This window comes from Lissotriton helveticus, chromosome 12, assembly GCF_964261635.1.
Source record: "Lissotriton helveticus chromosome 12, aLisHel1.1, whole genome shotgun sequence".
Lineage (NCBI taxonomy): Eukaryota > Metazoa > Chordata > Amphibia > Caudata > Salamandridae > Lissotriton > Lissotriton helveticus.
In genome coordinates, this window is record NC_136073.1 from 158,466,865 (window position 1) to 158,611,043 (window position 144,179).

Consider the following 144,179-nt stretch of genomic DNA (forward strand, 5'->3'; position numbering starts at 1 on the left):
AATTGAAAGCTAAATGCAATTGTGCTGTCATTTACCTTGAAGCATTAGATTGGCACAATACCCAAATCTGTCTTGTTTTCCTCTGCCTTGCCTAAATACATTTTGTATTGGGGCTTTTATCACTTAGAGAAGTGAGTAGAGCTGTTGTACACATGGCATGATTGAGCATATAAGGCCACCTATGAGACTTTGTGAATTCAACTAAATACATCTGTCCCTTGGTGGCGTTGTTTCATGGCGTGTATTAAAGTTTCCCATTGCCATCCCACCAGCAAATTCTGCAGCCATCAGCCTATTCCATTGTTCGTTTTAGAAACTAGGCCAATAGTGAGCATAGGTTAATTAAAGTTTAAAAAGCTGTTCTGTGATACCCGACTGCAAACACCACCAATAACTCCAGGGGTTAATTGTAGAATAAAGCCTCACTAAAGTCTCTAACATGTCCACTTCAGAACCAGAAGACCAGAATTTTAAAAGCCAGCATACCCTAGTGAGCAACTAACTTTAACTCTTAGTACCACACCCCATTACTTGCCAAAATTGGGAGTAACTAAATATGTTTTTGTTTGTATTTGTGCAACCGTGTAAAGCTCTTTTATTCAGTTGCTGCTCTTTACTTTTTCATGATTGTTTGACATCAGATTGATAGACTTCAGTCAAATTTAAAAATGTAAGGCTAAACGTGCATCCCGGTGGGGCAAGGAGAGTTAAGTGGAAAGGTAAAACGAGTATGGTACAGAATGGGAGAATGTGTAACAAAGAAATAAAATAAAATGGTGCAGTGGCATCTGAAGATATAGAACTTGGGTTCTGAAATACTTACAGATCAGAAAGCACCGTAATATCTTGGTCAGTTGTTTGCAGGAGAAAATCTATTAGGGTGCTCATCCTGTAGCCGGTGCTTCCAGCAGCCATGACGGAACACAGAGGAGGTGGCAGAGGAGTGGAGGATGCCGCTGGTCTCCAGTTGCACAGGGGCCATGATGTTGTTGGAGCCCCAGAGGTTGAGTGCCCGAGGAAGGGACTGACAGTAACTCCAGTTACTCCTGTACCCTGCAACTGGTGCACCATTTTATACTACGCCCTCTGTCAGCTCCCTGGACAGGGTACGGGATTTTTGCAAGCCTTTAGAGAGAGAGGTGGAAGCTGCTTGGAACTGGCCAGTAACAGCCTGCGAGAGGCTGCTGTCAACCGGTACCCATGGTGTCCTAGTGAAGGCACCTCCAGTGCTGTTTTCTGCTCTGTTGGACTGGACTGTGTGCCTCTCCGTGCCCTGTAGGTGGTGGAAGGGCAGTGGAAAGGGCTTTGTTTTTATGACCGGTGTGCAAAGAGATGGTGCGGAAGTGTTTTTTTTACGAGCTCAGCTCATTGTCGAGAGATCGACATGCAACTGTGGCATATAGGAATGCTGCCCATGGCTACAGACTATGTACTGTATCTTTTGTTTACCCCCTAACTCGAAGAAATGAGTTTACTTAAAGCAAATTCCAGCTGTGTAGGAGTTTTACACGGAGATTGCACACACACACCGACACCTCCGAAGGATTCGCCGAACAGCGCAATGATATTATTTACTGCAGGCTGGAGTGGTACTGAGAAGCAAAGTCTTTAACAATCTGCGATAGGGCATTTTTTTTCCAAATAGGCCTCCTGCTGTCACAGTCAAGAGTCCAGTCTCACTCTCAGCAAACAGTACTCCATGTTTGCAGCTTCGAACGGAAAGTGAATAGAGGAACCAACGGGAAGAGGACACTGCCTGGCTCATTTGTTACTTTATTGCAAAGTAATATTTTAGTGGCGCAACCAGCATTAAATGTTAATAATTGTAAACACTAGACGGCACCTTTATGTTTTAATTATGAAGTTGAAATTTTAACAGTTTTTGGATGCAATTGAGCTCGTTACTTAAAATGTGAAAAATCTGATACTACGTCAGCTATTCTATATTAATATTGCTGTCTCTTCCCATGAATGAAAGTTGTAATTTTATTCCTTGATTTTGAGTATTTTATGTAGCGCTTAAGTTGAAAGTTAATTAAAACAAGCATCAAAGAGCATAAAAGGAGACTGAAAGTACGGCCGGCCGGCCGTGAATAATAAGGGGAGGAGAAATGCCGGCCCGAGGCAGAGCGCACGCTGAGAAGCTTGAGGGAGGCTGGGCTGCCTTTGATGTGGTAATGCGAGGCAGGCAGGCAGGCGGCTGGTGGCATTGTGCACGCCTTTTTAGGGCTTGCGCTTGCGCAATGACCTAAAAAGCACATGCACTGCAAGAAATCGCCAGTGAAATCGAGCTTGGTTAAACCCTGGATAAGCTACTATAGAGCTTCGCCAGCTATGTGCTATGCGCATCAGCAGGCGAGCCCTAAAAAAAAATTAATGGCCCTATCCTCAGTTGCATGCATGTGTGGCGATGCTTGCTCGCATCTACAAAATGAAGGGACAGGCAACAGCAACTGTGTCCTCTTGCCTCTTTTATTTATTGTATTTTTTGCCGAGGCTCACTAGCATCAGTAAAAAGCATTGGCATAGCCAAAAGGTTTAGGTTGACATCTATAGCCTTTGAGAATGTTAGGCTAATTTTGCTTCACATGTCACATGTATAAAACAGAAGCACATCTATCTATACACGCCAACATTTTGAATAGGGAAGTGGGAGATTTTGGAAGAAAAAAATATTTTCCCCTTTGCCTTCTACGGAAGCAGAGGCAATTTTAGGCAAGAGACAGCTAAAACAAAGACATTTTTTGCTTCCAAAACTTGGAGTATCCCGCCTGAATCGGGTAAGTTAGCATGTATGTGTACACCCTCCACAGAAATCGTTTACATTTTTGGATCCAAGTTGAGCGTTTGGTTACTTTATTTGCTCTAGTACTACTATGCTAAAAGGTCAGCCACGCTTTTTTTTTTTTTTTGGTTGCAGTTTTATATAGGCTGAACTCGACCCAAAGGTATTCGAGCGCCTTACATGAGCACCAGTTACATTACACAAGGACACATTTTTTTTAGGAACGGGATATTGAGTGATTTGCCCTGAATCACAGGATTTTGACCCGAAGCCGAGACTTGAAACATGTTACTTAGTTCCAAATTCTGCAGCTCTGGTTAATACGCCACATACTCTCCCTTTGTTTGCCCCATGTGACTTCCATCAGTAGTTAAGGTAAACCGATCCGTGTTCAAACATAGGGCCTCACAGACTACAAGGCAGATGAGCCAGTTTTTCCAGACAAATGTCTCGCCTCAGTGTACCCATGTGTGATATCCTGTCTGTCTCAGCAAATCCGAAAGTGACCCCTCCCTCTTTTGCATTCAAAGAGCCCAGGCTTGTGCTTTATTAGGAAAGGGGTAGTTGATGCCACGTTGTTACAAAGTAAGCGCTCTTTCAACTTGCTTGATATGCATGGCGTCCTTTTGTAGTGCAAATGTTTGAACATCTGCGTGAGGAAAGGCGGGGCCGATATCGGCCCCGCCTCACGTATGGCAGGGCGCACCGCCCCCACCCGGTACCCGTTGGCGCCTCGTGTGTCGATTGGATCCCGGGTCCCGGAGCAACACTGAAGTGATGCAATCACTTCCGGGTCACAATGGTACAAAGGCCAGGCCGGTTAGATCCGGCCTGGCCAAAGAGGGGTTAAAAGGCCGTGGAGCGCGGGAGTCCGCCTCTTTGATTCCGCGGCCTGCCCCTCCAGCCTCTAGAAGGCTGTAGTTCCTTTTTCCTTTTTTCAATACAGGTCGTTTTTTCTTGAGGAGAAGCGAGTCATTGGCAGTTCGGCTGCAATTTTCCCCTTCGTTGGAATCGTGCTGCTCTCTCTTTGTTACCCCTCTGTAGGTACCCGGTGAACCGTTCGTTCAGCGCGAGGACCCCCTTTGGAGCGCACGGTGATCGCAAAGGCAATGTTTGAAGCGACGCGGCGCCTCCATGAGAAGCAGGACAAATATTATTGGGAACAGCGGAGGATAGGGGCACGGAGGGTCTATCGACGTGTCATGCTTAACGGTGCGGAAATTTCGTCATTAGAGGTGAGCATGGGGATGCGTATGCTGCGCTATCCCATCGTAGGCCCATACAGGCAGTGGGCATTTTTTATCCCCAAACAAGCGTGAGGAGTACAGGCTTGCAGTAATGGGCAACTAAGAAAAGTTTATGTTGTGTCAATTGGTAATCTGTGCGGTATCGTTTAGGGGGTAATATGTTTCCGATGAGGGTTTTTGGGCATAATCCGTCCTGAGCTGTGCTGGTCCTCATTGGTAATATGGGATTTTTCTTTAAACTACTTGCAGGAGTGCGTTATCTCTGCCTGGGTGACGTCATGTTGTCTGTGATTCAGCGTTGCAGGCGGGTCTGGGGCTTCAAGTCCTGCAAGGACATTGAGGTGCACTTAGTAGTGCGGATGCTGTGGAGGTTGTAATGCTGCTCAAGTAACGCTGCTGTTCATTTTGTGAAGCGCACTGTTTGCCTGAGAACTGAGTTTAGACTTATGTACCTTTCCGTAAGCTCTGCTATACAAAATGGTTTCTTGGTTCAGGTAGGGTATGCATTTTTTCCCTAATGTTATTCACTCTGTGGCATAACATTGCTAGGCTGAAGACTATACTGTCGTGCCCATCTCGTGCCCATCTCTGGCCCTAGTTTCCTTTGGAATGCAGCTCTCTGGCCTTTTCAAGCCTCGGTTGGTGGGACCTTTGAGACTTCCGCTCTCACTTCCTCTGTCTCACACCCCAACAGCTCCCCTCAGATGCGCAGTGTGCCCTGTTAATTACACCTCCTCCTCCTGGTTCATCGGGGCATCCTTTCATTTTCGCCGCAGCGCAGCCAGCTCTGTTTCCGGGCGGCCCGAGAGGAGCCTTTTTTGCACCATTCGTGTGTACAAGACAAAGCGGCTCAGTGAGCCTTGCACTGTACTTGGTAAAAATATCAGCATGCACTGATGCTTCCTGGGTGGTGGCGCAATCCTTTCAATGTAATGAGAAATAGCTAATAAATGAAGGTGCACATTATGCATTAATAACCGCTAATTGAGGGAGCAAATGTGATCACAGACTAGTGTTACTAAGCCATGGTAAAAGTAGGAAAGGCACTTAAGGTTTATGAGTGAGGGGTAGCTCGGAAGAAGTGTCGCTCTATTTACACTGTTGCAACCTGTCTGTATCAAGCCAGGCTCTCAATCGCCCATTCATCAATTCATTCCGTCAAGCTTTCACAGAGCTTGTCTAGAGTGCCTGGCCCTTTGCTTTCCTGGTGCCCCGAGTTTGGCTGGTCCCTGAGTCCCCCGCCAACCCAACTACCCAGAGTACATTACTATGCGAGTCCCCGATGCCTGTGAGCATTTTGCACCTGCTGGTTGTGAGGTGCTCCAGTGAGACCCCTGTTGCACGTGGCTATATCTGACAGCTGAGGTAGTGCTTTAGTTGTGCCAATTTTTGGCTAGTCTCTGGGACAGTACTCTAATGCCTGGTCGAAGTTGTTTCCCTTAATACTGGTAACATTGTGTATTTCACCGAGGTGATTGCGGGTAATCTCGCATATTGTGGCCACTAATGAGATCATGTTTGATGTGGTCACTAATAATATTAGTCGCTGCCCATGGGTTTTATGGAGCATAAGCAGCTATTGTAAAACAAAAGGTTGGAGATTCCTGGCCTATTAGATAGCAGTGTAATAACATAGTTTGACTCAGTAGAGGTATGAATATTGGCCTACTTTTTCAACTTTCCTAAAACTGTGTTACATCTGGTTCCAATTTTAAGCGCCTTGATGCCCTCAGACCAAGCAAATGCTACAAAAAAACTGTAGAAGAGAAAGGAAGTGTAAGTGTACGGTAATTGATACCTGCATCAATATTATTAAAAATGCATTGTCTGGGGTGTCTTGGCTTTCTGGCTGCTTCATTTCATCACTTGAGTCATGGTTTCACAAACATTTTGCAACCTTCTTTATTGCCTCTGGAATGTGAGAATCGTATTTGGTCCTAAAAATCTATAATTGATTTGTTGCTGGGTGGAATGTTGGTTTCGCAATTATAAATTTGAGTATAGCCATTGTTTTATAGTTAAAACAATCTTTGAAATTCTCTATGCTAATCTCCCTGTTTTGGGTCCTCCTTGTGATTAAAGTGTATCTAAGACTAGGGCGGAGCGATGGTGTGAAGTGGAATTTGCAGTCCCAGCCTGTTTCCCTGTACCTAGATGTGTCTTTACCAGGGGATTAAATCAATGGGAATAACACACATAACAGTAGGGGATTTTTTTAGTTTTATTATGGGCCTGGAAAACCAGTAGTGTGTAAAAGACTCTTATCTCCTTTATTATTATCGGGAGACCAAAACGCTAAGCTCAGCAAGGCACATGGGGTGAGCAAATTTAGTGTGCCGCTGATGTTGGGAGTGCTCTATACGGGAGCTGCTTTCCATCTAAACTTAAGAACTACCCAGTGTTCTCTGCTTCTTTATTGCATAATTTATGCAGCACTTTATTTCTGAACGGTGTTTTTTGTTTAGACTTGAACTGGGTGCTCCCTTGGGTAAGGACCACATGTCAGGGGTTGCTTTAATCATGGCAGGTTGGCTTGGATGGTATTTTACCAAAAACCATAGCTGTATTCTAGTGCCTGGAGTGGTAAAAGGCTTTGTGCTATTTTTACATCTCTGCATGGATAGCACTGTACTAATCCTATACTTAACAAATTACCCCTGGCTCTAAGACAATGCAAAGAGCACCTAATATTCCGTAAACTTCTAAAAACTATCTTATTCAAAAATGAAATCTAATTCCATCCCTACATTATGTCTGCTGATTTACCGGTCAAAAAGCGCAGAGATACTCCTGGCGGAGTGACTCAAGCGCTATATAAACCCATAAATAAATAAATAAATAAATAAATAAAGTCTTTGCTGCTGAACTAGCAAAAGACTGTGGGCCAGATGTAGATAATCCCAGATTACCGATTCTTAAATACCGAATCATACCGTTTCGGTATTTAAGAACAGGCAAATGGGATGTAGGTATTTTTTCCTAAAAAATTATTGAATCGGTAAGTTTCGGTAATTATCGAATTGGTATTTACCGATTCGGTAATTGCTATTCATTCCTATGGGCCTGGAGGCCCATAGGAATGAATGGCAATTACCGAATCGGTAAATACCGATTCGGTAATTGGGGGAAACATTGAAGGGTGGCAGGGTGTCACTTTGACACCCTGTTGCACCCCTCAGTTGTGTATGGGTGCACACGTTGCAGACATACATGCCCTAAGGGCATGTATGTCTGCAACATGGCACTGTTGGAAAAGCAAAAAAAATGCTTTTTCCAAGGTTTTCATTATTTACCACCAACTTGTAGTTGGTGGTAAATAACGAATCCTAAAATGGGAAAAACCCTCATTTGAGTGCTCCCTACATAGCAAAATCAGTAATTTACAGATTCAGTATTTTAAGGAATCGGTAATTTACCGATTCCTTAAAATACCGATTCGGTAAATTACCGAATCGGTAAAAAGCCCACCTACATCTCATTTTCCAAATACCGGTCGGTACCGGCCTAAATTACCAATTTTCGGCCGTTACCGACCGGTATTTGGCTACCTACATCTGGCCCTGTGTCCCTTTTGATCTTATATCCTATGCCTAAAGACTTTGATAGAACAGCAGACATTGGAAGTGATGTTATGGGCTTTCAACATCATGTCTTATTCAACTGTGCTTGATTCACAACGCTCCAAGTCCCTTAGCTTCAGGTCAACCAGTCCTGAAAAGAGCAGACACATTATTACATTAATTACAAGCGCTCTCATTTGGTAGTGCGACGTCAATGTTGCTCATGTAAGGGAAATGGGACTGGACTTAGCGGGGGGAATCTTGCATAAGGGAATGAAAGAGCTCCACTTTATACGCTATACATTCCTTAAGTAACCATGAAGGCGCTATTGATTCATTGTAGATACGGCAGGTGCCCTCAGTGGAAATTGTAACAGTAACTAGGTTTACGGTTTTCTGGAGCTATAAGGGGGGGGGGGGTGCCATGGCCTGTAAGCCAAATGCTGGTAGTGGGCTTGCACCACCGGTAGGACACCCCACAGTGGGTACCTGTGAAATGTGTTCTCAGACCTATCACTGTAGGGTCAGCTCACGTAGTTAGTGAATTGCAAAATATGGTCCAACTCTTTTCTTTACATGTAGGTTACCTCTGGGGCGGACTCCAGGTTTCAACAAGGGGTTTATACTTACTGAGGGAGGTATGCTTAGTATATTACAGCAACTTCTTTACATGTCAGGGAGGTCAGGTCTACTTGGCAATGGCCTCGGGGAGGTACACTCTTAACATTGACGTCAAAACAATAAACCCCAGGCCGTGCTATCATACCCCAAGGGTATCCCTGCGCGCAGTTGCGGAGGTACATTGAAATGCGGGGCCTGTTTCTAAAGCCTTAGGCACCAAGGGGTGGTACACGTAAGCTTTTGGGGGGTGCCATGTCACACAGATACCCCCACTCATGTATGTGTGGACAAGACTTCGGGAATTGCATCGGCCTGGGAAGAAATGTGCTGGGCTGCAGCATACCTTTTAGTAACCATGAATGCGCTGTTTCACTGCACTTCCCACTGTGTACTGTCCATAAGTAATCATGGAGGGGCTATTGCATTCACTGTAGACTCCAGGTCTATTCTTTCATGGAGGTCATACTACCAGGCGCCCTTACAGAAACACTCATTTAAATGCTCCGCATGTGACACAAACTGATGCTATGCTAAACACTCGCAGTTGCAAGTTTGATGGGAATGCATCTGTTCTTAATATTAGCTAAGGCTTAGCATGTGACAACAATGTAATACGGGCCTGTGTACTGGATCTTTTGTCAGGAAGCCAGAAACACTAATTGTTTGTTTGTTTTTTCATGTATGTATGACTGGATCCATGGCGGATACCTGGGATGTGCTCCACACTGCAACGACTGCAAGATGTGGACAGCCAAGGGGACCTGTACACCCAGAACGGGAGGGTCAAGCAAAGGCATCAAGTGTGATGGGCGTTCAATTCAACGGATCAAGCGGTGCCAAAATGAGAAGGTGCTACACATGCATTGTAGTTGAAGTGTGTAATTGTCACCCATTTGTGTTGCCAGTTGTGGGAGATGGGCAGTGCACTGCATTACAGGTGTATACCGTCACAGCTTGACCAGGAGCACAAGAATTGCGGAAGAGGCGTCACAACAACACCCTTGATGTGAAACGGTTACTGCTATGACGGCGCCTGTGCTCGCGGGCGCCTTCATAATTGACACTGGGTGGTGTTAGGAGGCTCCATAATAGGAAGGTAGGCTTGTACAGGGCTTAGCCTTACAATGGTATAGTTGCACCAACAACGATTAGCATTGACGGTGGAGGCGTGAATATCTGGTACACCATGATGCTGATGACGGAGGCCAGGTAGTGGCTCCAAGAGGGGGTGTCAAGTGCCTATGAGTAGGCCAGCCCCAGCTTTATAACCTGCAACTTGAGCAGGATTGGGTGGTCAGGAACACTGAAGTAGGTTGGTTTTTCACGTCTAGGGCCAAGATACACCCTGTCACAGCGACTCCTGGGATTCCAAAGATGGTGTCTGTCCATCCAGAGTAGGGAATGAAACCTTCAGACAGATCTTTAGGCCCACTTAGTGGTGTATAGTGAGGTGACCTGTTGGTGCACCAGGGTACACCCAGACATTCCTGAGCCTCCAAGGGGAGGAAGCGAGTCTGTGAGGCCATTGGAAACATACCTAGTAACAAACGGCTGAGGTTACCTAGGGCTTGACACTTACAGACTATAGCACAGGGGTGGATATGGGGGGAACCGTGCTTATTAAGAAGACGGTGTCCATTTGTTCACAACGGGGGATGAAGCAGTCACAGGGGATCGTCTTGCCTAGTTAGGCGCATATAGGGACACGGCATGACCTTGCAGTGAGCTGGTAGGGCCTGATAGTTGGGCTAAAAAATATAATGGTTTGGCTAGGGGAATTTTTGAGGCAGGGCATGACCTTTCAGTGTAGGAGGGTAGGGGGTGCCAGATAGTTGGTCAACAACGCTGGCCTGTGGCGGTAAGGTCATGATTGGTGAGAAGTTAATTTAGGTCCTTAGGGGCCAGTGCCATTCTTGAATGGGGTCGGCCAAATGGAGGGCCACCTGGTCTCTCCTAGAACTCCAGGGGCAGTTACAGCCTTTTGGCTACATGGGTACAGGGGATGGGAGAGTTACACTTTCTCTAGGCTGGTTGTCCACCCCGCACATGCACAATGATGCCTGTAAACGGCGCAGAGATGCAAGGGCCCCCTTTCCATGGAATTAGTAGTGCATACGGGGGTAACCGGGGGGCAGATGTACCCTCACGGTAAGCGGGCACTCTGCGCATGCGCACTTCGAAAGAAGGGAGTTGTTAATTGGGCGTACGGGGGTAACCGGGGGGATAAGTACCGTCATGGTAAACGGGCCCTCTGCGCATGCACACTCCTTCAGAAGGGCGTGGTTTAGTGATAAGGATCTGACACCAGTTATTGACCTTGCCGTAGGCCCAAATGGGTATGCAGAAAATAAATATGTATAATGTGATTGATATGTTAGTTTTGGATAGGAAATACCTTGTACTAGAAGTATGTTAAGGTTAGCCATCTGATACCTGTATATATCAATTGTAACGATTTTCTGCGTAATTGTGTAAAAATAGTTTATTTAAATTTTTGACTTTTTTTGTGTGTTCTAATAAATACGGCCGGGGGGTCGAAAGACCCCCTGCCTTCCAAAGAAATCCCTCTCATGTCCTGGTTAATAATGTTTGTGAACAAAAGGGGGGGGGGTCCTCTGGCAGTCCCTGACCATAAGGAAAGGCGGCGCCGACATCGGCCCCGCTGCACGTATGGCAGGGTGCACCGCCCCCACCCGGTACGCGTTGGCGCCTCGTGCGTCGATTGAATCCCGGGTTCCTGAGCGACCCGGAAGTGATGCAATCACTTCCGGGTCACAATGGTACAAAGGCCAGGCCGGTTAGATCCGGCCTGGCAAAAGAGGGGTTAAAAGGCCGTGGAGCGCGGGAGTCTGCCTCTTTGACTCCGCGCACCGCGGCCTGCCCCTCCAGCCTTTTAGGAGGCTGTAATTCCTTTTTCCCCGCCCACCATCCCATGATGCAAATGATTGGTATTGTATGTTATGAAGTTTTTCGCAGTCTTTTTCTGCTAATGTTTAGGAAAAGTGTCTGAATAACACATTTCTGTTTCTTAGAACTTTCTCCCGTTTACAGGTCAACAATCGTGGTATTTATTGCTATTCCTTGGTCAGACGGTAAGGTCATGATTGGTGAGCAGTTACTTTAAGGTCCTTAGGGGCCGGCGCCATTCTTGAATGGGGTCGCCCAAATGGAGGGACAAGTTGTCTCTCCTAGAACTCCAGGGGCAGTTGCAGCTTGTTGGCTACATGGGTACGGGGGAGGGGAGAGTCACACTTTCTCTAGGCTGGTTGGCCACCCCGCACGTGCACATTGACACCAGTAAACGGCGCAGAGATGCAAGGGCCCCCTTTAAAATGGAGTTAGTAGGGCGTACAGGGGTAACTGGACGCAGAAGTACCCTCACGGTAAGCGGGCCCTCTGCGCATGCGCACTTCGACAGAAGGGCGTTTGGAAATCAGGCGTACGGGGTAACCAGGGGGAGAAGAACCCTCATGATAAACGGGCCCTCTGCGCATGCACACTTCGACAGAAGGGCGTGGTTAGTCGGGCGTACAGGGGTAACCGGGGGGATAAGTACCCTCACGGTAAACGGGCCCTCTGCGCATGTGCACTCCTTCAGAAGGGCGTGGTTTAGTGATAAGGATCTGACACCAGTTATTGACCTTGCCGTAGGTCCAAATAGGTACGCAGGAAATAAATATGTATAATGTGATTGATATGTTAGTTTTGGATAGGAAATACCTTGTACTAGAAGTATGTTAAGGTTAGCCATCTGATACCTGTATATATCAATTGTAACGATTTTCTGCGTAATAGTGTAAAAATTGTTTATTTAAATTTTTGATTTATTTTGTATGTTCTAATAAATACGGCCAGGGGGTCGAAAGACCCCCTGCCTTCCAAAGAAATCCCTCTCATGTCCTGGTTAATAATGTTTGTGAACAAAAGGGGGGGGGGTCCTCTGGCAGTCCCTGACCATAAGGAAAGGCGGCGCCGACATCGGCCCCGCTGCACGTATGGCAGGGTGCACCGCCCCCACCCGGTACGCGTTGGCGCCTCGTGCGTCGATTGAATCCCGGGTTCCTGAGCGACCCGGAAGTGATGCAATCACTTCCGGGTCACAATGGTACAAAGGCCAGGCCGGTTAGATCCGGCCTGGCAAAAGAGGGGTTAAAAGGCCGTGGAGCGCGGGAGTCTGCCTCTTTGACTCCGCGCACCGCGGCCTGCCCCTCCAGCCTTTTAGGAGGCTGTAATTCCTTTTTCCCCGCCCACCATCCCATGATGCAAATGATTGGTATTGTATGTTATGAAGTTTTTCGCAGTCTTTTTCTGCTAATGTTTAGGAAAAGTGTCTGAATAACACATTTCTGTTTCTTAGAACTTTCTCCCGTTTACAGGTCAACAATCATCGTATTTATTGCTATTCCTTGGTCAGGCGGTAAGGTCATGATTGGTGAGCAGTTAATTTAAGGTCCTTAGGGGGCAGCACCATTCTTGAATGGGGTCACCCAAACGGAGGGACAAGTGGTCTCTCCTAGAACTCCAGGGGCAGTTACAGCCTGTTGGCTACATGGGTACGGGGGAGGGGAGAGTCACACTTTCTCTAGGCTGGTTGGCCACCCCGCACGTGCACAATGACGCCAGTAAATGGCGCAGAGATGCAACGGCCCCCTTTAAAATGGAGTTAGTAGGGCGTACAGGGGTAACCGGGGGGCGGAAGTACCCTCACGGTAAACAGGCCCTCTGGCATGTGCACTTCGACAGTAAGGCGTGGTTAGTCGGGCGTACGGGGGTAACCGGGGGGATAAGTACCCTCACGGTAAATGGGCCCTCTGCGCATGCCCACTCCTTCAGGATGGCGTGGTTTGGTGATAAGGATCTGACACCAGTTATTGACCTTGCCGTAGGCCCAAATAGGTACGCAGAAAATAAATATGTATAATGTGATTGATATGTTACTTTTGGATAGGAAATACCTTGTACTAGAAGTATGTTAAGGTTAGCCATCTGATACCTGTATATATCAATTGTAACGATTTTCTGCGTAGTTGTGTAAATATTGTTTATTTCAATTTTTGATTTATTTTGTAGGTTTTAATAAATACGGCCGGGGTGTCGAAAGACCCCCTGCCTTCCAAAGAAAACCCTCTTTATGTCCTGGTTAATAAAGTTTTTTAACAAAAGGGGGGATCCTCAGGCAGTCCCTGACCATATGTATGTTATGTTATGTTATGTTAATTTATTTCTTCTATAGCGCACGGCTACTCCGTGGAGCATCCTGGCGCTTTGGCGAAGAATATCAGCAGATAAAAACAACCACAACAGCAAAGAACAAAAGCAGAAGGAGAAGAAATCTATTTCGTAAAGAGCCATGTTTTCAGGTCTTTCCTAAAAGCAAAAAGACAGGGAGCCTGTCTCAGGGACAAGGGTAAATCGTTCCAAGCCTTTGGTGCAGGTAGCGGAAAGACCGACCTTCCATTCTTGCACGCCGAATTGCAGGTACTGTCATCATGGACAGACCAGATGACCTCAGGGTCCTGCTAGGTAGGTACCGGAAGAGACGCTTCCCAATATACTTGGGGCCGGTACCGTGTAGAGCTTTAAAGGCCACGGTCAGGCTTTTGAAGAGAATTCTCTTAGAGATAGGTAGCCAGTGTAAGGTGTTCAATAAAACAGTGGCACCAGCTCTCCTCGGGAGTCCATAGATGGCTCGGGCTGCCGAGTTCTGGACTACTTGCAAACGGGTCAAAAGATATTTTGGTAAACCCAAAAAAAGAACATTTGCGTAGTCCAGTCGAGAACCGACCAAGGCCTGGACAACTGCTTTCCTATGATTGAGTGATAGTAAGGGAAGAAATTTCCTCAACATCCGCAAAATGCCAAAGCATTTTCCTGAGAGGCACGAGATGTGAGGCCCAAAAGATAATTCACAATCCACTATCACTCCCAAATTTTTGGCCTTAGAGGACACATTATCAGGGGGAAACATATCTTGTGGCCACCAAGATTTCCAATTGGGTTCGGGAGCGCAGCCAAAAAAGAGGAGCTCCGACTTATCGGAGTTGCATTTTAAGCCATGACATCTAAACCACTCAAATACCGCACCAAGACAATCCCTGATCTGTATGCCATTAAATGACCCGCCCCTATCATATGTGAACAGGAGCTGGGTGTCATCAGTGTATGACACGATCTGGGAGCCAAACGATTCCGCGACTACCGCCAGAGGGGCCATAAAGATGTTAAAAAGCATAGGGCTGAGGATGGAGCCCTGAGGGACTCCCACCTCTAGCGGAGCCATATCAGCGGAAAAAGGAGGCGCCCAGATCGTTTGCCGGCGGTCGGCCAGAAAAGATTTAAGCCAGTTCCACACCGTTCCGCGAAGGCCACATTCCCAGAGTCTTACAAGGAGGCCTTCGTGAGGAACGGTGTCGAATGCCGCCGACAAGTCAAGCATGACTAACATGGCCTTTCCCCCAGAATCGAGCACTTCCCTGATGGCATCAGTGACCTCGAGTAAAACCGTCTCCGTGCTAAAATTAGCACGGAAACCGGATTGCGAGGCGTGCAACAGGTCGTTTCCTTCGATGAAACTGGAAATTATCCTGTGCGCGTATCTCTCGGCCACTTTCGCCAGAGCAGGGAGAAGGGAGATTGGCCTGTAGTTGGCATGGATGAGGGGGTCCAAGGTAGGTTTCTTGAGCAGTGGTAAGATCATGGCGCGCTTCCATGCCTGAGGCACCTCGCCTGTAGACAGGGAAGAATTCAAAAGAGGGTTTACCAAAGTGTTTAAGGCAGATGCCATTTTCCCCAGATATTTGGCCGGACATGGGTCTAAAGGAGAGCCAGATTTCAAACCTGACAAAAGATCCAAGGATGTACTAAGACCCATGTGAGGGAATTCAGAGAGGAAAGGGCCTTGACCCTCCACAAAAGATGATGAAATTAAATGGCTCAGATCCGGTCGTGAACAAGAGAGGGAGAGAGAAGCTTGAATAGTTGTAATCTTACTCACAAAGAAGGTGGCTAATTGTTGTATCCAAGAGTCAGTGTGAGTAAGACTAGGAGTACAAACGGCAGGAGAAATAAAGTCCTGAACCACTTTGTAAATTTCTTTGCAGACATTTTCAGCCTCATCAATGCGACGTTCAAAATAGGCCCTTTTTTCATCCCAAATTGACTGATGATAGGCTTTTATGAGTGCTCGAAATTTCAATTTTTCAACCGAATCGTAAACCCGCCTCCAAGCTCTCTCCGCCCTTTTGCACTCCTGTCTTTGTATCCTCAACTGGGGAGTAAACCACGGGGCCGACGGTCTACGCTCACCTAATTTAGCTTTCTTTTCGGGGATTAAGGTCTCAAATCTGGCTATAAGCCATTTTTGGAAGAGAGCAAGATTCTCTTCCAGATTTCCCAAAAGAGGGCAAGGAAAAGTAGTGAGAGCCTCCGATAGCATATCCCCCGAGAGCAGATGGAACGGGCGCGAAATCTGCGTGGCCTCTATTACTTCTCTTTCCCGAATGAAGGCAGTGACAGGCAAAGAAAAAGAAATTAAAAAATGATCAGACCAGAGTACTGGCTGTATAGAGGATACAAAAATAGGTCTAGTTGAGAATACCTGATCTAAGGTATGGCCTTTATTATGTGTTGATCCTTGCAAAAACGGAGATAGCCCTAACGAGGCCGTGATGTCAATAAGTTTTGTAGCGTCAGGGTCACATTTATTGTCCATATGGACATTAAAATCTCCAAGAAAAATACAGTGATCAGACCTAAGACAAGGAACTGAAAGAGCTACTTGCAATTCATCAAAAAAAGGTCCCGTCGATCCCGGTGTTCTGTATAAAAGAATCCCGGTACAGGCCTGGAGAGGGGAAAGATGTAAGGTGAAGCCGAGGGCTTCGCATCCCTGGATATTCTCCACCGGAAAGGTTGAACAGGAAGTACTCTTTTTCACAATAAGAGCTACTCCTCCACCTTTGTCCGACACTCTATCCCTCCTAAAGATGTTATAATTCGGAGGAATGGCGTTGGCCAGGTCCGGTGCGGAGCACTCACCTAACTATGTCTCTGTCAGGAATAAACACATAATATTGGAATTATGCAACAAATTCCAAATATTAAGGGAATGACAGTTTAAAGACCTGGTATTAAGGAGAAGGCACTGGAAGAGAGCAGATGTATTGTCTTGCCCGGTACCGTTTAAAACCGGGAGACGCCAACCGCATGACGGACAGCCTTTCCTTAAGGTCCGACCGCCAGGAAAAATATGGGAACAGTGGCCTCGCGGAGGGCGTAGGGCAAGTAGATCAGCCGACGTGTAAATAAACATATTTAAAAACGGCATAGACAAACACCAGAAAATAAAACAGAATATAACAAACCTGAGCCGTCCAGCCCCGGCCGCCTACGAGCGCAGACGGGCAGGACTCTGGCACGACTCAGGCTAAGCGAAAGGCGACCCCGCTGCGCGATCCCGCTGTCTGCATCATAGCGATTGCGTCTGTGAAAAGCATTTGCTAGAATGCTCTTCAATCTCTCCCACTTTATGGGGTATGAACTGTATTTTAAGTGCTTCTGCATTACTACTTTTTTTTGGGTGCCTGGAAAACACGAATCCTCCTTTGAATGTGTGTTACAGATGCTTGTCTGTGTTGTCCTGTTTCTTGTGTGTGAAGAGACAAAGCAGTGCCTCACATGATTGATGGCCACACGAGCTGCGGAAGGAAATGATTCACCACAAGCCTGTAACTGAATAATTACAAATGGCTGTTTAGAAGCCGCTTGCGAAGGAGATTCCGTTTCACCTGCATATATTTCGAAAACTACTCTCTGCGGGGAGGGAATGTGTTATATGGAGCACGTAAAAAGTACACTTGTGTAGAACTTTAAAAGTTTTAATTTAAGACGACCCGGAAATTTGTATGCCCCAGATCTGATAATGCGCTTGTATCTTACTGTAAAAAACATATAGCATCGACAAAAGACAAGCGAAAACAGCAAGAAGCAAGTTACCAGTTAACTGGAAGGTAAGGGAAACAAGCATTTGCAATGCAATAGGCCCCGCATTTACGCAAGTTTGAGCTATTGATATTGCAAATAACAATGCCTTTTATTTTTGTTTTCATTTTTAAAACATAAATAAAAGGCATTGTCATTTACAATGCCAGTAGCCTAAACTTGTTTAGCACAACGCCAGCCCGCATCATGACGTGCCTGGGCAAAGCCTGGGCCAAAGATGGCCTGTCCACGCCTGACCGAGCCTAGAGGGGGCCGGGCTGGGCTCCCCCCCCCCGATAGGTGGCTTGGAAAATATAAGACACTGCTCCAAAGGACAACTGGACGTAATATAATGGGTAGGAGAAAGACCGGAGTTGTGCAGATCGTTCATAGTTAATACTCTGGATGCCTTCTTATTGAGGGCGGCAAATGTCTTGACAACGGAGATAGAGCTCACTGAGCGCAGACTTTCTTTGGAAGAGGGAAGATGCACTACAGATCCCATTTCATCTTCTAATGGGCCATCTACTATATCACCTGCAGGGACTGAGAGAGCAAATCTTCCTCCTATTCTCTCAAGTAGTGCACCGTTGAACTTAATAGAATCTGCCCCTCCTCTTTGGCATTTCAGTTACTCAACCCGCACCCTAAAGGAAGAGAGGCAGGAGAAACTTGAAGCGTAACTCCACGAGAATCACTAGGGTGATAAGAGCATCTACTCACAGAATCTTTAAATCCTATGGTGGAACCCTTGCCTGACACCCGTTCGTATTCATTGCAAGATGATGCTGTTTGGCAAAAACTAGAGAAGATGGTCTCCAGTTTACTCTAGCCCAGTGTTTCCCAAACTGTGGTCCGCGGACCCCCAGGGGTCCGTGACACATTCCCAGGGGGTCCGTAGGCAACAGTTTTAAAAGCACAGAAACATTTCTTGTATAATTAGCAGCTTTCAAGCAACAATAAAAGTGTCAAGATAAAGCCAGTGATTAATGTACCTGCTGGAGCGTGAGGAGAGGTTTGTTCAGTGGCAGCTTTGATTTAACTAATGTAGCACAGAGGGTTAATGTGCCTACTGCAAAGAACGTGTAACATGCATCTTAAAAAGCAGCATTTTATGCGCCTAGGTTTGTGGTTACTGCTTTTGTCACAGAGATTCCTTTATTACAGTGCACTTCATAAGTGACAATCGTAATGTAGCAGAGGGACCTTTAAACTGTCATCAAAGACCTGCTTGCAAACTGCATGGTACCATTTAGGAACTTATATTTTGTCCCAGTTATTCATTATCCGGATGCTGCTAAAAAGATAAATTTGGGTGGAAATACATTTTTAATGTTAAAGCCAATGCTAGCCAATGTGTTATGTTCTGAATCCTGAGTTTGTGCTTTTCCAGACCAAACACTCTTTAAACATTTTATATACACACTGATTTACATGTACGATTCAATGTCTCTATATGTGTGTGATGTAAAGTGCTCTGACATCCTACAATGGTATAAGAGATGCTATACAACAAATGAAATACATGTGACAGAGGGACTGTTCCTTCAATATAAAATACTAAGGGCCAGATGTACGATCTGTTTTTATATGCGCGAACGGGTTCGCGAACCCATTTGCGCATGCAAAAACCTATTGGGCCATGTACATAGCCTATTTCGCGAGTCACAATTTTTTTGCGACTCTCTAAATAGGTTTTGCAACTTGCTATTTGGGAGGGGCATTCCCTTCCAAATATGTAAATGTAAATGTAAATGTAAATGTAGTATATTTGTAAAGCGCACAGCTGCCCCAGCAACGGGGCGTCCCGGCGCTGTATAACTCTGGGGAACCCGTCCTGGCTTTCCCTGTGGGATGGTCCCTGCTGGGAGTCCCCAAGGTGGAGCCAGGCATCCCCGGAATTGGTGGGGCCGTTGTGGAGATTAGGCAAGCTAATGCCCAGAGTTGCCGAGTGTGATCCCTGATTAGAGTAAGCACCGAAGCGAGAATTATCGAGTCCACTGACCAAGGTCCACGACCCTGCCGCGTCGGGAATCGAACCCTGGTCCCGGGCCGACTTCTGCTCTCGGGTCTGCTGCCTCTAACCAGTGAGCCACACTACTCCACACTACTAGTGAGTCTCAAAACTATGTACAAATGTTTTGCGGTCGCAAAACAGTCACAATTACCACTTACTTCAAGTAGATGGTAATGCATTCGCAAATGGGAAGGGGTTCCCAGGGGACCCCTTCCCCTTTGCAAATGCATGCAAATTATTTTTTAAGGGCAGGCAGTGGTCCCAGGGACCTCTGCCTGCCCTTAGAAAATGAAAGGAAAACGTTTCATTTTTTTTTTTTTTTTTAAATGTATGGTAAACAGGCTGCATTTTTTTAAACTGCTTTATTTAAAAGCAGTCCGAGACATGGTGGCCTGCAGGCCACCATCGCTGAGAGGGCTGCCATTCCCAAAGGGCTCGCAAATTGCGAGAGGCTGATTAATATTAATGAACCTCGCAATTTGCGACCCCATTGGGAATCCCAAACAGTGTTAAACACACTGTTGTACATTTCATTTAGCAACTCGCAATTTGCCACTGGCAATATGTCGCCAATTGCGTGACGCTTAATGAAATGGTCGTACATCTGGCCCCAAAATTCTTAGTACTTTGAGTACTTGTTTTGTGTGCACACATGTGTATTTTTTTCGAATTACTGTTTTAATGTTTGAAATGTAACTCAAACAAATTGCTTGGGGGTCCCCGGCTTCCAGTGGTGACTCAATGGGGGTCCTCAGGAGTCAAAAGTTTGGGAACCACTGCTCTAGCCCATCCTGCTTAGATTAACTAAAATTGAAGAATGCCTATCCATCTGGGAAAAAAATGTACATACCGGGACAGGCCTTGAATGCCCCTTACGACAGGGGAGCACCTTGAAAACACAAAGGAGTAAAGCAGAAGGGGAACTAGAACACCCACCCACCAGATTTTAAGGTACAGCGTCCAGACATGCTACATGAGATGAATAGGGTGCAGACTAAATCAGATTTAAGATTAACACTGACCATGCACCCCTCCAGTTATTTTGAGGAGGATGTACAGCAGGCAGTCATGGCCGGTGGTAGGTGTGACTGCAGGGCGGTGACGTAAGGAGCGAGAGGGGAAGGGTTGGGGGTAGTAATGTATGGATTACGGACTTTAACAGGTAAGTAAACTTATAAATAATAAAACAAATGTCGTTGTGTTCACTGCATCACCAAATGCAATGCAGTGCATGCAACAAAATTCGTTTTATTTATTTATATGTTTACTTACCTGTTAAAGTCCGTAATCCATACATTACAACCCCCCACCCTGCCCCTCCCCCTCCCTACGTCACTGCCCTGCAGTTACACCTACCACCGGCCGTGGCTGACAGCAGAGTGTGGGGGCTGGGGGTGCAGGGGGTCGCCCTCCAAAAGGCATAATAGTTCCACATGCACGTGAAGTAGGGCTAAATATTCAAACATATCAGTCCGTAGATCCTCCTCCTGCAGCAGCACAACTCGTCCTGGTCTTGGTAAATGTCCCGCTGTTAAAAGAGGGTCAAAGGAAATCTACATCTCATCTTATGGATATATCTCTACACTGGTTAAGCACACACCTTGGGGGCCACGATAACAGGACCAGAGGCTTGCATCTTCATATTATCATGGCAAGAGAGTGGGGTGTGTGGGGTGGGTGAGCCCTTAAAGCAAAGTTTAACCCAGAGGTGAGCCTTTAAGCAAAGCTTAGCCCGGCGATTGTGTTGTGGTAAATTTAAATGATAAATCAGTAGCTCGGTCTCTTTTGGCTCAGCTTTATAAAGCCACCCTATTCAGGATTTTTGTTCCTCCGTTGGAGCAATTTTGTAGCTGGCCCTTGTCTTCCATGAGATCCCCGGTAGCACTGTTACTGCTAGGTTCTCTGTAAATCCACAGTCATATAATAGGGCCAATATGGCCAATTTAGGCATTGCTCCTGCAAGGTTCCCTACATATCCACAGCCAACTAATATGGCCAATACAGGCGACTTAGGGGGGAGTGATGAAAATAGATTTGCCCCACTCACAGATTTGGATGCTTGTGATTAACCATTCATTTCAGATTCAGACCCAAAGCAAGAAATACAGGTGGTGATATTAGCGGGATACCTGGCATCCAATCAAGATAGTTTCAATGGCTCTAAACATTGGACTGGGGCTCAAAAAACTAAGTGTGAAGTTAGCTTCTTAGAATTTGGCAGGCATAGCCAGTAAACTGGATAATACCCTCTAGGTAGCACTTGGGCAGAACCAGGACATTCTATGTTTCCAGGAGTCTTGGTCTCTGAAACTTATCTATATAGATGGTTATCACTCGTATCAAATAATCGCAGTTCCAGCTTCTGCAGGTAGAGTAAGAGGAGGTCTGCTAGCCCTAATCTCAAATACTCTTCCAATTAAAATCAAAACATTTTTTGACCCTGAGTCCGCAATTCCATTTTTTACTGGTAGAGTGAGACACTGACCAGGATTGGCTTTTAATACATTTTTAAAATAACCATTTTGGGGATTTACAGTCAGTGGTAGGCTCTCTAGACTCAGTGCTAAATAAAATCATCAGAGCCCATGTGAAGAAAGCCATCAACTTAGTGAGGGTGGGTGACTTTAATACACAGCCATGTATATATAAAATGAATAAAATGTGTGGCCTAGAAGACACGGAGGGAGAGCCAATTTACAATTTCACATACCATGACTACGGGAATAGCTTAAATAGGGTGCTTTGCGCTAGAAATCTGGACATTTTTAATGGGGTGGATCCAGGAACAGGAGAACACTATAAGATTTTTACTCATACCAAGTATGAAGCTACTATTGATTATGTAATATTATCCGGTTCTATGCGGGAAAGGTTTGAGAATATAGATACTCAATGTTCATAGTGATCACACAATTATTTTTATTTCAATGTTAATAGGGGCAAAAAACAAGAAGATTGCTCGGAAATTTGAGAAACCAATCTTGACAGGAAAAATGGGTATCAACTAAAATGGTCCTAAATAGATAAGACAAAAATGGTCACTCAAATTGTAACAGTAACAGGGAACATGCAGCTGGTTTCAAATTGTCTGGAACCGAGAGCAACCCCAAAGCATCATGTGTGCTCTTCGAGAACTTACTGGAGAAAGTTAAAATGAGGTTAAGGTACAAAAAGAGGGAAGGAAGAAAAGGGTTTTTTAGAACTTGTTTCCCAAGAGAAGAGACAATCAAATTACCCTAGGGAAGTTGTAAAGGAGAAGAAAGGAAAAAAAGGAAGCAAGAAGAATATTGTAGTAGAATTAAGGAAGGCACACTCAAAATCCAGTAGGGAGAGCCTGAAGCCAATAACTCCTGAGAGACGGGTACAGCTAAGGCAAGCATGAGGAAGAACAACTGGCAAGGAAGGATGAACTCCCATAAGGTACAAATGGAGGTAGTAGGAAATAAGTGGCAACACTTTGAACCAGTCCCAGCAGAGAAGCAGGGGAAAAAATAAGGAAAATTATACACCTAAATAGCTCCTATACTCATTCGCAAAATGCCCCAGCTTGAGAGGAATTGGAACTAAAGATCTGCACCAAGTGGTGTTTAGATATAACTGTAAAGGGAAGGCAATCACTAAGGTTTTAGTATACTCAGACCTGGTAAAGGCAGAAATTGGAAAAGCAGAGCAAGAGTGACTGAAGGAAGGGATAAGGATAATCCCAGATAGAGAACTAGAGGAGAGTAGCCAACAAGGAGGAGGGTTTCTAAATTGTCAAGGAGGTTTAGGCAAAAGACAGGTGAGGATGTTAGAAGAAGAGGGGGGTGATAAAGGAAATGTTAACATAGTGGTTAATAATACAGACATCAGCAAATTATGGGGGAATTGGAGCAAAAGAACCAGTCCCCCAGGCTCCTTCCTGGGGTTTAATGGGGAAGACAACTGTTTAAATGAAATTGAGTAGGATAAAGGGTCGTCTCATAACCTGAAGGTCATATTTTAGAACATAAATGGTTTTGGAAATCCTGCTAAACAAGAACTTGTATATCAGTTAGCTCTAAGTGCAGAGATCATTTGTTTACAAGAAACGTGGCTATGCAACAAAATCCCAGCAATTAATGGCTTTGCTCAACATCCTAGATCAGCAAAGAAAAAAAGGTGTTGGCACCCGGCTGAAGGGATTATTACCCTAATATAAACTAAAATTGTGAATTTTAAAATTGTGACCTTGCTGGTAGGTCGCTCCCCCACCACACAGCTCCGCCTGTGTGTCCTGCCCCTGCCCCAGCTGCCGCTGCTGTAGAAGTTGAGGCCCTCCTCCACTCGCAGGATACCACCTGCGCCTCATCCCTGGTGGCCAGTGGTAGGCCTTAGGTTTGTATCTCTGTCGCTGTCTGTCTGTCTTCCCTATACTGCCCATACTGCCTTCTGGTGTCTGTGACCGCTGTCGCCTGTCTCCCCCTTGTGCCTGCATTCTTATCTGTGCCTGTTCTCTCGCCTTCTGCTCCCCCTCGCTGCCCCTGATTGTGCTCGTTTTTTTGCCTCTGTTCCCTGATTGTGCTCGTTTTTCTTGCCTCTGCTCCCCTGATTGTGCTCGTTTTTCTTGCCTCTGTTCCCTGATTGTGTTCGTTTTTCTTGCCTCTGCCCCCTGGATGTGCTCATTTTCTTGCCTCTGCCCCCCTGATTGTGCTTGTTTTTCTTGCCTCTGCCCGCTGATTGTGCTCATTTTTCATACCTCTGTTCCCTGATTGTGCTCGTTTTTCTTGCCTCTGTTCCCTGATTGTGCTCGTTTTTCTTGCCTCTGTTTCCTGATTGTGCTTGTTTTCTTGCCTTCTGTTCCCCCTCGCTGCCCCTGATGGTGCCCAGCTGCCTTGGTGCCCTTGCCACTCCCGTTCCTGCTGCTGCATCACCTGCGGCCCCACCACCCTCACTTCCCTTCAGTGCCCCTGCCTCCCGCCTCCCAGCTGCTCCTCCCTCCCACATCCCCATATATGGCGACCGCTGCACGGCCTAAGGCAAGCCCGTTTCCGCCCGTCCGCGCCCGGGCCGTGCCCAGCTCCAGAACCCCTGGTCCCCGCACCCACCACGATGACCACCACCGCTACGATGCCAGCACACTCTATGCTCTCAACCCTGGACGGACCCACACCTGCTTCTAGGCCGCCCCGAAAGGCACGCACTGCCCCTTCACCTGCCGGAACTGTAGATACACCAGCCTCAAAGCAGCCAAACAACCCGCCAAGAAAGACCTCAACCACCTCCGATGCATGCTATTGAACACCCGCTCCGCACGCAAACACGCCATCGAGCTCTGGGACCTGCTTGACACATCATCCCCAGACGTCGCCTTCCAGACGACTCCTCCGCACCCGACAACGCCATAGCCATCCCAGACGGCTACAAGGTCACCCGCAGAGACCGCACCAACGGATTCGGAGGAGGAATTGCTATCGTCCACAAGAACAGCATCAGGGTCTCGACCAGCACCGAGGACGCTCTCAGCACCGCCGAACACATGCATTTCCAGATCCACACAGACCCCAACTCCACCCTCAGAGGCACCCTCATCTACAGACACCCGGACCCCGACCCCAGTTCAGCGACTCCATCGTCGACTTCGTCAGCACGCACGCCCTGATCGCCACTGACTACATCCTCCTCGGAGACCTGAACTTTCACCTTGAGAACAACAATGACAGCAACTCAACAACCCTGATCGATACCCTCGCCAACCTCAGACTGAGGCAACTCGTCACAACACCCACCCACTATGCTGGCCACACGCTTGACCCCATCTCCTCTGCGAGCCCCCACGTCTCCTTCAGCCACACCACCAAACTCCTCTGGACCGACCACGGCTGCATCCACTTCTCCTTCCAGAAACCCACCACACAAAACCGAACCCAACAGATCCCTCGCCGCAACTGGAGAAAAATCACAGAAGACCAACTACACGCAAACCTCGCTCTTAGCCCACCCACCGAACCACCGAAAATGCAGTCCACAGCCTAACACGCTGGATCGACTGCGCCAACACCCTGGCCCCGCTGAAGAAACCCCCCCACAGAGACACCAGCAAGAGGGCCAGCTGGTTCACCCCAGAACTCCTAGCCTCCAAGCGAGCCGGCTGAAAACTAGAGAAGAAATGGTGCAGCGAACAGACTCCGGACATCCACGCAGCCCACAAGGACGCCACCCGCAACCACCATCACCTCATCAGGACTACCAAGAGGACATCCTTCAAAGACCACCTCGACAACAACGTTCACAACGGCAAGTAGCTCTTCAACATCGTGAAAGAACTCTCCAACCCCAGCTCCAAAACCAACGACATCCCGCCGTCGCAAGCCCTGTGTGACTCCCTTGCCATTATTTCCCATCGCAAGATAGCAGACATCCACAACAGCTTCATCACCCAGACACCCCCAACAGACAGCAACACAACAGACCCTCCGTACACCGAACCACCGAAAATGCAGTCCACAGCCTAACACGCTGGATCGACTGCGCCAACACCCTGGCCCCGCTGAAGAAACCCCCCCACAGAGACACCAGCAAGAGGGCCAGCTGGTTCACCCCAGAACTCCTAGCCTCCAAGCGAGCCGGCTGAAAACTAGAGAAGAAATGGTGCAGCGAACAGACTCCGGACATCCACGCAGCCCACAAGGACGCCACCCGCAACCACCATCACCTCATCAGGACTACCAAGAGGACATCCTTCAAAGACCACCTCGACAACAACGTTCACAACGGCAAGTAGCTCTTCAACATCGTGAAAGAACTCTCCAACCCCAGCTCCAAAACCAACGACATCCCGCCGTCGCAAGCCCTGTGTGACTCCCTTGCCATTATTTCCCATCGCAAGATAGCAGACATCCACAACAGCTTCATCACCCAGACACCCCCAACAGACAGCAACACAACAGACCCTCCGTACACCATCGACAACGACCCCTCGCTAGCGTGGACCAGCGTGAGCATCGATGGCACCATTAAGACCATGAGCACAGTCCACTCCGGGTCCCCGTCAGACCTATTCCCGCACCACATCTTCAACAAAGCTAGCAGCTCCATCGCACCCCACCTGCGCAACGTCATCAACCTCTCCCTCGAGACCGCGACCTTCCCAGACAGATGGAAACATGCCGAGATCAACGCCCTGCTCAAACCCAAGGCAGACCCTAGAGACCTCAAGACCTTCCGGCCCATCTCTCTGCTCCCGTTCCCAGCCAAGGTCATCAAGAAGATCGTCAACAGACAGCTAACCCGATACCTCAAAGAAAACAGAGTCCTGGACCCTTCCCAGTCAGGGTTACGCAGTAACCACAGCACCGAAACCGCCCTCATCGCCGCCACTGACGACATCAGGACCATGCTGGACAACGGTGAGACCGCAGCCCTCATCCTCCTGGACCTCTCTGCTGCCTTCGACACTGTCTGCAACCGCACACTACGCACACACCTCCATGCCGAAGGGATCCAAGACAAAGCCCTGGAATGGACCACCTCCTTCCTCTCCGGCAGAACCCAGAGCGTCCGCCTCCCCCCTTTCCATTCCAAAGCCTCCAAGATCATGTGAGGCATACCCCAGGGATTCTCCCTCCGCCCGACACTGTTCACATTACATGGCCCCACTCGCACACGTCGCCCAACAGCACAACTTCAACATAATCTCCAATGCCGACGACACTCAACTGATCCTCTCCCTCACCAAGGACCCCATCACCGCCAAAGCCAACCTCCATGAAGGAATGAAGGCCGTCGCCGACTGGATGAAGATCAGCCGACTGAAGCTGAACTCAGACAAAATGGAGATCCTCATCCTTGGCTCCAACCCATCAGCCTGGGACGACTCCTGGTGACCGACGGCACTGGGGGCAGCCCGACACCCACCGACCACACACGCAACCTGGGAATCATCCTCGACTCAACGCTATCCATGACCAAGCAAGTCAACGCTGTCTCCTCCTCCTGCTTCAACACCCTCCGCATGCTCCGCAAGATCTCCAGGTGGATCCCGACAGATACAAGAAGAACAGTCACCCAGACCCTCGTCAGCAGTAGACTCGACTACGGAAATGCCCTCTACGCAGGAGCCCCGACAAAGCTCATCCAACGACTGCAACGCATCCAAAATGCCTCTGCACGACTGATCCTCGATGTTCCACGCCACAGCCACATCACCCCCCACCTGAGATACCTGCACTGGCTGCCCTTCAACAAGAGGATATCCTTCAAGCTCCTCATGCATGCACACAAGGCACTCCACGAGACCGGCCCAGCCTACCTCAACAAACAACTTTCCTTCTACATCCCTAACCGCCAGCTCCGCTCCGCCGACCTTGCACTCGCCACCGTCCTGCGCATCCGAAGAACAACCACCGGTGGAAGATCCTTCTCCCACCTTGACGCCAAGACCTGGAACACCCTCCCACTGAGCCTTACGACAGACCCAAGCCTGCTGACCTTCAGGAGACTTCAGGAGACTTCTCAAGACCTGGCTGTTTGATCAGTAGAGGCCTCCCCAGCGCCTTGAGACCCTCACGGGTATGTAGCGCGCTCTACAAATGGTTGATGATTTGTGGAGAAGTGTGGCTCAATGGTTAGAGTGGCAGACCTTGATGCAGAGATCTGGCCCGGAACCAGGGTTCAATTCCCGCCTCGGCGGGTCTTGGGCTCAATTTCCTCGGACCTGATAATTCTCGCCTCGGTCCCTATTCTAATCATGGGTACCACTCTGCAACTCTGGGCAATAGCTTGCTTAATCTCCACAACGGCCCCAACAGCGGTGGGATGCCTGGCTTCACCTTGGGGGTGCCCAGGAGTGGGCATTTCACAAGGAAAAGTCAGGAAGGGTTCCACAACGATATGCATACAGCGCCAAGACACCTAAGTGCGCAATACAAGCACAAATTCATTTGTTGATTGATTGATTGATTGATTGAAGGATATGATGACTCTAAGAGTAAAATGTAAATGGTTGCTTGCTTGTAGGTTATCTTTGTTTGTCTCAGGCAAAAAGTGTGAACATTTCGTTCTCATAAATGTCTATATGCAATGGGATGGCCAAGAGGAATCTGGGGTTGAGTTTTTTTTTTTAAAGAAGACATTGATACCTTATGTGAAAATTATAACACCGACAGGGTCCTAATACTGGAAGATTTTAACCATAAATTGAACCCAAATAAGATAGATCCCTGGTTCAAGGATGTATTGAAAGCCTATAATATAATGGTGGCTGTTTTCCCAGAAAGCACCCCATCAAGATAAGATATAAACTTAGGAAAGTATTTGGGATCAAAAGGTTTATTCTGCCTGAATGGTAGGATGGATTCAGATTGCCCGGCTAAGAAAACCTTTAAAATAGGCTCACAATCCTGCCCAATAGACTATCAGCCAGATTCATCATAGTAAAATCGGCTCGCAAAGGGCCAGAGTCTGAGAATCTGGCCCTTTGCGAGCGCTATTTTTGCATTTGGGATTCATCATCCCAAATGCTAAAATCGCAAATCTAGAACTTGCTAAATTGTGATGAATTGCATTTAAGGAATCTCAAATTGCGATTCCTTAAATGCAATTCATGAACCATTTGAAAATTGCGAATTCGCAATCTGGGGCCGCTATTTACCGCGAAGTATAACTACTTGGTAAATAGCGAAAACTTAGAAAAATGCTCTTTAGTGCATTTTTCTAAGTTGTATGTTACACACACACATGTCCTTTGGACATGTGTGTGCACAACACCAGTGTACATGACCAGTTCAGACACCCTGGCACCCTTGAAATCGCTTCCTTATTTGTGATTCGCTAATTGCTAATCGCAAATAAGGAATGAATGGGAAAGCCATTCCTTATTTGCGATTAGCAATTAGCGAATCGCAAATAAGGAAGCAGTAGAAATCGCAAAAAATATTGCGATTTCTACATGCATCCCGTTTTGAGAGTCTTTAATAGCGATTCCTTAAAAATCGCTATTAAGGACTCGCAAAACAGGACATTGATGAATCTGGTGGTATGTTTTTACCCACGCTTGGAACTTTGCATTAATTAAGGCGTTTCGGGTATGTCAAAGGGAAGGTAGTGACCATAATCGCCTACAGTTTGAGATCTCAAGAGAGACTCCAAGAGCACGAGATACAGTACTCCAACAACAATAGAGTATCCGAGGCGAGTGAAAACGAGACTAAATGATGAATATATTGCAAAACTGGCAAAATTACAACAGGAGTTAGATTTGGGAAGTGCTAGTGGGCAAAATCTGGAATGGTTTGAGAAAAAAATCAAAGAGGTAGTGAAGTGCCTTCAAGTCAAACTTAAAAATAAGATCACAAGGGCAGAGAACCAACAAATAAATCCGGTATGGCATGTTAAGTGGTTCTCTGAAGAGTATCTAAAGAAGAAAGGGAAGATAAGGCAAGAAGCACAAATTCTCAGAGCAAAATATGATCTGGTCAGGTTTATAAAACTGAGAAGTGAATATAAAATGTTAGTGAGAAGCCAGAAAAGAATTCATAAGAGAAATGCTGGGCAAATCTGTTGGAAACCATTGAAACAAAAAACATACAAAAGTTTTGGAAGCTGGTGCAGGCAGCATCAGAACAACCAGTTGGGGCTATGAATTGTGTGGTAGAAGAAGCGGCATGGGAGGACTATTTGGAGGAACTGCATGGGACACGTGGTGCACCGGAAGTAGAAGAACCACTACACTGGGGCGGGATAGTGGAAGACTTAAAAATAGACTTCACAGTAGAGAATGTGAACAACACTATAAAGAAGCTACAGCTAACCAGGGCAGCAGGCCCTGTTAACCTCCCTGCGATTTTAATAAAGTCCCAGGAACATTGGTGGCCTGAATTTCTGTCACATATGTTCTTAGAAATTTTAGATTGAGGAAGAATCCCAAAGAACTGGAAGGGTGCGGTGATTAGACCTGTCCATAAGAAGGGTGACATGAAAGCCCCGAGAAATTACAGATTAATTAATCTGCTAGGCATAGGGGAGTAAGTCTTAGCAAAAACAATACTAGGCAGACTGAAGGACTTGGTGAAGCAGCAGTAAATTGTGCTGGTAGAACAGGGTGGCTTCAAGAAAGGCAAGTCCACCATCTACCACTGGTTTGCCCTATGGACAGTGGCACTGAAGTCTATTGAACAAAGGGGGAACTTATATTGCTGCTTTGTGGACTTCCAGGCAGCGTTTGACCTAGTGGACCATAGATGCCTATGGGAGACTCTGGAAAAATATGACATCCAGAAAAGTCTGCTGGCCATAATTTAAGAGCTACATAGAGAAAACCGGGCACAGATCATCAAGGATACTGTGGGGTCCCCGACTTTGAAAATAGAAATTGAGAATGGCCTTAGACAGGGCTGTGTGCTGGCTCCCTTACTATTTGCCATTTTTTTTAGCAGATCTGCCTTCAATTTTAGAGGGTGATAGAAGTGCTAGCCCGAAAATGAATGACAATCAACTCTCATGCCTATTGTATGCAGATGATCTAGGACTCCAAAGAAAGCTAAATGTATTTAGCGAGTACTGTGTGCCAAAGCATTTAACAGTAAGTTTGGACAAAACCAAAATGTTATGTTTCGTTAAAAGAGACCCCAGGTGTAGCTGGTTTTTGGGCACACAAAAAATAGAAATTGTGACTGAATACAAATATCTAGGAGTCTGGTTTGAAAGTACCCTAAAGGGGCATACGCACTTAGAAGCCCAGAAAGTTAAGGCCATCACTTCGGTATTGTGGGCTTCAAACATTTAACTGGGATTATGGGGAAATGTCCCATAGACCGCTGTTAAAGGCCTACAGCACAATGATACCCCCTCAAGTATTGTATTGTAAGGAAGGTCTTTACCTAAGTGGTAAATACGGCTGGGACCTAGAGGAAGTGAAGTGTTTAAAAATCTCTACTGTCGTTACCAGGCTCAGCAATGAATCAATCAATCAATCAAAGCTATTATATAGCGCACTACTCACCCAAAAGGGTCTCAAGGCGCTAGGGAGGGGGGGTCCGCTACTGCTCGAACAGCCAGGTCTTGAGTTGCTTCCTGAAGGCGAGGTGGTCCTGGGTCAGGCGGAGGTGGGTCGGGAGGGAGTTCCATGTCTTGGCGGCGAGGTAGGAGAAGGACCGACCTCCTGTGGTGGCTCTTCGGATACGGGGGACGGCGGCGAGGGCGTGGCCGGTCGATCGAAGCTGGCGATTGGGAGCGTAGAAGTTGAGGCGGCTGTTGAGGTATCCCGGGCCTTGGTTGTGTAGGGCTTTGTGTGCGTGGGTGAGGAGTCGGAAGGTGATTCTCTTGTTGACCGGGAGCCAGTGCAGGTCTCTCAGGTGTCCGGAGATGTGGCTGCGACGGGGATGTCCAGGATGAGACGTGCTGAGGCGTGCTGGATCCGCTGAAGTCTCTTCTGGAGCTTGGCGGTGGTTCCGGCGTAGAGGGAGTTGCCGTAGTCCAGACGGCTGGTGACGAGGGCCTGGGTGACCGTCTTCCTGGTCTTGGTGGGGATCCACCGGAAGATCTTACGTAGCATGCGCAGGATGTTGAAGCACGACGAGGAGACGGTGTTGACTTGTCTGGTCATGGAGAGGGAGGAGTCCAGGATGAAGCCCAGGTTGTGTGCGTGGTCTGTCGGTTTGGGTGCGCTGCCCAGGGCGGGGGGCCACCAGGAGTCGTCCCAGGCGGAGGGTAAGGATCCCAGGATGAGGACTTCCGTTTTGTCCGAGTTCAGTTTCAGGCGGCTGTTCTTCATCCATTCGGCTACCTCTTTCATCCCTTCGTGTAGGTTGTCTTTGGCGGTGGCGGGGTCGTTGGTGAGGGAGAGGATCAGCTGGGTGTCGTCGGCGTAGGAGGTTGTGCTGGCGTGCGATGTCTGCGAGGGGGCCCATGTAGACGTTGAAGAGGGTTGGACTGAGCGAGGAGCCTTGAGGGACGCCGCAGACGACTTCGGTGGCTTCCGATCTGAACGGAGGGAGGCGGACTCTCTGTGTTCTTCCGGCGAGGAAGGAGATGATCCACTCCAGTGCCTTCTCCTGGACTCCGACGTTGCTGAGGCGCTGTACTAGGGTACGGTGGCAGACAGTGTCGAAGGCCGCGGAGAGGTCTAGGAGGATGAGGGCCGCTGTTTCTCCGTTGTCGAGCAGGGCACGGATGTCATCGGTGGCTGCGATCAGGGCGGTCTCGGTGCTGTGGTTAGCCCGGAAGCCAGACTGCGAGGGGTCGAGGGATCCGTTCGTCTCGAGGAAGGCGGCCAGCTGCTTGTTGATGGTCTTCTCGATGACTTTTGCAGGAAACGGGAGCAGCGAGATGGGGCGGTAGTTCTTGAGGTCGGAGGGGTCGGCTGATGGCTTCTTGAGTAGGGCGCTGAGTTCGGCGTGCTTCCAGCTCTCCGGGAAGGTAGCGGTGTCGAAGGAGGCGTTGATGATGTCCCGCAGGTGGGGTGCGATGACAGTGTCAGCCTTGTTGAAGACGTGGTGAGGGCAGGGGTCGGTCGGAGATCCGGAGTGGATGGAGTTCATCGTGCGGATGGTGTCTTCGGTGTTGATCGGAGTCCAGGCAAGGAGGGTGGTGGTGGGGGGCGGTGGTTTGGTCGTGGCGTGCGTCGGTTGAGTGCTGAAGCTGTTGTGTATGTCCGCGATCTTGTTGTGGAAGTAGGAGGCGAGGGAGTTGCAGAGGTCTTGCGAAGGGGTGATGTCGTTGTTTCCGGCGTTGGGGTTGGAGAGCTCTTTGACGATGTTGAAGAGTTCCTTGCTGTTGTGTGCGTTGTTGTCCAGTCGTTCCTTGAATGCGGTTTTCTTGGTGGCGCGGATGAGTTGGTGGTGTTTTCGGGTGGCGAGCTTGAGGGCAGCCATGTTGTACGGAGTTGGGTCTCTGCGCCAGGTTCTCTCGAGGGCTCGGCAGTTCTTCTTGGAGCTCTTGAGTTCGTTGGTGAACCATGGGGCTTTCTTGCTGCCGGGTCTGCTAGGCGGGGTCCTCAGGGGGGCGAGGTCATCAGCGCAGTCGCTGATCCACTTCGTGAGGTTGGTGGCCGCTTGGCTGGGGTTAGTTGCTCTGGTGGGTGGGTTCTTGCTCAGGGACGTCGCGAGCTGGTCGGCTGTGATCTTGTTCCAGCTTCTGCGTGCAACCTGTTGTTGGTGGTGGTGGATCGTGGTCCTTCTGAAGCTGAAGTGGACGCAGCTGTGGTCCGTCCAGTGGAGTCCGGTGCCGTGGCTGAAGGCGATGTCCTTTCTGGATGAGAAGACGGGGTCGAGTGTGTGTCCGGCGTAGTGGGTGGGGGTGTTGACCAGCTGCTTGAGTCCGAGGTTGGCGAGGTTGTCCAGCAGGGTGGTGGTGTTGCGGTCGTTGTTGTTCTCCAGGTGGAAGTTGAGGTCCCCCGAGGAGGATGTAGTCAGCGGAGGGGAGGGCGTGCGGGCTGATGAAGTCGGCGATGTCTTCGCTGAATTGTGTGCGTTGTCCCGGGGGTCTGTAGATGAGGGTGCCTCTGAGGGTGGTCTTGGGGTTGATGTGGACCTGGAAGTGCAAGTGTTCGGCGGTAGTCAGGGTGTCTTCGGTGTTGGTCGTGATGTGGATGGTGTTCCTGTGGATGATGGCGATGCCTCCTCCGGTCTGGTTGATGCGGTCCCTTCGGATGATCTTGTAGCCGTCTGGGATGGCGATGGCGATGTTGGGCGCTGAAGAGGCGTTCATCCAGGTTTCCGTGAGGAAGGCGACGTCTGGTGAGGTGGTGTCGAGCAGGTTCCAGAGCTCGACGGGGTGTCTGTGGACGGAGCGGGTGTTGAGCAGGATGCACTTCAGGTGGCTGCTGTTGTTGCTCGTCTTGGTCTTGGTGGGTGCGGGTGTAGTGCAGGTCCGGATGCAGGTGAACTTGCAGGAGCGGCAGCTGAAGGGTCCTTGGGTGCGTCTCGGGGTGGCTCGGTGGCATCCCGGGAGTCGGTCGGTGTTGAGTGCGATGAGGGTGGTGGTGTCGTACTTCCGGCGGGTGGGCTGGTGACTGCGGGGGCCAGGGGTCCTGGCACTGGGCGTGGTCCAGGCGCGGACGGGCGCAGACGGGCTTACCTTTGGCGCACCTTCGGCGCTCAATCAGTGCTCCCGCTGCGCGCGTCCGCTGCGCGGTCGCTCTGGGGGCGTCATAAGTGAGGAGCCGGGAGGGAGGGTCAGCTGGGTGGCGGGAGCGGGGCACCAATGGGCAGGAGGGGGGCGGAGACGCCAGGGGGCAGTGGCGGGAAGGAGGGTGGCTCGAGGGAGTGAACAGGAGGGGGAGGGCAGCACAAGGGGTACAGAAGGCAAAAAAGGGGGAGGCAAGTGAGCAAAGGCGAGGGGGACAGGTTAAGAACCGGGGGGAAACAGGAGAAAGAACAAGTGGAGGCAAGTTACACAACGGGGGGAACAGGTGAAGATACGAGTGGAGGCAAGCTTACAAAACGGGCGGAAAACCGGAGAAAATACCAGGGGGGCTAGTGGACAGTACAAAGCAGCAGGCGCACAGATAACACAGGGGGGAAACAGGCACGCCGCAGCAGACAAACAGCGTCGATAACGGGGGTGTGCGAGGGCAGTGCGCGACACTCAGCAGGGCAGGGTCCTGGCCACGGCGGGCAGGAGCAGCGGAGGTGGGGCGACCTCACCTGGAGCAGGCTCGAGCGGTCAGGCTATCAGGGTTGAGCTAGGAACAATATCATTGGAGCATACAGTTTCAAATGGCACTGACAAGGTTCTGGAAATGCCAGGATCCCAGAGCAGTACAAAGGGTCTCTCAATTTTGCAAAAATGAGATTCAGCTCAGTAGTTTAAAATGGGCAAGGGAGACAAGAAAGAAATTGTACGCAGGGTGCGTGAACTTGAATGTGAGGATTTGCCCACACTCACTCCATGTAGAAACTACTAAGAATGTACTCAGATCCCAAGGACAGTAATTGTCTAGGAGTCGAGATATGGAGTACCTGAGCAATACAAAATCTGTACAATATATGAGGATGACCTGGCAGAATGAAGCCTAGTACCCATATATTGACACGCTACCTAATCATTGGCTCAAGTGCAAAATGTTAAGATTAAGAATTGGCATTAACTCGTGGATAAAAAATGGAAACATAAGTACAGACATGATGCAGCCTGATGGAAATTGTAAATGTATGCTAGGAACAAAATGTGACATCCCGCGCATTCTAGTGTATTGTATGACAGTTTTAGACTTGAGGAAATTATTTGTCTGTCCCGTTTTTTTAAACTATGGTACTGAAACACGGGCCCACGCTACAATTGGAAGATATATGAAGGCTGTATAAAACGTGTCTAGGGAAAAATGAATTTGAGAACATAGCTGCTTATTGAATTAGGCTCATAGTGATTTTAAAGGATTTTAAAGGATGGAATTTACTTCTTTGTATTTATTTATTAATATACATTTTTAAATTACTTTTAACTTCTTATTTTTAGCAGGGGAGTGCTGATAATGTTTACACTATGAATGCTATTATGACACACACTGTATGGATCTTGTGATGCCCTGTTTTCTTTTATTGTTTATATGGTACCTACTACTTAATGAAATTATTGATGGGATTGTGATGATTTTAGACTATTTATAAAAGATGTTTTTATTTCATTTGAAGACCTATGGTTTAAATAAACGTTTCTTTTTAACTTGACTTGAAAGTTAAAATGGCTCTGACCCGCTGTAAATCTCATCCAAAACCACCAGCGATGCGTTGGTTTAATCACTCAAGCTCAAAATCATCTAAAAATTTACACATAGCCCTTAAAGAACAACGAGGAACAGGGATCGGATCAAGTTGCTTCGAAGAGCATATGTGGCGGCTAGGAAGACAAGGGAAAGGTCATAAGAAAAGAAGCTTGGCCAAACCTTGAGGTAGCAGCAATCTCCAACAACAGTGAAGATTTCTGGAAGGTGATTAATGCCCTTTTTCCTAAAAATAGTGCTGATTCCACGTTAGATTTGAATGTTAGTGAAGATCTATGCATGGCCCGTTTGGAGCTTAGAGACTCCTCTGCTATAGATCCTTTGACCCCAGCGTTTGCACAGAGGGAGCACCTAGTATTCTCAGTACAGGAGGTCAAAACCAGATTGGACAAGCGTACTGGGGAAAGGCTCCGGAGCCGGATGGGGTCCCCATAGATCTTTTCCATGAACATCAAGATCTGTGGGCCCCATTGCTAACAAATATCTTTATTGCAATAGCAAAATCTACCCCATTAGATTCTTGAACAAACTAGCATTATCATACCTATCCACAAAAAGGGTGGCAAAGATTATACATAGAATTATAGACCCATCTCATTACTGGATACTACGGCAAAGCTTATATAGTGCTTACTGTTAAACAGGTTGGAAGAGTGGGCAAATGAGAAGAATATCTTGATGCAATCGCAGTAGGGTTTTCAAAGTGGTAGAGGCACTATAGATCAGTTTCTCAACCTAACCCTGATCATTGACAAATACACTAGAGCGAAACCTGGCCAGATCTATATGTCGTTTATTGATTTAAATGCAGTATTCGACTACGTGAGTCACTCTAAACTTTGAGATGTAATGGAGTTGATGGGGGTAGACCTGGCAATATTCAGATTCATCCGCCAAATGTATTCTAACGCTTCTGCCCGTGTCAGGTTTGGCAAAGATGGGGAGTGTACAAGCTTACTTAAGACCCAAAGGGGAGTTAGGCAGGGGAACACCCCACACCTTTTTTATTTTCCTTATATACTAACGGTGTTGTGGCAGCTGTTGCAGGAGTAACTCCTGATATCCCTGTTTTAGTGTCTCCAACTATACCAATACTTGCATAAGCTGATGATGCAGTATTAATCGGCAGAACGTCGGTGGACCTTCTATGATTGATTTCAATTGATGCCTCTTTTATGTCTTCTTCAGGACTGAGAGTTAACGAAACAAAGTCCTTTGTTCTTATTGCTGGGACTCCTCTGTCAAAGAGAACACTGAACTTTGTGATAGGCTCACATCGATTAGAAGTTGCAGACTCCTTTCCGTACCTAGGGGTCCATTTTGATAAAGCACACTCCTGGGCACACATGGTGAATAACAGGGTCATAGTGATGAAAAGGAGTATGGAGGCCATTTCTGCCTTTGCAAAACGGTTGGGTTCAAAACCCCTTCCAACAATAAAAAAGGTATATCAAGTAAATCATTTAACAGCTGTAACTTATGGGGCAGGTGTATGGGGTAAGGCGTCTGTAACTCAACTCCTAATTTTTTGAGGATAGATTTTATAAGACACTATTCTCTGTCCCCAGTTTGTACTTAAATATTATCTATCATCTTGAACGGGGATTACCGTATGTAACTGATAATATTAAGCTAGCTCCATTAATCCTGTGGCATTCTAAATGGTGCAGGGATACAGTGGATCTAACTCAGACTCTAATTAAATACTATCTAGATTTGCACAATACTCACAACATTTCTTGGCTCCGGTACGTGTGATCATCCTTGACTGCACTGGGGCTGGATAAATTATGCACCACTCTTGGTGCTTGTAAATGGATCTTGAAGCAAAAATTGAAGTCGACCTTTCTATCTAAGTCTGATCGTCATATACTTTTTTGTGTGTTTTTTATTAAAAGGAACAATCCAAATTTTTACTCCTGATTCTAAAATGACTTCATATCAGCCATTTCGGTCCTGCATTGTATCTTCTAAAAAAACTCCCCAACCCCTTTACATGCTTTTCGATAGCTAGTTTTTGATCACCATGTTTAAGGAGGAGGAAATCTGTTGACTTTAGTGTCCTATAAGGGTAATTAGTCACATTCATGTCCCCTAATAATTTGTTGTATATAATGGGGGTCTGATGTTGTTTTTGTGTGATAGCCACTAATTTTTACATCGTCTTTGTGACTAGAGATACAATTCGCTTTTATTCGACCCACTGACTATTTAGGATGTATGAATTATTTGAATCTATAAATGTACATATGAAATTAATTTTAGTATTCTATAATTGGCTGCAGTCACAACTGAATGTAATTTATGTTAATTTGACTCTGCTTTCAAGATGTTTTTGTACTTTTATGAACTGTATTTTTAAATGGATTGAATAAAGTGAAGATGATGTTGATGATGATGATGAACTCACAATGAAAACTTAGCACTGTTGGATTGAGTATAAATACGAAGAACAAATCAGGAGCCCTGCTCCATTAGCTCATTATTAAAGCTACCTTATTCTTTGATAATATTGTAGTACTGGGCAATTTCAATATATGGACAGAAAAGCCCAATTTTCCAACACTTAACTAAACCTTTTTGTCTCCAATGCTCAATCCAACAGGTCAGTTGCCTCTCACCCTCTTCTGTGGACTGAACATTTCTTTGTAAATTTCTCTATTCATTGCTCGGCCCCATCTCAATAGTCTAGATCTTCCCAGTCACTGAAATAAACTGCAAAACATCCTCAATGTTTGAAACAATTCTTTCACTCTTTCACTCAAGCTCATTAACAAACGAGCCTAATACCCTGGTAACCTGCACCATCCTTTGGCAATAATGCAGCTTGCTATCAGAGATGCCATTGTTCTTCTTTGACTAGCCCATCCGAAAATGAACAAACCTAAGTTCTGTACCTGTCACCCATTCTCTGACCAGATTGAGAAGTACATTCTCTGCAATTTAGGGAAAGCCTGGAGAAAGCCTTACAATTCTCAAGTACAGTTTGAATATCTCAAAAAGATATGTAAATATAACCATCTGATCCACTAAGAAAACAACTCCTCTACTCTGATCAGTTTCCATCATCTCCAATAAACTGCAAGTAATTTTTCAAAACTATAGGATCCTTGTATTAGCTTCAAACAGGGAATGAAGACCTTTCCCCATCATATTAATTCACTGAGAATATTGGGTATTTTTTCAAAGATAAAATCCTTAGACACATTACCCCTCCATTACCCTCTTCTTGGGGATACCTACACACTTACCTACAGATAAGTGTCCTATCACCACCAATTCTTTGCTGTGATTCATGCCTATCTCTATTTAATTTTGCATTAAACAATGCAGGACAAGTTAAAGAACCAAGGTCCATCAGAGATATGCACTAACCTGCTGTTTTTCAATCAAATGGATTTGTAACTAATGCTATAGGTTAGTGCTAGCTATTGTGTAAACCCAATGTTAAATTTGAAATTTAGAATGAATATTGAAGTCCATGAGTCAACATATTCTTGTATAGGGAATTATTAATCCTATTCCTGATGATTTCAAAACTCTAATGATATTGATTGACAAAATATTATAAACAGTGATCAGCCAACAATTGATACGCCCCATATGGCACATAAATCTCTTGCTTTTTCATGGCTGTTTGTACATTTAAAAAAAAACTCACAAGACAAAGATTAGATTAGGAAATAATAGAATGCTTCAACATTGATTCCACTTAAATGAATATTCATTAGATCCAACAGGTAATGCATTCCAAGAAAAAATATTTATTGAAAATAATTGTAAATCATAAGACTAAGCCTGGGCGGTGAACTCAACTCGGCTTTGCAGAGTTTTCAGAGTTTTCCCAATCCACGGGGCTCACGGAGTTCTAGAAAACACTGCTCAGTGTAGTGGAGTTTTTCCTCTCTAGTGCTCACCATCTGTACGTTGGCAAGCACGAGTGAGGAAAATTCAATGCTAGACCACTTTCCTGCGAGATTTCTCAACGCGCGCAGTGACAGATGGTTGCTTCTGCTCACTACCGCTCACTTCGAGAAACCTTCTGTTCAAGTTGCAGAAGCTGCCACTCAGGTAGAACTTCTACTCGAACGGCAGAAAGAAGCAGCTCCCTCTTGCACTGTGTGAGGTGCTGTTCACACTGATTTTATAGAGTGGGACAAACACCTGACACTAAAACTCAGTGCAAATGGCATGAGGTAACCCACTCCGTATAGCTTATCGGAATTCGTCACTTCGTGAGAAATAACAAAAAATAAAAAATAAAGTCATAGAGCAAATATGCATTTCACACAAGATTATCCATATTGGTAATACAAAATGGTGTAACACAATATCCTGATAAAATAAAAATAAAAGGTTTTCAGGCCAATATAGTGAGGTAATGATGCATATGTGCTGATGTGTATGCAAAATGCCATCAAAGTATGCATGTGTGAAAAACATTGTTTAATAAGTGTTTATTTAACTGCTGAAAAACAACATTTATATATAGATAGTGGGGACCCCAGTGCCACTCAGGTAAGGAAGATTAAGGCAGAGGACACAGTTTCCATATAACGTGATGCTCATCATGCTATCAATGTTGCATGTCTATGCCTACCGTAAAGAGAATTATAAGTGGAGGTCAGCAAACCCCGTCTAAGAACGAAATGAATGCAGTCAATGTTATTATTAGCCTCTTATGCAAGGAGGGTTAAAGTCTGGAAAAAGGTCACAAGTTTACCTGTATCAGTAACAAAAAAAGAGGCACACGATCCAGTTATAAGTAATCTGGGAAGAAATGTGGGTATAAAAAATAATCATGGGCATCTGGTATGGAAAACAAGGTTATTTTAGTCACTAAGATAAACTAGGAAGAGATCAGAAACGGAGCAGAAAACCAAGCTTCCCTTCAGAGTCAGAGAAGTCAGTGGTTAAATAACATGTGAATCAGAGCTCGGTTATCCTGTATCAAAACTGAGCTTTCCTTCAGAATCAGAAAAAGTCTGTGGCTGAATGCCATATAAATCAGATCTTGGGTATCCTGTATCAGTCCTTGTAGTCATCTGTGTCTTAGCCAAATGGTCCTTTTTTAATTATCCACAAAAAAGGCAGAAATTAGGCTAAAAGGTCATAAAAACTTTGCTGCGAGGGTAGTGGCCATATTGAAAATGTGAAAGTGAGGAGGTCATCTTGGAACAAGTGCCACGATTATCAAAAAGGTTCACTTCACTTAGTCAGTATACAGAGTATGTAGAAAAGAGTGGATGAATAGAAAATCTTTCAAAGAACCCCCAAAATGCCAGGTCTGCAGCAGCCTTCAAAGTGGGTTATGCTATGTGGGAAGGTCCCATATAAGTACAATTTCAACAGGGCAGCTGTCTTGAACCAGCTTTAAATATGGTCTATATAATTTTAGCATTACTAGTAAATGAAGTTGGAAAGCAAGGGTGCTATAGATAAATGGACACCAAACATGATACATAAATATTGTAAATGGTGTCTATAAGTAATCAAAACCAAACAGAGATAAGTTTGCCGTAATTAACTCAGTATGAGGAAAGTGAATGTATTGCAGTTAGATACTGGTGTAAATAGTATGTATGTGCTCAAATCAGTACTAAATAAGGTTGTTGCGCTAAAGTTCAGTGTTCACCTAAATGGATAGAATTGCCAGATATAGAAATATTACAGTTGGAAATGTGTTGGTTATGGATATGTTACTTCTTCAAAGTGAGTTACCCAAGATCCTCTAATGTGGAGACCATGCAAAAAGGAAGGTTCAAAAATGTTATCAGTCTCACAATTGGTATCTGTTAATTATGCCCCTTAAGAAATTCGAATAAACAAGCCAGTAAAAACAAACACCTGATACAGTCACTGGTTTAAATAATATAATAAATGATTAACAGACACTGATTCTCTTGGAAAGTATTAATAGGCATAGAAGATGAGGTATATAGTTTTTTTCAACCTGTAGTGCATTTCTGAGTCTTTTTATTCAGTCCATATTTAGTGTTACTGAATCACAATATAAGTTCACTTTTTTTCTCATCGTGAATGTGTTTTGATTTGTTCAAGTCTGAAGAAGGTGTAGGTGTTATGATTGGGATGGTACTGATGATAATGTTCCTTGAGTGGAGGACCAATCTCTGCTTTGTTGATGTTTCAGTAGTGTTCCAATATTCTAGTTCGTAATGGTCTGATTGTGCTTCCGACATAAAATTTGTTACATCAACATATTTTAATGTAAATGATGTAGCTGCAGTTGCAGTTGATCCAGTCGTTAATCTGTAGTGCAATTTCTAATGGTGGGTGGTAAACTCCGCTTTGCTGGCAGAGCTTGCAAAGTTATTCTACTCCACGCTCTGCTTGGAATGTGGGGTTTGGGAAAAAAACTCCACCTTCCGGGTAGCGGAATTTACCGGCGCCAGCGGGGGCCCGCTCCTAGTAAACACACTCCATTTCCAAATGTACATGCAGAAAATTTGGTGACCAAATGTTTAGCCTCTTAAAGATGGCTCCAATTTGAAAAAGCAAAGTAATGGATGGGCACATGCTATTTGTGTCCCTCTTTTGTTTCTACTTTAACTTGCGCTTCACATTCTAAACTACAGGAGCGGACGCAACCTTCAGATGCCCAGCAGATTCCATGGCAACTCTATCGCCAAAGACATGATTGGTGGAATCTGGCAGAAGTGGACTGGTTCTCTGGGGCATGGTCAGCCCAAGATCTCTTACCGTTATATTGAGGTGCTGGAGGCACCAGAATGAACCCCACTCCAAGGCCTGGACCAGATAAGCAGTGTCTGTTTTGGAAGGGGTGATATCGTACCATATTTCAGGTCATCTGAGTGTTTCACAGAGGGAATGCAGCAGGAATTAAAAATTTGCAAACATTCGTGACAAGAATTTTCAATTCTATTAAGGACTAGGAGGCGAGGATTATGCTTATACTCAATTTCTTTACTGAAATACAGCAGCCAATCACAGAACAGTAAAGAAACAAAAAACTACATTACCCATAACCCAGGGTAACCATAGAGTACACCAATAGTATATAAACAGTCCTAGAGGTAACCACTTCCTCTTTCTTTGTCCAAAATCCATTAGGAAGAACAACTTGAACATCATAAATCCAGAAAGGATATCATCCAGAAGAACCAAAATCCGAACGAGGAGGCGAAGGAACTTCCCAAAGCCACAGGAACAATAGCAGGCCAACGAGGAGAAGAAACTCGCAGCACACCTCCCACAAGGATGGAGCCGGAGGAGCATCACTTGGGATCAGAGCCTGAAAAAAGACACAAAGCCGTAATACACATTCCGTGTAAGCATGAGCAAATAAAGGGTGGGTAGAGAAAAACAAAGTAATCATCACAGTACAGTAGGAATAAGATCCATGAATTATTGCACAGTAACACTATACGATGTAGCAAATGTATATACAATGGGTGGGATAATCCTCGCCTCCTAGTCCTTAATAGAATTGAAAATTCTTGTCACGAATGTTTGCAAATTTTTAATTCTATGTCAGGACAGGAGGCTCCGATTATGCTTGTTTAAAGCTCGTCCACCACAACAGAAGCAACAGTAGCAACAGGTTTGAAGTAAAAGGTCTTAAATACTGAATCTGATGACCAGTCAGCAGCTTTCATAATGTCGTATAAAGTGACACCCAAAGAAAAAGCCTTAGAGGCCATGGCCCCCCGAGCCGAATGAGCACCAAACACAGAAACATCAATGCCCGCTTCACCCATGAGCCACCTTACCCACCGGGCCAACGTGGCCGGAGTAACTGGGCGAAAGGGCTTCTGCAAAGCAATCAACAATTGACCTTGCAAATCAGAGCGATGAAGAGAAGTACTCACCTCATAATCTTTAAGGCATTGGACCACACAAAGGTTAGGTCGAGCAGGAAAAGAAGGGTAAGAAATGACCTCTGTATTAGTCTTAGTGCGCCTGGAAAGGCGAAAGGAAACACCTTCGGGCGTAAAGGTACGTCCCGCAAGATCTAAAGCGCGGACATCAGAAATCCGTTTGCAGGAAAGCAAACACAACAACATAGTAAGCTTGGCCGAGAGTTGTTTACGAGATAATAAAGAATTAACCGGCCAAGCTTCCAGAAAACGTGAGACAACCGAAACATCCCATAAAGAAACATATTTAGGACGAGGGGGAGTAGCCATACGAATCCCCTTAAGAATTTTAGCCACAAGAGGATGTTCACCAACAGGCTTCCCATCCACAGGAAGATGGCCCGCCGAAATAGCGGAACGGAAATTGTTGACAGTGCGGTAGGCCAAACCCGAAGAAGAAGACAGAGAAGCCAAAAAATTGACTATCAAAGAGACATCAGCCGATGTGGGATCAACTTGCCGTTGAGAACACCAATCACTCCAACGTTTCCAGGAGCTTCTGTAACGTTTGTGAGTATTAGGGGCCCAGGCGTTGCTGAGAAATCTGGAAGCGTCTGCAGAAAGGCCTGACACCGCCCAACGTTCCCCGAAATTCGCCATGCCAGGAGAAGGAGGGAGCCGGACTGAACCAGGGGATGCGGATTCTGCAGTGGATCCAGCAGGAGATTCCTCATCCGAGGAAGAAGAAATGGAAAGTCGCACGCCATTTCCAGGAGAACTGGGAACCATGGCTGGGCCCTCCATAGAGGGGCAATCAGAATCAATTCTGCCCGAAATCGCGACACATACGCCAGAACTCTGGGGATCATCATGAATGGGGGAAACGCATAACAAAGGGACGACGTCCACGGCTGGAGGAAAGCATCGGTGGCCAGAGCCTCCGGATCCGGTCTCCAACTGTAAAACCGGGGAAGTTGGGTGTTGAGACGTGACGCGAAGAGGTCGAGTAGACACGGGCCCCAACTGCGAAGAAGTTGGCGAAACACACGAGGATGGAGTCTCCAGTCGCTGAAGTCCTTCAGGTACCTGGAGTTCCAGTCCGCCACAAGATTCCGAGAACCGGGAAGGTACTCCGCAATAACTGTGATCCTGTGCTGAAGGCAATAGTGTTCCAAACAAAGAAGAGAGTAAGGGAGTTCGTTCACCCAAAAGTGAACTAGAGACTTCTCCTATTCCCCTGGGAGGAGATATGGCAAAAACAAAGAGAGGAGTATCCACTATGATTTTGAAGAACAGACGTATCTGGAGGACCGGTTCTTGGCAAAAAGAAGGAAATTCATCCTTTTGATAGAAACCCCTCACTCACCACCTAGTGGTGACATGCTTCATCATCGGGGTCCACCTTGGCGTCCTAGCGACACCAAGGTGTGCTGCAACACCTGGACTACAGTGGAGCGGGTTGTGGCTGTAGGTGCAAAAAAATGTTAAAAATTGTCCTGGTTCAACACATATAGAGATCCCTTGGTCGTAACCCTCCCTACCAGGATCTCGCCAGTATTAATTTTAAAACATTGTTCAGTTGCTCTAAAAATAAAACTACTTTTTCTGAGTACAACCAGGACAATTTTTAACATTTTTTTGCACCTACAGCCACAACCCGCTCCACTGTAGTCCAGGTGTTGCAGCACACCTTGGTGTCGCTAGGACGCCAAGGTGGACCCCGATGATGAAGCATGTCACCACTAGGTGGTGAGTGAGGGGTTTCTATCAAAAGGATGAATTTCCTTCTTTTTGCCAAGAACCGGTCCTCCAGATACGTCTGTTCTTCAAAATCATAGTGGATACTCCTCTCTTTGTTTTTGCCTGAAGGCAATAGTGCCAAAACTCCTTGGCAATCTCTGCCAACAACCTCGATCGAGTCCCTCCCAGCTTGTTGATGTAACGTACTGCCGAGACATTGTCCATCCGGAGAAGGATACAGCAGTGGGATCGAAGAGGCGATAGGCATTTGATCGCAAACGACCCTGCCAGCAGCTCCAGACAATTTATGTGGAGTGAAAGTTCCTGCGGAGACCACCGTCCCCCCGTCGAGATCGGACCGCAACGAGCTCCCCAGCCCCAACGACTGGCATCCGATTCGATCACCAGCTCCGGAGAGGAGCCGAAAAGAGCCCGGCCGTTCCAGGCCTCCATATGGTCCAACCACCATTGCATTTCCGACTTGGCCTCCTCCGAGAGAGGAATCAGGTCGGAATAACGCAGGCCCCGTTGAAGATGTTGAATCTTCAAACGTTGAAGGGCACGATAATGCAGCGGAGCTGGAAATATCGCTTGTAGGGAAGACGCTAAGAGACCGACAACTCGTGCTAACAACCTCAATGATACAGTCGGACTTGAGATAACGGAATTCAATTCCCGTTTGATGTATCGAATCTTCTGTTGGGGAAGCAGAAGCTGACAAGTGAGGGAGTTGACTTTGAACCCCAGGAAATCGATCACTTGAGTAGGTCGTAGCACGGACTTGGGAACATTTACCAGAAAACCGAGGGACTGAAGCAGGTCTATGGTCCAGTCCAGATGAGTCATCAGTTTGACAGGACAATCCGCCAGAAGGAGGATGTCGTCCAAATATATGATCAAGCGAACACCGCGGCTGCGGAGAGATTCCACCACAGGACGTAACAGTTTCGTGAAGCACCAAGGCGCTGACGAAAGGCCGAAGGGTAGAACCTGAAACTGATACCAAGTCCCCAGCCACTGAAACTGCAGAAAGCGGCGATGGGGACGGAAGATCGGAACGGAGAGGTAAGCATCTTTGAGGTCCAGACGAACCATCCAATCCCGTTCCCGCAGGAGATCCCGCAAAAGATGGATGCCCTCCATCTTGAAGTGTCGATAAACTACTCCCGCATTGAAATCCTTCAGATTGAGGACCAACCTCGATCCCCCTCCCTTCTTCTCCACCAGGAAGATCGAACTGGCAAACCCCTGAGGATGGCGCACTGTCGGCACAATGGCCCCCTTCAACACCAGAGACTTGAGTTCCTCTGTGATGAACTCTTGACTTTGCTTTGAGAAGTGAAGGGGAAAAGGAGGACGAGACTGATGGAAGGGATGATAGAATTCTATTTTGAATCCCTGAACCGTCTCCAGCACCCAAGCATCTCCGGAGATTGCGCGCCAATTGGCTAGAAAATGGCGGATCCTGCCCCCCAGAACAACACTGCATGCAGGAAGAAGTCTCACCTGAAGTGGCGGAATCCTGATATCCTCCGGAGTTACCGCCTGATCGTCCCTTCTTGTACTGACCACGTCCTTTCCTTGAAGGGTAGAAGTTAGATCGCTGGGCATAGCCTGAATCTTGCTGGCCTCCCCTGTGGGACTGATAACCACGTTGAGTGGATTGGTATTGACCACGGCCGGACGAACGTCCCCTGTTTCGTCCGGCCCTGTTGAAAACCGGACGCATGGCCCGTTTCAAGGATGCCTGTGCCTTGTCAATACTGCTGAAAGTACTTACGAAATGCGTGAGTTCTTTTAAGAAAGGCTGGCCGAAAAGAAGACCCTGAGCTGCAGCCCCTGCCTCAGAAGAAGAAAGTTCAGACAACTTCGGGTCTAACTTAAGTAGAATAGAACGCCGCCGTTCACTAGAAAGTGCACAGTTGGCATTGCCCAACAGGCATATGGCACGCTGCGCCCATTCAATGAGGTCATCAGGATCCACAGTTGAGGAAGCCTCCTTGGCGCAGAAACCTAGATCCAGCATCTTCGTGAGAGGGCCTAAGAGGTCCAAGACCTTGTCCTGGCACGCCCGCCAGGAACGATCCAGACCCTTCCTGGGGTCTTTGGAAAATTTTTTCATATACGACAACATGGTAGGGTCGACCTCAGGCGTATCCGCCAGGTTATCTGCTAAATCAGGCCGTGGACACTCGGAACGAAGACGCGCGCGCACGTCTTTATCAAAAGGATGGCGGATATGTTCCTGAACATACTCCGCCACAGCAGGAGAGGGGAGCCAAGCAGAGGAATTAGGGTGCATAATGTCTTCAGGTTCGAAAGTCAAGACAGAAGGTTTGGAAGGTGCGTCAACAAAATGTTCCTTACATTTACGCTTTTTAGGCGGAGGAGGAAGAACCTCCGAGGAGGACGAGGAAGCGTCATGGTCATCACTCTCAACATTTTCCGGAATATGTTTCAATTTGGAGGAGGACAATGACCGTGCCAGTTTGCGAAAGTCAGAAGAATGAGGATTCCCAGGAGAAGCGGTCTTCTTGGAAGGCACCCAACCTTGTTTTTGCGCATACTGCGTCAAATGGCGCTTCAGGGGCGTAATGGCGCGAACTAGCGCCTTGTTCATGGAATGTTGGACCCCTTTGTCCAGTGCCTCAACAAGGTCCTGTTCAAAAAATTCGGACCCCTCATCCTCAAAGTCACCCTCCTCCTCATAATAATAGGACCCACTCATGGTACACAGGAAACGTGTAAATATAGCCCACCAGGTGACTTGAAATCCGGTATGTCAGTGACACAGTCAGAGGGAGTGCAAAAACCTCACAGCCAGCAAGTTCAAGCAGAAAAAACTGCGTGGAAAACAATTTTAGAACGTGGAGGGAGGCTTGCTGACAAGAAAAAAGAGACCGACACTCTTGGCAAAGCCTATGCAATTATACAACCGGAATTTTCTATTCAAACTCCGGTGTCAAGAGGGGCCAGCTGAAAGGCGGTGGGCGGTTCGTCACAGAGACGCTTCAGGAGCCGGCGCTGCAATGTAAACAAAGCAGCGTGTGGAAAGGCAGCGCGACAAAGGTCGCGCATGCGCAATGACACCGGCTGGCCAGACAGCACCGGAACTGCTCGCGCTAGAGGCGCGCGAGGCAGTGCCACCCCAAACTCCCTCCACCAAAAACGGGAACCCGGGCAACAAGTGCCCGACCCAGGGAGGTAGCACACGCTCCCCACCGCGAGCGCCGGCCGAATTGAGCGAGCGGCAACAAAAGCGCGAGAGAAGCGCTTCAAAAGCGGCACAAGCGGCATACGCAGAAAGCGAACAGTAGAAATACAAACAATGTAAGTAAGTAAGCAGATAAGAAAAATCAATAAAGCACTTAACTGGCTGCGGAGCAGCAAAGAAAGAGGAAGTGGTTACCTCTAGGACTGTTTATATACTATTGGTGTACTCTATGGTTACCCTGGGTTATGGGTAATGTAGTTTTTTGTTTCTTTACTGTTCTGTGATTGGCTGCTGTATTTCAGTAAAGAAATTGAGTATAAGCATAATCGGAGCCTCCTGTCCTGACATAGAATTCCAGTGAGCGCTGGACCTAATTAATTTACACGGGTGCTCTGTCTTTGGGCAAAAGTGGAGGTTTGTGAGCGAAAAATACGATATATTGTAGCCATATAGTGGTGTAGTAAAGCCAATTGCATACACCTTCCTTGTTATTTTGCAGCTCCCTTACTTTTTTTGGTAATTGTGTTATCTTTAAAATGCGCTAGTAGCAGAACATTTCTCACATGCTGTGTGTGCTGCTGTGAAGTGTTGATCCTAACAAGTGATGGAATAATGTGACAACTATTTTTATGCTGCTTTACATAGCATGCATACCTACCTGAAACGGTTAGAGTGTTTGCTGTAGACAAAACATATTACATAAAAATTAGAAATTCCTTAAGCAGTATAACCTCATTGCAAAACCTGCCTCACATTTCTACAACAGAAGTAAGATGGAGCGGAACTCTGCGGAATTCCACTGAGTTTTTATGCAACCAATTTCTGGTTTTGTTGGGAAGCCTTTCTTTTTGTTAAGTCTTTGTTTACAGTCTACACATGTTAGAAGATGATTCCTCCAATAACCTTTTGGCTCTAGCCGATCCAACTGCTTTTTTGATTTCATATGATAGAGATCATCTTTACTACAATTTCCTCTAATACAATGAAGTTCACCTTTAGGGATATTATTCAAAGCGTTCTCAAATCTATCAAAGATGAATTTGGCAATAATCTACAAATGGGCTTTCTCAGAGCTAAAAACGTCAAATAAATATGCTGTTAATCAGAATAACTTGCCTCTATTTCTGTTACTGTTACAGGGAACTTTGTATCTTTGTTCCTAAATTTAGCCCTCCTACACTTCGCATAACAACTAACAATATTTTCTGCTGCTTTCATTTCATTCTTAAAAAGAACATGCAGACCTCCACCAAATTATCTTTATGGTAGTCATAGACTTGCATCTTTGATATTATGATGATCACATTAAACAAGTACTTCATCCTCTGCCCTAATCTTCTTTACCTGAGTGGAACGTATGTCCCCACTATTGATATATAAATATTACATTTTCAGCAGTTAAATGATAATGTATTAAACAATGTTTTTCAGATATGTGTACTTTGATGGCATTTTGCATGTACACCAGTATGCATGCACACTAGCACATATGCACCATTGTCTCACTATATTGGCCTGAAACCCTTTTTTGTCATTTACCATGATACATATATGGATAATCTTGTTTGAAATGTATATTCTCTCTATGATTCAAGAACAGATCATTGATATATTCTTATTTATTTTTTGCTTCTCTGTTTTCAAGTTTGTCCTTACTGTTTGTATATATATTTGACTCATACGATACATTTATTTTCATGTAATATATATTTTTTTAATGTATTATCCATTGGGTATAATGGATGTTTATTTACTTGTAATCAATGTTCATGGATTCTATTAACCTCTTCGCTGCTAGGCCTACCCTCCTGTGCTAAGCCTTCTTTTGGCTATTTGGGATAGTTTGCGCTTAGGCTTCTATAACAATTTATCCACTTAAGGTATCCACGCCAAAGTTATGTCCTTTTCTTCCAACATCTTCAGTATTCTAAAGGTACCCAGGACTTATAGATTCCCCTGGAGGGGACCCAGAAATTGGCCAAAATACAGGTACATTTATTTATTTAATGGGAAAAACGTGCTGCAGAAGAAAGTGTCTGTTTTTTTACCCTGCACCCGGCTCATGGTGCTGAAATCACCATCTTCTCAGCTTTCTGGGACAGGCAGACTTTTGCAAGAACAAGGGTATGCAGTTCTTAGTGGTGGCAGGATGAAGGGATGCAGTACGGGGGGAGATATTTCAGGTGTCAGAAGAAGAAGGGTAGAAGGGGAGTAACTCCTTTGGGAGCAAGGGCCCTCACATACCCCAAGAGGTGTCATGTTTCATCATCACGAGGCTCCACCGCAGGTGAGCCACAGCGCATTTAACCCTGACATCCTGCCACAGGGGTTGCCAGGCAAATGCATGCAAGGTACATAGTGACTTGCCTAATGAGGTGGGCTACCTGCCACTGTCATTACATCTGGAGCACTCACTCATTCGCGAAGTCTGAGAGCCTGGTAGGAAAGGTCCAATTAGGAGCCAGAAAGCAAAGGACACAAATTACCAGTGCTAGGGTTAGGTGGAATCAGGAGGTGTTGTTGTTTAATTTTTTCTCTCTTATGTATACAGTGGATTAGCAACATAACGGGTAACAAGAAATTAAAGGTTTGGTCCCAGATTAAGCAGACAGGGCACCCTGGGTGAGGGCCTTGGTCAATACAAGCCCTGTGGAAGTGGCCCATGGGAGCTCAGGCAGCAACGAGAGCGCCAGGTCTCAAAAAGTACCTTAGAGAGGTTTGATCACCGGAGGGGGATTTTAAGCGGTGGAACCCGGTAAGGTTCTCAAACCGAGAGGGTGCAGGCAGCTCAAATTCTGTCCTACGACATACTGCCCTAGCTCCGGTGGGTCACTTCCACAGGGCTTGTCTCAGTCATTGGGAATGATACCACGATACAGGTTGGACTATAGTCATTATGAACACTGATGACTACACCTTGGAATGCAAACGCCAACTGACCAACCTTGAGTACTACACCCCCATCAGCGAGGAACTCAATGGACAATTTAACACACACATAAGCTCAATGGTGTTTTCAACAAACCACCCCAGGATAACTTATTTTTACACCCTTCGAAAGATTCACAAAGATACCAGACCCCCACCAGGCCGACTCATAGTGTCAGGTATCGGGTCTGTACTTGTGCCACTTTCACAATTTTGCGACCATTTTTGAAGCCTCTGCTGAAGAAAACTCCATCTTTCCTCAAGAACACCACATATGTCATGAACCTGTTGGAGGATGTGGACAACAATGCCTCTGTCGATCTACTTGTCACAATAGACGTAGAGGCCTTGTATACCAACATACCTCAGGATGCTACCCTAATAGAGTCCATCCTGAGGACAGAGGATTGGACCTCTCCAACCCCAGTGAGCTTTATTATGGAGTGTGCAATGCTTAGCAATTCGAGGACCAGCTGTATCATCAGATACAAGGTGCCTTAACGGGTAGTACCTTTGCCACTAGTCCGGCCTGCCTCTATATGGCGGTCTTTAGGAAGAAGCACATCCTCCTGGTCCGCCACCCCCTCCAGACCAATATCTTGGTTTTGCAGAGGTATATCGATGACATACTCCTCCTGTGGCAAGGCTTAATGGCCACTTGCCAAGATTTCTGTGAGTGGATTAACACTCTGAACCCATATTTGAGGTTTAGTAAGAATATCTCTGCTACAGACCTACCATTTTTAGATCTACTGATTTCACGTACAGGAGGATACCTCAAGACCACTATATACAAAAAACCAACAGACAGCAACAGTTTACTCAGGTTTGACAGTCATCTCCCTCAGCACCTTTGAGACAACCTTCCATCTGGTCAATTCCTTCGACTGCAACACAACTGCAGCACCATCAGTGATTACAAAAAGCAAGCCCAGTCCTTGAGCTTGGATCTAGTATCAAGGCAGTATCCCCACCATGTGGTACAAAGAGCCTATAGGAGAGCCAGGAAACAACAATAGAGAGGAACTACAAGAAACTCGAGGTGAGAACCAATCATTGTCATTACCTGTGTCACACAACATACGGAAAATCCTCTAGAAATACTGGGCCATACTACATACAGGGGCAATGTCTCCCGCTATACCCCATTTTGCCTACAAATGGACTAACAATATTAAGGACATTATTGTGCACACAAGACCACTCACTCCAAAAGACTAATTTCCCAACATTTCCTGTGGGGTCTACCCCCTGTGTCAGGCCACCACCCCTGTGGCTCATTCAGTGTATGCCTCCTAACACAGTCCTCAAGACAGATCAATCTGAACCCTACAGAGGTGTGGTTTCAAGAATCCCACACACACTGCAGCACAAAGAACTGCATCTCTGTCATCAGTTATCCTTGCAAAAAGTGCTTTGTAGGGATGACGACAAGGGCAGTGAAGACCAGAATCACTGAACACCACAGTAATGCAAGGTGTGGTAGAACAACAACTAAACTTCTTACTCACTAAATAGATATGGGTCACTCGCCAGAGGACATACACTGAACAATAATTGAGGCCCACTGACACATACCCAAGGAAGCCCTTTTTTTTAATAAAGTACAATGATGAGTCTAACGCCTTTCAACATAATGCACAGGGCTCAACGATCACATACCATGGGTAGAGGTGTCACAGTAACACTACCTACTACTACTTGATTCGAGCCCCAATGGCCTACTAATATCAGCATAAGTGTCCCTGCCAAATGCCTCAATTTTCTCTGTAAAGCCCCTATTTCAACTCCCCATAATTTGAGATGCCCTGCTCCGATTTGGTTCCTTCAAAACAACTTGGCCTACCCTATCTTTCTATGGAACTTTATCCCTTGTATTCCACTTCGAAATTGGCTTCCCATGGATACTTAATCCCTTCTGTTCCACTTCAGAACTTCAGAATAGATATCCCTCTCCTGATTGGCAGCCCCGCACCATGCCCTAATTTTTGTATACCTTTTTGATGCTTTCCCTAAGAGAAGTGTCTTTTAAGGGCACTGGACTCCTGCATCATCTGGCTCACCTTTTTGCCAGATCCTCTATTGTTCCACATGTGCAGCCGGATGGATCCAGTTCCCCGATACCTGCCATGCCGGACATCTCCTTAGGGCCCACACTCCACCTGATCATCCAAGAATGTGAAGCACGTGAGATTGTATTATGTATTGTATATGTATTATAAATTTGCTTGGTTTCAGCGGACTCCATTGGACACCTCACCAAGATTTCATCTGTGTCTACGATTACAACATGGCGCCCATGTGTTGACCTATGTTTCACCACATCCACGCTGTAGTTGTTACTATCACGCCCTTCCGGCCATTTTAACTATTCTGTCCACTTGCGACTCCAGCACATTCCATGACAGCTGAACGCAGGGTAGGTTTCCTACATCCCGGAGAACCAATTGATGTGAGTATCTTTGAGAACTCCCATGTAGGTACGTCGAGGGTCTGCAATAGTTTGCAGCCATGGGAATGCATGAATATGTGGTACGACAGAATTTGAGCTGCCTCGCAACTTCTGACTTTGAGTACCTTACTGGGTTCCATGGCTTACAAGCCCCCTCTGGTGAGCGAGCTTCTCTAAGGTACTTTTTGAGACCAGGCACTCTCAGACTTTGCTAATGTACGAGCGCTCCAGTTGTTATGACAGTGGCAAGTAGCCCACCTCATTAGGTAAGTCACCCTGTAGCCTACATGTCTTTGCCTGGCAACCCCTGTGACGGGATCTCAGGGTTACATGCACTGTGGCTCACCCGCGATGGTACACCACCACTGCCTCCATGTTGGAGCCTTGTATTGAGTGTCACAATAATATACTGGTACCACCATTCCCTTATCAATACCAACAAGACCAATTGCATGAATAACTAACAAATGTACTTTTATGGATCTATACTTGTCTTTTTCAATGAATTATCTTGATTTTATAACAACAAGTACTTGTTTCACTACCCAGATGATTATTTACTGTTTTTAGTGTGCTCCACCATGTTCTCCAACCAAATATTATACACCTCAGCCATGATATCATTGATGTCTTAGTTGTTTAACCGTGTTGATGTTTGTTCCCCCTCCAGGTATATCCAGAAAGTACATTGTATATTTGTATATATTATATGATACCACAAATCTAAATTATAGGTTACGGTACTTCACGGACACACACCTACACCATCCCTACTTGAGCAGACAAGTATCCCATGGTCCTGATAAAATTCAGAGATCCATTGAACTACAAAAGACATGAAACATGCTGACCCCTTTCACCCCACATACATGAACTTGAGCTCTAGAGGCTAAACATGTCCTTCTCCAGCTACAATTTTACAGTCTCTTGTTTTTGCTATAGCATAGGTACCCAGCCAATAAAAGTACCTTGAGGGATTACTGTAGGTATTTTTATTCAGCGCTCTCTCTTTTCCACCTCTACTTATACTACTCCCAACACATATTCCCCTCCACCCCTTCCATCTCACATCGGCAAAAAGAAAAGACCTCCTGAAAAGAGCTCCCTCAAGGGGCCCTTTGGGCATTGCAGCACCGGACCAACAATGAGCTGCCCGATGATGAAGCATGACACCTCTTGTGGTGTGTGAAGCTTCTCCCCTTCTCCCCTTTTTCTTTTGCCACCTGGAATATCACCCCCCTACCGCATCACTCTGTCCTGCACCACTAGGAACTGCATACCCTTGTTCCTGCTATTGACACTTAGAGGCACGTATACTGGACCTGTTAATCTTCAGTCCCTCTCCTTGTGATTCACAGGCAGACGTTTGTCAGAAAGCCAACATTTTCTACACAAGTTTGGCATTTTACTGGGAATAGCCTATTTTTGCTATGTTTTGCGCTTTCAGCCTCTGTCCAGTTACTGGTAGAAATGGGTGTGAAAGCAATAATGGACCTCAAAAAGCTATACATTCCTGAAAAGTAGACAGAATTCTGAATTCAGCAAGAAGTCATTTGTGTAGATCCTTCAACATTTTTTTTTTAAGAACACATTTTATTGATATTTTGTTTGTCCACGTATGAAAATCACCAACAATGATGTAAATAGACATTGTATGAAATAATATTGACCATCATGAGCAACAGCATACAATTGATATAAAAGGTTAAACCAACTATCATAAGAAAACCAAAGCAAAATTAAACATGATGAAAAAACGGCGGCGTTGTGAAGCATTAAAGAATTGTCTCCGTAAAATGACCAGGGTACTAATGACAAATTATCTAATCTAGACACTGCTGACACATAATGGCAATTTGCAGACACCCATTTTAATTTTGGGGCAGTACCTTCAACACTAGGGATGTGGGTGGCAAAGGCAGTGTCAATACGATTCCTCTGTAATCTGCCCAACGTTGCCATATACGTAGGTGCTTTTGTGGGCACCTACGGGCTCTAAAGAATGGGTCTTTCAGCCCCATGCAGAAATCCAATCTGCGCTTCCATGCAGTCAGTGGGGGTGGGGTGGTAGCTTTCCATAATCGGACAATATCCCATTTGGCGGTTGTTGGGCCAAGAAACAACAAGTGGCGTTTATATCTATTACTCCCTATGTCTTCCGCTATATGTAAAAGAGCTAAGCGCAGTGTATTTGGTATGGTCCTTCCCAACACCTCGGCCAGACAGCAGCATATACCCTTCCAAAATATGTCCAGAACCGGGCGGGATCATACTGTATGGAAGAAGGTAGACTCTTCCATGCCACAGCAAAGACACTGCAGCGAAGGAGTAGGGCCTACTTTATAAAGTTGCAATCATGTAAAATATATCCTGTGTAAAATTTCAGCTGTATAAGTCATAGTCTTGAAGAACTAGCCCACAGGGGGACTCCCACGCTTACCTCCAATTATCTATTTGTCAGGCTTCCCTAAGGGACATCAGTGTTAATGCACTCTGGGTGACCAATGTTTTATATATTTGAGAAATGTTATGGTCTATCAGGTCACCCATGAGGAGCTTTCCCTCTAATGGGTTCAATTCAAGGATACTGGTGATCCCCTTAAGATGGGAGGTGATAGTTTGACGAAGCTGAAGATTTCTGTAGAACTTTGAATGTGGGATAGAATATTCTTTTTGAAGATCTGGAAAGGATTTAAGAGTTATGCCCTGGGGAAAATCAGCCAGTGTAGAGATACCAATTCAATACCAATCTTAGAATCCTTGTACTCGCTGCAGCTGAGGAAGAAGACGATTGCACCACAACGGAGCTGCACCGGTCAGGCGATTCAGCCAGCCAATGCAGCCGAGCGACTGATGCCACAATGCAATGACCACTTTGGTGGCCGGAGGAAGGTCTTGAATACTAGCTCGGCCATATAAGTATTTATAATGTGATGGATCACCCAAAAGCCTCGCTCCAATAGGCTGGCTCATCTTGATGGGAGTACCACCAATCATTAAGTACCTGTAGATGGGAGGCAGCGTAATACGACTGAATGTCGGCTGTCGCAATGCCCCCACAATAGGTAGTAAGGAAGCAAGTGAGGTGCACTATTCTAATTGTACCTCCACCCCAGAGGAACTCATTAAGCATAACTTCAACTGCCGGAACCAGAGCTGTGGCATAGTGTAGGTGTGATTATGTAATTGATAGAGGAGCTGAGGAAGAGAGATCATTTTCAAGATAGCAGAGCGACCGTACAAAGATAGAGGTAAGCACGCCCACAACTTAAGCTCCTTTCTAACCCTTACAAGAACTGTGTCTATATTTCTTGATTTTGATATTTCTTTTCGGTCGTTCACAAAGACCCCCAGGTATTTTATTCCCTCATGGGTCTGGGAGGGATCAGAAGCCCAGCTATAGTCAGACTCGGTACCGCCTAGGGGCCACAAGATTGATTTATTGACATTAATTTATAATCCAGAGGATTTGTCAAAGATCCACATGATCTGCAGAATGTGAGAGGCTGATCTTCGTGGGTCTGAGAGAAAAAAGAGAACATCATCCGCATGAAGTGCAATTCTATCAGAGCCCTCCGCTGACCACTCAAAGCCTCTAATTAGGGCATCCATGTGTACCCAGGCCGCCATCGGCTCGATGGCTTAGGCAAACAAGATCCTTCAAGGTTCTCTAAAAGAAACAGTAAAAAATAAAAATATTGAAGTTGAGTTGAAAAAAAACAGCCATTTGTGCCAACGTTTTCACCTGTAACTTCTTTTAAGTATTACAGATTTTTTAAAGCAATATACTGTTATATCTGCAGGGCTCTTCTTGTTGAGGGGATATATAGGACTTGCAGTTTCACCCGAGGAACCCAGAGCCAATAACTGAGCTGAGTCTTCCAATGGTTTTTCATTGTGTGCCAGGTATATAGCAAATCATTTGGTAAAATATAAAGAGTGAAAAATAGGTACCAAGGCAACCTATACATTTCTAAGTGGGGACGAAACATAGAGTTTAGAAGCAGTGGTTATTTGCACATCTCCAACATTGTGGGTACCCATTAAAGCATGTGAATTAGAGGTCATTTTTCAAAATGACAGCTTTTTTACAAATTGTCTTACATTTGGAAGGCAGAAATGCAAAGAAAGCCAATTGGCAATAACACGTGTTCTATTATTCTGTATTCCCCATAGTCTCCGGATAAAAATACCATCTCACTTGTGTGGGTAGGCCTAGTGGCAGAGACAGGAAACTGCCCAACCCGCAACGAGGACAGATCACATTTTTCCAGCAAAAACAACCCTTTTTTGCAATGTGCCAAGCTGTGGATGTTGGACCCTAGCTCAGCTTGCAACCTAGCAAACTTATACATTTTTGAAAACTGAACACCCAGGGAAATCCAGTATGTGGTGACTTGTGTGCCTCTCACAAGGTTCTGTTACCCACAATCCTTTGAAAACCTCAACCTTTGTAAAATAAAAACTACATTTTACTCACATTTCTGCGATGGACAGTTGTGAAATCTGCAAGGAGCCGCACAACTTCCACCCACCAGCATTCACCATACTCTCCTGACAAAAATAGTACCTCACTTGTGTGGGTAGGCCCAGTACCCGTGATAGAAAATGGACCAAAACGCAATGTGGGCAGATCCCATGTTTCCAGCAAAAACTGACCGTTTTTTTTTGCAATGTGCCTAGCTGTGGATGTTGGACCCTAGCTCAGCTTGCAACCTAGCAAACCTATACATTTTTTAAAACTAAAAACCCAGAGAAATCCAGTATGGGGTGACTTGTGTGGCTCTCACCAGGTTCTGTTACCCACAATCCTTTGCAAACCTCAAACTTTGTCAAAAGAAGTACATTTTTCTCACATTTATGTGATGGAAAGTTCTGGAATCTGGAAGGAGGCACAAACTTCCACCCACCCAACATTCACCAATGTCTCCCGATACAAATGGTACCTCACTTGTGTAGGTAGGCCCAGTACCCGTGACAGGAAACGGCCAAAAAAGCAACAAGGACACATCAAATATTTCCAGGGAAAGCGAACCCTATTATTGCAATGTGTCTAGTTGGGGATTTTGGTCTTTAGACCTTACCTGCACATAAGGAAACCTAGCAAATCTATACATTTTTGAAAACTAAACATCCAGAGGAATCCAGGATAGGGTGACTTGTGTGGCTCACACCAGGTTATGTTACTCAGAATCCCTTGCAAACCTCATACTTTGTGAAAAAAACACATTTTCCTCATATTTCTGTGATGGAAAGTTCTGGAATCTGTATGTATCCACAAACTCCTACACACCCAGCATTTCCCAAAATCTCCAGATAAATATGGTACCTCACTTGTGTGGGTAGGCCTAGTGCCTATGACAGAAAACGTCTAAAAACACAACGTGGCACATCACATTTTTCCAGTGAAAACTGACCTTTTTTTGCAATGTGCCTAGCTGTGAATTTTTGACACTAGCTCAGCCAGCACCTAGGGAAACATAGGACACCAATACATTTTTTTAAACTAGACACCCACGAGAATTCAGGATGGGTTGACTTTGGTGGCTCACACTAGGTTCTGTTACCCAGAATCCCTTGCGAAACTCAAACTTTTGGCATTCCCCAAGGCCTTCCGATAAAAATGGTACCTCACTTGTATGTGTAGGCCTAGAACCCGCAATAGGAAATGCCAAAACCGCAACATGGACACATCACATTTTTCCAGTGAAAACTGACCCTCTTTTCGCAATGTACCAAGCTGTGGCCTTTGGACCCTAGCTATGCCAGCACCTAAGAAAACCTAGAAAACATATACATTTTTGAAAACTAGTCATCTAGGAGAATCCTGGTGGGCTGACTTGTGTGGTTCTTACCAGGTTCTGTTACCCAGAATCCTTAGCAAACCTCAAACTTTGTAAAAAGAAACATAGTTTCCTCACATTTCTGTGATGGAAAATTATAGAATCTGCGGATAGCCACAAACCTCCAACCACAGAGCATTCCCCAAAGTACACCGATAAAAATGACACCTAACTTGTGTGTGTAGGCCTAGCACCCACGACAGGAAATGGCCTAAAACACAATATAGGCACATCACATTTTTCCAGTGAAAACTGACCCTTTTTTCAAAATGGAGCTGTGGATTTTGGACCCTAGCTCTGCCGACACCTAGGGAAACCCTTGCAAACCTGGTGGTATACATTTTTGCCGATACAGTGATCCCACAACACCAGTTAAAGAACGAGGTCTAAAAGCAGAAGCTAGGCTTAAATCCCTCATCCCAGCTCACAGACACACATGATGATTGGAATTCAGAACAGGTGTGAACTGGGTGCAGCACAGTGAAGGTGAGAGAAGTCAAAGTCCCTCCTTCATGCGCTGTGCTTTACACTGGCTTTCTGCATCTTGCATGGGACTGCCCTGGGATGCACCACTTCTGGGGCACAGTCTTTGACACCCTTGCGGAGATTACTGGGCGTTCGCCATGTGTAGCACTTTTAGGCTATGTAAAACGTGTCCCCTCGAACGTATGTAAACTGGGGGCTCTACTCCTTCTTTTGGCATAGCACAGGGTGGTAATACACTGGGGCTGACTTCGAATGCCACAGATAGCAGGGTGGCTTAATGATGCGACCTACTGCCAGAACCAGCTGACCACATATTGGGATTTGAAACCAGTGAGGTCTCACCTCAAGGATGTGTGGTGATCTTTAGGATGCGCTCAAGAACCCTGCAGACAGCACTGGCAGGAATTTAGCTAGTAGACCCCCCAGCCGGAGGTTTAACTGCAAAGGGGAGCACCGGCTGCCATGCTTAGCAGGAAGCCATTTGCGGTTCCCCATGCTAAGTGACTCCCCCCTCCCTCCTGTTTTGCTTTTTCCCTGCCCCTATAACACGATGTGACTTACTGTACAGTAACTGCTGCTATTTGTCTGCGAACACAATGTATGAAACATCCTATAACAGCGTTGGGAAGTGCATTGTATACTGTTGCTCTATTGAAAACCTCAATAAAACAATAAAAAAAAATTCCCTCCTTCAGCTCTCTACCTGAAGGAGTGCGCAGAGGTTTCAGGAAGCAACCAGTGGGCAAAACAAAAATCCAGAGTGTAACATGGATTGTATCTAGTCTCATAATATGACCTAAAATTGTGCAAGGAAGCACAGACCACTGATGGCCTGAGCAGGTAAGAGTGGTGGGTTGACAGACAACGACGAGGGAAAATAAAATTAAAATGAAGAAAACCACTTACCTTGTGTTCAGCACAAAGTAAGTGTTTTTCTTTTACTTCTTTTATTTTTCCTCATCGTCGTCTGCCAACTCCCCCCACTTTCCCCTGCCCCACCACTCTTACCTACAGGATTGCAGGATCGTGAGACACCCATGGTCAGGAGCCTGGACATCTTGTTGGATGCCAAACTGAACTTTATTGCCTAAATCTCCCAATAACCAAAACATGCTTTCTTCAAATACAGCTCCTAAGAAGAGTCTTCCCCTTTCTATAATTTTTTCATAGAATCAAGGCAAGTAATTTATTTGTGTAAGTCAGACTATATTATGAGAAGGCAGTTTAATTGGACAGCCCAACATCCACACTCAACCATCACCAAATTATCCAGACCTGCCTGGTCAGTTTATGAGCTTTGGCTACCTACTAGGAAGACAATTCTCTTCAAAACGTCTTGCATAATGTTTAAAATCTTCATGATCAGTGCCCCCCTTTACACTGGAAACACATTTCGGAACTATCAACAAGGTCAGTAGTCACATTACAAAAGCCATGCCTTTAGGGTACGTGGTCCTAAACTCTGGAACTCTGTATCAGTCAAAATCATCGATAAATCAGAAATGCTCAAGTTCAGAAAAGCCCTTAAAACATAGCTGTTAAATCAGTAAACTAATCTTTCTTGTTTAGCCTTGCTGAGCACACTAACACCAAGAAAGTCTACTAGAGTGTTTGTTGAGCTATAAATCCCCACTTAATAAAATTAATAAATCATTTGGAATTAAATACATTTGAGAAAATGAGCAAAGAAAGCAGTAGGCATAAACCTCAACCAATACAATGTTTTAACATGCTTGTAGCATTTTGCACTGCATTTTGTAATGAAATGTAAAGTAATGAATTGTTCATTCATTGTTCATTGTGAACGGATGCTTTTTGATATGTAAGGAAAAAAGAGATACAAGCAAAATGAAATGGAATGTGAAGAGGACCAGCTCATTGAGTGAGAAATTGCAACAGAATTGGCTGAGCACTGCTTTCTCTAATTTGGTATTTATTTCTGTGCCTCTCATTGAATTTGTGTTTTGAGCCCGACCTGCATCAATCCTTCTAGGTGGACAACATGGTGATAAATTAATAAATCATAAAGCCGGCTGGATCAGAAGGATGGAAGGCAGCCCCATATTGGTGGATCCAGGAGCCCCTTGCTTTCTGTTGTTTTCCGGAACGCACCCGGTCACCACCACACATGCACACAGCAGATGAGTGGCCTAGAATACCGGTGGCAGCGTTGTTTCTTCTGTCAAGTTGCCCGCTTGCCCTCACATGACCCTAACAATGCTCTTAGGTGTGGAGGAGGTGGTGTTGGCAGGGTGTTTTTTTCAACTGGCTTGAGTGTGAGTTGACTCAAGTCCTTCCCTGCTGGTCCCCCAAACATAATTTGAGCCATCTAACCTAGATGGATTGACATTAATGACTACTAGTGCAGTTAGTCAACAATTCCTCACCTGCCCGCCAGTCACTCATATTTCATGGGGTGGAGGGCCAGCCTGGGAGCGCATTTTGTCTGGTCCCAGCATCATCAGAAAGCACACACTAATAAAAGAGCTGACCAGCCAGCCTTTGCCCTGAAAATGGATCTGAGTTTAGGAGAGGCATAGATGGCATAGTTTTCTGCTTGCCTGCCAGAGTGACAATGTAACAAGCAGCTAACAGGAAGACAGAGCTGGTCTTACAGTAGAGCAGCTGATGGAGCAAGGATTCGCACGTAAAGCGACTTGCTTGTATTCAAGAACCTTGAATAAACCTTAATGAACTAAATCAATCTGTTTGTCTCACTAATTTCCCATTTATTCTGACATTTTGGGTGTCCCAGTGATGCTTGCATATGTGTTTACTTATCCTAATACGCTTGCCTCTAAAATGGCCGCTGCTTAGCGGGAATTACTTCTGCGCATGCGTTGGTCACACTCACGTGACGTGACGTACTCGCAGTTCTGGTGGGAAATCTTTGCACTTGCGCACTAGCTTTAAAATGGCCGCTTTGTGTTCTCACATGCCGAAGCTTGCCCTGCAGCTTAAGCAATGCTGTTCGTCTTGCACTAACATTAATGCTATAGTTAGTATAAAGTAAGGGGAGTCATGTAGGGATTCCTGGTATACAGTGTATTCATTTATTTCTATGTTCTAAATTGTTTTCCTTTATTTTTCATGTGGCGAATCTTTTGGGCCTGGGAGGTGTTTGAAATTCCATCTTAGAAGTCCCTACTGCACATGTCGCCCTGGCAGAGGGAAGAAAACCTTGTACTAGTAGAACCCAGCCAGCTGGCAGCCACAGTCAAGATGCTCCTGGGAATCGACCTGAGGCCCAGCTAACGGAGCCGAAATGTACTACATTTGAAACAATTGTAATAAAATCTGTGTATCCCATTGTTAGGTGGAGACCTATGTCATGGGAACCCCAAATTCAATAGGCGGTCCCAAAAGATGTAAATTGAGGCTTGAGAAAGTAAAATCCTGGTTGGTGTGTTGACCTGTCCTACTTGAGGACCAATCGAAATTGGGGATTCTTACACTTGCAACATTTGGGGGGTGGTACACTGACCCGAAAACAGTATAACTATCCTAGGTTTAGCTAGAGAAATTGTCTGACTTGTCCGAATAGCTGACCTGTCACTGACCCAAGGCACTCAATATGTGATTGATACAGAGAGCTGCGGAGCACTCTGTCCGTAATTTCCATAGACCCAGGCGGGGTTTTGAGAATCTTAAGTGCTGGCGGAGCATTTTGCTGGGAATTCGATAACCCAATCGGGGTTTTGACTGATAACTGCAGAGAGGGTGGAGCGCAGGCGTTGCTACCGAACTGCGGGTGCTGGTCTTACCTTTTGTGATCCTGTCCTGATCCTAATCTGGTCTTCCCGTCCTGTCCTGGGGTTCCATTCTACACCTGGTGGCCTACTGGCGACTGTCTTTCCTTGGGGTTTCTCCTGTCCTTAACTGACCCGTGGCCAGGGTTGGTCTCCACACTGTTCTAGGTAAATATATATCTGAGGGAACTAAATTTGCATTCTCTATTTCTTTGCTTTTAATAAAATCGTACTTGCACATTATCCTTTCCTCTTACTCTCCCTTTTGCACTGATAAATGATAAAGTCATACATTATAGTTATTATACTAGCATGTTCCAATTTTTCCCATCCTTTAAGTACGTTCCTGCAAACAGTTCATGAAATATAGATGTTCCTTTTCTTTACCCTCCTTTAGCTAAATAAAACGATTGCTCTGGAATAATAGCGTGTTCCACTTTTACCTTCCCTATAGTTACATGTTACCTTCGAGTTTCCATAGACTGACTAAAATTCTCGTGCTTTGCCCCTTTTTGAGGGAAATACAAACTGTGACATTCTAGCATGTTTCTTATTTTTCCCCGTCTTTTAGTTATTCCACGTCAAGTCTAAATTCCTGAAAATTCTTACTAGCATGTTCCCTGTTCTTACCTTCTCTTTAGAGTCATAAATGGTTGGTCTTATTTACTTCCTATATGGATATGTGCTCTTTATAATCCTAGTTATTGACAGTTTACTTGCTGTGAAACTCATGCTTTCTGAATCCGATGAACTCTAGATAAAGGTTTTAAAACTTTCTGAGTCTGTGGTTATTATATGAGTGCAACTAGAGTAAAGGGTATTTTGTATTTTGGTGTCTGCCTTTCTTTTACAGCTAGCTCCCTGATCCATTGTGGTCATTAGGTACCCGTAACAGTGGAGTGGTAAGTCGAGTACATTGAAATAAAATAGGATGGTACAGGGTTACTGGTAGTAGAGTGTAAGGTTACCCGATTAATAAATATGGTAAATTAAATTTTATGGGCCCAATGTGCATATGGTAAGATTGTTGGTTGGGTGACCTGCGCGCTCTATCAGTAATTTTCTGGTAGCAGAGGTGATGGTTAGGGACTAGTTAAAGGTAGGTAGGACTAGTTAGGATAGGTAGGTAGGTTATTTTGCTGCTAAAGGTGAAATTGTTTGCTGCTAAATCGATCGATCAAATGTACCATTGATGTTTTATTGCTTAGATAATTATGAAATGTTTTAAATTGGTTTTCTTGCTGAGATATTGATATATGTTTTAACAAAACTCGTTAGTGATTGTTATATGTTTGTCTGGAATCCCCGGGGGCAGAATAGCGGGTGGTGAGGAGAATCCACGTCGCAGTGAGGTCAGTGGCTTGAGGAAAATTGGTGCAGGTTAGGCAGAACTGGAAGCACTAATTAGGGTTTTCTGTATAAATGTATGAATGAATGGTAGCAAAGAGTTCGCTGGCAAAACTTCTATTGTGATATAACCTAGTAAGGGTCACACGGAAGGAGTAGCAGGTTCGTCTAAGCTTGATTGGTAGCAACGGAGTTCACTGGTGAAACTTTTGGCTTAGTATATATCCCAAAGTGGATGAGTCGAAGGAGTAGCAGGTTCACTAATGCTTTTGTGAAGAGTAGGCAGAAGGGATCTACTCGTAGTAATTGAAAAGTAAATAGAAGAAGTTTACTTGCAGTGAAACAAATCTTTTCTTTCTAGACACTCGAGTACAGTGGCGAATGTGTTTGCGTTGTAAATTAAACTGAGCACTTGCACTTTAAAAGGTAGAAATCAAAGTGTTTTCTTACCTTGTGAAGGAGGGAGTCAGTTGCGGAGCTGTGCTGACGTCACTCAGTGCTGCACTGGTATTGGTTGAGACAGCAGGCGTGTAGCTGAGGCGGAATTGTAAAGGAGGGGTGAGTGCCGAAGCGTGGGATCGATCGATCGATATAAGCTTTATTCGATTTTTAGGTATAAAATCATAAAAGCATATTGCAAAATATATACACCATTACATTTCAAATCATATCACAGTAAGTAACATTTTAGCATAAAATCTTCAAGAGAGGTCAGGTACCAAATCGATAATATATCAAGTCAGAGTCTGGATATTAATACCCCTCACCCCGGAGCCGTTTCAACCCAACCAAAAGTTACTCTCTTCATTGATCTTGTATGGGGGTGAAGTGATTTTCTGGGATAAAAGTCAGATAGTCCCCAGGTGTGTATAGGTCCATCTCCTATCTGTGGTTTACAAGTCTGGAGGTATGGGACAACATTGCTATTTATAAACTTTATCAGCACCAGATCGCCAGATCTCTCTTTTCGAAGCGGACCTAACCATCCCACCCTTCTAACACATTGTATTCTACCGTCGACGTCAGGGGGCAGGGGTCTATTCTTTGTTAACCAGAACAGTGCCTTATTTCTTAGCTCCTGTTGACTTTCAGTTTTCCCATTTGTGAGCTCAGGCACACCAGAGAGGACACACACAAACGGGGCAGCCTCCGGTGGTAAATGGATGTGATTTGATTTGCGTGGAATGTTCCCTGTATTGGGAAGTGGCCCTTTGGGTGGTATAGTTACTTTATTCAGCCCCGTTTGAAAGGAACAACTATGTGCTGTTATTAGTTTGGCGGGAACTTTCTCAATGGATGGAGTTAACATACCTGGGACTGCCTGTCGGAGTTGATTAATATTACTTTGGGGAGTTGTTAAAGGCACTACCGTGTCGCATAAGGGCTGTAAATGATTGGGGCCGGCCATACTTTTTAGGAGAAGCGAGTTTGTCTTGGTCATTTCCTCTATTGCCACGATCCTATCCCCAAGATTGTTCATTCTTTCTATCAAAGGGTGTATCACAGAGTTAAACATAATTTGTAGCTGGGCCAACAGGGTTGGTGAATTTGGGGGTGCGGACAGTTTTTCCTGCTTTGCTTGGCTGCCTGTGTGTTTATCCAGTGGTCGTTTTCTTTTACCAGAAAGGTCCGGGAGAGACATTATGGGGTTCGTGTTACCTGTTTCAGGTGGGCAGAGGGAAGTACCCAGGAGATTTCCATAGGGTGGGGACAATGTACTGGACTGGGGGCTTATGATGACTGTAGGGCAAAAGGATGCATTAATGTGCTCTGATGTCGACATAACAGCAGCATAATTGGATTTGCATAAACTATTAAGTTCCTCCAGGAATGATAAATTTTGTGATACGACGGCTGGCTGTGAGGGGGTGAAATCACTGTTGGGACAGTCAATAGACAGCCGGGGCACCTGGGAAATGCAGTCCCAGCCCTGTGTCATTCATGTTATTTGACAAAGGGTATCATACATGTGTATGGTTGGAAAATTGGGTGGAATATACTAAAAATGACGGGATTCTGGCATTTCCATTAGATGGTACATTTAATAGTAGAATTCTGTTCAATTTAAGAACCCGAATGAATGATTTACATCCCAGACCCAGACTAACGCAATATGAGGCCTTAGGAGAATGGGAGATAGAGGCTTTCGAGCGAGATAGACCTAGAATTGACAAGGGAATAAGTAAATGGTACCCGAAACTGCATGGAGCAGCAAAAGAGAAAAAAATGAAGCAGTGGAGACAGAACATGATAATAGAAGGACTGTACCCTGTAATAACAGTAGAAGAGCCCCTGGGAGGGAAAAGGACAGAAAAGACAAAGCATTTGATGACCGGTGGGGATTCAGATGATGATTATTTGGAGGAATTGTTAATGAAGAATCCACCTCCTTATAATGAAGGATCAAGACCAGCAAGTGCAAGAGACACCTGTCTAAGACCTCCTTATCAGGAGGAGCCAAAACCTTTAAGTACAGGGAATCCATTCCTGAAACCTAACTATGGTGAGCGACCAAGTATGACACATCCAACTGCCCCGAATTATATTCCTACCCTAACTCCGCAAATAGTGCATGAATCAAGCATGGAAAGGGTACTGCAAGAGAGAGAACGAGAGGCCATAGCTAAACAAAGAACAGAATTAATTCAGAAAATCTCCCAATTGAATACAAGTCCTGAAGCTTTGACAATCCCAGTGACTATTGGACCAGTTGTTCCTTTGTACGGGGATAAGCAGAATAGCCTGAAGACTCCTATGATTACCCCATCTGTAGTACAACCGAGAATAGAGCCCTTAATTGTAGATGATCAGGCAAGTGAATGTGAATCTGTGATTTCCTTGATGGATTTACCGATAAGGGAACCAGAAGGGGGGTTCACGGAGGAAGAACACTCCTTTCAATTCAGGAGAGGTGCAGATTGAGTCAGCTTCTGGTACTAGAAGTGCCACAGTAGTGACTCCTGAAGAAATTGAAAGATGGAGTCGAGAATTAGAGAAACAAAATCCTCAGTCGAAACCATTAGATATTTACAAACTAAGAATAGAATTGGAAGAATTGATGGCTGGAAATGTGGGGTTAGACAGATTGAATACCTTTACTGAGGAAGAATTGCTGTTTATTTGCAAAAGTATCACCCGTAATACAAGAGTGTTCCATGAGAAATAATGCGGCTAGTATGGGAATAGATATTGGTAAATCTAAAGTATTGCAAAAACCCTACAGAGCAGAGTTCTCAGACAGAGACTTAGAAAACATGAATGTGTCAGGGAAAAAGGTACAGATCCGAGAATTATTAAACCTGTTGCAAAAATGGGGAGAATTAGAAAAATGGAAAGCCAGGTGGGCAAATAAAAAGGAGGAGATTAGATCAAAACAGATGGCTTCCTAGTATGTCTTAAAAGAAGCTGAAAAGGCAGTTAAATTATATTCTATGCGAGAAGTGCCTGGGGGAAAATATGTGCATGTTCCATGGTCCCGACAGGATATTGTGTCCTTTACCAATGACTTCCCAAAATTACGAGAAAAACCTGTAGATTGGTACAGACAGGTAGAAAGATTTGTGAAGGTTCAGAAATGCCTCTGGAAAGATGTGGATGGTTTTTTTGACATCGTAGTTCCCGTAGATTTGTGGACCGAATGTAAAACTGCTATTGATTGGCCTAGTGAGGAATACCCGAGAGACCCAAATACAGGGGCACCTTCAGCAGATGTAATGAAGAAATACAACCAGGTAATGTTGCATCTCAAAGGAAAGGTGCCTGCAAAGGAAACTGATTGGACCCGAATAGATAGAACTACCCAGAATAGAGATGAAACTGTGCATTCCTATTATGAACGACTGTTACAGGCGTTCAAAACGTACAGCGGATTGGACAACATTGAAATGAAGGACATGACCCACCTCATTTATAGATTTGTGCTAGGGTTAAGGCCTAAGATTTCACAATGGATCAAAGACAATAAAATCTGTTGGCAGTCTAAACCAATTGATGAGGTCCTGAAGTATGCTAAATATTGCGAGGATGAGATGGCAGACAAACGAAAATCATTAAAAGAAAAGGTCATGGGGGCACAGGTAAAGTTAGCGGAACAACAGGAACAGCAGTTAAATAAATTGACCAGTAATCAGAATCAGGGCCCCGGGGGTGGGGGAAAGCCCAAAGTAAAGATGAGCCGAGAGGAGGCCAAAAAGAAGTTCCCCTGTCACGGGTGCGGACAAATAGTCACTGGAGAGACGAGTGTCCAGCTGTACAGAATGGTAATGTGCAAATAAATGATTTAAATCCACAGACGCAGAATGAGAAATCACGGAAGACCCAGCAACAGGTAAAGCAGAATCAGTTGCCTCGTGCACCTAGACAAAATTATAGGAGCAAAGCACAACAGGGTGAAGACACCGAAGTGTGGGAAGTAAGGGAGAATAAGAATGCAGCAACTTCACAATTTCTGTTAAATGACACGTTTCTCTGTGATGACACCTACTGACGGTGCCTGAGGGGGAGGACGAGGAGTGCGTGCTTGGCGCCTCCTTGCCGGTGGACCAGTCAGGGCCATACATTGAAGGAAAGGTTGAAGGAAATGACGTCACTTTCTGTTGGACACTGGTGCTACCTGCTCTACTGTGAGAACAGCAGACGTTCCAAACCTACCCCTCTCGGGAGAAGCGATCCAAGTAGTGGGCATTTCTAATCAGCTAAGTAGTACCCCAGTTACAAAACCTATGGAGATTAAAATTGGGAATTTTAAGGAAATGCATAGGTTTGTTGTCTGTGATTCCAGTCCTGTAAACCTGCTAGGACCAGATTTGTTGTGTAAAATGAATTGTACTATCTTTTGCACACCAAATGGCGTCGAAATCCAGACCCCAGACGAAGACAGAATATACAAATTAATGTTAGCAAGACCCGACTCAGAAATTAAAAGCCTGACTGATTCCTCACTCACCTTTCAAACCCACAAAAAAAAGTGGCAGCTACCTGTGTCGGCCTGTTGAGGAGTCTCTGCCCTATACTTGGCTTCTTTGACGTTAAGGTTCGTCAACTCATTGTCCAAGCCACAAAGGAGAAATAGCGCGACTGCAACGCGTGCAGAACTCTGCGGCAAGAGCCTTGGTTGGTCTTCCCCACAGATGCTCGGCTAGAACCACTATCCGCAAGCTGCACTGGCTACTTATCGACTCCAGAATCCAGTTTAAAACCCTCATCATGACATTTAAAATCTTTAAACTCGGACACCCAGAACTGTTGCAACCTCTCCTTACACCGTATGTACCACGGCGCAACCTGCGTTCCTCAGGACAGTATCTACTAAACGTACCCCGCACAAAACTCTGCCGTACGGCGGTCGCTCCTTTAGGGTTCTGGGAGCCAAGCTTTGGAATGCTCTGCCACTGAACATCCGTTCCTTGGAAAACCTGTCTACCTTCCGGAAGGCCATCAAGACCCACCTGTTCCCCTCTCCATAAAGGCCTCCTCTACTTCCACTCTTCCCATCATCAGTAGCTTGTCTGTGGTTCCTTAGCGCCGGGACGCCTCTTTGCTGGGGCAGCTGTTTGCGCTTTACCAAATTATATAACATATAACATAACATAACAATAAAGGACTTACCTGAAGAGCTCCAAGAAACAGTGAAACCAGAAGTATGGGATTTTACTGGAAAAGATGTAGGATTAATGGAAAATATTGACCCAATTAAAATAGCCATAAAAGAAAATGCAGTATACCCAAATATTAAACAGTACAAAATGTGTGCAGAAGTAAAAGCAGGAGTTGCCATTGAAATAAAAAGATTGTTAGAAGCAAAAATCATACAAGAAGTGATGAGCAGCCCATGTAATTCACCCATAAATGGAATCAAGAAACCTAGTGGTAAGTACAGGGTAGTACAGGACCTGCGCAAGGTTAACAAAATTGTGGTTCCTTGTTGTCCTGTTGTGCCAAACCCTGCAGTGATTCTATACCAAAATCCATGGAATGCTGGATGGTTTACCGTCATTGACTTATGTCATGCATTCTTTTCACTTCCTTTGCATCCAGACAGCAAATTTCTTTTCTCATTTGAATTCGACAGTCACGTCTACGTCTGGAATCGCGTCCCTCAGGGGTATACAGAAAGCCCCTCAATTTTTAATCAGATTCTGAAAAAGTGCCATGAAACCCTAATATTGCCCGGAAAATCAGTTTTGGTGCAATACATAGACGACCTCTTGGTGGCGTCTAAAAGTCGAATAGACTGTGTAACTGACACAATTGCCTTGCTGAACCATTTAGGTGAAGGGGGCATAAAGTATCACCAGAGAAGCTGCAATTCTGTACCACCTCAGTAAAATATCTGGGGCACCAAATAGAGAAAGGTATCAGGAAAGTCACCACAGAAAGAATCAGGATAATTCGAAACATGGAATTGCCAAATACCCAGAAGGAAATCAGAATGTTCCTTGGAGTTGTAGGGTACTGTAGACAGTGGATTGTGGGTAGGCATGGGCGGATTTAGCGAATCTGGCGTACGCGAACTTGCGTATTTACGGATTCGCAATCCGCAAAATCCGCGAACTCTCGCGAATTTGCGGATTTTTGTGTTTTTTGTGTTCGCAAGTGTTCGTGAGGATTTGTGTGCCAGTTCGCAATTGCGAACTTACTTGTCGGCTCGCAACGGCCGCGACTATGTTGTTTCTACGTCTGGTTCATCATCACAGATTCACAGCACCCTCTGTTTCACCACTGCCACCCTCTGGTACACCCATGCCACCCTCTGGTACATCCTCACTACCACCCTCTGGTTGGTTTGTAAATTATGGGGGTGAAAAAAGCAAGCACACCTGCCCTGCTTCAACTGCCATGAATTAATTTGGGGTTGATTAATGTGTCAGTGATTTTGAAACTTCCAGTCTGGCTGGCACCTGCTTCCTTCCTTATCTGTAATTTGCTTTCTGTTGCAGTGCAATTTTTTTTTCACAGGACCTTTATGGCCTACTTGTAGCTATTCTATGAGCCTGCTGTTTGGGTCAGAGCAGGGTCATAGAATAGTTGCAAATAGGCAACTGAACTCTGGAGGGGCCCCTCAGGAAGCACTAGAGTGAATGGTTACTAATGTTAAGATTGAACTTTTGCACCTGCTGATTGCTTTCAGTTCTGCAAAAATCGCTTTTCTGCAATTTCGCGCGATTTGTGGGGCGCGAATCCGTGCGAGATCGATTTCGGAAGCCGCGAATTTGAGCGAATACACGATTTGGTTAGTTTGCGGCGTGTATGTTCGCGTGATTTTGTGCGTGTTCGCAAGGCGCTTGTAGCGCTACGTTTGCGAAGTTACCCTAGCGGTCGTACATGGGCGCGGCCATCTTGTTTGCGTGACGTAATTCCATTTCCGGCCGCTATGTGTAATCTCGCAAAGTATGCGGCTCGCTAGTACAATTTCGCGCGTGATCGCGAGGAAAATCTCGCGCAAACTTACCCACGTGGTCGTGAACGGGCGCGGCCATCTTGTTTCTCATTCATTTCTATGGTTCTGGGCATGCTCTCTGTATCCTTTCTTAATCTCTGCCAACCTTTGCTTTTTTGAAGTTTTTTTTAATCTATTTTACTTATTATCTATCCCTCTATTTTTCGAGCTCTATATTTTTGTGTTTTCTGCTACTTTTTGTTAATTTTGAACTACTATTTTTAAACACTTTTCTTTTCTTCTTCCCTGTTCTATTTCTTCTTTCTTATTTTGCTTCCTTTCTGCCCAGACCATGGCAAAGGGAGCCGGGAAGAAGCCCGCAAAGGGGAAGGGTCCTGCACCCCGTGCCCGGCTCCCGTGCGGGCGTTTGAGGGGGGAGACAGTGATAGCTCGGGAGATTTTTAGTGCGGAGGAGGTGGCCACACTAATATTTCACGTCCAGCGCCGCCTCCCCAAGACCATCATGGGAGGCGGCAAGATCGCAACCGGCTACTGCATCTGGGAGCGCTGGAAGCGGTGGGAGAAGGTGTGCCGGGCCATGTTTAAACTCTCTGGGGTCCGGCGCACTTATAACCAGGCCACCCACCGCTGGACGGATGTCATGGACCGGGAACGCGACTTGCTGGACATGCTTGGCGTAGAGATCCCCGGGCTTGGTGAGTAGTAGTAGCTATTTCTAGCTATTTCATCACTACTCTGTTTTATCCGGCTCTGTTATTTGCAAATGTTTGTTTTTTACCAAGAGCAATAATGCTGCCGATTACATTGTAGGTAAATTATATTTGAAAATCTTCTATGCATTTCAGGTGCACTGCTCTCCTTCTCAGTAGCCTTGCTACTATGCTTATTTGTTTTGTATTTTGTGTTCATTTCATTGGCCTGAGAAATTATGTATGAGTGTAGTGTAAAGAACTGCGTAATGCTAGACACTAAGGGTCATATTTTCAATTACCGACGCATCCCTGCAAAGTAGCAGGGATGCGCCAGTAATTGTGCGCCATGCCACCACCACCCATGGGCCCAAAACGTCACAGAAGCCTTACGCATCTGTGCCGTAAAGCCGGCGCATTGCTGGAGTTGCGTGCCAACGATGGCGCAGCTCCAGCAATGCTCTGGGGTGCCCGATCTCCCCAATGCTGCATCAAGCCGTACGTCGGCTTCAAGCAGGCGCAGGGTTTGAGTCACGCATCATTGTCCTAAAAGTGACTGATTGACATCTTGTAGATTTCCCTCAGCCACTTTTAGGATTCGTTCCTGCACAGGAACGCCCTCCCTTGCGCCGGAACGCCCCCTGATGGCGCAGGGCTTTACAACGTGATGCATCTCCCATATGCGTCACTTTGTTAATATACGCCGCACCATGGCGCCTTTTTTGTTCTGCCGCTGCATCACAAAAGTCACGCAACAATGGAGCAAAAGAGCCGCAAGGGGCTTCAAAATCAGCCCCTACAGACTCAAGTCGAGTCCTTCCTTTAGACACATGGCTATAAGAAGAAATAGTGGTGGTGGTCGGTGGATTTATAGTTTGAGTATTCACTGATCTGCAAGCACGATGGACTTTGTCTGTCACTTCGCGTGCTGCGGACTGCTGCCTGCCAGGCCAAGGTAAACCTTTTTAGTAGTCTGTTTAGTGAGTTACATAGGAACTTTCAAAGTCAACGGTCCGCAAATCAAGCAATACTAATAACGTAGTATACCACATGAGATCGGTCAATATATCCTGTGGAATAGTTGTCTATCTATTTGCTATTTCGCCAAAATATTTTGTATTGTTATTTTGAAATGTTTGATTTGGTTGACAAATATCATCCATGTTTTCTGGTCTTTCTTTCTTTCATGTTGTACATCAGCTCCCCCCAGGGGCAAGAGGACACAGGAGGAGGAGGAGGGTGCTGTTCAGGATGCAGGCCAGGATCGGGCAGGAGAGGGCTCCTTTGCTGGCCCCAGTAAGTTTTAATTTTAATATAGAGTACCTATTTTTTCCTAGCGTTCCTCATTCGATTTTTTCTAAATCGTCTTTGATCTTCTTGTAGACTGGATCTAAATTCTTATCCTTCCTCGACTATGACTCCCTGTGGTATTACTAGATTATTCTTATTAGTCTGTCTGTGTAGCTAACTAAGATTGCACATTTGGCAATTCCATTGGACTCCCATTCTAGTCAGCAATAGCTCTATGCACTGAGTGCAGTCCTCTGGGATTGTCCATAATGTCTTTTCAAGTCTTCGAAATGTTTATGCTTTGACAATTGCCAACAATAAAAAGGTGAATGACCACCAAGAAAGAATAAGATACTACTTTACTTTTGGTTTGGATACTAGGACAATCCATTCTACTACTGTTGCAGGGACAAATCTGCACAAACAGAACTATGGACACGAAATAATGCAATAAATTATTACATTGTATTTAGTTTTTTTCACATTTTTTTATTCCTCCTAGACCAAATATTATATAGTAGTGAGTGGTGTATTCTAACATTCTTAAATGTACTTTGTAGGTGGAACATCTGGTGGCGGGGCCAGCGCGGAGGTGGTGGTGTTGGATGAGGACTCTGGGGAGGAGGCGGTGCAAGTGCCGGACTTTCCTGTGAGGGTTCACACGGTGGTGGCGGGAAGAGGTAAGCTATATATTCCTTACTTATTGAGATTGAAGACTGCATAGTGTGCTTTCTGCACGGGTGTATTATAAATCAACCAGGTAGTAGCCTCCTCTAAATGTACTTCGACTTAGCTGTGAAGTTTTTGGCGAGAAGAATCCCAATAAGATCTGAGATGAACTTGATGGATGGGATGAACGAAAAGCGAAAGAAGGGTGTAAGTAAGTGTGGAAGGACAAGAAATGTAATGGTGGCTGGCAAAGAAGAATGATATGTGTTTGCTTGGTCCCCGAGGTGGCTGGGAAGGAAAGAAAATGGTATGGTGCATGGCTGGGTGAATGATGAAGCAAGGATGGGTGGAAGGAGAACAGCCTGGGTGGGTGAAACAGAAACTGTATGTGTGCGCATATACTTTGAATGGATGGATGCCTGGATCATGGTATTATCTGACTCTTAGATAGCATATGTGTATCTAGAGAGAGTAGACGGTCACTGGATGAACTAAGTGTTACCTTGAAGAGCATGTAACACCGCACCCGTACGTCCGTTCCAGTGTAGGAAAGGCAAGGAAAAGAAGTTGTAATTTTGTCCAAATACTACCATGAATAGTAGCAGTAGTTTGTATTGCAACTGCAAGCACAGCATACATCCGGTTCTTACGGTGGACACTCCCTACCTCTCTTAATAACTTTAGTTTAGTAGTAGTACGTCATTCATGTGTGGGTGTATCACTGTTCACTCAATAATAAGGTCATAAAGTAAAGGAGGACCCCGCTCAGACTTGTAGGGGACTGGGGGGGAAACAACGTTTAAAAGGACATAAAGGTGTCCCCACAAAGAATGGACCGATGATCAACGTCCAGTGACAAGAGTCATTACCCAAGTGGAATCTAGTAATTTTTGTTTTTAACACAGCATGCCATCAATTGGGCGGAAAAGGTAAAGTTACAATGTTGTATCTTCAATTTCTTGTGGGAGATTCAACGTTTTTACAGAACCCTAGGAACACACTCACATTGCTTGTAATAGTCTAATACAAATTTAAAAATGAACTTCAAACTAATAGAGTTCAATTTCTAAAAGACTAGAGGAAAAACTTTGTATATCAAAAAAACATGCATAAATTCAAAGAAGAGAGAGATGTATTTTCCACACTATGTCTTGTAAAAATATATATTTGCACTTTATTACATCACATTTATTTTACAATTTTACAATGTTAAAATCACATGATCACACATTTAAAAAAATTTATCTTTTTATAAAAACAAAGAATCAAAACAGTCGACGCGGCGTTTCGGTAATTTTTGATGGTAGACCTTCCTCAGGACTGATTCTTATTCATTGAAGATGTTATTCCTTCAATCAATGGTCATATTGCCTTCCCATCTATCAATTGTGGGTTTCGGGATCATAGACCGTGTTGCACCAGGTAAGATTATACTGTTCCTGTGCAGGGTAAACAATATCTCTATAGTAGGGGAGATTTACTCAAACTTCCATGAAGTAGTTAGTTTTCCCCTCGATTCTTCCACTCAGCACGTATATTTCTGGTTTCGTTATTCCGTTTGCCGTATCTTTGACTACCAGGAGGAGCCACCGTTTTCAGATTACTGGTTGCTGTCTCTTTCCCTTTATGATTTGGGTGTTTGAGTACGGGTTCAGGTTCAGTGCAAGGGTCCGTTTTAAATTCGGTCCGTTTTCATGCTCCAGAGCCTTAGAATCGGCCTCCCTGCTCCTTTCTCTCCTGGCAGTCCGTCCGTCTGATATACAGTCAGCTTCTCCTGAGTTTGGAAGACCAAACTCAGGAGAAGCTGACTGTATATCAGACGGACGGACGGACTGCCAGGAGAGAAAGGAGCAGGGAGGCCGATTCTAAGGCTCTGGAGCATGAAAACGGACCGAATTTAAAACGGACCCTTGCACTGAACCTGAACCCGTACTCAAACACCCAAATCATAAAGGGAAAGAGACAGCAACCAGTAATCTGAAAACGGTGGCTCCTCCTGGTAGTCAAAGATACGGCAAACGGAATAACGAAACCAGAAATATACGTGCTGAGTGGAAGAATCGAGGGGAAAACTAACTACTTCATGGAAGTTTGAGTAAATCTCCCCTACTATAGAGATATTGTTTACCCTGCACAGGAACAGTATAATCTTACCTGGTGCAACACGGTCTATGATCCCGAAACCCACAATTGATAGATGGGAAGGCAATATGACCATTGATTGAAGGAATAACATCTTCAATGAATAAGAATCAGTCCTGAGGAAGGTCTACCATCAAAAATTACCGAAACGCCGCGTCGACTGTTTTGATTCTTTGTTTTTATAAAAAGATAAATTTTTTTAAATGTGTGATCATGTGATTTTAACATTGTAAAATTGTAAAATAAATGTGATGTAATAAAGTGCAAATATATATTTTTACAAGACATAGTGTGGAAAATACATCTCTCTCTTCTTTGAATTTATGCATGTTTTTTTGATATACAAAGTTTTTCCTCTAGTCTTTTAGAAATTGAACTCTATTAGTTTGAAGTTCATTTTTAAATTTGTATTAGACTATTACAAGCAATGTGAGTGTGTTCCTAGGGTTCTGTAAAAACGTTGAATCTCCCACAAGAAATTGAAGATACAACATTGTAACTTTACCTTTTCCGCCCAATTGATGGCATGCTGTGTTAAAAACAAAAATTACTAGATTCCACTTGGGTAATGACTCTTGTCACTGGACGTTGATCATCGGTCCATTCTTTGTGGGGACACCTTTATGTCCTTTTAAACACTCAATAATAAGCAAAGCACCTAAAGTCATCCCATATGTCATCAAATACATCCCATGTGAAGTGATAGATAATCAAATTATTTAGCTTCTTCATTTTCCTTTTCTAGTACTCATTTGCACTGTAGGATGAAAGCTAAATTAATTAAGCAGTAGCCCTTGTAACAGAGTATTCTCAGTGCCACCCGTAATAGAAAAGGAAGAGCTTCACTACCTGCATGTACTGGACCGGTACAGTAACGCAAGTCTGTCTCACTCATCATGGTGTGCTTCTGTTTTTCCCGGGTGCAAGTTCACTGCGCTGGCATTATGCCGGCTTGCATAAGATAACGTATCAATTTTCCTAAACAAGAGAGAAGAAGAAGAATAAGACTGGTGGACTGTCATAGTCGACTGTAATGGAAGTCCATAGTGCTCGTAGAATTAGTTCCTTAAACTCCCACTAATGTTAGAGCAAGGATGAAGAAGCAAGAGGTTAGATAGATACTGTCCTCAATAGTTATGTACTGTGCTTTCAATTTGCTACTTGTGCTGTGACACAACTTTGTGCTCAATCACTTTGTGTTATTAATCTTAAGGAGCATTGGTTACAGACTATGTCTTTCTTTCTTCATATAGTTGCTCCTTCCAAATCAACTAGACCATCACGGAGGGAGCAGGCTCGAGTGGCCCGGCAACGGAGGCTGGATGCCACTGTCGCCGAATATCGGCGGCTGGTGGCCCTGGAGGAGGAGGACACGCAGTCAACCGGTACGACAACAACAACATCTACTGGGACAGCTGCATCCTCCTCCGTGCCCCCACGGGCTGCCAGCCAGCGCAGTGCTCCAGCGGTACGGAGCCGGGCTACCAAAGCCAACCGCCACCGCCGAGCAGCAAAGACACCAGCTGCCCCCCACAGGAGTTGCAAGGCACGCCAGCGCCGCTTATCCCTAAGAGTGTCCTACCTGGAGCAGGAGGTCCATACCTACAAGAACTTGGTGGAGGGCCTCCGCTTCGAACAATCCACCCTGCGCAAGGAGTATGATGCCCTGGCCTCTAAAGTCAACAGCACCCTCCCGTAGTGTAGTGTCCCTTGCCCCTTTTTTAGAGACTTTTGGGGGGTGGGAATTGGGAGTTGGGTTGTGGGACTTTTGAAGGACAATCGTTGGGGTTAGGGAGGGTCTTGCGGGAGATTATTTTGTTAGGGCTACTAAAATATACTTTTTGAAACTTTATCTGACCATACCTGTTTTTTACTGCTTTTGAGTCTGGTGTGTGGGGGTTTAACAGTAAGTTTGTTTTCCTGAGGAGTCCTAGGACTTTAGTAGTACTACCGTCAATCTCTCATTTATTCCTAATACTCCATTATACTACCTCCCACCAAACGCTTATCTTACCTGTAATTTGTGTTTGAAAGTAGGGCTAGTCCCAGGGCTGGCTCCACAGGAAATGGCGATTAAGGTTGGCAATCCTGGGCGGATTAAATGTCCTCATTGCGGTGGTACTAGTGGTGTGACACAGTGGCAGTTGCATGCATATGGAAAAAAAGAAAATGAAACCTGGTTTGTCCTTACTATAGCATTACAACGGTACGATAGAGAATATAGGAGGTGACAGTTCACTAGAACAGTGCCACACAGAGCCTAACAAATGGTAAAGTAGAAAGTATAACTAGTACTTGTGTTGAATTTCTTTGACATTGGCTACTACTACAAGAAATAGTACTGAAGCTAGCTGAGTAAGTCTAGAATATATCCTCGGATTCCTTCACCAGCCTGTTGCTATGACCTTATCCCCCCCAGCAAGTGTGTGGAATTATTGATGTCATTTAGTCACACATCAAGCAAAACCACACAGCCCGGGGGGAGACGGTTAGGGTTTTGAAAATGGATGGGAATGGGGGTTTCTTTTTGGGTAGGTTTTGTTGAGAGAAAAAAAAAAAGCACAGCATTGACAAACAAGAATTGAAGATAAAGAAATCTTTGGGTACATGGCTAAATCTTTTGAACACTAAGGGCCTCTCACAGAGTAAGTGAGCCCCCCTTTCCCACCATGGATTTTCTTCAAGTCGCTTGCAACAAAAATTACACATTCCCACGAGTGCTCTAAAACCCCAGAACTCAGTTGCAAAAACCAAGAACACCCCGAAACACATGCAATCCTGCTGCTAGGGCTAACCCTAACGAACCCTAAGTTACAAAAAGTACCAAAACCTTTTTCATCATGGATGTTGTTAAACGCAGTTTTATCCGGTATTAGACCTTCCTAGCAATGGCCCCAGAGCCGTCAACCCAGGCGAAAACAAGTAGAAGACCCCCAAACTGCCAAAAAGCAAAAGTACAAAAATGTGGACTTTGTCACTTTTGTGAAAATTTGCCAAATCACTCCGCGCGCGCTCTGCAGCTAGGCCCTAACTCCCCTCTGCCTCCATGGATTTCCTTCAAACCTCTTGCTATCTAAACTATCCATACCCAGTAGTGCTCCCAGACCCCGAAACCCACCCACAAACACCAGGAAGGCCCCCAAACAGGCCCCCAAAAACGCTACATTGAGCAAAATCTCAGAAAATGCAAAACCTTTTTCATCATGAATGTTGTTTAAACCAGTTTTATCCGGTATTAGACCTTCCCAGCAATGGCCCCAGAGCCGTCAACCCAGGCGAAAACAAGTATAAGACCCCCAAACTGCCAAAAAGCAAAAGTACAAAAATGTGTACTTAGTCACTTTTCTAAAAATTTGCCAAATCACTCAGCGCACGCTCTGCAGCTAGGCCCTAACTCCCCTCTGCCTCCATGGATTTCCTTCAAACCTCTTGCTATCTAAACTATCCATACCCAGTAGTGCTCCCAGACCCCGAAACCCACCCACAAACACCAGGAAGGCCCCCAAACAGGCCCCCGAAAACGCTACATTGAGCAAAATGTCAGAAAATGCAAAACCTTTTTCATCATGGATGTTGTTAAAAGCAGTTTTATTCGGTATTAGACCTTCCCAGCAATGGCCCCAGAGCCGTCAACCCAGGCGAAAACAAGTAGAAGACCCCCAAACTGCCAAAAAGCAAAAGTACAAAAATGTGGACTTTGTCACTTTTGTGAAAATTTGCCAAATCACTCCGCGCGCGCTCTGCAGCTAGGCCCTAACTCCCCTCTGCCTCCATGGATTTCCTTCAAACCTCTTGCTATCTAAACTATCCATACCCAGTAGTGCTCCCAGACCCCGAAACCCACCCACAAACACCAGGAAGGCCCCCAAACAGGCCCCCGAAAACGCTACATTGAGCAAAATGTCAGAAAAGGCAAAACCTTTTTCATCATGGATGTTGTTAAAAGCAGATTTATCCGGTATTAGACCTTCCGAGCAATGGCCCCAGAGCTGTCAACCCAGGCGAAAACAAGTAGAAGACCCCCAAACTGCCAAAAAGCAAAAGTACAGGTGATTAAAGTTTTAATTATATTAACTTGTGCAAAACAAAGAAAGACAGAAACACAGGAATAAAAGTCAATAAGTACGAAAAAGAAAATGTCTGAATTCATTGGCTCATTTTCAGGCCTCGGTGTCAGGGAAGAAGAGTTCGTCCTCATACTCTGCGAAATGATCAGGCAGGAATAGGTCAGTGTCACCTAACGCAGAAGAAATTCCCTCATCTAAGTTGCTGTCCTCCTCGTCTTCTTGCGTCGTGCGATCTGGTACTTTGAAATCTGGTGGTATGAGGTGCTCATTCATCTTGATCATTGTCAATATCTCCACATTTTTGGGCGAGAGGCGGGTCCGTTTGCAAGTTACAATGCCACCAGCAGTACTGAAAACACGTTCAGAAAACACACTTGCGAGTGGGCAAGACAAGTAATGTATAGCCAGGCGGGAGATCTCTGGCCACAATTCTTTTTTCCCATGCCAATAAGCCAATGGGTCAGCATTAACATAGACCTCTGTTGAGTCATTCAGATAGTCCTGCACCATCGACTCAAAGTTCTCCACGTTTCCTCCACTTTGCTGAATTTTCGCTCGGACCTTTTCAGAACCATAACCAATCTCAGCTAGCCAATCGTCTTCATCACCCGATATTTCTGTTGTGTCTGGTGCAGATGATGGGGTTGCCGGTGTCTTTAACGGCTGAGAGGTTACTTGTGCCACAGCCACAGGTGCAGAAGTGGAGTCTTCTGACTGGGGATGGCCTGCTGATGCTGATGTACTGCCTTTTCCTTCAATTTGCTTCCGTTCTTTTTCAAACCTGATGGCTGACCAGGCTACCCAACGTTTGTACTTTGTAGCATCTTCATCACTAAAAGGAAATAATGCAGAGCCTGCCAGCGCCTTTTTGTAGCGTGGATGCAGAATAGTAGCACAAATGTAATGCTGTTCTGAGTGGATCTTTTGAAGACGTTCATCGCCACGTAGACGCTCTAATAATTTCTCCGCCAAAAGAAAAGCGTCTTGCTTTTCTTCATCATTTTGAAACTTTGAAGACACCGCCTTCAGTTTGTGCTCCAGCATGCGCAACAATGGGATAGCTTTTCCCAAATTACAGTCCTCCTTGCTGACTGCACGCGTGAAGAACTCAAAAGGACGAAGCATGTCTGTCAGGCTTTTAACTAGCTCCCATTGCACCGCATTTAACCTCAGGTCCTCCTTCACAGCTGTACCCATTGTTAAGAAATACTGATCGAGTACCGTAAACTGCTCATACAGACGCTCAAGCATGTAGAAGGTTGAGTTCCAACGTGTTGGCACCTCCTGGATGAGTGCTTTCACTGGCATTCGACGTTCATGTAGCAGGCTCCTCAGATGCTTCCGGGCCTTAAAAGAATGGCTGAAATGGTTGCACATTTTTCGGCAGGTGACCACTAACTGGCATGCTGGACTTTCTTTCTCCAAGAATTTTTTAACAACCAGGTTTATACAGTGCGCCAAACACGGCACTCTGAAATAGTCACCCAGTTCCATGGCCTTAACTACATTGGCGCCATTATCCGTGGAAACATAACCAATGCCGCGTTTTTTGGGAGACAGCCAGTGAAAGACCTTTGTGTTGAACTCATTCAAAATGTTTTCTGCTGTATGACGTTTCTCCAAGCCAAACATGGCTAGTGTTGCATGTTTCCGAGCAGCTTTAAAAACTTGGTCCAGGTCAGCATCTGCGTTTAGCTTTGCTTTAACCCCTGAAAAAGAGACCCAGTGTGCAGTGATGCACATGTAATCAGTGCCTGCGCCACTGGTCCACATGTCTGTTGTGAGATGTATAGTGTGAACAGCACTCTTCTGCAAAGCTGCCCCAATCACCTCCAGCACATCTTCATGTAGTGCTGGAACCGCAACTCGGGCAAAATAGTACCGGCTAGGAACCTTCCATTTAGGGCAGAGCGCTGCCACTAATTCGAGAAAAACAACCCCTTCGACAAAAGAAAAAGGGAGAAGATCCAGCGCTAGCATTTTAGCCAGCTTAGTGTTATACAGACGCACCATTGGGTGGTTGCGGTCATATGGCGCGTCTGAAAACAACATTGTTTTAACGTTGCCCTGGACCATTTTACGGGACGATGATAACTTCTTCGACCCAGTTACGCTCGCTGATGAACTTTTTTGCATTGGTGTCTCACTCTGTCCCACACTCTTAGTGTGGCTCCCATGGGTACTGGGTGTAAGTGAAGTGTGTGACACTTCTTCCTCCTCGTCATCATCAGATGGAACATCAACGTTTTCTCGACTTACAATTCGGGCTTCCTTGATCTGCTTTAGGTGCCCCAACCATTGGACAGTGTGCTGTCTCTTAAGATGACCTCTCTGGCCTCCAGTCCCATAGTTGGTACCAAGCTTACCATGACTAACTGCAAGCTTACAAATGGTACAACTGGCAATGTTTTCCCTTTTTGTGGAAACACTAAAGAAGTCCCAAACTGCGGACTTGAAATGTCTGTGGGGGCCGGAGGAGGCGATACTGGTGGTGGCCGTGCTGCTAATGCCAGATGAAGTGGAGGATGTGTATTGCTGAACTTTACTATGTTGTGCACTTTCACCACCACTAATTGAGGTCGATGTGGATGGAGGTCCCTTCTGGCGAGTAAGAAATATGGAAACGGTACGTTGTGGTGTACTAGTTAACATCAATGATTCTGGTGTTCCCATTGCCTCCTCGTCGACTTCATCATCACGCTCGGCAGCCTGTCGGGCTAGGGTCACAATGTCTGTTTGCTGTATGCCCGCTGGGGCTTCAGTGACGTTAGTGATGATGACTGCGTCGTTGTCGTGAGAGTCTTCAGCAGCAGGAGTATACGCCACTTCTTGTTGAGCGTCATCACACTCCATAACTTTGAGAGTTTCGACGACCTTCCTTTTACGCTTAGCTACCGTTGTCAGATAATGGTGTGCCTCCTCAACCTCACTCTCAGACGGCAGTGGTGCTGGTTCCCAAGTAAGATCCAGATCATCAGAAGGAGGTGGGCTTGAAGAAGATGTAGACACCAACACCCTTGATCTTTTCCTTGCTCGGGATGTGGACGACAATGAATGATCATCAGGAGGAGTGGCTTCCTCGAATGATACCTTGGCTTGATTGTCGATTTCCAGATGTGCCCCTACTTCTGGAGGAACAACTATTGTGGCCACTTGTTGTGCTCCTCCATGCACCTCTGCTTGCTCCTCTCCTTGCGCCGCCTCTCCTTCCACATGTACTTGGGTTGTACTTGCACATGTGATTGTTGTTGCGGCTGTGGTTGTTCAACACTAGTCAGATGAGCTACAACAACCTGTGTTGATTGAGGGACATTGCTGCTGCTTTCTTGCGATGAGCCAACATCACTGGTCGATGGTGATTGAAGAACTATACTGGCTGTCTCTGAAGCACTCAAGGGCTTGGACCTAAGTTGGCGTGGTGGTGGTGGCACTGAGCCCAATGGAGCGGAGGTGCTGCTCCTAGCTTGGTCCCCAGCAGACCCCGCTGCTGCAGCAGGCGTACTTTTTTTCCCCCAAAAAATGTGGCGGTCGTCATCACACCAGTCTCCCTGGCAAGTGGCGCCACTTGCTTCTTCTGCTCCTTACTGGCAACTTTCTTGCTAGAGGAGCTACGGGTAACTTTTTTTGGGGTCATCTTCTTCAGATGTCACTCTGAACAGCAGGCCGCAGTTGCACAAGTTGCAGTGTTGTCTGTGGCCACACGTGACGTTGTGCTACACACACCGCAGCAGGACTTCTTCCTGGCACTGGTGGTTCTCTTGTGCACCTACAAGCAATTGAAGACAGAGGAACATCAGTTATACACACCAAAAAGTCGAAAAAACAGACAAAAATCAGCACATTCCCAGCCCATCCATGGCCTGAATGGTGTTTAAATTCAAGAGGACAACTCACAGAAAGACTAGGCCCATGCACCACTCACTACCCCTGGCCAAAAGGCCCCACCAGCAGCCCCAAAAAAACGACAAAAAACTAAAAATTCAGCACAACCCCAGCCCATCGATGGCCTCAATGGTGTTTAAATCCAAGAAGACACCCCACAGAAAGACTAGGCCCATGCACCACTCACTACCCCTGGGCATAATGGATGAAAGCTAGGCAAAATAAGTGCAGGCCTCAGACACTGCCTCTCTTCAAAATGGCCCCTTGCACCCCAAGCACATGTTGCCTGTACCAGCACTCAAGATGGCCACCACCACCACCCACATGGCCAGTCCAAATCAACAGTAGCACCCCCAAAAAAAGGAAAAACACACAAAAATCACCACAATCCAATGCCATCCACGATGTTTACATTAAAGAGAGTGAGACCCCACAATCAGACTGAGTCCATGCACCACTCACTACCCCTGGGCAAAAGGCCCCACCAGCAGCCCCAAAAAAACGACAAAAAACACAAAATTCAGCACAATCCCAGCCCATCCATGGCCTCAATGGTGTTTAAATCCAAGAAGACACCCCACAGAAAGACTAGGCCCATGCACCACTCACTACCCCTGGCCAAAAGGCCCCACCAGCAGCCCCAAAAAAACGACAAAAAACACAAAATTCAGCACAATCCCAGCCCATCCATGGCCTCAATGGTGTTTAAATCCAAGAAGACACCCCACAGAAAGACTAGGCCCATGCACCACTCACTACCCCTGGGCATAATGGATGAAAGCTAGGCAAAATAAGTGCAGGCCTCAGACACTGCCTCTCTTCAAAATGGCCCCTTGCACCCCAAGCACATGTTGCCTGTACCAGCACTCAAGATGGCCACCACCACCACCCACATGGCCAGTCCAAATCAACAGTAGCACCCCCCAAAAAATGGAAAAACACACAAAAATCACCACAATCCAATGCCATCCAGGATGTTTACATTAAAGACAGTGAGACCACCACACAGCCAGACTCAGTCCATGCACCACTCACTACCCCTGGCCAAAAGGCCCCACCAGTAGCCCCAAAAAAACGACAAAAAACACAAAATTCAGCACAATCCCAGCCCATCCATGGCCTCAATGGTGTTTAAATCCAAGAAGACACCCCACAGAAAGACTAGGCCCATGCACCACTCACTACCCCTGGCCAAAAGGCCCCACCAGCAGCCCCAAAAAAACGACAAAAAACACAAAATTCAGCACAATCCCAGCCCATCCATGGCCTCAATGGTGTTTAAATCCAAGAAGACACCCCACATAAAGACTAGGCCCATGCACCACTCACTACCCCTGGGCATAATGGATGAAAGCTAGGCAAAATAAGTGCAGGCCTCAGACACTGCCTCTCTTCAAAATGGCCCCTTGCACCCCAAGCACATGTTGCCTGTACCAGCACTCAAGATGGCCACCACCACCACCCACATGGCCAGTCCAAATCAACAGTAGCACCCCCAAAAAAAGGAAAAATACACAAAAATCACCACAATCCAATGCCATCCAGGATGTTTACATTAAAGACAGTGAGACCACCACACAGCCAGACTCAGTCCATGCACCACTCACTACCCTTGGCCAAAAGGCCCCACCAGCAGCCCCAAAAAAACGACAAAAAACACAAAATTCAGCACAATCCCAGCCCATCCATGGCCTCAATGGTGTTTAAATCCAAGAAGACACCCCACAGAAAGACTAGGCCCATGCACCACTCACTACCCCTGGGCATAATGGATGAAAGCTAGGCAAAATAAGTGCAGGCCTCAGACACTGCCTCTCTTCAAAATGGCCCCTTGCACCCCAAGCATATGTTGCCTGTACCAGCACTCAAGATGGCCACCACCACCACCCACATGGCCAGTCCAAATCAACAGTAGCACCCCCAAAAAAAGGAAAAACACACAAAAATCACCACAATCCAATGCCATCCAGGATGTTTACATTAAAGACAGTGAGACCACCACACAGCCAGACTCAGTCCATGCACCACTCACTACCCCTGGCCAAAAGGCCCCACCAGCAGCCCCAAAAAAACGACAAAAAATACAAAATTCAGCACAATCCCAGCCCATCCATGGCCTCAATGGTGTTTAAATCCAAGAAGACACCCCACAGAAAGACTAGGCCCATGCACCACTCACTACCCCTGGGCATAATGGATGAAAGCTAGGCAAAATAAGTGCAGGCCTCAGACACTGCCTCTCTTCAAAATGGCCCCTTGCACCCCAAGCACATGTTGCTTGCCTGTACCAGCACTCAAGATGGCCACCACCACCACCCACATGGCCAGTCCAAATCAACAGTAGCACCCCCAAAAAAACAAAAAACACACAAAAATCACCACAATCCAATGCCATCCAGGATGTTTACATTAAAGAGAGTGAGACCCCACAGGCAGACTCAGTCAATGCACCACTCACTACCCCTGGGCAAAAGGCCCCAACAGCAGCCCCAAAAAAACGACAAAAAACACAAAATTCAGCACAATCCCAGCCCCCTCCAAGGCCTCAATGGTGTTTAAATCCAAGAAAACACCCCACAGAAAGACTGGGCCCATGCACCACTCGCTACCCCTGGGCATAATGGATGAAAGCTAGGCAAAATAAGTGCAGGCCTCAGACACTGCCTCTCTTCAAAATGGCCCCTTGCACCCCAAGCACATGTTGCCTGTACCAGCACTCAAGATGGCCACCACCCCCACCCACATGGCCAGTCCAAATCAACAGTAGCACCCCCAAAAAAAGGAAAAACACACAAAAATCACCACAATCCAATGCCATCCACGATGTTTACATTAAAGAGAGTGAGACCCCACAATCAGACTGAGTCCATGCACCACTCACTACCCCTGGGCAAAAGGCCCCAACAGCAGCCCCAAAAAATCGACAAAAAACACAAAATTAAGCACAATCCCAGCCCATCCATGGCCTCAATGATGTTTAAATTCAACAAAACAGTTGTATAATGCATGCACCCATAACCAACCCTGGTCCTACTGGATACTGTGGCTACCCACAATATATTTTATTTAATGTTCTGAAAAAGTTCCAAAATTGTAGTTGCAGCAACTGTAATGCCCCAACAAACTTACTTGTGAAAGTTGATTTCTAATCCAAAAGTGATCCAAAGAAAGTCAAAAAGGCCTCAAATCCAAATACCCAGCAGCACCCACAAAAAGTAATCCTTCCAGGTCAAGGTCCAAATGAAAGTGACCAGCACATGAAGAAAGCACTGGGAGGAGCCTGCTGGACAGGAACAGGAAGTTGGAGACTGTGGGGCACTTCTTTCCTCTCCCCCCCCCCAAAAAATGGACTCCTTGCAACAAAAAAGTGCAGGCAAATGTCAACCTGAGGAGTGATTCTGATAAAAATCATCATTTTCTGAAGGTTTATGCTGTTTGCTGGTGGATTTCTTGTGCAGAATTGCAAAATCTCTATTTCGCGAGTGCGAGATTGTTCCTGCCCGCCGCACCTACGTGTTCGCAATTGCGAACTCTCGCGATGCGTGCTGTGCAAGGTAAGGTGGCAAGCCGCGATTACGTATTCGCGGGCGCCAACTCCCGCGGGATCCCGCAGCAAGATCCAAAATGGCGCAGCACTCGCACAATATCGAGAAAAACAACTCGGCAAAGGCTGAATGACGGAAAGTGAACGCCGTGCGCCACGCCGCGCGCCGCAATATTGTATCACCAAGCAAAAAAATCCGCCGCGTGCGAATTGACGGATTTTCGGCAAATTCGCTAGAGTTCGCGGATTGCGAATTTACCGAAAATCCGCAAATTCCGCGAGCGGAACGGATTTTACGCCCATGCTTAATTGTGGGATTTGCAGTCTTAGCAAAACCATTGATAAAAATGACAAAGATAGGAGCAAGTGACCCAGTAGAGTGGGATGACGAAAGCATGACGGCTTTAACAAAATTACGAGAATGTCTGTGTACTGCTCCTGCACTAGGAATACAAAAGGGGATGATGGACGGAGCGTTTGAGATAATCAAACACTCACCCCCAGTCAACTGATCTGGGTTTAATCCATCACCATTCTTTAGCCCACTCAGCCACCCCAGTTCAGACATGGCTATATGCAAATCAGTCTGACCCTGTGCCTCATGGGAACAGTCCAGCCCGAACTGCCAAGCCTTGTCTTCCCTGGACCGGAAACAAGCATCCTGGGACCGGTTTCGGATTCACAATCCTCATCAGCCAGGCTATCTCGAATCCAGTGGCCAAGTGAGCAAGGGACTCACGTCGGAGCATACCCTGCCACACTTAGGGCGAACAAAGCGATACAAAAGGGGATGATGAACGGAGCGTTTGAGCAAATCAAACACTCACCCCCAGTCAACTGATCTGGGTTTAATCCATCACCATTCTTTAGCCCACTCAGCCACCCCAGTTCAGACATGGCTACATGCAAATCAGTCTGACCCTGTGCCTCATGGGAACAGTCCAGCCCGAACTGCCAAGCCATGTCTTCCCTGGACCGGAAACAAGCATCCTGGGACCGGTTTTGGATTCATAATCCTCATCAGCCAGGCTATCTCGAATCCAGTGGCCCAGTGAGCAAGGGACTCACGTCGGAGCATACCCTGCCACACTTAGGGCGAACAAAGCGATACAAAAGGGGATGATGGACGGAGCGTTTGAGCAAATCAAATACTCACCCCCAGTCAACTGATCTGGGTTTAATCCATCACCATTCTTTAGCCCACTCAGCCACCCCAGTTCAGACATGGCTATATGCAAATCAGTCTGACCCTGTGCCTCATGGGAACAGTCCAGCCCGAACTGCCAAGCCATGTCTTCCCTGGACCGGAAACAAGCATCCTGGGACCGGTTTCGGATTCATAATCCTCATTAGCCAGGCTATCTCGAATCCAGTGGCCAAGTGAGCAAGGGACTCACGTCTGAGCATACCCTGCCACACTTAGGGCGAACAAAGCGATACAAAAGGGGATGATGGACGGAGCGTTTGAGCAAATCAAACACTCACCCCCAGTCAACTGATCTGGGTTTAATCCATCACCATTCTTTAGCCCACTCAGCCACCCCAGTTCCGACATGGCTATATGCAAATCAGTCTGACCCTGTGCCTCATGGGAACAGTCAAGCCCGAACTGCCAAGCCATGTCTTCCCTGGACCGGAAACAAGCATCCTGGGACCGGTTTCGGATTCATAATCCTCATCAGCCAAGCTATCTCGAATCTTTGCAATTTTCACCCAGAGTGGGCTGGGTATACTCAGACGTGAGTCCCAGGCTCTCCACACCACTGGAGTCAAGCTATCCAGGCTTAATGAAGGCTGATAGCCAGAAACCGGTCCTTGGATGCTTGATTCCGGTCTGGGAAAGACATGTCTTGGTAGTTCGGACTGGACTGTTCCCATGAGGCACAGGGTCAGAGATGATTTGCATATAGCCAGTGTCTAACCCAGGGTGGTGTGGAGTGCAACAAAATGATGGATTTAGGCCCAGATCCTTGTACTGAGGTGAATGTATGACATTGTTCTACATTCTGTCCATCAACTGTGTTTTTTGCAATTTTCACCCCGAGTGGGCTGGGTATGCTCAGACGTGAGTCCCAGGCTCTCCACACCACTGGAGTCAAGCTATCCAGGCTGAATGAAGGCTGATAGCCAGAAACCGGTCCTTGGATGCATGATTCCGGTCTGGGAAAGACATGGCTTGGTAGTTCGGACTGGACTGTTCCCATGAGGCACAGGGTCAGAGATGATTTGCATATAGCCAGTGTCTAACCCAGGGTGGTGAGGAGTGCAAAAAAACGATGGATTTAGGTCCAGATCCTTGTACTGGGGTGAATGTATGACATTGTTCTACATTCTGTCCATCAACTGTGTTTTTTGCAACCTGCACTAGGAATGCCTGATTATTCAAAAGATTTTGCACTGTTCTGTGACACACGAGACAATTGTGCACTTTCAGTCCTAACCCAAATTCATGGTTTGACTCGACGTCCAGTGGCATACTTTTCTTCCACATTGGGCCCAGTAGCAGCTGGATTACCTGGATGTTTGAAAGCTGTAGCTGCAACATGCATGAGTCTTGAACAAAGTGAGTCCATTGTTATGGGACATCCAGTAACTGTGTATGTTCCACATTCTGTTGTAATTTTACTGACAAGAACAAAAACCCAGTATCTCACACCTAGTCGGCTGACTAAGTATGAGAGAATCCTTGTAGGTGCAAGAAACGTGACCCTTGAACGATGTAACAGTTTCAATCCAGCCACCTTACTACCTAGCTCATTCGCAGCAGAGGTAAGGGAAGAATTTGCACATGATTGCATTGATTTGACTGAGTTCAGTACCAAACCACGCCCAGACATAAAAGAGAACCCTCTGTTTAGTGAAGATTATGAATTGTTCGTAGATGGATCATGCCTGAGACATGAGGAAGGTGGCCTAAGCGCTGCCTACTCTGTGTGCACTCTAGAGCGTCCAGTGGAAGCATCCTATCTATATGGAGTCAAGTCTGCACAAATAGCTGAATTGGTTGCATTGACGAAAGCTTGTAAATTTGGGAGGAATTTGAAAATAACCATATACACTGATAGCCAGTATGGTTATGGGGTTGTGCATGACTTTGGCCAGCTGTGGCTACAAAGGGAGTTCCTGACTTCTTCAGGCACCCCTATCAGAAATGGAAAATACAAGCAGGATTTACTGAAATCAATCCAGTTACCAAAAGAATTGGCTGCGGTCAAGTGTGCTGCTCACAAATCTGGCAATGACAAAGTGACAGCAGTTAATCGATATGCTGACCAGTTAGCCCAACTTTGTGCAAAATACCGAATTTCAATCAATATCAAGGTTGGGGGAAACGGAAACAGCTGCCAACTTTTGATGCTAGAGGGAGTAAATACATGGGAGGAAGTAAGAGACTTACAGGAAGCGGCAGAGCCACAGGAAAAACAAAGATGGAGAAATTTCGGTTGTCGAAGGAGAAATGCTGATGGTGTCATTGTTTACCTTGATGATATGCCTGTGTTGCCAGACTGTATGCTTGCTCCTATGGCTAGGCTAATTCATGGAAACACACATGTAGGCAGAGATGCGATGATTCGCATGTTCCCCCAAACATGGTTCAATTCGAAATTCAGAAGCGTAGCAAAGGCACTCTGCCAGAGGTGTTTGACCTGTCAACAATTTAAGCCTGGAAAGAAAACTATAGTATTACCAGGGAAAATTGGAAAGGCAGAAGGCCCTTTTATTAGATTACAACTTGACTTCATTCAGTTGCCCCCTTGTCGAGGAATGAAATATCTACTTGTCATTGTCTGCCTGTTTTCAAAATGGGTGGAAGCTTTCCCTGCACGTAGAAATGACAGCATCACAGTAGCCAAATTATTACTTAGGGAACTCATACCTCGTTACGGTTTCCCAGTCTTAATTGAATCTGACAGAGGAAGTCATTTCCAGAGTGAAATAATAAGTCAAATCTGTGAAGCATTCAAAATCACGCAAAAACTGCACTGTGCATATCGCCCAGAGGCTTCTGGAGTGGTAGAACAGATAAATGGCACAATCAAATCAAGATTGGGAAAGATGTGTGAATACACTCAGCTGGAATGGCCAGGTGCTCTGCCTCTTGTGTTGATGGGACTCAGAAGTATTCCAGACCGGAACACGGGCTTGAGTCCCCATGAAATCCTGATGGGAAGAGCAATGCGGCAAGCATGGGTGCCAGGATACAAAATAATAAGCATATCTGATGATTTGGTACTGGAATACTGTAAAGAGCTGGCTGACCAAGTGCGTTCTATCTCTCGCCAGGTTGGGGGAGAAGACGTCGCCAGGCCAACGACTCCAGCACATGCTCTGAATCCAGGTGACTGGGTCGTAATAAAGAAGCACACTCGGAAAAGTTGCCTAGAACCCAGGTGGGGAAAGCCACGACAGGTGATCCTGGTAACCACCACAGCTGTAAAGTGTGCAGGAGTACCTCGCTGGATCCATGCCAGCCACACGAAGAAAGTGACTGAACCTGACGAAACTGAGGCTGAAGGTTGCACAGCTGAAGGATCCCAAAACATCGGTCCTGAAGTAGCTGAAGAACAACAACCGAGCTCCAGTCAAGAAGATTGGGTCCCATTAATCGATCTGACAATCGACCCTATACGAACTAGAAGTCAAGCCCATTTAGATAGACAGTGGGATAGAGAGGACGAGACAGGTGAAGAAGAAGCTACTCAGATCATCAAAATACACGTTAAATCTGATTCTGAGGATGACCAGGTAGGGAGAGAGCAGGTAATAGACACTCCTCCAAGAACACCTGCACAAGAAGATCGACAGATAGAAATTAGGGCGGAAGTTCAAGCGGAAGAAAATCAAGAGCTCGAAGAGCTTGAACAGGAACAGGTAGGATTAGACAATTGTGTTCAGGAAGAAGAGACCAAAACAGATCAAAACCAAAATCAGCATATACCTGAACAAGGCCAGTTTAGGGACCAGGCAGAAGAAACAGATGAAAGACCTGGACCTAGTCAGTTAGGGAGCAATACTGAAGATGAACTTGATCCCAATGTGCCACAACTGAACGAAAACAAAAGGGTGTTTGAAGAAGGCCAAGACACAGTGCCAGTTAAAAGATTAAAGAAAGGTGACTCAGTACCTAGATTTGTGAAAAGGCTGAGATTAATTAATTAATTAATTGTGGGTTTCTAAAGCGCTAGAATCGACTCCCGAAGGAGTATCTCTGCGCTGTAGACCGCTGGGGAACCCGTCCTGGCTTTCCCTGTGAGATGGTCCCTACTGGGTATCTCCAAGGTGAAACCAGGCATCCCCGGCATATGTGGGGGGCCGTTGTGGAGATGAGGCAAGCTAATGCCCAGAGTTGCCGAGTGTGATCCCTGGTTAGAGTAGGCACCAAGGCGAGAATTATCGAGTCCGCTGACCCTGGTCCACGACCCTGCCGCGTCGGGGATAGAACCCTGGTCCCGGGCCGTCCTCTGCTTCCGGGTCTGCCGCCTCTAACCAGTGAGCCACAAGACGATAACCGAGGAGCCTGAACAAATAAACGAGGTCTCGAGTCAAACTGACCCAGCGGTGACAAAGCAAAAGAGAAGAAGTGCTCGTATCTAAAAGCTTAACAACAAATACGCCAGTCCTGAATGGACTTACTTTGTATTGGAGGAATTTGAGAATTTGGAAATAAGTGACAAAAGTAATGAAAGTGATGAAGAATTGATTACTGAACAGGCCAGTGAAGAAGCAAACCCAACCTGAAAAGTTACTCAAGTAAGCAAGCTGTGCAGAGTTACTAAGAGGGGTTGAAGCTCCCTTTGAGCCAAAATGTCTGATTCTTCTGAGAATGGGAGACCGAGACGAAGTTGATGTAAAAAATGCTGCCAAGTATGTTTATGTAGTGTAGCAATAGTACTGATACTTTGGATAGGACTAACAATAACTATTCATTCTATGATGAGTAAAAACCTGAGTCTATACCCAAATAATAATCTACCTGACGACACTGTAGAATCACACACTAGAATTACACCACGAAGAGTAGACACATTGGACAAACCACTTAGCCTGAAACGGAGACAATTAGATTTAGAAGCACCAGATGAGGAAGGATTACACTTTAACAAAATAAAGAACAAGACTTATTTAAATGTTTTCGCAAACCTGTTAGTACATTATGTAGAAACAATGGAGATAGACGACTGTTATGTCTGCATGAAGCTACCCACCTCAGTAGCTGAAGGGGTGACTTACCACCACTTGCCCTTAACCTATGGAATTTCCTGTATTATTCTAACTAGTTTATTTTATAAAAGAGGACCTTTACAGTATTATTATTCAAACTCTGACGTGACATTTTCAGAACTTCCTGTTCGAAGAAACCTGAACCCTGTACATACAACTAGAGACGTAGCTAAGTACATGAGTGATTATTTTCTAACAGTAGGTAAAATAGATATAGATAACGCACACAAAAATAACTTGACCTGTTCTTTACATGAACAAGAAAAATAATTTCTGGATATGGTAGAGAAGAGAAAGTTTCCAAAAGAAAGCCAAAGACAAGAACCAGAAAGTTCCTAAATGGGCAGAGAATATAGGGAGCACCTCAAATGGTGGAGCGAATGCTGCGATGCTTCTGGATTTTGAAAAGAAGGGGAAACTTTGTCTTAAAAGAGAGAAAACTAGTTATTATAACAATATTTTCATTGGTTCCAGTGAATGTGAACATAATTACAAGGTAACTGGAGGTTGGAGTTTCAAAGATGGGACAGAGCCTGTGTTTCCTGGAATTTATTTTATTTGTGGGAATAAGGCTTACTTCAAAGTGCCCGACCATTGGTACGGGAGTTGCTATTTTGGTATTGTCTTCCCAAAGATATACCATGTGGGCAAAATCACTGGAAGCACTGAAAAGACTAATGAATTAGTGCGTACTAAAAGAGAAAGTAATGGTGAAATTGTAGGAGATATTTTTAGTGCACTGATACCTACAATGGGAGTGGTTCTGAACACACACAGAATTTGCAAATTGTCAACAGTAGTGGATCGGTTATATACTGACACTGCTGGAGGTTTCCTGATGGTCAATACCGAAATGGTTGCGGTCACATCAATGGTTTTACAGAACAGGCTTGCTCTTGACACCCTATTGGCAAAAGAGGGCGGAGTCTGCAGAATGTTGAAAGCGCAACATTGTTGCACCTACATACCTGATAAAAGTGTAGAAATCAAAGGGTATGTGAGGAAAATTACAAATTTGAGAAAAGAGCTCAAACCACTTGAGGTTGACAGTGCCTGGAAGAGACTTACTGATGGTTTCTCCACCGTAGGTCATTGGTTTGCTAACTTAGGTAAAAGTTTTTTGATTAAAGTACTGATGCCAATTGCAGGAATAGGTTTAGTAATATTCATCATATTCATCTGTTGTAAATGTCGAAAGCACCAAAAGAAGTACACGGTGAACAAGAGAGGGGTAAAGAGAAATGTGGATGAACTTGAATTAGAGGAACTGAATAATCAGATTTATAAAAGGGTGAACAATTCTCACCCTAATAAAGAAATTAAAGAAAAACTGAACAAAATGTTTGAAGAGATTGAACTTGGGAAAATGTGAAAAGTTGGCATCTGGTTCCATGAATTTGTGATGATATAAAATATCATCAAAGAGGGGATTGATGGAGCAAGGATTCGAACGTAAAGCGACTTGCTCGTATTCAAGAACCTCGAGTAAACCTTAATGAACTAAATCAATCTGTTTGTCTCACTAATTTCCCATTTATTCTGACATTTTGGGTGTCCCAGTGATGCTTGCATATGTGTTTACTTATCCTAATACGCTTGCCTCTAAAATGGCCGCTGCTTAGCAGGAATTTCTTCTGCGCATGCGTTGGTCACACTCACGTGACGTGACGTACTCGCAGTTCTGGTGGGAAATCTTTGCACTTGAGCACTAGCTTTAAAATGGCCGCTTTGTGTTCTCACATGCCGAAGCTTGCCCTGCAGCTTATGCAATGCTGTTCGTCTTGCATTAACATTAATGCTATAGTTAGTATAAAGTAAGGGGAGTCATATAGGGATTCCTGGTATACAGGGTATTCATTTATTTCTATGTTCTAAATTGTTTTCCTTTACTTTTCATGTGGCGAATCTTTTGGGCCTGGGAGGTGTTTGAAATTCCATCTTAGAAGTCCCTACTGCGCATGTCACCCTGGCAGAGGGAAGAAAACCTTGTACCAGTGGAACCAAGCCAGCTGGCAGCCACAGTCAAGATGCTCCTGGGAATCGAGCTGAAGCCCAGCTAACGGAGCCGAAATGTACTACATTTCAAACAATTGTAATAAAATCTGTGTATCATATTGTTAGGTGGAGACCTATGTCATGGGAACCCCAAATTCAATAGGCGGTCCCAAAAGATGTAAATTGAGGCTTGAGAAAGTAAAACCCTGGTTGGTGTGTTGACCTGTCCTACTTGAGGACCAATCGAAATTGGGGATTCTTACACTTGCAACATTTGGGGGGTGGTACACTGACCCGAAAACAGTATAACTAGCCTAGGTTTAGCTAGAGAAATTGTCCGACTTGTCCGAATAGCTGACCTGTCACTGACCCAACGCACTCAATAGGTGATTGATACAGAGAGCTGCGGAGCACTCTGTCCGTAATTTCCATAGACCTAGGCGGGGTTTTGAGAACCTTAAGTTCTGGCGGAGCATTTTGCTGGGAATTCGATAACCCAATCGGGGTTTTGACTGATAACTGCAGAGAGGGTGGAGCGCAGGCGTTGCTACTGAACTGCGGGTGCTGGTCTTACCTTGGTGATCCTGTCCTGATCCTAATCTGGTCTTCCCGTCCTGTCCTGGGGTTCCATTCTACACCTAGTGGCCTACTGGCGACTATCTTTCTTTGGGGTTTCTCCTGTCCTTAACTGACCCGTGGCCAGGGTTGGTCTCCACACCATTCTAGGTAAATATAAATCTGACGGAACTAAATTTGCATTCTCTATTTTTTTGCTTTTAATAAAATCGTACTTGCACATTATCCTTTCCTCTTACTCTCCTTTTTGCACTGATAAATGATAAAGTCATACATTATAGTTATTATACTAGCATGTTCCAATTTTTCCCATCCTTTAAGTACGTTCCTGCATACAGTTCATAAAATATAGATGTTCCTTTTCTTTACCCTCCTTTAGCTAAATAAAACGATTGCTCTGGAATATTAGCGTGTTCCACTTTTACCTTCCCTATAGTTACATGTTACCTTCGAGTTTCCATAGACTGACTAAAATTCTCTTGCTTTGCCCCTTTTTGAGGGAAATACAAACTGTTACATTCTAGCATGTTTCTTATTTTTCCCCGTCTTTTAGTTATTCCACGTCAAGTCTAAATTCCTGAAAATTCTTACTAGCATGTTCCCTGTTCTTACCTTCCCTTTAGACTCATAAATGGTTGGTCCTATTTACTTCCTAAATAGATATGTGCTCTTTATAATCCTAGTTATTGACAGTTAACTTGCTGTGAACCTCATGCTTTCTGAATCCGATGAACTCTAGATAAAGGTTTTAAAACTTCCTGAGTCTGTAGTTATTATGTGAGTGCAAATAGAGTAAAGGGTATTTTGTATTTTGGTGTCTGCCTTTCTTTTACAGCTAGCTCCCTGATCCATTGTGGTCATTAGGTACCCGTAACAGTGGAGTGGTAAGTCGGGTACAATGAAATAAAATAGGAAGGTACAGGGTTACTGGTAGTAGAGTGTAAGGTTACCCGATTAATACATATGGTGAATTAAATTTTATGGGCCCAATGTGCATATGGTAAGATTGTTGGTCGGGTGACCTGCGCGCTCTATCACAGCCTTGTGACACAGCCCTGCAACCAGACCAGAAGTTAAGTTTAAGAGCAAACTTCTTCACTGGCAAGCACCAAGCTCAGCCTGCCTGCCATCAGCACAGTACATGGCAGCACAATCTGCAGCTCGGTAAGTGGCTAACAGACTGAGAAACTGCAGAGGAAAATGGGGTGAAGGGGAGAAGAGGAGTGATTGAGACACTCCAAATACCACTACCCCTTCCACAGACCTAGAATTGTTCAATTCACAGTGCAATATTTTCACAATTGACTCATTTACAATTGTAAGTATTAACAAAACCATTGTTGTTATTCATTGATCTGATTCTGTTAATAATTATTGGTGCATCGATAGGCCAGGCTTGTTTCAGATGTATGTTCATTGCTATATGATGTCTGGTTACAGCGAACACTCACAGACAGACGCACAAACACTGGTTATTGCTTTTATTTACTCATAAGAAAGTGTCACACATTTGACAGTAGAATGTCGCTCATAGCCAAATATAAGCGGTCTAAAGACCAGTTGTGAACTGACCATTTCCTGAGAAGTCTTATTAGTATTTGTATGGCAAAGACTTTCTCTCAATTTTAACACCCTGAAGCAGTCAGTTAGGGGTCGGGGAAAAGGAGGACAGCTGTAAACCACTAAGCCCAGTTTTCCCCAGTTCATATAAAGACAGGAAACTGTCACATTTCCAGGTGTGGAGCCCCAGTCTGCTTCACAATGGAAACCCTTGACCCAAAAGTTAAATGTGAGTACAGGGATACGTTTTCTGTGGCAGAAATTCCAATAACAGAATCCATCCATGTGGCCAGAACTTGTGCAGAGACCCCTGTCATAATGGAAACTCTGGTGATGAGAGGTGCAAGGTTCTATATTTCCTTTGGCATGGGTCTTTGAAGATTCTTCTCCTCTGACAATAAATCTGAAGTGATCATTTTGTGGGCGTTTTTTTCTGTGTTGATCTGAGCCACTGCTATAGTTTGTGCATATGTTATTTTTGCCTTAATGTCGGTACTATGCCTATCAAAAGTATAATGCACTGGTCAAAAGGCATCACAAAACAACTTAGATATTTTATAAGCTCTAGATGTAGTTCTGACATTCTCCAAAAACGTTCAAACCTGTGATATGATCAGTAGGGTTTTCAAAAATCTTATTCCTTTTGATTTTATATTCTGTTGTCTGAGAATTAAATGTGTCAGGATTTTGCCTGAGCAAGAACTGCTTCAGGAGACCTCTACTGTACATCACATCCTATTTCTAAAACAGTCTCGCAAAAAGAATCTGAAACTATATGAAATAGATTAAACTCAATACACATTTCAAAATAACATTTGTAACTTTAAAACATAGGTTTAAGAAGTGAGTGATTTATCTTTCATCCAATTATTCAATCAGTGTTTGGATATAATTGATTATTTTAGTCTATTTCTAGTATTTCAGGTCCATGAGTGTTACACAAAAATTTCAAATCCAAGGTCCACAGAAGGCAAGGCTCCTGCACACTGAGTCCCTCACTCAGAGTTTGTTTAGGGGTGGGAATGTAATAAATGTGCATGCAGTGGTTTCCCCACATTCAATTTGTGTTTAGATAAAAGCTGGGGCACAACAAAGGGCCTGCACCTGATAAGGTGCAGCCTCTCCCTCGTTAAATGGGATCTCCCTGAGCCCAGGGGACATGAATGCCTGTGCAATACATGGGTCTCTCAGGGGCACCTAACTGCATTCTACATGGCAGACCTGTAATTTAGCTTTTCTTTACTGGATACAAGTTTTATTATTGCATAGGAGATGCTGTTTTCCACATTTAAAGTTGCAAAATTGTACCAGATTTTACGGTATAAATGTTGGATCTATTTTGCACCTTTAAATTTGGAAAAAGTGGTAGCAATGGGATGTCTGACTGGGGGTGAGTGTTTGTATTGTCAACGCTCCGTCCATCACCACCTTTGGTTTTTCTTTGTTCGCCCTAAGTTGGCAGGGTATGCTCAGACGTGAGTCCCTTGCTCACTTTGCCACTGGAGTCAAGCAAGCCCGGCTGAAGACGGCTGTAAGGCCAGAAACCGGTCCTGGGAAGCTTGATTCCGGTCCAGGGAAGACATGGCTTGGCAGTTCGGGCTGGACTGTTCCCATGAGGCACAGGGTCAGACTGATTTGCATATGGCCATGTCTGTACTGGGATGGCGGAGTGAGCTAAAGAACGGTGATGGATTAAACCCAGATCAGTTGACTGGGGGTGAGTGTTTGTATTGTCAACGCTCCATCCATCACCACCTTTGGTTTTTCTTTCAGCAATGGGATGTCTGCATTGTATTCTCCATTTAATTCTGAGTTTACTGTAATTTCATTATTACTCGTTATGGTAAAGCAATTATCAGAATGGGGCCTACAATCTCTCAATGAGGGTGTGCATTTTTTCCATGGGTTTAATTGGCTGATGTTAGTGACTAAAGCTTCCCCTTCAAATAGTTTCTGCTGTTCAGATCAGGCCGGATGACAATGATGTAGCACTTGGGAAGAAATATGCAAACTACAATCCCCATTGAGGATGAGATGATAGCGAAGACCTCCACAGCAACCATGTACTTCCCTTTGGTGTTCTGATAGGATGGGAGGAACAGTGTCCAGACGGTTAAGAAGGTCACCATGCTGAACGTGATGAGCTGAGCCTCATTGAAGCTGTCAGGCAACTTTCTTGCTTTAAATGCAACAAGAAAACTGGTGAAGGCCAGGAGAGCCATGTACCCCAGGACACACCAGAATGCTGCAGGAGAGCCTTCATTACATTCAATCACAACCTTCCCTGTCTGGGACTTCATATTCTGTACAGCATAGGGGTGGAATGATCCCAACCATATTGTGCAAATCAGTGTTTGAATGAGTGTGCAAACAGAGACTATCATGGCTGGCATTTTTGGACCAAGTCTACTTCTCAATGGCGTATTTGGATGGGTGACTTGGAACGCCATCAGCACCAGGACAGTTTTTGCCAGCAAGCATGAAATGGACATGACAAAGAGGATGCTGAATGTGACCTGTCGAAGCATGCAGGTGATGTCAGTAGGACGTCCTAGGAAGAGCAACGTGCTTAGAAGGCAGAGGGACAAGCTAATTAGAAGAAGGTAGCTCAGGCCCCGATTGTTTGCCTTGACTATAGGGGTTTCTCGGTTCTTGAAATAGATGGCAAATATTGTGATGACTATAATGGTACTGGCTGTGGCAACAGCAAGCAATATGAAACCCAGGAGCTCTTGGAAGGAGAGGAACTCCACATATTTCAGGATGCAGCGATCCCGCTTCTCGCTAGACCACTGGTCATCTGGGCACTTTATGCAGTCAGGTGAATCTAGAACAAGAGACAGAAATTCATGAGACAGGATCAGACACACCAACTTAAGTTTATTGGTTGAGGGTTGATGTGGAAACATTTTACAGTCATCTTTCCATTATGGTACAGTTAAATTGTTGCCAAAGTCTGATTATCTGAGTGAAGAGGCATGTGGAACACTTTCGATCTGTGCCACAGTTCGAGCTGCATGGCAAAACATAAGGGCGAGAGGTCAACATCTTTTACATAAATAGAAAACAGTTAACATCTTTTACATAAATGGCATTTGTCTACAGCAGGCTTCAACGATGAGTAGCTTGTGAGCTACGGGTAGCTCTTCAGTTACCTATAAATCGCTCTTCTGTGTGTAGATCAGCCCACTAAATTAGAAGCTGTGGTGTTTTTAAATTAATATATGCATACCATAATTCAAAAGGGTGTATTAGAGATTATTGTTGAAGAAAAATGGTTGAAATTCCAACATATATTCAAAGCCAATATTTGAGCGACAAGTCATGGCATTGAAGACTTATTACTCGTATTATTACCTTTGTGCCAGGGGCATTGTAGCTATGGCTGCTATGTGTTACCCATGTAGAAGCATTTCAAATTGATAAAGCCCTTTAAATATTACTACTGGCAAGCCTTTCTGATGCACTAAGGTGGTCACTGCTAACAATATTGCATGGGATGGCCACCAGTACTTATATCGAGCAGCTGGATGTACATGGGCCCTCCAGCACTTATCTTTGTGGACCAGCAGTTATTTTGCCTCAAAAGATTTTCATACAAAGCAAGAGAGAAAAAAGCACAACAGGGGGAAATAACGATAATGAAGAATACGGTAAAACAGTGACAGAGAGAAAGCAGAGATGAAAAGGACCAACAAGTGTGAGATAAGTGGGCAGGGAATGTCAGGTGATTGATTAAAAAGAAATTAGTTGGAATCAGGACTACAAAGCCCTAGTATTCAGGCCACTAACCTTTGAAAGTACCAGTCATGGGCTTCTGAGCAAAAGTTTGGGCTCCACACTTATTCTTTTACAAATTAGGAACTGGTGGTGTAGAAGATTTGTATGTGCTCATACTTTTATGCATCATTTACTGTGGGCAGAATGCATTTTCACACTCACTTTCACATAAAAATATATATGGTCTTACAAAGAACTGTTCTCACAATAGAAAACAGGCTCCAGCATGCTTGGGATCGCTGAATAGAGATTTTATTTTTGACCACGCATAACAGTCGCCAGTAGGTAGTTATAGTTAGAACCTTTGTGTCTATTCAAAATGCATTTTATCTTTTGCCAATTTCTTTGGGCTGTTTGACAAACCTTCACAAATTTTTCAAAACATATGGCCCGCTCAGGTTAGCTTACTTCTTGAAAGTTTCAGGGTGATTCGTCAAGAGGGGGCCAAGAAAAAAGGGGGGTTCCAAAATGTGTTTTCTCCATGTTAATTTCCATTGGAAACTTTAGACAGGGATGCAGCCCGAACTGCTGAACAGAATGACACCAAATTTGGCAGAACGTTAGCTTTTGGTGCAGAAAGCACACTTTTTTTAAATGGTGTAAATCCTTTCAGTAGTTTTTGAAAAATGTAAACATTTACAGATATCGATATTTGAGAATTGTGAGACCTGATTGGCTGAACCCTCTCGATCACAAGCTTGACTCTGATTGGCTGCCAACGCTTCAAACCAGGAAGTGTTGGCAGCCATCTTGTGACTCGGTAGAACCGGTGGGCCAGGTCCCGGGGGTAATGTGCAACTGTTATGCAGAAGCCCACGGGAGCTCCCGTAGCCCCGGGGACCGCCACCTCCCCGGGGCTTTTATTTATTTTGGATGGGGGGCTTTGTGGCTCCCCAAACCCCGGGGACCAGCACCTACCAGGGGCTTTTATTTATTTTGGGTGAGGGGCCTCGTGGACCCCACAAGCCCCGGGGACCGCCACCTCACCGGAGCTTCAAATTTTATTAGGAAGTGTGGGAGGGTCCTGTCCCCACACACTGCCCCAGGGGCCAGCACCTCCTTCGGGGCACTAATTTTTCAATACGGGGGTCCGTTGTGGACTCCCAGGGACCACCACCTCCCAGGGGCTACATATATGTTGAGAGGGGGGCCACGCGGCCCCCCTCCTGGAGCCCTCCATGGCCCTGGGGTCTTCCACCCCCAGGGCCAGCTCCAGCAATGGCCCAGGGTACCCATACCCGAGACATTGCACTTTGCTCATGGAAGCGAGAGCAGGAAAACTGCTCTTGCTTACATGAAGCAAAGCAGAATTGTTTTTGGGCAAAGGGAGCTCCATGTTTGCAGCTCCCTTTGTCCACAAGCAATGCTGGCTCCCGATGGAGGCAGGGAGCCGGCGCGGAACACAGGGGCCTTGGGGCTCCCCCTGCAGTCCCCAATGTGAGGCCAAACCCCAGGGGATGTGGTCTCCAGAGCCAAAAGTGGCCCAGGGAAGGGGCCCCAAAAGTTACTAAGAGAAAGAGAACAACACAGCCCCCTTCTAGAAAAAAAAGAAAACTGAAGCCAGCATCTAGCCGGAGGCCCTGCTCCCTCCCTGCACAACTCTGCAAATGTGCCTCCTAGCGTGTTCTGGGTTGGGGTATTACATCCCCTTGAATCCTAAGGGTCCTTAGGGGCCAACTAGCCCACCAGGTACCTCCAGTAAGCCAGCCACTGTGGAATTACTGAGAGTTGGTCCAAGGCCGCTCCCCTTTTTACACCAATCTGCAAACGCGATTCTGGGTGCACTGCTGTTGGGGCGATGAGGTCCCCTTATGCCCGGAGGACATCAGGCCTAAAGTGAACCTCATCCCCCAAGCAGCAGTGCACCAGGAGGTATGTTTGCAAAAAGGGGGAGTGGTCTCTTAATACTGTCGACAATCCGGCTGTGTGGGGCTTACTAGAGGTAACAGGAGGGCTAGTTGGCCCCAAAGGACCCACCGGAGGTAAGGGGACTTGATCCCCCGAACCAACAGCACACTTGTGCAAAGTGGTGGAGAAAGGGGGCATGGCTTGTGTCTACCTCTCAGCAATCCTACTGTGTGGGGCTATCTGGAGTTAACAGGTAGGCTAGTTGGCCCCTAAGGACCCCCAGCAACAAAGTGGTCTTTAATCCCATCCAAGAGTGAACCAGGGAGCCATGCAGGGAGTTATACACCTGCCATCCACCGACACAGACACTCAGGCACTCATACAGGTACTTACACAACCAATCATTAACCCATATAGACACTCATGTAGCTACTCACCAACGTATGCAGCCACTTACACAGCAACTGACAGGCTGATAGAGATATTCACACAGATTAGTCACTCAACCCATGCATCCACTAAGACACATTTAATCACTCACTTATACATTCAGTCACACACCCAAATAATCATCCATACAGACACTCATACACCTACTTATTCTTCAACACACCTTGGCGTTTATATTGATAACATTCTTAAACTTTTCAGAAACACTCAGTGACTGGATGATGTCATCAGTGTTGTCATGAGTGATGTAATTTGAGATGTCATCAGTGATGTCACTTACCATGTCATGAGTGATGTATTATGTGATGTCATCAGCAGTGCATTGCGGGGCGCGATTTATAGTTGCCTCAATTAACTATAACGGCTACATTTCTCTGGTTTTGTATGTGTGAAATGTCCAACTAACTGTAATGTCCCTGAAACCTGTGTTTTTTCATTGAATTTCTAAGGTTTTTTAAATGCTAATTTCTAACTATAACATCCCTGAAACCTATGTTTTTTTCAGTGAATTTCTATGGTTTTTAAATACTAATTTCTAACTATAATGTGCCTGAAACCTATGGTTTTTTCAGTGAATTTCAATGGTTTTTTAAATGCTAATTTCTGTGAAGAAAGAGGAAGAAAAGCGCAGCAAGAAGCAAGACAAATGCAGAAAGAGGCAACAGAAGTTCAGAAAGACGAAGAAAAGTGCAGGAAGAAGCAAGAGATGTGGAGAAAGAACCAACAGAGGAGCAGAAAGTCCTCCTGTGCCCCCAACTTTTTAGTGATGGGTACTGGTGGTAACTGACTCTGACTAACCAGGACCAGAGCAAGTGCTATGCTAAAAGACACTTAGAAAACAGTGAAAACACCTACATACACTAGGGAACACTATGTGTTGTGGTACCCCTGTAATGAGCATGACCTCCTCTGTAGTTAGTGCCTGGGTCATTGCATGAGTACACAGGTAGTGACTGGATGATTAGAGTGCATGGGTTTTGGCGGAGTGATTGAATAAGTACATGATGCTGATGGGTGATTTGAGGAGTGCATGGGTAGTGCCAGAGGGATTTCTGGAGTGGGTACAACCTGGTTAATTGGAGGAGTGAATCAGTACTGTGTAAGTGGTTAGACGTCTGCATGGGTAGTGCACAGGGGATTGTAGTAGTGCATGTGTTAGTGCCTGGGTCGCTCCATGAATACATGGGTACTGACTGGAAGATCAGAGTACTGCAAGTGAATTTTTAAGTGCCTGGGTTTTGGCGGAGTGATTTGATAAGTACATGGTGCTCGGTGGGTGATTGGAGGAGTGCATGGGTAGTGACAGGGCAATGGCTGGACTGCATGGGTATTGCTCAGGGTATTGTAGCAGTGCATGAGTTAGTGCATGGGTCATTCCATGAGTGCATGGGTAGTGACTGGATGAATAGAGTGCTGCAAGGAGAGAGCATAGTAAATTTATAAGTGTTTGGGTTTTGGTGGAGTGCTTGCATAAGTAGACACATGTCCCATCAGGCCCCGCCCCCTCCCTTCACCACTGTCCAAACGCCCACCTGGCGGGTTTTAATTTGGGGGACTAATTCCCCTTGAATCCTGAGGGTCCCTGGGGGCCAACTAGCCCACCAGGTACATCCAGTAAGCGCCACAGAGCTGTGTTGCAGAGAGATGGTCCGAGGACACGCTCCTTTTTACACCTCTGTGCAAAGCAACTCTGTGGCACTTACTGGACGTACCTGGTGGGCTAGTTGGCCCCAAGGGACCCTCTGGATTCAAGGGGACTTAATTCCCCAACTTAAAACATGCCACAGGGCGTGTTTGCACACTTGTCACATCAGGTCACACCCCCTCCCTGCACCACTGTGCAAACGCACCCCCTGGTGCATTGTAATTTTGGGGATTAAGTCCCCTTGAGTCCTGAGGGTCCCTCGGTGCCACCTAGCCCACCAGCTACCTCCAGTAAGCACCACAGAGCTGCGTTGCAGAGTAGTGTAAAAGGGGGCGTGACCTTTTACCACCTCGCTGCAAGGTAGCTCCCTGGTACTTACTAGAGGTACCTGTTGGGCTAGTTGGCCCCCAGGGACTCTCCGGATTCAAGGGGACCTAATCCCCCAACTTAAAATGGGCGACGGGGTGCGTTTACATAGTGGTGCAGGGAGGGGGTGGGGCCTGATGTGACAAGTGTGCAAATGCACCATGTGGTGCATTTTAAGTTAGGGGATTAAGTCCCCTTGAGTCCTGAGGGTCCCTAGGGGCCAACTAGCCCACCAGGTACCTCCAGTAAGCACCAGGCAGCTGTGTTGCAGAGAGGTGTAAAAAGGAGCGTGGCCTCTGAACACCTCTCTGCAAAGCAGCTCCCTGGCACATACTGGAGGTACCTGGTGGGCTAGTTTTCCCCCAGGGACCCTCAGGATTCAAGGGGACTTAATCCTCCAATTTACAATGTGCCAGGGGTGCGTTTGCACACTTGCTATGTCTGGTCCCACCCCCTCCCTGCACCACTGTGGAAACGCTCCCCCTGAGGTGTTGTAAATTGGGGGATTAATTCCCCTTGAATCCTGAAGGTCCCTGAGGGCCAACTAGCCCACCAGGTAGCTCCAGTAAGTGCCACAGAGCTGCGTTGCAGAGAGGTGTAAAAAAGGCCATGGCCTCAGAACACCTCTCTGCCACTCAGCTCCCTGGCGCATACCGGAGGTTCCTGGTGGGCTAGTTGGCCCCCAGGGACCCTCAGTATTCAAAGGGAATTAATTCCCCAACTTACAATTCACCAGGGGGTGCGTTTGCTGAGTGCTGCAGGGAGGGTGCGGGGCCTAGATGCGATGCGGGTTTTAAAAAAACATTTTTTTTAAGAAGGTGCGCTGTGTGGCCCCCTTCTGTTGCCTTTTTTCGGGCCCTGGGGACCCCATCCCCCACGGCCTGGCCCCCTTTTTTTAAAAATTAAAATGTAAACAGGAGGTGGGCGATGTGGGCCCCCCTCCCATGGCCAATTCCGGCACCGGGGACCCTATCACCTGGGGAATGGCCACATCTTTTTTTTTATAGGAAAGGGGGCCGCATGGCCTCCTGTGCCTCTATTGGCCCCGGGGACCCCATCCCCATGGGCCAGCCGTTATTTATAAAAAAAAGTATTTGGGGACGGGGGCCGCTAGGCCCCCCTCCTGGGCCACTGCTGGCCCCGGGGACCCCATCCCCTGGCGGTCCCAGGGGTGGTCCCCAGGGCATGTGGAGGGGCTCGAGCCCCACCACACAGGTCATTTTTTTTTAAAGCCCTTGGGGGTGGCGGTCCCCGGGGCAGTGGGGGAGCCATGTGCCCGCACAAAATAATTAACAAAAACCCAGTGGGTGGCGGTCTACTGGGCTTGGTGGGGCCTTGGAGGCCCCCACACAGATTAAAAAAAAGCCCCGGCGGTTGGCATTCCCCAACTTATTTATCTTGACCCGGGGAGGTAGCAGTCCCTGGGGCAGTGTGGGGGAGATTTTGGGCCACACACACTTTTTTTTCTCTGCCCCCGGGACCTGGCCCACCCGGGGGCTTCAATATAACGAAGCGGGGGAGCCTGCACTTCGTTTTTTAAATTTTCTCGGCTGGATTCCTGCACCCAGCGTGAATTCAGCATGATTTATTTTTTCTAATGCTTTTTTGGGCCCTGGGGGTCCTTGTGGGACCCCCGAGCAGGCCTAGGGGATCAGGGTGTTTCAACCCTGCCCCCTTTTCTTGTTTTTTGCATTTGTTTCCCTGTTTTCTTGTGCCTCGGTTACCGAGGCACAAGATGGCTGCAAACACTTCCTGGTTTAGCAACTACTAAGTGGATTTACACCATTTTTTAAAAGGGCACTTTCTGAACCAAGCACTACCTTTTTGTCAAATTTGGTGTAATTCCGTTCAGCAGTGCAAGATGTAGCTGTGTCTAAATTTTCCTATGGGAAATTCATTTGTCAACCTCTTTTTTTTCCCTCAGGAACTACTGAACGGATTTACACCATTTAACAAAAAGAGTTATTTCTGAAACAAGGGCTACCTTTTTGCCAAATTTGGTGTAATTCCGTTCAGCAGTTCGAGCTGAGTCTAAAGTTTCCTATGGAAAACACGTTTTGGGAGCCCCCTTTTTTCTCATCCCCCACTTGCCAAATCACCCCGAAATTTTCAGTATAGGAGCTGACCGTTGCGCCCCACGAGTTTTGAAAATTTTGCCAAGATTCGTGATCCGGCGCCAAAGTTATTGGGAAAACAAAAAATGCTTTTCTTATGAAAACAAGGTCCTAACTATAACTACCTACTAGCAACCACCTGTAGGTAATATATATATATATATATAGATTCACTGAAAAAAACATAGGTTATAGACCATATATAGTTAGGAATTAGCATTTACAAAACCTTATTTTACTCACACAAAACCATTGAAATTCCATATATAGTTAGTTGCACTAACTATATATCGCGCACCCGCAATCCACTGCTGATGATGTCACATATTACATCATTCATGACATGGTCAGTGACATCACTGATGACATCACTGATGACATCTCAAATGACATCACTGATGACATCACTGATGACATCTCAAATGACATCACAGATGACATCACTGATGACAACATCCAATGACTGTATGTTTCTGTAAAGTTAAAATATGTCTTACATATTGAAGAATGAGTGGATTTATAAGTGTCTGGATGAAGGATTTAGTAGGTGCATGACTGACTGTATGAGTGAGTGATTAAATGTGTCTCACTGAGTGCATGGGTTAGTGACTAAACTGTCTTAATTTCTCCATCATTATATCTTTTGTTCTGTAAACTGATGCATGTGTTGATCAGTAGCTATATGAGTAACTATATGGGTTATTGATTGGTTGCCCATGTATTTGTATGGGAGACTGAGTGTGTGTGTGGGTGTCTGGTAGGTGTATGACTCTGTGCATAGATGTGTGAGCAGTTGATTCACTAGATGTATGGGTTCAAAAGTGCATGTGGAAACAGCTGTATGGGGGGTTGACTGTGTGCATGAGTGTATTGGTGAGTGAATGGATATCTCAGTGCTACATGTCAAAGTAAGTACATATGTAAAACACAGTACATGTGAGAGTTGACATATATAAATAACTGTGCATAACAGCCAGTGAATGTGTGAGTGGCTGTATGGATCATTGTGAACTTGTATCCGGGATTGTATAAGAGAGTAAATATGTGTTAGTATGTGTTTGAATAAGTAAGGTGTGTATAACTGTATAGTTGAGAAAATGGAGGTGTGATTGATTCTTTGCATGACTGACTAGGTGTGTGTGTAACTTCATGGATGAGTGACAGTCTGTGAGTGTCTGTTTACACTGAGTGTATCTAAGGTTATATTAGAGTCTGAAGAAGTTCATCGTATTATCACATGAATGATGTCATCAGTGATGTGATCAGTAATGTCAAACCAGTGATGTCATCAGTGATGTCATTTGAGATGTCATCAGTGATGTCATCAGTGATGTCATTTGAGATGTCATCAGTGATGTCATCAGTGATGTCACTGACCATGTCATGAATGATGTAATATGTGACATCATCAGCAGTGGATTGCGGGTGCGCGATATATAGTTAGTGCAACTAACTATATATGGAATTTCAATGGTTTTGTGTGAGTAAAATAAGGTTTTGTAAATGCTAATTCCTAACTATATATGGTCTATAACCTATGGTTTTTTCAGTGAATTTTCAAGGTTTTGTAAATGCTAATTCCTAACTATATATGGTGTATAACCTCTGGTTTTTTCAGTGAATTTCAATTGTTTTTTAATAGCAAATATCAAAAGCTTTAAAATGTATTCTTCTTTAAATCGAAAAATATATTTTATATGTTTTTAATACACTTTTTTAATGTATTTTTTTTAATATATTTTTTTGTTTCGCTTCCGGTCCGCGAACCGGGTAGCTTCCCGTTAGCTCAATTTCTTGCCGCGACCTGGTCCGGGAACCGGTAAACGTTCCGTTTGCGCAACTGCCACGTTAGAAAACAACATCGTGACGCATCGCGTAATCGCGAAGTATCGCGTTGTCGCGTAATGCATCATATGACGCGCCGCGTCAGCGCACCCGGAAGCGCTCCGGTCCGCGAAGCGCGAAGCGCAGCTTCCCGGAAGCGATCCGGGGCGCGGCGCGGAGCGCGTAACGTAAGCATAACAGGTCATGTGATTTGTCATGTGACTTGTTAATAACACTTTTCATTGGTTCATTTCACTTTTGGTTTCCTAATGTTGTTAGGCTAGGTCATGTGACCTAAAAATAACACTTTTCATTGGTTTAGAACTATTTTTTTTTCCCAAATGATGAAAACCCCTCCTTGTTTTTACCTCATTCTTACTTTCTACTTCCAGAGAGCAAGACCTATTTTTCACAATGGCTTCTGTAATAGCTGCAGCTGGTGCTTCTCAGCAACCACCACCACCACCACCACCACCAAAAGGACCACCTCCAACACTGGACTTTGGTAGAGAGGAAGATAATGAGGACGAAGAGGAGGAGGAGGAGGAAGAGCAAGTAAGGCAGTTCCTGCCAGAAACACCAAGGCAGAGCCATATTAAAGAGCACTACATATGGCAATTTTTTTAAATTCCACCTGGACAAAATAAGGTCAATGCACCCCAGGTGTCTTGTTTGATATGTAAAAATATACTTTCTCGTGGCAACCCCAACAAGAAATACAGCTTTGGCAATCATACAATGATTCGCTACATGGAGCAATGGCACCCTAATAATCTTTCCCAAGCACAAGTAAGGGATCTTGCTGCCAATCCCCCAAATGTCATCCCCAGCACCTCCAGTGGACAAAGCTCATTCGCCGGACCAGACAATATTCAAGCTCCTTTTGAACACTACAAAATAGTTTGTATATATTGTGGAGGAACTATTTGTTATGGAGAGAAGAGTATTACTTTGATTAACCGAGCTGGAGAAAATCATAAATGCAACAAGATGAGAAAACAATGAATCCTTTTTTTTTTTTTTTGCTCCTGTTGAGACATGTTCAAACCCTGCTTTTTTGTTATTTCCTCTAAAAAAACACAAAAAAAACACAAAATAGTTTTCAAAAATAAAAAAAAAATCAAAAAATTGTTCAGAAAATTAATAAAAAAAATATAAAAAATAAAAAGAATAAAAAAACAGTTCTTTTCAGAACTACCTTCCATTTATAACAAAATTGCCCACATTTTTATACACTGTCTTTCTTTTTTCCTCATAGTACGCTCCTCGGACCGCTTCCCGGTGCGCGTACCGGGCGCTCCCCACGCAAAAACAAAGAAAAAAAATATTTTTTTTTTGCCCCGTGGGGCCCTTTTAAAGCCTCCACATCAAACCTAGGGGGTCAGGGAGGATCTACTATGCCCCCTTATGGTCATTTCCCCCTTTGTTTTGGCCTCCTCTTGTCTCTCGATCCTACCGAGAGACAAGATGGCGGCCGCTCCGGACTGTTTAGAATGTTGACAGACACCGGAGAGCCAATCAGCTTCGCTTCGCGAAGTTCCGTTACGCGTCAAGTACGCGAACCGGAGCGCTACCCGGAGCGCGCTTACAGATATATATCTTTTTTTGAACGTTAATTTCTCAAAATCCACTGGAGCACATATATTGAGACCTAGCAAAGGCACATCGGGCTAACAGTCCCTACAATTTTGCCAAGTTTCGTGCAAATCCATTCAGCCGTTCGGGCTAAAAGTGAGGCCAACCGCCCTATGGAAATTAACATGGGAAAAACGCGTTTTGGGACCCCCCTTTTTTCTCGGCCCCCCCTTGACGAAACCCCACCAAATTTTCAGTGGCTGCTCAGAAACAAAATGTTCCATTTTCCTAAAAATTTCAGCCAATTCCGTCCACAAACGCCAAAGTTATTAGACATAGAATTTTCAAAAATCCCATAGAGAAAAAATCCTAACTATATATACCTACTGGCGACCGCCAGTAGGTAATATATATATATATATATATATATATTTATATATATATATATATATATATATATATATATATATATATATATATATATATATATATATATATAAATATATATATATATATACATATATATTTCAACACCCTCTCTGAAGAGAAAATGAGTCGCACACTCAACGCGGTCAGTTCCAGCTGATTTTATTTGCAAATTGCTCCGTTGTGTTTCCTGATGCATTTCGACCGTACCTTCGGTCTTTTTCAAAGGAGGAGCAGGCACACATCGTCAGGCAGCATTTCGACTATCAGGGCCATCGGTGCTTCATTTAATAGTCCAGCCCATCATGGGCGTTTCATTTGACAGCGAGCATCCTGGTACCTGTAGTTGGTTTGAAACCGACAATGCTTTCCCTTAATTGGGTGATTTTTCTGCCTAATTAAGTTGCTCCGCGTTGCCCTCACAATTCTTTTTCGAGATTGTAAGGGCCAAATCCACAGTCCAGTCCGTGGCGGCAGCCACTGCCCTATGCCTTACGGTGGAGTTCATTGACGGTCTGTTTCGGGCAGATGCGGCGCTCGTTGCTTGGAGGTGCGTTGTTCCACGGTAAGACCATGCCGTAATAAATTTCAACACCCTCTCTGAAGAGAAAATGAGTCGCACACTCAACGCGGTCAGTTCCAGCTGATTTTATTTGCAAATTGCTCCGTTGTGTTTCCTGATGCATTTCGACCGTACCTTCAGTCTTTTTCAAAGGAGGAGCAGGCACACATCGTCAGGCAGTATTTCGACTATCAGGGCCATCGGTGCTTCATTTAATAGTCCAGCCCATCATGGGCGTTTCATTTGACAGCGAGCATCCTGGTTCCTGTAGTCGGTTTGAAACCGACAATGCTTTCCCTTAATTGGGTGATTTTTCTGCCTAATTAAGTTGCTCCGCGTTGCCCTCACAATTCTTTTTCGAGATTGTAAGGGCCAAATCCACAGTCCAGTTCGTGGCGGCAGCCACTGCCCTATGCCTTACGGCGGAGTTCATTGACGGTCTGTTTCAGGCAGATGCGGCGCTCGTTCCTTGGAGGTGCGTTGTTCCACGGTAAGACCATGCCGTAATAAATTTCAACACCCTCTCTGAAGACACACTCAACGCGGTCAGTTCCAGCTGATTTTATTTGCAAATTGCTCCGTTGTGTTTCCTGATGATATATATGTATATGTATATGTATATGTATATGTATATGTATATATGTATATGTATATATATATATATGTATATTCACTGAAAAAACCATAGGTTATAGACCATATATAGTTAGGAATTAGCATTTACAAAACCTTGAAAATTCACTGAAAAAACCATAGGTTATAGACCATATATAGTTAGGAATTAGCATTTAAAAAACCTTATTTTACTCACACAAAACCATTGAAATTCCATATATAGTTAGTTGCACTAACTATATATCGCGCACCCGCAATTCACTGCTGATGATGTCACATATTACATCATTCATGACATGGTCAGTTACATCACTGATGACATCACTGATGACATCTCAAATCCCCACCACGTCCACCACCACCAAAGAAGAGAGGTCCAACTGGCCAGGTCATCTTCCAACAAGAGGAGGAAGAAGAGGAAGACGAGGAACAGGAGCAAGGGACAAGGGAGTTTTTGAAAGAAATGCCAAGGACGTCCCATGTTAAAGTCAATTTTATTTGGCAATTTTTTTCTTTGCCTCCACATAAAAAGAAAGTAAATGCCAGATACGTTACCTGCCTGATCTGCCACGAACAACTCTCCAGAGGGACCGAAAAAAAATATCGTTTTGGTAATTATACCATGCATCGACACATGGAGAGGTGGCACCTGCTTAATTATAGTGCTGCACAAATGAGAGATTTGGTGGACAACCCCCGACCTGCCAGTACATCCACCAATGAAGTGGCACTGACAGCATCAGAGGCAAGGGAAACGGTCCCAAATATTCAGAAGAACTTTGGATAGATTAAAATGACATGTTTAGATTGTGGCAAATTAATTTCATGTGGACAGATGAGTGTTACTCTAATAAATACAGCATATGAACATCATCAATGTTCAAAACGTCCCCGAAACTAAATGTTCTTTTTTTTTGGTTGCTCCTGTTGAGCCCTTTGTACTGAATCATTTTTGTTTTCCCCCCCTCCAAAAAACACAAAAAAAATATAAAACAACAAAAAATAAAAAATAAAGTTCTTTTCAGAACTACCTTCCCTTTATGAAAAATTGCTAGCATGTCTAGCACTCTGGCAACCTCTATTTCTTTTGGTTCGCTTCCCCGTTCGCTCCCCGGTACGCAAACCGGGAGCGAACCAAAAAAAAAAAATAAAATAAGAAGAGTAAGTATAAGGGAAGTAAACAGAGAGTAATGTTAAAAGAAAGACAGCTATAGGGAGTAAACCAGAGATACTGTTTAATAGATTTATTTACAGAAGAAAAGATGGAAGAGGGTATAATTGTGAAAAACAAAATAGATAAGGAAGTGAAAGAAAAAAAGAGAGTAGAAGAATAACAAAGAAGAGTTTCTTAGAGAATATGAGTGAATGTTCAAAATAAGATTAAAACATGTGGAATAACAGAGAGAAAAAACAGAAAGCAGAAAAGAAGAAGTAACAGAAAAAGAATAATTGAAACAGCAAAGAAATGTAAATAACATAGGGCCATATTATCAACATAGGCAATAAAAGTTTTGCAGCTTTTATCGGCAGAAATGTGTCGCTAAAGCCGCTTTTGCGGCAGAAAACTGCCGCTAAAACCACTTTTGCAGCAGTTTTCTGCCGATAAAAACAGCAATAATGTATTGGCTGTGTTCATAATATGCCCCTTAGTGTGCTTCCACTACACAGAAAAAGCATAATGAACAAGTAGTGAAAGAGTGATCAGTCAAAGACACTAAGAGTAATAGAGATGGAGTGAGTGAACAAGAGTGAGGAACTATGAGAAGAGAGGGACTGAGAAAAGGAATGGAAGGAGTAGAGTAAGTAGGTAATAGAGAAAGGAATGAGAGAAGTAGCAAAGGCAGGAAACTGAGGGTTAAAGAAATTAAGCTGTGGAACTAATAGTAGGTGAATGTGATAGAAATGTAACGAAAAGAGTACAAAACATTTACCTTATAATTGTCATTAACTAACTCACTTGTTATTTTTATACTTTCAATCTGTGAAAGAGATAACAAACATTTGAAAAATATTAAAACATCTATTTAAAAATTAGAAAAGACAAGGGAAAAGATTGAAGGACAAACAGTTTTTCAACAACTTTGACACTTACAGAAGCTTCTGCTTCTCCACGCCCCCTACACAGTCCTAAAGATATACATTTTAAACTAACAGTATCTTGATGCAGATGAAGTGAGGCCTATCTTGGAACATGGTGCATCTTTTGCACTGCTGTTGTCTCACAAAAGTGACGCAATGGCAGCGCAAAAGAGGTGCACAATCATCATAAAACTGTTCCTAACATTTTAAATGATTGTTTCAGGATGGCAATAAGGTGTGTCCTATCCAGACGTTTGTTTCAGGTGAGGCCTACTCAGGGTTGCAGATCAAATTTAGGCTTGTTGAAGAGTACAGAGGAGATAATACATGTGCAGGCCAACCAGTAAAGTTCAGACTTCCTCTGTTTCCCTGGACAGGCCTAAACTTCATCTGCACAATGTGATTCGTAATGTTTGGAAACACAGGTAATGTATTTGAAAAACGTGCAATTTCTTTGGCTCATTTCACAATCACATCACTTGTGTTTCCTTTGGTTAGGTATCTCATTGTGCAGATGTAGTCCAGCATATGAAAGAGTACGCACTGCATGCAACAACTTTGACACTTACTGAAGCCTCAGCTTCTCCATACACAGTCCTAATTATATACATTTTAAACTGACAGTATCTTGCTGGAAATGAACTGAGGCCTATCTTGCAACATGGTGCATCTTTTACACAAAAGTGACGGAACAGCGGCGTAAAAGAGGCACACAGCCTTCATAAAACTGCCCTTAACATTTTAAATAATTGTTTCTAGATGCTGATAAGGTGTAACCTATCCACAGATTTGTTTCAGGTAAGTCCTACTCAGGGTTGCAGATGAAATTTAGGATTGTTGAAGAGTATAGAGGAGGTAATACATGTGCAGGCCTACTAACGAAGTGAGTCATGTCCACTGCACTCTTGAACAAATGTCAGACCTCCTCTGTCTCCTGGAACAGGCCTAAACCTCATCTACACAATGTCATCTGTAATGTTAGGAAACACAGGTAATATAATTGAAAAAAGTGCAATTTTTTTTGCTCATTCCACAATCACATCACCTGTGTTTCCTTTGCTTAGGTATCTCATTGTGGAAATGTAGTCTATCATATGAAAGACTACGTAGAATGTGAGCACTGTATGCAACAACTTTGACACTTACAGAAGCCTCACCTTCTCCATGCCTCCTACACAGTTCTACATGTACATCATAAATACAAACAGTACAGAATTAATTATACATGTTAAATGGTTTATTTTTGCTGTTCTCAGAATGTATCAAATTTCACTAAAAACAGTGACTTGAAGGTATTCATCATATAACAGCGGCGAAAAAAAACCACAATCAAAATGATTGTGTTTAAAAAACCCATATAACATAACCAATCAGAAATCAGAACTCCTCAAAAGTAACTTACTTTCCATGACGTCGAAGGATGTCCTATGAACAGCTTACACTCGGTTGTGCTGTTTTTATTTTCAGCCCGCCACTTTCTGAAAGAAAACCTCCATCGTTTTGAGAAATATGTTACATACAATAAATGACTTCTCGCTCTCTACCACACGTTTCCACAAGGCCAAATCATGTAAGAGCCATTTATAACTCTTGGAATTCTTGTAAGCAAATCCCGTCATTTTGTATTTCTGCAACTTTCAGAAAGAAAACGTTCAAGATCACTTTCACAATCCTGGACTAGTAATATCTTACCCTTTTTGCTCACTCATGTTCTACATTTCCTATGACACTGATACTGCTTACTATGAAGCAGACTTACACTACCTCTATGACTACTACAATTATTTAATTCTCTACATCACTTTTAATCACAAAGCAATATAAAACAGTAGACAGCATTGCAGACTTACATTCCCTGTACTCCATGTTTTGATTGGCTGCTTGAATTAGCTTATAAAAAGAAACAGTTTTTCTGAACTCATTCAAAGTGCAGTTATTTTTCCATGACGTCAAGTGTTATGGTAAGAACTTATGTATCTGTACTACACTTATCCTCAAGGCCAAATCGTGTAGGAGCCATTAGAACCTCTTGAAATTCCTCAGAGCACATCCCAAGATGTCTTTCCCTAAAATTTTGGTTTTAAAAACACCAGGTAAGAATTTTTAAGGTCAAAAGGTAATTTTTTTTTGAAAATTAAAACAGAATCGTTGCAGAATGACCAGCCATTTCTAGACTTTAAATAAGCTGTGTAATGTCCTGATGTTATTGAAGGACCAAGGGAAATCAAAAAGGGAGTGAAGAGGTGGTGCGACAAGGCACCGCGGTGGGCTAATCCTCCTCTTGTGAAAGCATAAATAATCAACAGAGACCACCTGAACCAAGTATTCAGTATATATTCCGATGGTGTTGGAATACACTCAGTGTGTTAAAATACCCCTCACACACCAAAAGGGCCCTTGGTGTCATGCTTCATCATCGGGGTCTTCCCGCCCCCGCTGCGGGACGGGGCAGTGCTGCGACAAGCGGCTACGCCGGAGCACCTTTTAGTGAGTACTATGTGAGTGATGATGGAGTGAGTGTACGTGGGGTCGGGAGTGATAACAGTGAAGTTAAAAGATACCTGGCCTGGTGTTTAGAAAAAATTATTTAATAGGCACTGGCTGGTATCGTTAAAAGGGGTGAGGCGGAGGGCAAGAGCGGGTTACTAGTCTTGCTCTCCTGTGTGGGTCAACATGTTTCGGGGCGACATGCCCCTTCGTCAGGACCGGGTAAAAAGATCCCCCTGTCACTCACTAATGCGCTCCCACAGGTAGAGAGTAGTAGTGTTGGATCAATGTGTATGAATTAACTTAATAGATACACGTGTAAAAAGCTCGGTCAGTACTACTGATGATATAAGCTTTTTGAATGAGGAAATAATGCCCCATGAGCCAAGCTGGGCGAAGGGTACAAAGGGTCCAATCAACCCCCACACCTCCGTGCTTCCTCCTTCGTCAGCGGCTTCCGTGGTAATGACGACGTGGTAATTAAATAATTTTTTCTAAACACCAGGCCAGGTATCTTTTAACTTCACTGTTATCACTCCCGACCCCACGTACACTCACTCCATCATCACTCACATAGTACTCACTAAAAGGTGCTCCGGCGTAGCCGCTTGTCGCAGCACTGCCCCGTCCCGCAGCGGGGGCGGGAAGACCCCGATGATGAAGCATGACACCAAGGGCCCTTTTGGTGTGTGAGGGGTATTTTAACACACTGAGTGTATTCCAACACCATCGGAATATATACTGAATACTTGGTTCAGGTGGTCTCTGTTATTGAAGGACCATCATGATATATAATTGCTGCAGTTACAAAAGTCCTTCCTGATATTGACAACTGCGAAGCAACAAAATTTTTAATTAAAGTTGTCAATTTTGTTCCATCAGGCCTACATCGTTGAAACATTAAAATGACATACTGGCCATATGTTCGTATAAATAATGTTGACATCATTTCAGATTTACATTGGCTACACTCCATGTTGTGATCAGCTGCTTTTACTAGCTTATTAAAGGAGACTGATTTACTGTCTGGCAAAGTTAAATATATAAATATTTCTGAGTCTACACTAGTAGTACTTGATACCCTACAGTTCTCGCAGTCATGCTGCCATTGATAAGAAAGCCCAAACAGGTGATCTACATCTACACCTTCAGCATGCAATACATCAAGCATATACATTAAAAACTCCTGACAATCTTGCTGAATATTTTGAGAGAATTGTGTTTGACCTGAACATCTGTCTAACAGATTTCGAATTTCAGACACACTTTCTATTTTTGTTCTATCACTGCTACATTTCTCTAACACAGAATTTAACAAACTGCAAAATCTTTGATCCGAATTGACCACAATCTCTTCTTTTACATTTTCTAGAGAAAACAAAACATTAACCACTACATTAGCATAGCAGTTGATACCAGAACTGTTTTCAAATTGAAAACCAACAACATCTTCAACAGAATCCTTTTTGTTTCTGCTTATAATTTCAGGTTCATCGACTTTTCGTCTTTTTGCTACAACCTCCCTAGTATTGGTCACATTTATTCGTTTCTGGCCTACCACACGTTTCTCAAACAAAGGATATTGAGGCAAATGTGGCGCATACTCTCTTCTTAACCTATTGTATTCCTTAACACAATCTAGATCCGCACAAATGTTTGTGACATCACACTCAATCAAGTACAATGCCGATAAAGTTCTAACTCGTGACAATGCCACATATGCCATACCCTCCTTGAACACAGAACTGCCAATATTCACCAATGCACTGTCTACACTTAAACCTTGCGATTTATGGATTGTCACCGCATATGCCAAGCAAACAGGAAACTGCTTACGGCGAACATATAAGTCTTTTACAAGCAAAAATCTAGCAGAACAACGACCAATTAGCTGTACTTCCTCAATGCCATCAAATTTAATTTTTAAAAATTCAATTCCATCTCTATTTCTGTATTTCACAAAATCAACAACATTACCCATTGATCCATTTACCAGACCTCTTTCAACATGTAAATTCCTTCTTAAAATTATACGGCAGTTTAAGCACACATTCAGAGTCTTTTCAAAACCTGCAGTTTTAGATATAGTCTTCTCTAATGAATCCAATTTTGTTTTCAAATTCTCAGACAAAATAATTGTTGATCCCATATGCTCTACTCTGTCAAAAGCTTCCAGTTTCACAATCTCTTGGTTTTCTAAATGCAACATTTTGTTGTTGAAGATGGCACATTCTGCAAGAGTTGGCATCAAACATATTCCAGATTTATTCTCAGTAATTTTCTGAAAAATATTCTCAGGCACAACGTCTTGTTCTGGATATAAATTTGACAGTAATCGTGCATGTAAAGCTTCTTTCCCATGCTCGGTCACTTTTCCAATTCTAACATCTTGTAGAATATTCTTGTAATCTTCATCCTTCGCCTGACGCATATTTTCATGCAGTTCAGAATAATTGAAGTTTAACCATATATTGACGTTGCCAATGCTCCCTAGGCACTTCCTGGTATCTTCATGCGTGAGCATTTTGAACACAGGTTGTCCTTTCACTGGTGTCAGCTGCAGAAGATCTCCAAAAACAATGATGTGTTTGCCACCAAATAACACATCATACTCTGTTTTGAGAACTTCTTGCATTCTCAAATGCACAAAGGCAAGCATGACATTGGAAACCATGCTTACTTCGTCAATGATAAGAAGTTTCATTTTCCTCAAGACTCTTGAAACTTCACAACAAGCATCTCCAGATAACTTGTGGTATTGTAATTTGTTGTCATGCTCCACTGGCAGCATCAGTAGACGATGCAAAGTAATACCTTTAATGTTATGTGCTGCCAGTCCAGTTGGAGCGGTGACAACACAAGACAGCGATCACTCAGTCCTTTTCTGCAAATAACATGAAATTGCTTTAATGAGGAAACTTTTTCCAGTTCCCGCTTCTCCACTCACGTACAGTCGAACAGGCTTCAACGACGTACATGAGCACTCTTTCTTCTCATGACTTAATCCATGATCAATTTGCTTGGTAACTTCGTCATATATTTTCCTCTGCTCAACATTGACTTGTCTTTCCAAGTCTTCTAAGTTAACCGCATCCTACTGAGCATGTGCCATAGCTCTTTCCACTTCATTCATGGCAGTGGCAGCTTCATTTTCGATAACAGGTCCTCCTAGTGGATCCTGACTCAATGAAACAGAACTCTGACTGTCCTGAGAACTGTCTCTGGCAATCTCGGCTGCAATCGTTGCTTCCTGCTCGATTTCCACATTCAACATTTCTAGATATTTGGGAAAAGCAGGACATTCTATGGTCTCCTTGGCGGCAGTGAAAGAGTCTTCGTAACAGAGGAAATCTCCAAGCAGTTCCTCTTCTGCACGCCAAGGCTTCAAAAGTTGCAAAAGTGCTAAATAGAAAAACTCCTTTTTTTCAGGAGATTCGCCACTCAATTTTCGATGGTTTACCAAGTGGCATTTTCTTTGCTTGACCAGACATCCCTCACTTCCAATTATAGCATACACTCCTTTCACAATATCTTCTTTGATGTTCCTCTTGAATATGTAATTTTGTAGAACCTCATACAGACAAACATTCTCGAGGTGACTGCTTCGATTTGGATAATATGTATCCAACATGTTGGTCTTCAAAATATCGGTACTGTTTGGCTCCTTCTCCGCCAAATACTCAATTTCCCACACAGGTTTCAGAACTCGATTACGCGTTGCAGCAAGACCAAGACTCGCCCAAACGATACTCCTGGATTTGGCATAGAGACTTGCTGAAGACAACCGGTCAGAACATTCGTAAGCTCCGATTTCTCGATGTGACAACATCTTCAGACTAAAACTGTACAACTCCTTGCTGAGGCTCTTTTCATGGGAAATGTCCTCCCACATGTCCTTCAATTCTGTCTTTTCTTTTTTGGTGATGTAAGATGTCACATACCGAGCCACAGCCATACAGTTATCAGCCACAAACTGTATATCCATGTTAGCATTCCACATGGACAAAATCACTGGGTTGTAGTCGTTGATGTACTTGGACTCTTCGTTCCTCTTCAAATTGTATGTGTTTTTAGGTGATTTCTTCATCACATTATGTCGCAGCGAAGACATCAAACTGTTTACTCTTCCTTTAGAAATCACCGGTCGTGGAAAGCCGAAACGACATTTGGTGTAGAACTTATCCTTGTTTCTGAATTTACGACGACAGTACTTTCCACAACGATGGCTTTGGAAACGTAGAACTTTTTCTCTTAGGCTTTTCTTCTCCTTTGCGTTTGGAACAGCACACGTAGAATACTGTTGTATGAAACTCATCACTAAGTCTTCTGGATCCGTTCCAAATTTAGGTGCATCCTTGATCCACAGCAGCATATGTATATGAGGAGCACCTCTTGCTTGGTACTCCTTTCTCCAGAAGAAATCCAACACCTCTCCAAGAGGTGGATTTCTCTTGTTCATGATGAAAGACATCATAGCTTCAAATCTATGATTGAAGTACCTGCATACATTGACTGGATCCAAAGAGCACAGTTCTCCGGGTGTCTTGAATTCGATGTTTTCAATGTTTCCATTTGCCTCTCGTAGAAATTCAAGTAAGTCTTCCCAGCCATACTCGGCACAGCTCAGAGTGAGGAACCATGTGGGAGTTCCTAAGTTCCTCAGCATACATTTTAAATCACCATGACGACGGTACCAGTACTCATTAGTATCACGCTGACACGCCATGAGATTAATCAGGTGACAATCCAAAATACTGTCTTGGACATTGACTTTATCCATAAAGTCACTTGCCGAGATGTTTTGCATGTGTATACCACTTTTCAAGATGTGGTTCACTGCATATGACAGTCCAGACAGATCGCTTTCAAACAGGAGATGAAACAAATAGGGAATGCATTGTCGAAACCTAGCATCTCCTGCATACAATCGTAAAGTCCGGTATTCAGAAGCAGGAATTTGATGAGGTCGCTCATCATATCTTCCTCCCTGACCTGTTGGAAATAGCTGTGGGAAACACCGAGCTTCCAAACTTTCCTTCCAAACACTAATGGGACTCCCTTTGGCTTGTTTCATTTGAAACAACTCAATAGCATTCCCCATGACTTCCTTGGAATGCAAAGGATGAACACTATCATGTTCATATATTTCTTCACTTTTAGAGGGTTCTACTTTCTCAATTTGACCAGCACACAAATCGCTATCCTCTTCCTCACTTTCTTCCTCTTCTGCAACATATACATTCTTATAATACTTATTATTTTTTTTTGAAGTACAATGTTGCCTTTTTGACTTTCCTAACATCCACTAAATCTTGCCATATTTTCTTATTCTTTGTCGGAACCCCATTAACTAAGATAACCAGAGGTTCCTCTTCCACTTTTTCTACTCCAATTGTATTAATGTTTTTCTTCAAATCTAGAGGCAAATAAACAACTCTTCCCTTTAATCCTCTCTGTAAATCTGATGGAGGCAATTTCCCTGTCTTTGGCTCCATTCTTACAATAGCCTGAAAGGGATGGATACTTTGAATCAAAATAGATTCATAAGTATTTAAATCCTTCAATTCAGAAGGAATCTCAACCAATTCCAGATTATTATGAACCGCTCTAGCAGGCATCTGGTTTTGATTTAATTTGTTACAACAATAAGTACACACACGTTGATCTGATCCCAAATCAAAACAATTTTCTACCATCAAGTATGTTGCGAAATCCTTCCATTCACTATTATTTTCCCTTTCACTTTTTGCATATACATCCACTAACTTAGTCTGATTCTTATAATAAGTGCGTCGACAACACACACAAGTGAAATTAGGCCTCTCACTTGATTTAACCTGAAACGTGGCAATTTCCTTCTGAAAATTATCTGTACTGGAAACCTGTACACTGTCTTCCACATTACCCTCTTCTTCTGGGTCAATTTCAACATTCTCCTCTTTACTTCCAAAGTAACAAAACTCAATTTCTTCAGAAATATTCTTCACATCTATTTCAGAACCATGCAAAAGAGCAGCGCATAATTGTTTAAGCATAATTGCTGGACTCTTAGCATAATACAACATTCTAACTAATTTCCTCACTTTATTATGATGCACTGCTAGCATCCTGAAATGATGAAAAACACTCTGGCATACTCTCCTGGAAAGACAAGCCAGTGAATGACCATGCAAACCTGTCACTTCTCTCACTCTGCAAGGATCTACTTCTTGCAACAACATCATTTTCTGCTTCAAACTTTTCTTATTAAATGTCCGTAAAAAATCACAAAGCAAATTGATGGAATCCTGTCGTACACTGCAAATACTACTACACTTCCAGGTGTACACAGGACCCTTAGGACGTCTTCCTAAAACCTCATTACCTAACACCTCTTCTGTCTCTGTTGTCACAAGTTTTTCTTTTTCAACTGGACAACCATCTTTCACCTCATAAGCTCGACCACTGGTGTCAACTGCATGCACCAAATCATTATCCTGGAAATAACTCTCCTCATTGAAAAATGCCTCACAACTTGAACTATGCATCCATTCTCCGGAAAAAACTTCACAAAAATTACTACGATTAACTATTCTCTTCCATCTACTATTTCTTTTGAAATCATAAATTGCCTTGTTTAGCTTCCTAATTCTATTGATTATCAAAATAAATAACTTTCGCTTTATTTCAAATGCCTGATCAATAACTTTCTCAACTTTTTTTTTTCTCTTATAAAAAACCACTTTCTGTTGACCTTTCTTAATATTTTTTAACAAATTGCCGATTATCCTGTTGCGGAACATTCGTCTATGAATGTCCCTAAACTGTTGTTTCCTTCTACTATCATGCACAGAGTTATCTCTTGCTCTAGCAGTAACATTTTTGATTGGCCTTTCCTTTCCGTTTAAATTGCTTCTCTTTTTCTGGACTAAAACATTTTCTGTACTACTACTTTTTTTTCTACAAATGTTTCTTGGTCTTACCCGGTGCTTTCTTGGTGACTTGACAAGTTTTTTTGTTAGAGGACTGCGGCATTATTTCACGGACCTGCTGTCTTTGACGTTTTGCAGCCTTTCTAAGTCTATCCTTGGTTGGCATGCTCAAATCTTGAAATGATCTGCAGTTGAATCTGTGGTAAAATATAATAAAAAATGTTATTAACCACTATTACCAAACAGTAAATCAATAACAGTCATCAAAAACTTAACACACTACTTGACATTTTTACATAGAATATTTTTTAGTGCTTTGGCAAATTTAGAATACAGAAATAGCAGAAAAGAAATGGAATTCTTCTTCATTTTACCTGTGCTGTTTTATATGTGAATCTGATCTAATTTTATGAGCATATTTTAATATTTTATTGAAGACACTACACATAACCTGTTTTTGAAGGTGTGTTTAATTTTAAATAAAACGGTTTACATTTTTACTTTTCATTTATTATAAATTTTAAAAATAAATGTTTATAGTTCCATAGGCTCAAGCACGTCAGCTTCCCACCCTATGTCATACAATTCTGACAAATCGGCATCCTCATCATGTTCTTCATCATCCTCAGAATTTAAATCATCCAAGGGATCTACTTCCACTGACGTTTCAATTACAAGTTCAATGATAAGGTCTAAATCAACTGATTGCTGGTTGTCACTCATGGTTGATGTTGTCGTTATCTTTAAAGAAAGAGAACAACAATGAGATGTTGCAGAGTAAGAGACAAATCTCAGAGATTATAATAGTACATTTGTTTAACAAGAGTAACATTTTGCAGCTATTATTTAGCCATGTGCAGCGATGCTGAGGAGGTGAGGCCTATGTCCAAGTTTTCAATGAACAGGACTCATCTCTTCTTAACCTTGGATAAGCCTCACCGACTCTGTGTCCCCTGCTCATACTTAAATGTACAGGGGCAGATTTATGCTAAGTGGCGCATCCCCACGGATGCACCAGTTAATGTGCACCGCTGCTCTGCCACCCATAGTGTGCCACATTTACAATGTGGAGCACCATTGAGCAAAAACAGCACAGATGCGTCACGCATCTGTGCCGCAAAAGCAGCACATTCCAGGAATCACGTCATAAGCGCAGCATGTCTACTGCAATGCACAGGAGGAAGCCTCACATTGCATGGTGCATCACTTCTTATGCCTGTTTCAAACAGGCGTAAGGATTTGATTCAGCAATGCTATAAAGCTGACTCAGTGAAATCTTCTAAATTTCACTGTGTTAGTTTTACAGGGCTTTCATGCAAATTAATGCATACCTTGCAACAAAACACTTATATAAAAACTGACACAGGTTTCATGTGGCACAGGACTTTACAAAAAAAAAAAAATAATAATTTACAACAAGGGGTGGTGATGGACAGGACTTTACAACATGACACATCTGCCTAGATGCATCAAGTTGTAAATATGTCGCCACATAGCAAATCTTTTGCACCGCCGCTGCGTCACAAAAGTGACGCACAGTGACGCAAAAGAGACATACACCTATCATAAATCTGTCCCTAACATTTTAAATGATTGATTCAAGATTACGATAAAGTGTGGCCTATCCAGAGGTTTGTTTCAGGTGAGGCCTATTCAGAGTTGCAGATGAAATTTACGCTTGTTGAAGAGTACAGAAGAGATAATACATGTGAAGGCCTACCAATAAAGTAAGTCATATCCACTTCACTCTTGAACAAAGGCCAAACCTTTTCTGTGTCCATGGACAGACCTAAACTTCATCTGCACAATGTCATTCGTAAACTTAGGAAACACAGGTGATGTAATTGAAAAATGTGGAGTTTCTTTTCCTCATTTCACAATCACATCACCTGTGTTTCCTTTGCTTAGGTATCTCATAGTGCAGATGGATTCTAGCATATCAAAGACTACACATAAGTTGAGCAGTGTATACAACAAATTTGACATTCACAGAAGATTCAGCTTCTTATCTTGTTGGAGATGAAATGAGGCCTGTCTTGCAACATGGTGCATCTTTTCCATCACTGCTGCATCGGTTTCATGTGGCACGGGACTTTACAGCATGACACATCTGCCTAGATGCATCAATTTTTAAATATGTCGCCACATAGCAAATCTTTTGCACCGCCGCTGCGTCACAAAAGTGACGCACAGTGATGCAAAAGAGGCATACATGGCTATGTAAGTTAAATAATCAAAATCTAAATTTGCCAAGCACACATGGGTGTGTATTTACAAGGACCTTCCACCACGAGGAAATGTCTTTAATTAAAAAGGGAGAAATAACATCAAAGGGACTCAAATGCCTTTTAAATGTACCCCAAGCAACCTATGAAACTCTAGCAGTACATATCAAGAAACTTAAATGACTTCAATAAACGTTTTTAAACACATCAAGTAAAGCAGTTATTCAAATACATTCAAGGCGAAATGACTTAAAATGGCCTAAGACACATGAAAGCGTTTTTTTAAGGTCCTTGCACCATTTTTGGGTCACTTTTAACAAGGCTATGATAGTCAAAGAATTAAAATCTAAATTTGCCAAGCACAGATGGGGGCGTATTTACAAGGACCTTGCACCACGGGGAAAGGTCTTTAATTAAAATGAGAAAAATAACATCAGAGAGACTCAAATGCCTTATAAATATGCCCCAAACAACCTATGAAGCTCTAGCAGTACATATCAAGAAACCTACTATTTTTCAAAAAACGATTTTAAACACATCATATAAATCAATTATATACCTACATTCATCGGGAAATGACTTACAATGCCCTAAGACACATGAAAGCGTTTTTTAAGGGTCAATTTTAACATGGCTATGTAACTCAAAGAAACAAAATCTATTTGTAAAACACTTGACACAAAGCAACATTTTAAATACAGAACTTTCTTCATAATTTTCTCCCTAAAGCATACTATTGTCTATCTAAATTAAATGAATCTTTTCTCACCTTAGCAAATACTTTATGAATTTCAAAACAGTCTCAGAAACACACCAATTTGTCTTCAGCAGAGCAAAAGGTATGCACTCCAGAGTCTGCAGCTATCAAAAGCACAGAAATGCTGTAATTCTTCACACAAATCTCTCATGTCACCCAATCAAAACTCTTCCCTCACTTTCTTTCAAATCAACACCCTTCCCCCCTCTGCCCTTTCTGCCTTTTTTGCATAGCAACCACCTCCTGAAAGACCTCTGATGTTTGCAAGTTCACACAACAATGTTTCAATTGAACTCTGAACTCTCAGTGCACCTGCATATCCAGTGCAATCTTTCATAAAATGATTTTTTCTTGACCATTCAAATTACATCTTTCAAAGAACTCATCCATGCACCCTAACTTTCTGTTTTCAGCAATCAAAATCCACCAATCACTGCTACTGCTTCCTTAACACAGAAACTCCACAGTTTTTTTCATTTTAAACTCTTATTTTTCCAACTGCCATTTCATTGCCACACTTCATCTGACTGCAGCAGAACCTTCTCTCACCATGTTTTCTGTCTGGATTGTTGGACATAGTTACATCTATTGGGCTCAGAGGTATGCTGATAACAGAAATTTACCTAACCTCAATTTACAAGATGTGGAAATTAAGTGGTTTGGCCACAGAGGATTAAAATGTCACCAATTGATACCATTGGTGAAAACCTTTATGCATTTGCCTAAACCTGACCTGTTAATTTGCACTGTGGAGGTAATGACTTGGGCACTTTGACTGGTGTAGGTCTGGAAATGCTTTTAAAGGACACCTTTGAGCAATTGATGGCACTATTTCCTCAAACTGCCTTGGTATATTCAAATATATGCCAAAGACAGAAATGGAGGTGGTCGAACCAATTTTGTCCACAAATTGAGAAATCGAGGAAGCATGTAAACAAATCTGTTTCAGCTTACATGAGAGACCATGGAATGGGCTCCATGTACAACAATAACTTGTGTTACTACATGCAAGATATCTACAGAGGAGATGGAGTTCACTTCTCAGATGAAGGGAACAGAGTTTTCATTCTCAATTTAAGACTGTGCATTGGTACCTACTTATAAGTACCTAAATGTACCATAAACCCAAAAGCTCTTCTCAGAGCTACCCTACATCTGATCACTCACAATTATTATTTTACTCTAACTTTTTTCACTAATTTTCAACAAAGTACGCTCCCCGGAGCGCTACCCGGTACGCGAACCGGAAGCTAACCGTGCGAATTTTTAAAAAAAAATGTTTTTTTTTCGCGCGGAATTTTTAAAAAAAATGTTTTTTTTTCGCACATATGGGCCTCCTCAGCCACCCTCAGAAAACCTAGGGGGTCAAGATACGTCTACCGTGCCCCCTTCTACCCATTCTGAACATTATTTGCCCTCCATCTTGTATTTTAATTCGACCGAAACACAAAATGGTGGACTCCCGTAACGCTGCAGGTTCGCGTACCGGGGCGCTCACCGGGAAGCGCTCCATTAAAAAAGGTGGGAAAGTAATTTACAGAAGAAACCCTGGAGACACTTTCACCAAATATAGATTTGCTCATACTACATACCAATCCCTACAATTTTCACAAATTTGGTTGGAATTCCATTTAGCCATTTAGCCTGTAGACCTCTCTAAATACCCTGAGGTAAATTACTTCACAAAACACATCTGAAGTGTTGGAATTGACAACCAATTAAAATGTTACTTTCATTTTCTATTTTTTTTTACCTGACATTTGATTGGTTATGTACCTGAATATATATATGAAGGAAGAGAAGGAAACATAGCCATTTTGACTACTACTTCCTGGTGTACATTTCAATAGGATTTTCACTAATACCTTCAACTTCTTTTTAAAGGTAAGTTGTTATTTTAAAAACTGAAGTATATTGTGCACTTTAAGTTAATATGGTCAACTTTTTCTGATAGTTATATACTATACCTCTGTAGTAGTTATAGATTTAGATAGACTTCTCTGTTATAGTTATGGATGGAGTTAGGCTTGTCTTTTATAATTATGAATTTACTTACGTTAAATCACATACACTTTTTTATATTCCTACTTCCACTCTGATACTATACACTGCCCAAAGATAAATTCACTGTTAAAAACTGCCTATCTAAAATTAATCCCAACAGTGCCCTATCTCTACTAATGTATATTTTTTATGCAAATTTCAGGCAAAATGGAAGGCGAACAGAAAGTATTATTTGAAATTGTCCTTGCAGAGACCAACGAAGAAATCATTGATCCAAATGATATTGAATTTATGGATGAAAGTTGGGACCAAGAACTACTGCAATGTGTGCAATCAGTAGATGTCCTCCTTGAAAATGAGGACATTTTACACACTCAAACATTACAAGCTATGTTCAATGAAAATAACGACATTTCAGACAGTGAAATGGTAGACATTTTATTAAATTTTGAAACACAATCACAATAATAAATAATTGCTTAAAAAACAAAGAAATAAAAAAAAAATCAACAAAACAAACAATCAATTAACATCCAATATTTGAAAAGTCTATCATTCTTTTTTCCTCATAGTACGCTCCCCAGACCGCTTCCCGGTTCACGAACCGGGCGCACCCCACGAAAAAAAAACGTTTTTTTTGTTGTTTTTTTTTACCCTGCGGGGCCCTTTTAAAGCCTCCACATCAAACCTAGTGGGTCAGGGAGGATCTACTATGCCCCCTTATGATCATTTGCCCCTTCGCTTTGGCCTCCTCTTGTCTCTCTATCCTACCGAGAGACAAGATGGCGGCCGCTACGGACTGTTTGGAATGTTTACAGACACCGGAGAGCCAATCAGCTTCGCTTCGCAAAGCTCCGTAACGCGAAAAGTACGCAAAACGGAGCGCTACCCGGGACGCTGTCACAGATATATATATATTTTTTTGAACGTTAATTTCTCAAAATCCACTGGAGCACATATATTGAGACCTAGCAAAGGCACATCGGGCTACCAGTCCCTACAATTTTGCCAAGTTTCGTGCAAATCCATTCAGCCGTTCGGGCTAAAAGTGAGGCCAACCACCCTATAGAAATTAACATGGGAAAAACGCGTTTTGGGACCCCCCTTTTTTCTCGGCCCCCCCTTGACGAACCCCCCCCAAATTTTCAGGGGCTGCTCAGAAACAAAATTTTCCATTTTCCTAAAAATTTCAGCCAATTCCGCCCACAAACGCCAACGTTATTAGACATAGAATTTTCAAAAATCCCATAGATAAAAAATCCTAACTATATATACCTACTGGCGACCGCCAGTAGGTAATATAAATATATATAAATATATATATGTATATGTATATTTATATATATATATATATATATATATATATATATATATATATATATATATATATATATTTATATATATATATATATATATATATTTATATATATATATATATATATATATATATGTACTTAATTAGTGTTGTTGTTTTTTAAACCATTTTTTCATGATGCCTTGTAGTGTGTTTTTCTGCTGCATGTTAACTAAGCCTCAGTATAAATACAGACACCATCTTTTCCAGATTTCAAGTATCCCCAGTCACTCATGGTTCCTCTCTACTGCCCACCGTCTCTCTTCACAGACTTCACAACACCACACAGTCAAGCTGAAATGTAGTGGTTTATTTCCACTATTGTGGTTATTCTGCACTCAATGACCTCTATTCACTTCATCCAGTACTCAAAATATTTCCCAAGGTCTTACCACTGTTGTTTCACTATGCCTAATTATTCATATAATGCATAAATATTCATGTGTCTAGTTATGCTAAAGAATCTCCGGCTGTGATTAGCATGGAGGCTGCTAAATAATTATTCATATAGTGGCTAAGTGCACAGGTGTTAAGGCAATGTGACGTTTATTTGTTGTAGATGTGCTCTGATTTGCTGATGAAATTGTACATTTGCTCCAACCACAATATGTCAGTGGATTCTGTAATTTCTAATGCAAAAATGGTTTATAAAACCCCTAGATTTGAGTAGTGAGCCAGACAACTTTCGTTTTCTACTAAGGATGCTGTCTGTTGCTTTCCCTATTTTTGCTGCCCACTTGGGATTTAAAATTATTTCTGGTTTCTACATTCTCTGTATAACTCTGCATTGAGACCCTTCATGGAATTGACTCTGCACTGCTTTTTGTTTGAATTCTGTAATAAAACCCTTCACTTTTCATTGATCTTGAACTCAGTTATTGATTGGGCCTATTTAACCGATATCATTTATTAAACAATTTGTATTTATCTGATTTTGATGCTTAGGAGGTGCCTTAATGTGGGGAGAAATTACCTTTTGAAATTGAGCTTTAGGTAGAGGAGTCGGAGCTTGGCCACAGATGGGATGGATGACTTCTAAACAGCTCCTGCCATATGTTAAAAATAGTGCTGTGACCTTGCCACTCATGGTGATGGCAAAGTCCAGTTTGAGAAGTATGCACTGCTCTTGCAGGACTGCTGTCAACTGTTTATGTGGGTCACTCAAGGTGGAATACTCAGTTCTTCAGGCCCTGGTCACCCCTTTATTACTGCTGGTTCCTCTTACCAGGGACTTATAAGGGAGTTGAAGTCCTTTCAAATTGGGGTTACAAATTTGCATACATTATATTTAGGAAGAGAGCACTGACACTGGGATTTGGAGAGCAAGCTCCATGTAACCATCAGAATTGGGGAAACAATTGTAGGGCTGACCATACACAAAGAGCACTGCTTTCAGTCGCTAACAGGTTGGGTACGCCCACTTTGCATGTCATTAGCGATAAATATCGCTGACATGCAAAGCGGGCCCCAAACCGCTCGCTATCGCCTAAACTGATGTTAGCAAGAGCTTGCTAATAGAGCGATAGAATTATCGCCGCTTAGCGGCTGAAAACGGCCGCTAAACCGACGATAATTGCCTATCGCCACCCTTGGTAATATGCCCCAAGGATCGATAACATTTGAGGTTGTGAATATGATAGCAAGTGCCCCAACCAAGATTGAAATGACAGCATTGCCAATTGCTAGCATAAATAATTCAATGGTTTATTTAGTCAGATTGATCCTCCTGTTACTAATGCTACCATTGAGGAACCCCCTAATGAGAAAGTTATTAATTTTGGTCATTTAAAAATGTAATTTGTAGAAATTTTACAAGGGACAATTGACTTAAACTGATTATTAACATACAATGTTGGAAGATCTGAAAATGAAGCACATGGACAAACTTGAAGACCTGGCTGATGAATGTGAGGTAGGCATTGGTAAAAGGATGAAGGTTAGGAGAAATTTCAAAATTGATCTACCTAATGATAAAATAAAGGACCTGGGTTTAATAACTTTAAGAGCTCACGATAAGGATTTAGTTGAAAATACACAGGGAAGGAGTTACTCAAAGAAATACAAAGATGGAAGAAAGCAATTACTAGTAAAAAGGAAGCTTCAGAAACTGGGAAGAACGTGCAGGGGTCAACTAGTGATTCAGAAACAGGGGCATTATTTGTATGAACGAGGCTGATCTGTATACTTTTACAACAAACTTTCCAAAATTGTGAGAGGAACCTGAAAAATCACACAAGAAGTTTCATAGGTTGACAACCATTTCCAAAATAGACTGGACCGATTTGAATATGTTGTTTGAGATTGTAGCTTTTAGTGATTTTTAGTCCAAGTGTAAGGTTGCTGTTGCTTGACCAAATGAGGAACCTGCTAGGGTTGGGCATAAGAATACGCCTTCTAATGTGGTCGCTGACACATAAAAGGAGGAGATAGAGCATTTGAAAAAGAAGGTGTCAGAGAGACATTAACTGTGCAAATATATTGATATCCTAACAAGAGCAGAAAGAACCAGTACCTGCCTACTATGAGACACTTATGCAGATCTTTAAGTAGCATAGCAGAGTCGAAGATCCTGAGAAAGATGGAGCTGGTGGATTTGTTTCTGCTTTTGTCATGGGTTTGCGTCCTGAGCTTAGTTCTCATATTTAAAGTCTGTGAGCTGCTTAACATAAAGTATAGAAGAAATCCTGAAATTTGCCAAATACAGCTGTAATTAGTTGGATGTGTAGCAGACAATGCAAATACAGAAGCTGATGTTTGCCCAGACTAAGCAATATGAGAGAAATGTTAGGAACCAGTTGATGAGTTCTGACTTGGGTTATGTTCAATACAATTCTGGAATGGATGTATAGTCCTCAATGCAAAGTGTGAGAATGGGAAGTGGAGTGATGCAAGTGCAAGGTCATGGAAGAGGGATGGTGAATAATTTTGGAATAAATGCTATTGTTGAGATGCTGACAGAAAAGGTTGGGAAAAAGGCCAAACAAATCGTCTCAGACATCGAGAATTTTATGTGACTAGCAGCACGCACCAGTTCTCATCAGGCTATGGTAGAGTGGTCGTGTGAACAACTGGCCTTCTTTAATACAAAGATCTTAAACATGAAAGCCAGTCTGTCATCATCCAAAAGGGTGAATGAAGATGTATCGAATAAATCGCAGGCCAGTCGTCTATGCCTTCTAAGGCAAAGCTATCCACATAGGAGGCTAACACTTGACTGCTCTCTGAGGGCTTGGAAAGCCCTCAAATCTGGCTCTCTAAAAGATCTGTGCCCCCCCAAATCAATTAATGGCAGGAGCTGCTATTATCAACTGTGCTGCTAATTCAATACTTAATGCTTCATTAGAGACTGCCACGGTTCCCAGCTCTTGGAAGCAGGCAAAGATTCTCCCACTTGTGAAAAAGCCATTGGGCGGATCCTACTGTCCCAGCTAACCATTCCTTGCTGCCTGCTCTATCTAAAATACTGGAAAACATGTGAACAAACAGATCTCCAACCATCTAGAAGTCAACAATCTTCTACACTCGAACCAGTCAGGATCCAGACCCCATAATAGTACTGAGAGAGTATTAGTTGAGGTGTCAGAACATATCAAAGGCGTTGTTGATATTGGGGGAAATGCTGTATTAATCATGTTAGATCTATCGCCAGCATTTGACACCATTCCCCATGCTATGCTGTTGGACCTGCTTCAGACTATTGGGGTAACAGGACTGGCCATGGACTGGCTTGCATCTTTTCAGTCAAACAGGAGCCTACAGGTTTGGTTCCCCCATGTTCTGTCACTCCTTACAAATTGTCTGTGGGAGTCCTAAAGCCCTACCCTCATTATCATTCCTCTGGTCCAACTAGTCTAAGACCTGGAAACTAAAGGGATCTCCTGTGCGGACGATACACAACTGCTGTTCTTGCGGGGCAAGGGAGAGAACTGATAGGCACACAGATTAAAACCTGTTTTACAGCTGTCTTCCACTGGCTAGCATCCTCCCAACTCAATTGCAAGGAAAAGAAAACGGAAAGGCTCTTCTTTGGTAATATCCCTTCAGACTTCTAACGGACTTTCTGACCCGATGATGCCACTCCCCAGGACTCAAGAGTGGCCCAGTTAAAAATCGGTGGATAAAATTTACAACAACCTGTCCTTTAAGCTGCAAGTAAAAGAGTTGGTAGAAACCTGTTTCGACATCATGCGGCCCCTTAATAAATATGTTCCTATACTGTCCTTACAGCTAACAACTTGGTCATTCAGACACTGATTACTTCAAGAAGCAACTACAGCAATGCCTTGAACTTTGGGTTCCTAGAATAGCAATTGGACAGACTCCAAGTGGTCCAATGTGTGGCTGCTAGCCTTTTGTTAAATGTACTGGTGGGAACACAGACTGCACCCTACTTATGGACCCTTCACTGGCTGCCCATTAGGAGGAGAGTTACATATAACGCGCTCGCACTAGTGCATGGCACCTTATATCAATCTGGGGCTTCTTACCTCAAAGCCAGATTTGGGTTCTACAATCCTCCCAGAAAGCTGAGATATAACAACAAACTTCTGGTCCCTCAAGTATCCGGGCTCAGTTGCCTGGAAACTGATTCCCCTTAAGTTGCATGCTGTGAGCAATGCTGCAATGTTTAAGAAAAATCTTAAAACCTGGCTTTTTGTGGAGGACTAACTCAGCTGTTCATTTCTGACCTATGCTTCTCGCACCAGGACACTCCTTGAAGTAGCCGTGCATACTATAAATTGCTGTCATCACCATCTGAAGAAAAGCATTGCTTGTTATTTCTGTGATAAAATCTGGGCTGGAAGTGGGCTTGTCGACAAAATCCAGATCAGATTCAAATTGATTTTCTTCCTTTCCTCACATACAGAGAAATGTACAGTCAATGGTCCAAGTCTCAACTACTCCTGTGCAGACCATGCATGATCGGAAACAAGTTTATACAATTATGCCAATAGCCCCAGTGTTGCAGCCAAATAATACAAATAAAATGACATATAATCCAGGCTACCAACAGAATCCATTGATCCTGAGTAATGATTTTCCTCGGTTTTCTCCTGAAAATAATTACCAATGAAGGTGCCTGAGGGGGGAGGCGGGATTGATTACTTGGAGCATTGCTGGAGGTAGACCAAAGTAGCCAATACATTGATAAAGTCAATGGCCATTCTGTTTCTATGATGATGACTATAGGGCTACCTATTCTACAGTTTGTTTTGTGAAAGCTGTTCCAAACCTACCCCTCTTGGGAAGAGAAATCCAAGGTGTAGGAATCAGTAATAAACAGGTTACAAGTCAGGCCAACGTAGATGTCCATGGTAAATATTGTCAATGGAAAAAAACATTAGTTCATTATGTATGAGTCAATTTGTAAACTTGTTGGGCAGAGACTTGCTTTGCAAGATGAATTGTATGAAATATTGAACACCGGATGGTGCTGCAATTGAAACCAAGGATGAAGATTCTGTCTTTAAAATTAAGTCAAAAAATTCAAGAATTTTGTTGTTCCCAGTTCTGAATAAAGATGATACATGTCTGGATTTAAAACCTGCTGTCAGAAGAAGATCGGTGGGAGAAGGAATGAAGCCTTTATTGAAAAAATAAGTCAAGAAGGAATTTTTTAGGATGTTCTTGGTAGCCCTTGCAACTCTCCTGTGATTGGAATTAGGAAATTTAGGGCCAGATGTAGGAAAATTCAAATTTGCGAGTCCTTAATAGTGAATTTTACAGATTTGCTATTAAGGACTCGCAAAATTGAATGTAGGTAGGAATTGCTAAAATATTAGCGATTCCTTAACATCCCTTAATAACTAATCGCTAATTGAGATTCGTTAATATGGAATACTTACCCATTCATTCCAATAGGCTAGGAGGCGCATAGGAATGAATGGGAAGATATTCACTATTTGCCATTCGGTATTAAAGAATCGCAAATAGCGGGAGCTATTTCAAGGGTGCCAGGGTGTGAAAAGGACACCCTGTTGCACCCCTGAAATGTGCATGTGTGCACATGTGGCACACATCCATGCCCTAAGGGCATGGATGTGTGTCACACAGCACTTTTAAAAACACAAAAAAGTGCTTTTTTAAAGAAAATCGCTAATTACCACCAACTTGAAGTTGGTGGTAATTACCGATCCTTTAAGGCTGAAGTGCACTGTTTTTTGTGCTACTTACATTGCATTTAAGGAATCGCAATTTCCGATTCCTTAAATGCAAGAGCAAAATAAGGAATCACAATTTTGTGATTCCTTATTTTGCAAGGAGGTTTAAACTCACCTACATTGCTCTCAGCCAAATACCAGTCGGTAACGCAGAAATTCTGCGAATTTCTGCGTTACCCCTCGGTATTTGGCCACCTACTCCTGGCCCATGTGGTCACTCTTGTAAATAAATATGCTGTCAGTCAATAATTCTTTATTTTGCTACATTTCCATAGCAAGTAAAGCGCATAAAATATATTTGCCATTATACATTATATTTGGCCTAAAAAACATGATTAAGACCATTGTTAAAAGGTATAAAATAAGACAATATTAATAGTACCTTAAAAGCCCTCTGGCATCATATTAGGCTTTTAAGGTGGAATATGCCATCTCAGTAGAATTCATAATCACAATACATCATTGCGAAGTATCTCTATTATCTTATGTCGCTTTCTATTTGGGATCTCCTGCTCTTCAAAGAGGACCAGAGAAATGAAGCTAGAGAATAGCACACAAAAGGATCAGCAAGCTTTTGAATTAAATATAAAGCTTGCTGACATTGCCTAAAGTTTATATCTACGCAACAGTGGAAGGATACATCTTTTTCTGTGTAAATCTTTTTGAGGTGTCATCCCATCGCAGGGGCAAACAGACAGATCTCCTGCTGAATGAGCATTACTGGGATAACACAACATCAGCGGGATATAATTTACTCGGAAGCTCAAAAGAATACAAAGATGTTGCATTTTTGTCATAAAGGTTAAATAGGAATGTACATCCTGTGTAATGGGGGGGGGCATTTGGTATAACTTCATTGTAGGTTTTTTGTGCAGTTTATCTCCATTCTATCTCTCGCAGCCTTTGCTGTCAGAAGAATTCTCTTAATTCTCACCTTCGGAATTAGCGCACAACTTTGTGGGTTCTCGTATAACTCCTGTAATTCCAAAGACCTCAATGAGCACTTTACATATTGCAACCACGTCATCTTATGTGCGAGGTCCAAGCTTGAACAATTTCTCAGAATGCTCTGATTCAAGTTAACCCCTTCCCTTCTGTATATGTAATGCCACAATAAGAGGTATGGAAAGTCAAGTTCAGTGTGACAGTTATAGTTTTAACTGTTTTGAGGGAGTGCTAACATCCTTTTATAAAAAGCATCTTCTATACGCTGCAGGGAGCCTGTTCCCACCATTCTCCAGACCCTTGGCCCATAGGTAGCAATGGAAATAGCTTTAGCCATATACACATTTGTTATTACCTCGATGGCTTGGACCCAAGCATCTTAATGAAACTGAAGATGGCCATGATACCTTTTTCCAGTAAAACAGCTCTGTTAACTTTCAAGTAATTCCATCTATGCTTTCTGTTGATAAGAATCCCTAAATAAGGAAATATATCTACCACCTCCAACCTACGGCTATCTATGTGGAATACTGGGATTTTTTTTAAGGACGAGGCGCTGCCTTGAGTTTGAAAGATTTTGCTACATTTACACAAAGATCCAGACTTTTAATAAATCTGGTATATGCCTCCATGGGTTTCTGCAGCGCCATCCCAGTTCTAGCTATTAGCACAACATCATCTGCATACAGGAGTACTGAGAAGGGAACTGAATTAAAAAAGGGCACTTCTTTAGTGGATCCAGTCAGGGCAGCCTCCACCACATTGGTATCATCAACAGTTCAGGATCAGAAATGGGAGCTAGGCAGATCAGTACCTCTGTCAGCATTTTGGTGACAATCAATGGGACAAACGTCTCCTTGTTAACCTTATCCCACTTTAAAATAAAACCATTGCTCCATTCTAATACTGGCGTCGGGACTTTATCCACTAAAAGCTTATATTTATCATCCCATTTAATGGAGCAAAAAAGGGTGGCATGATTGCTGACGTTTAGATGTTTCTGATTGATTGAAAAAGCTTTATTCGAGTTATACACTCATAAAAGCACACACATATAAATTTATACATTTAAAACTTTAAACATTCAATAACAGTAGATTTGCAATTAAAAATACATAATACACACGCATAAAATGGTTACCAATAAAGGTTAAAATAAGCTTTCTCATAAAGTGCTGGGACTAAATGCATGTTGAGGTATGGAATCCTCCGCGTTACGGACCAATCCCAAGTTCATACAATCAAAAAAACTCTTAACATACATATTAGCAGCATTTTTATAGTTAAAATTCATATCTATCTCCCAGTAGGTCCTAGCAAGGATAAATCAAACAAGCGGAAGAGGTAAAATTCAAAGCACATTAGGGGATAGAGCCCTCCTCCTTATGGACCATGCCCACCCCAGATATTTTGCCGTTCCAACTACAATGGGCAATTCAGTGGAGGAACAAATAATTCTCAACCCCTCAACACCACTTAGCACACCAAGGTTCCTACAAACAGGAGCCAACCAAGATTTTCTTGGATTTGCATAAGCCTCGCATAAAAATAGGAAATGTGCGACACTTTCGTTGGGGGCCCCACATGACGGGCAGCACGAACTACTACTAGTTCTCCAACTGGACGTCAAACACCTCAAGGGGAGAGAGCCTGCCCTTAACTGGAAAAATAATTTCCTGTCTAGTGGAACAGTTATAGTGTCCCAATACTTTTCTAGGGCTGGTCTTGTTTTGATTTCCATAAATATACCCCCCATGGATTCCGAGGTTACGCTCCTCCAAAGCTTCTGATCAATGTAATCCCAATATATTTCTTTAATACTGGTTTTACTAGGGAACACTTCCCCGAGGGGATTTTCCCAGAGTTTGGAGAGACCAAGCTCGGCAAGGACGTCCCTCAGCATTTTTAGCCATGTAATTTTACGGAAAACATCTGATTTGGCTAGTGCTAAGAACCCCTCAGCGTAGTGTCTTATTTCCATGGTTGTCCATAGCCGTCTCCAATAGAGGATAGGCCTCAGTCGGGCACGATCACTAAGCGATCTCCTGCCTAAATCAAAGCCAAGCGGTATTAATGGGGTGCTTTGGGGGAGACTAGTTATCCCTCTCACAAACCTGTTCTCAGATCTTTGAAGGGTGGTAAGACTCTCAAAGCCCCAGACTTCAGCCCCATAAAGGGTTGAGCCCAAGGCCTTTGCGTCATATACCATAAGAACAGGTTTTATAGGCCTGGTTTTGGATTTTACTTGCTCTACCCGAAGGGCTCCTGAAATCTGCTGGTGTTTCAGCACCGCCTTCTCAATGTGTCTCGACCAACCAAGTTTGCTTGAAATCTCCATCCCAAGGTATGTAAAAACATTTACCAATTCTAGTTTAATGTTGTTCAAAGATACCCTCGGTTGGGATTGGCGCTTTTGCCCAAAGGCCATCAACTTGGTTTTATTAACTTCGAGACCCCGTTCTTTACAGAACATATCAAATATGTTCAAGGCTCGCTGGAGACCCGACGGGGTCTTGGACACAATCAAGGTATCGTCAGCGAACATCAGGATTGGAACCCTGATGCCCGCTAGCGAAGGTGCGTCTACCGTTGCGTCCAATATCCTGTCCACTATGCCATTGATGTACAGGGAGAACAGCAGGGGTGCCATAGCACACCCCTGCCGTACCCCTGCCGTACCCCCCGCTCAACTGGGAAGTTGGTAGTAGATTCCCCATTCCTCCCCCACTGAACCTTGGCGAAATTGCTTTCATGGAGACGCATTATCAATGTAAGCAAGTCAAGTGGGACCCCTATCTTAGACAAAACCACCCACAGCTTGCTCCTAGGCACCAGATCGAAGGCAGCCCTTAGATCTACAAATGCTACATAAAGGCTGCCTTTGCCCAGGAGTACAGTCCCCCACCGTAGCATGGTGAAGCGAAAAATTTGATCGACCGTACTGGTTGCCCGTCTAAATCCTGCCTGGTAGGGGGATAAAGCATTATTGTCATCTACCCAGGCCATAAGTTTGTCAACCACCATCTTCCCCACCACTTTTTGCATAGTGGCCAGCAAACTTATCGGTCTATAATTTGCCGGGAGTGACCGATCACCTTTCTTAAAGATCGGTATTATAATTGCCCCCTTCCATATATTGGGGATTTTTGCCCCTTTGGCAAGGCCATTTCCCAGCAAGGTCGCATATTTTGCCCACCGAACCTTGTCGTGTTTGAAAATGTCTGAGGGGATTCCATCGAGCCCAGGGGCTTTCCCCCCCTGCAGGGTTGAGATTACAAGTTCCGCATCCTTAATTATAAATAAATCACCCTTGCAAAATACCATAGGGATTGGTTCTGTGGCCACTATAACCCTACTCTCCGCGTACTGGGGTTTAAAATACTCGACCCACAATGCCTCATCGACATTGTTGTCGGGGTTATTGGGGGTACCACCTCTTCCCCATTTCACAATTTTCCAGAAAAGTCTGGAATCCTTTTGCCCAGAGGCCTCGAGTAGCTCCTCCCAATGCTCCTCATCCCACCGCTTCTTAGCCTTGCGAATGCTGTCATTATAATGTTTCCTGGTGGCGCTAATCAAGGCCTTATCCCTGCTTTTAAGTGCTCTGCCCAACTCCAGTCTGGTTACCCTGCACTGTTTGTTAAACCACCTCGCCAATATGATTGGTGCTTTTCTATTAACCTTCACTGACTTAATGAAGTGCGGTTTTATCAGGGAGAAGAATGTGTCATGTATATCAGTTATTTGAGAGGAGCCTGGTATTACAGGATCTACTATTTCCATGGCAGCAATAGCATTATCTACCTCTAAATTGATGGAGTCCAAGGTGGCCAAATTGGCCAGCACATATGGCCATTTCACCCTTCTTGAGTCATTAGCCATGACAGGTACGTTCTCACTACCTGGCACTAGATCGGCACTTGCGGCCCTCCACCATGAATGGGAGACACAGAGGGGGTTATGATCGCTTTCTACTCTCCCCTTGATTTCCATATCACCCACGCCACCCCATAACTCAAGACTACAGATGACATAGTCAATCCTACTTTTGTTATGGCCATTGTCAAACGAGCAATTACCTCCTTGGTCGCTTTTTGTCCTGCCATTAAGTGCCCTCAAACCATACTCCAAACATAACGCATTCAACAGTAAAATATCTTTTGTCCACCGCTTCACGGGTGTGAGGTTTAAGTTTGGGAGGCCCCAAAGGGCATCTTCCTCTAGGCCTATTGGATATGCAGTATTTTCTAAAGGCTCAAATGTCCTATTCAAATCACCGGCCACTATCACTCTATTTCCAAGTGACTGGGATTCGAGGGAGGTGGATAGAACTTCTAGGGTGGCAGAATTCCCAACACTCGTACCCCTAGCATAAATGTTATAAATGTCTATCACACCACCCTTCCCTACAGATAATCTCAATAATTGTATATCCTTACATCCTAGATCAATCATTTTTGTTTTTACTTTTGAGTTCTGCTTGATCCAAACTGTGAGGCCTCCCATAGGTCTGCCCCTAGGGCCTCTGGTCG